At 39.2% G+C, this 144,179-nt stretch overlaps 1 protein-coding gene across 3 annotated transcripts; it reads left to right on the top strand.

The window, feature by feature from the left end:
* The first annotated feature begins 48,812 nt into the window (after positions 1 to 48,812).
* UBE2E3 (ubiquitin conjugating enzyme E2 E3) lies at positions 48,813 to 134,091 on the top strand. Of its 3 annotated transcripts, none has more exons than XM_070422645.1 (6): positions 48,813 to 49,159; positions 50,244 to 50,462; positions 52,254 to 52,304; positions 127,133 to 127,265; positions 131,564 to 131,711; positions 133,454 to 134,091. In XM_070422645.1, the coding sequence occupies exons 2-6, from the start codon at positions 50,269 to 50,271 to the stop codon at positions 133,549 to 133,551; spliced, it is 624 nt and encodes a 207-aa protein (XP_070278746.1). In that variant the 5' UTR covers positions 48,813 to 49,159; positions 50,244 to 50,268; the 3' UTR covers positions 133,552 to 134,091. The 3 variants fall into 3 exon arrangements, with proteins under 3 accessions (XP_070278746.1, XP_070278747.1, XP_070278745.1); XM_070422646.1 differs by lacking the exon at positions 48,813 to 49,159 and adding an exon at positions 49,400 to 49,778; XM_070422644.1 differs by lacking the exon at positions 48,813 to 49,159 and adding an exon at positions 49,400 to 49,830.
* Positions 134,092 to 144,179: the final 10,088 nt, after the last annotated feature.

Here is a 144,179-nt window from a genome sequence, read left to right as displayed (position 1 = left end):
CAGTCCAGTGTCTGAAATCGGACACTGTTTCGAGCCCTGTAAGGGAAAAGTAAACCCAAAGTTTTATTTTATTCTAATATTGAAGTTATTTTAAGGCCAGTTACTGAACCCTCTTAACTTTCTAAATTTTAATTAATGGAGTAATATCCTGAAACCAGAGGGTTAAAAAATAACATAGGTGATTATTCACATGCTATGTTTGAAAAAGAAATCAATATTTTACTCTTTGGGTATCACTGGTTCTCTTAAACAATCCTTTTACTTTCCCACCGCTATTAATAAGATGCAAGAAAAAAGGTGCTCTAAATTGCGGGCATTCATCTGGGATGAACCACTTCTGGAAGGGGCAATTCTACATGGTGTAAGCCAAGCTGAACAGAAGCAGGGGTCCTTTCCCATTGCCCAGCACAGCAGGATGACAAAAATGTTCTATAAAAAGGAATCAATAAAGATTTAAACATTAAAAATTAGGAAGCTTTATAGTAATTGCTACAATGATGAAAGGTTATCAACATTCCACATTAATATATACAGTTTCCTATTAGACTTTACTTAACAGTTAATGATGCTCTGAGCAATGCTGGTATCGCAGTTAATACATAGCTGAGGTACAAGCAGAACCCGGGAACCGGTGTGGGCGCTGAGGCAGAGGGCTCTGTTCCTGTCCCTGCCATTTGATCCTGGAGGAGTTCTTTATCAGACTCCTCCTATGTAAATTTAAATAATAATATTTTGAGGAATGAAAGAAATAATATAAAAAAGCATTTTAAACTGCAACGTGTTAAACATCTTGTCATTGTCACAATTGTTACCATTTTAAAAATGCAACTCGTAATTGGCAGCTGCCTACTTATAAGTCTATGAAACTATATTTTTTAGATGTTACAGTTTATATAAATAGAGCAAGTTTTTCATGATCAAAACTACTATATGCTGAAACAATTGTTAATTGAAGGGTGATGGTTTTCAAATTACAAATTACAGTCATTATTTGTTGACATTGATGAATCCTATGAACTAACTATAACCCATGGAAGTGACCAGCTCCCTTAGCATATTGAGCATGTGGCATGCAAATTTTACTAGTATATACCATTTAAAGCTTTCCTTTTAGAAATCTAACATATATTTTATTTCTCTATCTAGTCTTTCCATTAAAGGACACTTTAGCTGTGGTGTCACTACATTTTAAGCTTTCAATTTGGGAGCAGAAAATTTCTAATAGTGTCCATCTAGCTGTTAGTATTCCATGCCCTGAACAGTGCAGAGAGCCACAAGGGTATCAGAAAGAATCTAAGCTGTCCATAGCATCCAATACTAATTGGAAAGTATAAACATGATATTGAATAGTATAAGAATGAATGACTCATGTTGATACTTTTTTACACTTCACAAATATAAATTTATACAACAATCCTAAATAACAAATTATTTAAATAAGCTGAGATGAATAAGCAATAAGAACAATTGAATAATAATTTTAAAAGTAGCTATGACTTAATGAAAATCACAAATCATTTTTTTGGGACAATTTTACCCATAAGTTATATTATCCATATAATGTTACCTATAAATTTTAACTTTGTAATTAACAAAAATATTTTAATATAAAAGTATGGGGGATGTCCTTCTTTTACATGTTTATATATGTAACTAATTTCCTATTTCTATTTTAAACATACTAATTCTACATCTTTAAGAAAATTACTGTTAAACTTGATATTTAAAGTAATATAAACTTGGTGAATCCTCAATATTTATCATTTTCCCAACTGCAGGGTTTTTTTTCTCAAAAATGGTTTTAAATATGTTTAAATATATTTAATATAAATTGAGAAATCTATTTCAAAGTATACCTGTGGGTTGTCCTTATTTATACAAGTAAAAGGCAATGTGATTTTATTAGCTTATTTGTATACCCCTCTTTATCCCAAACAGGATTACAGTGTCCTAGTATAAATAGCTACACCATCACATAAAAATATTAGAGAAAATGAGATAAGTATTAAAGTGAGTAAAGAAAAAATAAGTTGAAGCTCAAAGTAAGGTTAGAATGCATATGGCTTGGTGTATTTGCCAGAGAAAGGCTACAAATTTAGCTCTGAGAGAAAAATCTGACTGACCAATGACACAAAGTGTCCAGATGTTCAGAGGAGGTGGTCAATTTTGGTGCTGAAAGAGATAAAGTCCCAAATAAAATGGAAAAGGCACACATTTCTTTTAACTGGACATTCAAGACAAAAAGCCAAATGATCTAAAAAGCAGAAATGGATATCCATAAGACATACTAAGATATCTATACCTAGACCACCTTACGATAAACACCACACTTGCTCCCTTGTCTTGGTCTAGTTCTGTTTTCGGAACCTTGAGAGCAGATTGGGTAGTGGAGGGAAGAAAACCTTAGGTCAGTTGACATAATCTTCTTGTCCAGCGGTTCTCAACCTGTGGGTCGCGACCCCTTTGGCGGTCGAATGACCCTTTCACAGGGGTCACCTAAGACCATCCTGCATATCAGATATTTACATTACGATTCATAACAGTAGCAACATTATAGTTATGAAGTAGCAACGAAAACAATTTTATGGTTGGGTCACAACATCAGGAACTGTATTTAAAGGGCCAGAAGGTTGAGAACCACTGTATGTTGTCTAATATTGTGAACAGACTCCAGGAGGTCTCGATGTACTGCACTGGTAACTAGGTATTTCCTTACAGAAACTTACTGCCAAGAAAATCAAGATTTGAGCTCTAGCCAAACAAACTTACAAAGGAGGCCACAGGTAAATCCCAAGATTAATTAATGTCAAAATAATTAAATCAGATGCCCATAGTATCCAAGAAAAATCACTGGATTTGACTCAAATGTACGAAGTGGATGTAGAAAAATTCTCCCTGCTTTTGGCTGAGAACGGAAGTTTAAGCTTGAGAAAAAATGGGGCCAAGAGGAGTAAGGGTAGTGGGACTGAGTGGAGGAGAAAGATGGCTTCCTACCAGCTTTCCATGCACGGGCCAGCTCCCCGTTAGCCTTTACCTTGTGTAGATATCTGTAAGCCTCACCCAGCTACTGTGCCCAGCCTTTGCAGCGCAAGATGGGAAAGAAAGGCACATTTGCTGACTTAGAGAAGGAATTAGCAAACTACACAAAGAGAATATTTTCAGTATCATTTAGGAATAGAGACAAAAATACACCTTAATAGGTAAAAACACGTAGTTTCCAAATTTAGAAATTCCTGAAATAATGACTAAAAACACTATAGAGGGTGTTCCCTAACAGGAAGAGGAACTCAGAGACCACAGAGAGAAAAGAACCCAAGAAAGAGAAAATGAAAATGAGGTGGAGAAGGCTGTGGGGTAGGAAGGAGCAAAGGACCAGAAAGAGGAAACCGGCCAAGAATTTACCTTACTGCACTGTGGGGCCTAACCTAACAGGCTATTTGAGATACTGAGTCTCTGGCAAGGCCCCCCTCTTTGACAGCCTTTACCTGAGCAGAAACAGGGTAGAACTCCACATGGAAAAATTAAATACAGTGGGGGTGAGACAAGTGGCTTCTATAGTCTTGCTATAATAGTATTTTTAAAAATCCTCACCCAAGGATATGTTTTGATTTGAGAGAGAGAGAGAGAGAGAGAGAGAGAGAGAGAGAATGTGAAAGAGAAACATTGATCAGTTGCCTGCTATATGCTCCCCGACGTGGGATCAAACCCACAACGTAGGTATGTGCACTGACCAGGAATCAAACCCAAAACTTTTCAGTGCATGGGAAGACACACCAACCAACTAAGCCACCCGGCCAAGGCAACTATTGATTTTAGTTATTATAGGGAGGAATCATCGTGGACCCTTCTCTAGAACATTTACTTAATGAGATACAGAAAAACCTTCTCTGTAGCATTCTCATTTATAAGGCAATCTCATGAATGGGTCCTGAAGATATTATCATAATGAAGTTCTAGGGTATATAGGAATGCAAAATCCTGGTAAACTGTACTCTTCTCATAGGAGAAGCATGTTTGTAGATAAACTCCAAAATCACTGAATGCTTTCTGTATATGGGAATATGCAAGGATGGGGAGCTACTAAGGAGAATTTGTCTTTTCTTTAGAGATCATAAAACTTGATTGAAATGACAACTAGAGAAAACCACACCAACAGGTACAATATGATGAGATTCTAGGAATGAAAAAATGGAAAAAGATAAGTAATGGCTTACAACTACTTCTGTTTAAAGACTAAAAATATATTCAAGAAATAGACTAATATGGTAAGGGTGAGGTGAATCATTGGCTAGCATTAAATTTGAACTGGGTCTTGAACTGTTGGTCTGTTGGAAAAGTGATGACAGGCAATTAGAGAGGAGCTCAATGAGCAAAGGTACAAAGTGAAGAATATAAAAGAAGATATAAGGGACAAGAATTAAGAGGTAATAGAAAAGATGCCAGGAGGAATAAAAAGATGACCTTGGACAGCAATGAAATAAACAGTTGAAGGAAAGAGCTTTAAAAATCAACTTCTAGGCCTGGCCAGCGTGGCTCAGTGGTTGAGCGTTAACCTAGGAACCAGGAGGTCACGGTTAGATTCCCGGTCAGGGCACATGCTCGGGTTGCTGGCTTGATCCCCCATGTGGGGCATGCAGGAGGCAACCGGTCAATGATTCTCTCTCATCACTGATGTTTCTCTCTCTCTCTCTCTCTCTCTCTCTCTCTCTCTCTTCTTTCCCCCCCCCTTCCTCTCTGACATCAATAAAAACATATATTTTTTTTAAAAACCAACTTCCAGGAGCAAAGGAAGTGCTATGATGAAAGCAGTATTTAATTTTTTTTTTACTTTTAGCAGGTGAAACAACAGGATTTTCGGAGACAGGTGGTTGCTAACTAATGGAGAGGCACCACTTAGGAGATGTTTGGAGACTCCTACACTGCAGACTTCATGCTATGGAACAGCAGCTGTCAAAACAGGTATCTGAATTGTGTGCATGTATGTGTGCTGTTGTTTTTGTTGTCCTCATGGTTGTCATTTGGAGGAAATGTTTTACACTGATTAAGTTACTTCTGGAAAAATAAATCACCTCTTCTGTTATAGGAGATGTGGAATGGAATCTGTTTTCTCATGGCTTTTTATTGAGACTTTTATTTCATATGTATTAAGACAGAATTTTGAGACAAGGGATATTATTAAAATACTAAGAGGCCCAGTGCACAGATTCATGCACTGTGGGGTCCCTAGACCTGGCCTGCACCCTCTCACAATCCAGGACCCCTCGAGGGATGTTGGAGAGCCGATTTCGGCCTGATCCCCACAGGCCAAGTACAAGTCCATGCACTGGGCCTCTAGTATGCATATAAGATCTTTGGTTAATCTCTTCCCACTCTTCCCCCTTCCCCCTTTCCTCTGATATTCATCAGTCTGTTCCATGTGTCCATGCCTGTGGTTTCTGCTCCTGCATTGAGCATCTGCCCCCCTGATGGTCAGTGCATGTCATAGCTACCAGCCGGTCTGCTGGTCGCTTAGGCTTTTATATATATAGATTGTCTTAGATGACTGGAGGAACACTCTAGAGCAGCGGTTCTCGACCTGTGGGTCGCGACCCCTTTGGCGGTGGAACGACCCTTTCACAGGGGTCACCTAAGACCATCCTGCATATCAGATATTTACATTACGATTCATAACAGTAGCAACATTACAGTTATGAAGTAGCAACAAAAATAATTTTATGGTTGGGTCACAACATGAGGAACTGTATTTAAAGGGCCAGAAAGTTGAGAACCACTGCTCTAGAGCTATTGTGATAACTCCAACTGCTGATTGGTTTTATTTAATCATATTTCTAAGATCTAAAACCTGGAAAGAATTTGTCAAGATAATTTACCTTGAAGTTGGATCAGAGAAAGATACTATTGTCCTTAAATTAAATTACAGAAATCTTATAAAAGGATGAGCTTAACACTCCATTCAACATTTTTTTACTGTCATGCTATCAAAGTAATAATAATTGCATGTTTAGCATTCACAGTGTGAAAGGTGCTGAATAACATTCTTTACAAAATAGCAAATGATAGTGTCCTCAGATGCAGAAGTCTGTGGAAATGCTATGTAAATATTTGAGGTAAGAATTTGGTTTGAAGTGTTTAGAAAAAGGAATGAGATATTTAAATGAGACAAATGGCTTAGAGGCTTAATGGAAACAGATGGGTAGCAATTATAGGGAAAGCTAAGCCGGGAGCACCAAGCAAAGAGTTCCCGGCTGGAGAAAAGCAGATGCTCCGAGCCCGGGAATGGGAGGACTGAGAAAGCACGAGTAGAAATTGCTTACTCCAACCCTCGTTTAATCTTTACTTATAAGTAAAAAATAAAATAAAATAGAAGTTTAAGATAGGAAAATAGCTTAAGCAATGCTACCAGATGAAAGTCATCTGTAAGCCATAGCAGTTGTATCATTTTTTTCTCTCTCCTTCCCACTTTCCTCCCCTACTCTAGTCACTTCCCACCAAAAGTCAGGATTTGTTTTATAGCTTTGTCCTTTTCTTCATTTTGTCAGAAAGGACCACAGACTTCCACACAACTCCAATCTTGAGTTCATAGAGTAAAGGAGAGAGGAAAAATAAAAAATAAATTAAAAATACCTATTCTTAAAAGAATGGAGCAGAAGGGTTTTGGCTACTATGTTTTTCTTTTCCCACGTTCAGGAAGCCAGAAATTCTGAATGAAACAGGAAGGAGGAGGGACAAATATAACTTACAGATTTCCCAGGTACACTTGTAAGAGCAACTGGTTGTATTCCCAATTTGGGAGGATTCATTTTTAACTAGGATAAGGGGGCAAGTGGAGAAAGGTGTGGAACTGTGGCATTATTATATTCTTGGTTTATTCTGATTATATTTAATAATTCCACAGTATATTTAAAATATACCATGCTTAAAATTTTTATTGATGTTTCCTCTTTAAAAACATGTTTTTTATCGATTTTAGAGACAGAGGGAGAGGGAGAGAGAGATTGAAACATCAATGATGAGAGAGAATCATCGATTGGGGGCCTCCTTCACCCCCCCTCCTCCACTGGGGATCAAGCCCTAAACCTGGGCCTGTGCCCTGACCAGAAACCAAACAGGCGACCTCCTGATGTAAGAGAGGGTCCTCAACCAACTGATGTTTCCTTTTTTGAGGCTATCATCCAAATAACCTGAGGCATTAGTATTTTGACAGGAAGTGCTGGGCATACTTGCAACTCTTAACCTTTAAGATCTTCAAACATGTATTTTGACCACTAAAACCCTAATTGAAATCATGTTATGTCAAAGAAGATGGATAGTACAAGAAACAGTATACAAGGAGAATGAAAATATTTGGGAGGAAAACAAATCTTTGTAATTACTGGCTGGTGTTTGGGGAAAAGCAGATGCTTGCTCTTAAGGAGAGCAACTCACTTTAATTATGGAGATTCCTTGCTTCTATTGGTGATGGAAAGACACTGAAGTTTTCAAATCAAGTTATAATAAATATGTATGTCTACTGAAGTGGAATAAGAAGTAAATCTTAAATAAATATAATTCGTAACAGAAAAATAAATATTAGAATTTACCTAAACTTGGTAATTAGCACCAAGTATCTTCACAGAAAATTTAGCCACTTTTAAATTTATATCAGAGAGAGTGAGAAGTATTCAAAGAAATACCCATGCCTGGCTGCAGTGGCTCAGTGGATGAGTGTTGGACTATGAAGCAGGAGGTCAAGGTTCAATTCCCTGTCAGGGCACATGCCCGGGTTGCAGGCTCGATCCCTAGTGGGGGGCATATGGGAGGCAGCCGATCAATGATTCTCTCTCATCATTGATGTTTCTATCTCTCTCTCTCTCTCTCCCTCTCCCTTCCTCTCTGAAATTAACAAAAATATATTTCTAAAAAAGAAATAGAACAAAATAAGTGACCAAAATTCTTGAAGAAACATGAGTTCTCTATTTCAAAAAGTTTGAGTTAACGTACTGTGTAGGAGCCATTATATGTCAGAAAAAAAAATCTAGCTGACAGAAAGCCAAACTAAATATTATCTCTGCCCTCAGGGAAATTTCAATCGAGCTGAGGAAATTAAACAAATAATAATAACCCAAAGTGTGGTACTAATCAAATTTAATCCAAATTATGTAGGGTTGTACAGTGTATACTACAAAGTTTAGCATAAACTTCACATTCATTTAAATATATGAATATAAAGATGCTCTGGCTTCAACAGTCCAGACCCCATTAATCACCTGTATTGGTTCCATTGATTTGGCTGACTTGGGGGGTGGACTTGTTTCCCCTCTCATCTCAGCCCAGCATAGAGTGCCTGTTGTTAAATGTCCTAACTGCTCTCTCCTCTGATCAGTGATGATCAATATTATTATGTACATTTTACAAATAAAGAAATTAGGACTCAGAGAAGTTAAGTTCTTTTTAAAAAATATCTATTTATTGATTTCAGAGAAGGGAATGGGAAGAGGGATAGAGAGATGAAACATCAGTGATGAGAGAGAATCATTGATCAGCTGCCTCCTGTACACCCCACACTGGGGATTGAGCCCGCAACCCAGGCATGTGCCCTGACCAGGAATCGAACCGTGACCTCCTGGTTCATAGGTTGATGCTCAACCACTGAACCATACCAGCCAGGCAAAGTTAAGTTTTTACCCAAATGCCACAGCGAGGACTCCTTTTGAGCCTAAGTTCTAATCTTTTCAATAAAACATAGTCATCTTCACATGGTATCACTAATGTTAGAATCGTTGGTCTTTTTTGTTGTTGTTAATCCTCACCCAAGGATATTTTTCCATTGATTTTTAGAGAGAGTGGAAAAAAGGGGGAAAAACAGAGAGAGAGAAACATCGATATGAGAGAGACATATTGATTGATTGCCTCCTGCACATGCCCTGCCGGGGGCCAGGGATTGAGCCTGCAACTGAAGGTACATGCACTTGACTGGAATCAAACCCAGGACCTTTCAATCCTCAGGCCGAAGCTCTATCCACTGAGCCAAACCAGCTAGGGTGAATCATTGGTCTTTTGGTAAATCCTCCAGCCAGCCTCCCAGATCCATAATAGGAACAGTAGAAACTGATCTGTGCCAAATTTATGGAGACTATTGCCTTTTCTACATTCATAATTAAGGTATTTCTAGACAAAATGATAATTGATATCAACTAATAGTCACTGTCTATAGCAGCCGTGGGCAAACTATGGCCCGCGGGCCGGATCCAGCCCGTTTGAAATGAATAAAACTAAAAAAAAAAAGACCGTACCCTTTTATGTAATGATGTTTACTTTGAATTTATATTAGTTCACACAAACACTCCATCCATGCTTTTGTTCCAGCCCTCCGGTCCAGTTTAAGAACCCATTGTGGCCCTCGAGTCAAAAAGTTTGCCCACCCCTGGTCTATAGTATAGTGTGAAGGATTCTGAACACCTGCTTTTGATCAATAGAAAAAGGGCCATGATTAGTCGTTGATGTTACCATGAGCATAGAAAGGGGAAGTAGTTACATACAGCTCATGGGGTTTTTTTTATGCCTACCTGCTATAGAGTAGCACAGTTTATACATTTTATCTACAATATAATTTTGCTGATTTATTGTTACTTTATTTTTCTCTACAATCCATGCTATAATCTACCATGACTCTCTGTTTTGCCCTCCCTTATCACACAACACACTAATTTTCTATTCTTGCTTCTAACTATCTACTTCAAACAGTTCTTTTTATAATCACCAGGGGAAAGACCCTTAACCTGTTTATTATCTTTATGTAGAGACTATAGTTTGTCACTTTGAATAGGTAGGTATAATATGGACATAAAGAATCAAAGTTAACATGTAAGTATAAAAAGTAAATTATAGTCACAAAGAGTCAAATTATGGTTACCATAGTAACCTTCACTATGAATGTTAAGGCTTTCTAAGGTAGAAAACTTAACTATAATAATGCAGAAACAGGGATTTTTTTATGCTTAATAAGCCAGAGATATTATATATCATGATTGCGTGCAATAAATTACTTCTGCGGAGTAAAGAAACTTCTAAGATGGTAAATCAGCAATTTTTAAGGGTTGACTAGCTTCTTTAAAATGCCCTATGGGCAGAAAATAATATACCATCTACCGCAACGTGTCTATTGAAATATGTGTAATAAGAGAAGTAAAAATAAACATTTGGACATATAATAGTCTTGAAAATAAAGACAAATTTCAAATAAAATCATAGAACGCGAGAATTGGTAAAGACCTTAGAGATCAGTCCACAGCATAAATGTGTTGTATAGATTCCCTAATAGATTGCAGTAGCCTTGGCTTAAACCTCCAATAGAGATTTTATTTTCTCACCAAGAGGAAAAAAAATCTGTTGTTGTACAGATTGAGGTGTTATTACAAAGTTGTTTCTGTGAGCCAACAATCTGCCATCATTTTGCTTTCACCCACAGATTCCCGCTCTGCTCTCTAGAATGACACAGTGAAAATAATCCTTATAACAACATCTGACAGACCTTTAGATACTGGAAGACAGCTATTAAGGTTTTTCACTAGTCTGCTTCCTAAGGTTAACCTGTTTCATTCAGTTCTTTCAACTCTTCCTGTAGATCATAATTTCCTGACATTTCCAGTATCTACTGGTCACATTACAGACTGTAGATGTCTTTCTTGAATTAAGGGGGAATGGGTGCTGAATTGAGCAAAATAACTTTTTCATGTATCAGTTACATTCCAGGCATTGGATTGATGTGGTCTGACTGTCTCACTCTGAAGAGATCTACATTTGTCATAATATCCTTATTAACCATGTGGTCAACTAAGTACTGTAGATTGTTTCACATGAGCTGCTGCCCAATTGTTTTTTTCCTACTGTTTTGTACTTATATATTTGCATTTCCAAGTCTAAGTAGCAGCCCATTATTCCTGCTAAATTTCATCTTGCTGTTTTGGTCTGATATTTTTGCCTGGAAATGTACTTTTGGCAGGATTGGGAAACAAAGTTTTGGGTGTCAAAGCTGTTGTTGCCAAGCTTTTTAAATCTAATAATTAGGTCTCCTGGTTCCATTGATGAAAGTGCTGACCAGAATAGAGTCAGGAAAGGATCCTTCTGGTCTTCCATAGTTGCTCTTATTCCAGATTGAAACAGAGATACTGGTACCTTTTACGTCTAGGGTCACTTTGTAAAGCCTTTTAAAACTATGATCTTTTTAAAACCTAACAGTCACCCACAGATTGTTTTACAGATAGGGATATTTGCAAGGCCACACATCTTCCAAATGGTACAGTTAGGAATAGAAACAATCTAATTCTTTCCCTTCAGTACTATTGTAGCTTCCAATGGGATCCATGCTTACCATGAGAAAAATGGGCTCTGTCAATACCCACACAGCTGTCACTGAGATCCAGACAGCCTCAGGAAGACAGGCAGATCCTCAATATCTCTTAACCCAACATGTACTTGATCCATGGTAAGTAAAGCTAACCAATACTTAAAAGTAATATAGCATCACCGTTTAGTTATGATTGTTAAATAAACTGTGAATACACCTGGACTATCTTATTCCCTATGTTACCAGCTTATCTATTAGGAGATTAGAGGTAGTTCTTTCTTCTAAAATCATTATATGCCAGTCTTAACATTTCGTACCTACCACTCTAGTATTTAACTCTGTTAAAATATGATCAGATATTTAGAAATATTTTATCCTAAAAAAGCCATAGAAAATCTTATATTTTTTTCTAAATATTAATCACTTATAGGATCATTGTTCTAACAGTAGATAGGTTTTTATTTTTATGAAATGGGGATATTATCTTTCAAGTTCCAAGAACCTTGGCAGGACTCGATTTTGGGGGAACATTGCTAGTAGGAGATCTTAGATAACTGATGAAAGTTTCTGTCATCCTGAAATGACACTTCATCTGCTTCTGGAGGCTCAAAACTCAGTTGTAGTTATCAGAAATTTCATTTTACCTCCTTACATATCTTGGTCTATGATTGATTCTATAATGTATTCAGTTTCCATTTTTATTCAGAAAACTTACCATTTTGCAGCAAATATGGAAGCAAACAGGTTTTTGCATGTTGTCTGTGATATCTAGAAGCCTGAAATCATTTGCCCTCATCCTAATAATGTATTCAACCCTTCCTTCTTATTATTCTTTCTGCTCTAAACACAACTTAAAAGTCATATCTGCTATTTCTGGTAACTTTTTTAAGTGTTCAGTTTATTCTGGCTTTTAATCTTTCTGATGTTATTTCTAGATGTTTATGCTACTCTTTGAATGAATCCTATTTTGGACTCTCCCCAATTTTTACACATCTCTTTAAACAAAAGATGTTTGTTAGAAACCTTCTGCAGATGACATGATACTGTATATAGAAAACCCTAAAGATTCCACCAAAAATAAATGAATCAGTATGATTGTATAAGCAGCTAAGTGAATTCAGTATAGTAGCAGGATAAAAAATAAATACCCACAAATCAGTTGCATTTTTATACACCAATAATGAACTCTCAGAAAGGGAAACTAAGGAAACAACCAATTTATAATTGCATCAAAAATAAAATACCTAGCAATAAATTTAATGAAGGATGTAAAAGACCTGTACTTGAAAAATTATAAGATATTAAAGAAAGAAAATGAAGAATATACAAATAAGTGAAAACATATACCATGTTCATGGATAGAAAGAATTAACATAATAAAAATGTGCATACTACCCAAAGCAAACTGTAGATTCAATGCAATTCCTATCAAAATACCAATGGCATATTTCACAGAATTAAAACAAATATTCCAAAAATGTATATGGAACCACAAAAGATCCCAATAGCCACAGCAATCTTGAGAATGAAAGAACAAAGTTAGAAGAATCAAGCTACCTCATATCAAACTACACTATAAGGCTATAGTAATAAAAGCAGCATTTATGCTTATAGTACTGGCATAAATATAAGCATGTAGATCAATGGGACAGAATTAAGAGCTCAGAAATAAACCCAACCCTTTATGGTCAATTAATATTTGGGGGGGAAAAGGCAAGAACATACAATGGGGTAAAGATAGTCTATCAATCAATGATGTTGGGAAAATTGGACAAATACATGCAAAAAATGAAACTAGACCATCTTCTTATGCCATACACAGGAAGAAACTCATAATGGAATAAAGACTTAAATGTAAGTCGTGAAACCATAAAAATCCTAGAAGAAAACATAGGCAGTACGATATAAAACATTTCTCTTAACAATATTTTTTCTGATCTATTGCCTTGGGCAATGTAAATAAGAAAAAAATAAACAAATGGGACTACATCAAACTTAAAAGTTTTTACCCAGAAAAGGAAACCATCAACTAAATAAAAAGACAACCTATTGAGTAGGAGAACATATTCACTAATAATGCATCTGATGAGTTTTATAAGTTCTTATAAAAGCCCTTAACATCAAAAACCCCAACTTATAAAGAACTTTTAAAACTCAACACCAAAAAACAATGCAATTAGAAAATGGGCAAAGGACCTGAATAGATATTTCTCCAAAGAGGACATACAGATGGCCAATAGACAAATGAAAAAATGCTCAACATCACTAATCATTAGAGAAATGCAAATTAAAACCACAATGAGATATTACCTCACACCTGTCAGAATGGTTACCAATCAACAAACAAGTGTTGGTGAGGCTGTGGAGAGAAGGGAGCACTTGTGCACTGTTGGTGGGAATGCAGATTGGTGCAGCCACTGTGCAAAACAGTATGGAGTTTCCTCAAAAAAAATTAAAAATGGAACAGCCTCATGCCCCAGCAATTCCACTTCTGGGTGTATATCTGAAGAAACCCAAAATACTAATTCAAAAGAATATGTGCACCCCTTACATTTTGAGACAGCCTGATGGACCTGAAGAGTATTATGCTAAGTGAAATAAGTCAGTTAGAAAGACAAGTACCATCTGATTTCACTTATATGTGGAATCTAGTGAACAAAATAAATTAAACAAAATAGAAACAGACTCATAGATACAAAGAACAGACTGACAGCTGTTAGAGGGAAAAGGTTTTGGGGGCTGGTTGAAAACGATAAAGGGATTAAGAAAAAATCACACACAAACCTGATAGACACAGACAACAGTATGGTGATTACCAAAGGGAAAGAGGGTGAGGGGTAGAAGAGGGTAAAAGGAGGATAAATAACGATGGAAGGAGACTTGACTTGGGGTAGTGAACACACAATACAAGAAACAGAAGACATATTATAGAATTGTACACCTGAAGCCTATATAATTTTATTAACCAATGTCACCCCAATAAATTCAATAAAAAATTTTAAAAGAAATCTCCTTATGCAAGCATACTGATTTTTTAACCAATATCCCCTTTTCTTTTTCTTTGAGGTATCTCATTTTCAATGTCATTTACAAATCTCCAACCCTCAAAACATATTTTTTTGAAAAAGAAAGAAATCTCTTACGTACTACATGCTATATATTATTGTAAAGTCCTTATGTAAGAAGTGTACCTGTCTTTTCACTGAAATTTTGAAATCTGTTTTCCTGCTTTATTACTTTTATGGTCTTTGAGTTACTGACAAGAACAAATTAGCCAGAACTATTGCCAAGGAAGCCTTCATACTACAGACAAATTCAGATAAATGAATGTTTTTCTCTTTGGTTGAAACAGACACAAATCTGGGGAAATACTCTTCCCCATCCACACTGATTTCCTATGGATAAAGCTTTGGCAGCACCAAACAAGAAGGGAAAGGTCTTTGTAAAAAGAAAACAGTCCGTCACTAAAGTTTGATTACTACTTTTTCTGGCACGCCAGTACCTTAGAATTGTCATTCCATGTGGTAGAAAATTTAAGATGTATGTGAAAATTATTCAATTACTAAAATTTGCAGATTTGATATCATCAGGAATCGGTATTTTATATTTATTAAGGCCTAGCAGATTTGCTTTGTCAAAAACCCCAGCCTGCAGAAATAAGCCCTATCCTTGTGGATTAGCAACCTTGGAAGCTGATCAGTTACAAGAATGCTAACCGGAGACTGGGCTGCTAACATAAAGGGCTGCTTTCACCAAAGTCGCTTGGGAACCTTGACAGTTGGAAGACAAAAAGAAACTGCAACCCTGACAAGCAAAAGAATTCATGTTGTTATAGTCACATCTTTTGTGGTCACGGTATAGTGATGCCAGACCTGTAGGTTAGAATATTTCTTTCCATTTATTTCATCATGCAGGCTCTTTCTAAAATAAGGTGTTTTAAAAATATGGAGAAAGAACACCTAGAAAATGTAAAGAGAAGCAACACATTAGTGTCTCATAAAATCTCTTTGTTGTTTCCCTCATTCCAGAATTAATAACATGTCAGAATTACATATTCCTAACTCACTGGAGTGAGAGCAACAACTATCGCATTAACCAAGACTTTTCCTCCAATGGAGCTCATGAAGTACCTTTGCATCTGCTCTCTGATTTGCTCCTTACAACAGCCCTGTAAGGTAGGTGTGACTATTCCGATTGTACAGATAAGAAAACGGAGGTTCTTAGAATGTCAATTACTTGCCTAAGGAAAAAGCTGCATAGTGACAGTACCAGATTATCACAAATCTCCATTTCAAATAGAGTATACTTTTCACTATAACTGTGAGGAAATCTATAGGTTCTTTAAAAATTCTGCAGAAGGCAGCCCATCAATGATTCTCTCTCATCATTGATGTTTCTCTCTCTCTCTGTCTCTCTCTCTGTCTCTCTCTCTCTCCCCCACCCCTCTCTGAAATCAATAAAAATATTTTTAAAGTGTCTCCTTTAAAAAAATATTTTAGAAGATTTCAAAAAAGAGCTAGAGGCACAGGTTAATTACACTGTATGTCTGCAATAGTGATGCTAGATGAGGGCAGAGCTAAATAGCAAGACCTCAATTGGAAAGGAAATTTAAAAAATGTTTGTATGCAGGATTAGATGATAACGATCCAATGATAAGAATGTCGGTGGCCCTGGTTGAGTGTGGAAGCTTGCTGCCTGTGATCTAGGCCCGTCACTGTCAGTGCCAGGTGAGTCTGAACCTAAATCAAGATTGGCCAAAAGGAAGTCAAGCCTGCCCAGAGGCACCTATTCGTCTTATTTGGAAATATGTTAGCAAGTATGTGCCCTGATAGAGGAAAATCTATTTATAGAGGAAAAAAACTTAACTAATGAGGATATTAAATGAGACTTGAAGAAAATTGACTTACTGATTGAGGCAATTATTACAAACTAATTGACTAGTGTGTACTAATATAGCAATTTTACTAATATAAAATGAGGCCGAGTTTCCCTAACCTCCCCATAAATTACTTTTATTCTCTTGTAAACCATTAACAGTTTTTGTTTTTTATTTTGTTTATTGGTTTCAGATTTATATGTTTAAATAAAAATTGATAAATGCTTAATGCATAAAAAGCTATAAGAACCTATGAAGAAATTAAAATTTTACCTTATGTCTTATTCCACTACCAGAAATTTAAAAACATTTTGTGGTTTGGTATGTAATCTTCCAGGGTTTTAAAATTTTCTATTTGGATATACATCTACTTATGTATAATGTTTAAAATAAACAATACCAACTTTTCACTAACTTACCTTTCTTAAATATAATGTATATTAGACCCTCTTCCATATTAGTGCAATAAAGATGCCTCATTATTTTTAATAGCTGTATACATAGTATTCCACTCTACAGATATACTTTAACTGATTCCTCTGATAAATGTTAAATTGTTTCTAATTTTTTTTTATTATTTTAAATGTTACTCAAAAAGCAAAGAAAGAGCAGTGCTCTACACAGCAAATACGCAGATGTATGTCTCTGAATACCATTCTCCACTAAATGGAAACAGGGCTCCTTGGGAAAATGGCTCATTCCAGGGCTAGGCCAACTACAGGGAGCCTCAACCATCTACCAGAAAGTAGGAAAGTGTTCTAAAATGACTGGGATTGTGAAAAGGACACGAAAGTGCTTGAAGTGATCCCATTTGCCAAATCTGGTCCAATTTGAGCACCAAAGTAATAAAAGTTATATTCTAATAATTAAGATAATTTAATATTATTTTAATAAATGTTAATAAAATTAATTTATTGACTAAAATTATAATCCATTAGTCCACACCAATATTTTTTAAAAAAACAATGCATAGAGAAAAAGAGATCGCTCTTCCTTACAGTAGAAAGCAAACAATATAAAAGAAATGATGGAATTAGGAAATCACCATTTGGTAAGTATGGTAGTAGTAATTGATTCAAGTATGAATCAACGTTGGATACTAAGATTAGTGGGTGGAAGTTTGAAGAGTAACTGAATATTTCTTTCATCTCAAAGTAAATACACACAGATCCTATTAATTACAAAGAGAAATATGGTATCTTTACACCAGGAAAACCTGGCAAACACCTGAAGCAAGTGATCAAAGTTAACTCCACCAATGAGAAGACAAAATTGCAGCATGTGCCTCCTGGTAATGATGTGCTAAGGAAAACACATCACTTCTATGGTATTCCTGCGGAAAGTACATGGCATGAACCTAGTCATGAGAAAGCAGACTAACTCAAGGTGAGAAAAATTCTACAAACTACCTGGCCTGTACTCTTTCAAAAGTGTCACTGTTATGACATACAGAGAAAGACACAGAGCCTGCTCCAGTGAAACGAAACTAAAGTGACAAAACAACAAATACAGCCCATGGATTTTCTTGCTTAAATTCCTGGGACATTGGAAGAAATCTGAATAAGTTCTCTAGGTAAGAAAATAGTATTATATCATATTAATATCTTAACTTTGATGCATGTACTGATATTATATAAAAATGTCATGCACTTTTAGGAAATATACAATGAAGTATTTAGGGGTTAAGGAGTACTTTGTAACTTACTCTCAGTGCAGAAAAAAAGTGTGTGTGTGTGTGTGTGTGTGTGTGTGTGTCTGTGTGTGTGGAGAGAGAGAGAGGAAAACAAGAACGCAAATGTAATAATGTTAACATTTGGGAATTCTGAGTAAAAGTTATATTCTTTTATTATTCTCACAATTTTTCTATATGTTAAGAATAGTAACCAATGAAATATTAATAGTGAATGTTGACTCCACCAGTTTGTCTTCAACTTTTTAATAGTTTCATAATTTTATATAGTCAAATCAATCTTTTCCATAAGGATTCCGAATTTCATATCATGTTTGTAAATTCTTATAAAATGTTTTTATATTTTTTTTCTGGAACTTTTATTGTTTTATTATTTAACATTTTAATCCCTCCAAGCCATTTTTCTTTCTAGATAATTATTAAAATCCACTTTGGTGGATGATAAACTGAGTCCATATAAAACATTTTTCAGTTTTTTATTGATCAAAGGGAAATGAATAATAATCTGTAAACCAAGTACTCCACATTCTTTTGGTTTAAAACAATTGTGTCACAGAATAGTCCAACTTCCCTCGCTGGCTAAAGATTCAGGACTGCTTTGGAGCCCACAGACGGGTTGGGTAGATTCTTCCCCCCATTCGTGTCCTACTCTCACACATGACAAGATGTGAAGGAAAAATGCTGTCATCCCTCCCAAATATGCCATCTTGCCCCAGAAATGCTATCTTGGAGTAAACATCCGCCTGAAGAGAACTTTGTTGTTTTCTGCTTAGATGGGGCTGGCAGGCAGTGTCAGTCCCTTTGATCCCTTGAAAGAACATGGGCCTGTGGGCTGCCATCCTCTTGAAGGATCCCGTCTCTGCCTGTCAATCCATATTAGACAAGGATGGTGTTTTGTAACAATTCATCTCCTTCAAGGTGATTTCGTTATTTTCTGCCGAGATTATGCTAGAGGATGTCATTACTTTTGTCCTGTCTGTCTCGTTATTTTTATTGCCAGAGAATGTTGTCGTTTACTTTCCCTGGTAATCCATCTCTCTGGGAAAAGATTCTATTAATACTTTTATGCTGGGTAATAGCTTCATTTTTACACCGAAGAACATAGAAATAAGATTGCTGTCCCTATTCTTTGAAGATGCTGTCAGAAATAAACAATAAACAACCCTAAGAAAAAATGGCTTTAAAAGTAGCAAAATGTTATGAGTAGAATATTTTAAAAGGAAAATAGCAGCTATATAAGCATTCAATTACACACAAATTGACATCTTTGACTCATAACATGTTGGTGGAGAGAAAAGCTTTGGACTTAGCCATTGCTAGCTAAATAAAACTGAATGTAGCTCATTTGCCATATCTGCAAAATAGAAATAATAACAGTACTGTGTCCTAGTATTGTTGTGAAGATTTATCGAGATAAATCCCTGGGAAATATTTTAATGCTACTTGGTACATACTAGGAACTCAAGGAGCATTAGCTATCTTATCATCATCATTATAAATAATCCTTGTATATTGCAGTAATAACTTTCTAAAATGATTAGATTTTAACTTAACATTTAATCCTTAATAGTATTATCTATAATGCACAAATGCCCTTGAACTAGATATTGACAGATATTGATGGAATCAAAAGCTTCTCATTAACTCATGAACTATAGCAGTAACAGAGCGGAATACTTTTAATATCTTTAGTTGAGTAAGACCTCCACAAAAACATTTTTAACTTTTAGATAGCAATATTTTGCCACAATTGCCTCTATGACTGAAAAGGTTTGTAATGCATGCTGCATTTAAATGAAGGTTTCTTTCCCATTCTTTCTGCCATTTTTTGGACCATTCTGAAAAATGTGGCTACATGACATCTCTTTGATTCAGACCTCGGACAGCTCCAACCACACTCCTAAATTTCTCATCCAATCACTCCCTAACTCCTTTCATATTCTCTCTTGCTCAGTGTCCTGCTTCAATACTCCTCACCCCAGCACCCCTCCCAACCATTCCATTTAGAAGGATTTTATGTTTATCCTATCCTGTTAGCCTTCTTTTTTTAAATTGTGTACATTTTGGAACAAAATCCAAGTTGTCAGGAAATAGATGTTATATGATTTATTAAAGGAGTTAAATACTATAGTAAGTTAAGTAGAACACAAGATATTGAGAAACAAGAGAAAACAAGTATAAAAATGAACACTTAATGAATTATGAAACAATATTTACTTTTGTGTCTAACCTCATCGGTAGTTAGAATTATTGGGCCTATTAATATATCAAAGAGTGTCACAAACATAGCATAGCTTTATTTAACACGAAACTCTGATATCCTTGGAAACAATGGACAAACTTCGCCTGCATAAAGATTCAGGTAGATTGATTCATTGGTAATTGAATTTCACTACCCAATGTGTGCTAATTCATGGATTGACGAAAGGAGGCTCTAATGGAAAGCAGCAATTAAAATGTTATATGCTATTGTAAAATTATTGATATATGATTAAGACATCAGGAATGCACAGGTTTTAAGGGTACCTTTCCATCTTAACAAATGCAGGCACCAGTGTAACCCACACCCATCTCAGTATATAGGAAATTTCTCTCATCAGGAAGTTCTGTGTCCCTTTTCCTGGTTAGTCCCTTCCACCTAGAAAGCAGCACTGTTCTGATTTCTATCACAAAAGGTTAACTTTGTCTGGTCTGGAACTTCATATAGGTGCATGCAATATGCATTTTTTGGACGCTGGCATTTTTTGGACGCTGGCATAGTATAATAGTTTCTGAGATGCAGAGTGCACCACTAATTTAATCCTTTTTTGCTCAATAATGTTCTGTTGTATGAATATACTAGTTTGATTGCCCATTCTCCTACTGATGAACACACATCTGAGCAGTTTCCAGCTTTTACTATTATGAACAGAACTCTTTAAGCATTCTTCTACTAGGCTTTCTGTTGCTGCATATCTTCATTTCTCTTAGATAAACATCAGGAAATACAATGCTATGTAAATGCATAAGTTTATAAGAAACTGACACCCTATTTCCCAAAGCAGCTTTCCATTTTTATTCCTACTAGCATTATGAGAATATTCTGAAAGTTCTGTATCCTTGACAGCATTTGGTGTTGCAAAATTTTTTAACCCTACTAAGAGGGGGTATCTCATTGTGGTTTCAATGTGCTTTCCTGTGCTGGATGAGGCTGAGCTATGAGTCCTTTGTCAGATATATATAATGAAAGTATTTTCTCTCAGTCTGTGATTTGACTGTTCTTTTTCTCTTTCATGATTAGTGCTTTCTGTGTCATTGCTAAGAAATTTTCATTTTACCAATGGTTGCAAAGCTATATTATTATGAATTTTTCTAGAAGCTTTATAAATTTAGCCTTTATTTTTAAGTCTATGAGTCCTCTTGAATTAATTTTGGTATATAATATGGAGTAGGTGTGTTCATTTTTTTCCCATATGGATATCCAAATGTTCCTCTACCATTGGTGGCAAAAAACTTTCTTTTGCCACAGAACTATAATACAGTACTGTACCTTGATACTTTCGATACTTTTGTATCAAATATGTTGGCTATATTTATATACATCTATTGGAGACTCAATATTCAGTGCCATTGATCTATTTGTCTATATTTTTACCACTGTGTTGTATAAAGTCTTGAAATCAAGTAATATATTAGTAAGCTCCAACTTTTTAGAAATAGTTTTTAAAATTTTTTAGTTATAGTTGGTATACAATATTATATTAGTTTCAGGTGTATAACCCAGTGATTAGACATTTATATAGCTTAAGAAGTGATCACCCCAATAAATCTAATACTTATCTGACACCATACATTGTGATTACAACATTATTAATGATATTCCCTATGCTGTACTTTACATTCCCATGATATACTGTAACTACCAATTTGTACTTCTTAATCCCTTCATCTTTTTCATCCAGCCCCCCAACCTTCAGCCCATCTGGCAACTGTCAAAATGAGTCTGTTTATGTTCCGCTTGGCTTATTTTGTTGGTTTATTTTGTTTTGTGGGTTCCACATATAAGTGAGATGATATGGCATTTCTCTTTCTCCGTCTGACTTATTTCTCTCGGCACAATACCCTCCAGGACCATCATGTTGTTTCAGATTATGCCCCCCAACTTTTAAGATTATTTTGACAATTCTAGGTTATTTAAATTTTACATATAAGTTTTAGAATCAGCTTGTCAATTTCTCAAAAAGTCTTGCAGTTATCTTTATTAAAATTTGATTGAATATACAGATCAAATTGGGAAGAATTTACATCTTTCAAATATTGTCTTCCCAACCAAGAACATAGAAATCTTTTTATTTATGTAAGTCTGCATTAGTTGCTCTCAGCAGCATTTTGCAGTTTTCAATCTAGAGATTCTACACATTTTTTTGTTATACTTCTAAGTATTTTCTGTTTTTAGATGTTACTGCAAATGTGAATTTTTTATGGGCAGAAATAATTGTTCTGTATACTGTATACTTATTTTGGATTCTCAACATGTTAAGTATACCTACGTTTAATAAGTATTTAGAGACGTTTAAGGATTTCCTGTACACGATCATATTGTCTGAAGATGGTTTTATGTTTCCTTCATATCTTAAGCCTTTTTTTCCCTCACTCCATTGCCTAAAGTGTCTACCTAGTTATATGTTGAACAGTAGTGGGGATAAGTTTTAATGTTTCAACACTGAACAGTAGGCTTTTCATAAATGCATTCTACCAGATGGGTGAAGTTTCCATCTATCTCTAGTTTGTGAATTTTGTGAATTTTTATTATGAATAAGTGCTAAATTTTGCCAAATACTGCATTTCTTGCCATGATCGTGGGTTTCCCCCCCCCCCTACTTTAAACTGTTACAATGTAAACTGAATGATGGTCATTTTTAACATTAAAAGACTCTTACCTTTATGTCTCAACCCTACATGGTCATGGTATACTAGAGTTTTAATATATATTAGTTAATTTTATGTGCTAACATTTTGTTAATGGTTCCTGCATCTGTGATTATGAAAAATATTAGTCCATATTTTTTGTAATATTTTTATCTGATTTTAGTAATAGTATCATGCTGTCCTTATAAAATGAACTGAGAATTGTCTTCTAGTCTATTTTTGAAAGTTTGTGTACATTTAATATTGTTCAAACTCTAACAGTATAGAGTCTATTGGCTTTTTATTTCTGTGTAACAAATTGTCCCTAACACTTGTCAGCTTAAAAGATCTGTCTACATAAGATATCCAAATCTGTAAAGAATGTTTATAAGATTTTATATGAGCCAAACTGATGACAATCCTGGGAGGAATATCTCAAATGCTCCAGCGAATGCAGTTTTGCAGTTTCTTTTATACCTTTGGAATTAAGGAGGTAACATAAGGAAGATTACATGAAAGTGGGAGAAGGCAAGGTGGGGATTGGATTACAAGGTAGTTAATAAGCTTGTGTTCTCTTTATGGTGGTTTCTATTCTGAAGGGTCTAAAAAGAAGCATTTCAAAGGCATGTTAACCTAAATCCACAAAAACAATGGACAAAGCTAACCTTTTGTTAGGGAAGTTACAGGCCTGAGGACAGACTACCTACATGCATGACCTGCAAAGGTAGGAATTTCAACCAGATCACCCTGTAATGTCACCTTTGATTGGGTTTACTACAGCGCCCCTTTCTTGTCCAGAGAACAAACATTTATTATCTCATAGTTCCTGTGGGTTGGGAATCAGGGAACAGCTTATACTCCTTCTATCTCAGGCTCTCCATTGAGATTTCAGTGAAGCTGTCAGTCTAAGCTGATTATCTCAAGACTCAGCTGGAGCCCAGCCTGTGTGTCTTAGTGATTTGGCATTGATCTATGAACCAGGAGGTCATGGTTTGGTTCCCAGTCAGGGCACAGGCCCTGGTTATGGGCTCAATCCCTAGTAGGGGGTGTTCAGAAGGCAGCCAATCAATGATTCTCTGTCATCATTGATGTTTCTATCTCTCTCGCTCTTCCTCTATCTGAAATCAATAAATATATATCTACACTAATAAAAGAGAAACGTGGTAATTAGCGTACGACCGCTACCCTTCCCATTGGCTAATCAGCATATCCTTCTGCAAATTAACTGTCAGCCAAGATGGCGGCCGGCAGCCAGGCAGCTGGAAGCGAACATGAGGCTTGCTTGCTTCAGTGACTGCAGACTCCAACGTTCCCCGCCAGACTTGCCGGCCTCTGAGCTGGCAGTTTGAAACATTCTAACAAATATAGAAGCTAAACAAAACCCCAGAAAGGAGTTATACATTGTTTCGATTATAGCAGCGGAAGCCTTAGAGCTAGAGCCAGAGCTAAAACTGGCCCAGAATAAAAAAAGAAAAAGAGGAGCGGTTGGGAGCTTCAGTCAACAACCGCCAGCCTGAAAGCAGCCCTCAGCCCCTCACCCAGACTAGCCAGGCACCCCAGTGGGGACCCCCACCCTGAAGGGTGTGTGACCAGCTGCAAACAGCCATCATCCCCTCATCCAGGCTGGCCAGGCACCCCCACCCTGATCCAGGACACCCTTCAGGGCAAACCAGCCAGCCCCTACCCGTGCACCAGGCCTCTATCCTATATAGTAAAAGCGTAATATGCCTCCCAGCACCGGGATCAGCGGAGTCGCGAGGCCTCCTGGCACCGGATCAGCGTGACAGGGGGCAAGCGCCCAAACCCCCTGATCACCCTGCGGCTCTGTGTGTGACAGGGGGCAGGGCCACAACCTCCCTATCCGCTCTGCTCTGTTCGTGACAGGGGAAGGCGCCCCAACCCCTTGATCAGCCCTGCTCTGTGCCTGATAGGGGGGAGCTCCCCAATTCCCTGATCGCCCTGTGGCTCTGTGTGTGACAGGGTGCGGCGTCCCAACCCCCTGATCGGCCCTGCTCTGTGCCTGACAGGGGGGAGCTCCCCAACCCCCTGATCGCCCTACGGCTCTGTGTGTGACAGGGTGCGGCACCCCAACCACCCCCCCCCCCACTGGCCCTGCTCTGTGCGTGACAGGGGGTGGCGCCGCAACCTCCCCATCGACCCTGCCTTGAGTGTGACAGGGGGCGGTGCCCCAACCCCCCAATCGGCCCCACCCTGAGTGTGACTGAGGGTGGCATCGCAACCTCCCAATCCGCCCTGCTCTGTGCATGACAGGGGGTGGCGCCCCAACTCCCCAATCAGCCCTGCTCTGAGCCCGACCAGGGGCTGCACCTAGGGATTGGGCCTGCCCTCTGCCACCCGGGAGCAGGCCTAAGCCAGCAGGTCATTATCTCATGAGGGGTCCCAGACTGGGAGAGGGCACAGGCCGGGCTGAGGGACCCCCCCTCCCCCCCCCCCCCAGTGCATACATTATAGTATAATGTTTAAAAATTTAAAAAATATGTCACCTAACAGAGCATCTCTCTGAATTTAGCAATCTCTTCCTAACTCTATCCAACCATGAAATTCCCTTCTGTATATATTTTCCCCCACCCAATGGCTATAATAATGTTAGTTATAATATAAGACAACTAGAGGCCCTGTGCATGAAAATTCTTGCACTGGAGGGGGGTCTCTCAGCCTGGCCTGCCCTCTCTCACAGTCTGGGAGCCCTCAGGGGTAGGAGGCGACCTGGTGATCAGGGGAAGGCGATGCCCCTATCACACCTCTGCTGCTGCCTCTGCTGACAGCACAAGCCTCAGCCAGCCCTGGTTACCTGAGCCTCCGGCGGCCCTGGGCGGCTGGGGGCCTGAGGCGGCTGGGGGACTCTGGAGGCAGGCACACGGAGCCTGCCAGCCCGGTGGGGCTGAGGGGACTGGGTGCCGCCATCTTGTGGCTGTGGGCGCTGCCATCTTTGAGGGTGGGGCAGTCAATTAGCATATTCCCTCCTTATTGGCTGTGGGCGCTGCCATCTTTGTGACAACATGAGGGTTAATTAGCATATTCCCTCTTTATTAGATAGGATGATGAGCCCCTCATATTGCATCTAACTAGAAAAAGTAAGATTGAGAGAGGAAAATAAAGATGAAGAAGTAAACCCTAGCTGGTTTGGCTCGGTGGATAGAGCGTCGGCTTGTGGACTGAAGAGTCCTGGGTTCGATTTCGGTCAAGGGCACATGCCCAGGTTGCGGGCTCGATCCCCAGTGGGGGGCATGCAGGAGGCAGCCCATCGATGATTCTCTCTCATCATTGATGTTTCTAGCTCTCTCTCCCTCTTCCTTCCTCTCTGAAATCAATAAAAATATATATTAAAAATAAAAGTGGCTTTCCCCCCTCCCCCATAAAGAGATGTAAAGTTTAAAAAGAAGAGGAGGAAAGTAAATGCAGACCTTAGGACTGCCTTCTTGTGACATCTGTAAAAAGAAAGGAAGGAAGCCAAGTAAATGTTCTTTGGCTTGAAGTGATTACAGAAAGAGCTGAGATTTTATAAAACCGAGCATTTGGAACGAGAGTAAGAAATACCTGCTTTATGATGAGAAGTGTGTTAAATACAGATGACTCATGGTTTATTCTGGTTCAAATATTCAGGCACTTCTCTGTGCCTTACTTCAGGCAGGAAGGAGGTAAGAGGAGCTGAGGATGCCTGACCAAGATGTAGGCTCCTGCAGCAAGCATAAGATTAAATAACCTTGACCACAGAAATTCAGAAGAGCATTGATCCCTTCAAACTGAACAAAAGACTGTTATTATCCATATTATTTGTCATAAAGGAAAATAAATTAATGGATATCTTTTTAAAACTGAGAAGGAAATTCTGAAAGTTTTCTATAAGAAAAAGAAGTAGCCTGGCTGATGTGGCTCAGTGGTTGAGTGTCAGCCTATGAACCAGAAGATCATGGTTCAATTCCCAGTCAGGGCACATGCCTGGGTTGCAGGCTAGATCCCTAGTGTGGGGCATGCAGGAGGCAGCTGATCAATGATTCTCTCTCTCCCTCTCCCCACTCCCTTACTCACTGAAATCAATAAAAAAAAATTTTGAAAAAAAAGAGAAAAGTAAATGGGCAATAAACATATAGTACATTATCACCTTTTATAGTATACTAGAGGCCTGGTGCACAAATTCATGCACCGGTGGGATCCCTTGGCCTGGCCTAAGCCCTCTCATAATCCGGGACCCCTCAGGGCATGTCAGAGAGCTGGTTTCAGCCCAATCCGCACAGGCCAGGCCGAGGGACCCCACCAGTGCACAAATCTGTGCACTGGGCTTCTAGTATGCATATAAAATCTTTGGTTAATCTCTTCCTGCCCTCCCTCCTCCCCCCTTCCCTCTGAGATTCATCAGTCTGTTCCATGTTTCCAGGCCTGTGCATTGAGCGTCTGCCCTCCGATGGTCATTGCACATCATAGCTACCAGCCGGTCAGCCGGTTGGCCAGTCGGACAGTCGCTTAGGCTTTTAAATATACAGATAAACTATCATTGAAGCTGTTCTTATGAATAAATGATGCTTTATCTGAGATGACATTCCATGTATTTAACAACCTTAAGACATGAAAAAGACCTACCTGGGAGAACGCAGGGCCCAGCTACAACAAGGTTCTGGAGGCTCCTCGCTGCACCTGACATTGATCTGGAATCCATGCTGGATTGTGGAAAGTCTAATGGGCCTCAAGCAGCAACCAAGACCACTGGGTCAAGAGTCTGGACTTGGAAAGCTTGGGGCAGTGGCTATTTATAAATTGTATGGAAGTATTTCACTATTTTAAATAAAGCACTTTCTCTCTCTCCTCCTCTCTCTCCTTCCTTCTTTCCTCTCTCCCCCAACCTCTCTCTCAGCTACTCAGCTAAGCTTAACAGAAAAGAGCAAAGAATGTGCAAGAGAATTGGTTACGGTATGAGTTAGCATTGTGCATAGCCACAAATAATAGAAAACTCTGCCATAGTGGCTTCATCAGAAGAGATTTTTCCTGTTATGAAAAACCAGACTAGATACAAGCAGTGTACGGCTTGGACACAGTGAGGCATAGTGACATCATTAGGGATCCAGGCTCCTTCCATCTTTGTCTTCCATCATCCTCACCATCCTCCCTATGTTTGTTGTCTCATGACTGCAAGTTGTTCCTTGCACCCCCACACACCACCTCTAAGTTTCAGGAAAGAATGAGCTGGAAGAGTGAAGGAGTAGCACCTGTCGTAGGAGGGCTGAACCTCCTAATTCATGCCCAACAGACTGCTGTGTGCCTGTGGCCAGAAGTGAATCACATGGCCTACCCTGGAAGCCAGGCAGCAACAGGAGAGGAGAATTTTTTGTGGTGCTCTTTGTTGCCTTGAACAAAATGAGAATTTGTTAGTAAGGATTAGTTGGGTAAAAGGAAGTGCTCATCTAAAAACTACATCAGAAATTGGACAGAATTAACTCTTCCAGTGAATTCTTAACATTTACTAAAAAGTCTTAAAATAGCAAAGTACAGTTCATTTTGCTATGGGTGGTTAAATAATATATTGGGTCACTCAGTAAATGTTGTTATATTTAAATTTCACATCTGCAAAGATGCACATAATCATAACCTCATGTTTAAGTGGAAACGGGTGTATTACGTATAAGCTATTTCCAAACATGTATAACTAATCCAATTTCTAAGCCAAATTTCTTCATCCATGCAGAAAAAATGACTCCTCACTGATGTTCACATGAAAGCTTTTAGTGAATGCATGATTAATTGTTGCAGTATTTGAACAGAGAGAAGGGGCATAATTTAAAAATTATAAAAGTATCTTAGTTGAGGGTCAAATATAAGGAAATTTTCAACTTAAAAAACATTTTAATTTCAGAGTTCCTTGCTACTTTGAGGTAGTTACATTTTGCTCTCCCTGGTTCTGCTTCTTTTCTAAGATGATCTTCAGTTTCCTTTCTGTCTTTTCCTATTTTTGTTTGACTTTTAATTTTTATTCTCCATTTCAGAACAGAATTTTTACAAGAGCAGTAAAAAGATTGTCTCCAAATTGCCCAACATTACATATCTCTGTTCTAGGAGGTTCTAAGAGAAGGGATCCTCCTCTGTCTCTGCAAAGAGGCTTTGCATAGTTTCTACTGCAGCAAATGCAATGGAATAAATTATGCTCCCAGTTTAAGAACCTCTATGATGAAATAATATGTAAGCTTATTGGAGAGTAACCCTGCACATAACATTTGAACACTGGCTTCTTTAATCTGAATCCCAGTTTTGGAAGAAAAATATTCGCAGACTAGGTTCCTTTGGTAACTGCCAAATCTTCCCCCACTAATGCAGCAGAGAGTAATGGGGAATCAGGTAGAGACCAACGTGTAAGATGCTGATATCTCATATACAGCAAGTATAGTGCTATAATGCTTCAATTTAAAACTGAATGGGGCCCTGGGTGGGTAACTTAGTTGGTTAAAACATCATTCCAGTAAACCAAGGTTGTGTGTTTAATCTCCCCTGCCTCCCTGTCAGAGCACAGACAAGAATTACTCAATGAATGCACAAATAAGTAGAACAACAAATAGATGTTTCTCTCTCCCTTCCTCTCACTCTCAAATCAGTAATTTTTAAAAACCTGAATTATTCTCTGAAAAATAAAAATGAAGGGTAAGAAGTCATATCTAGGATAGCTGTAAGTACTGACACGCAATTCAAACAAACCAAAATGCTTAATACATTGGTTTAAGTCAATTTATTCTAAATCTATGTCACTGGTGGTGACCTCTTTTTTTCCTTCCTTTCTCAAAGCCCAGACAAGTGCCTATTCTATATAATAAATATGTGATATGCAAATTGACCCTCACACCCTCACAAGATGGCTGCCTACTACCAGGCCAGCAGGGGGGTTAGTGAGGGACGACCAAATGACTGAACAGCAGGCTGTGTGGAGCGACCAGGCCGGCAGAGGGGTTAGTGAGGGACGACCAAATGACTGAACAGCTGGCTGCGTGGGGCAACCAGGCCAGCAGGGGGGGCAGTTGGGGGTGACCAGGCCAGCAGGGGGGCAGTAAGAGGTGAGCAGGCCAGCGAGGGGGGGTGCAGTTGGGAGCGATCAGGCCAGTGGGGGACAGGGGAGCAGTTGGGGGCGATTAGGCTGGCAGGGTACAGTGAGGGACGACTAGGCCGGCGAGGGGAAGGGGCAGTTGGGGGCAACCAGGCCAGTCAGGGGGGCAGTTAGAGGTGACCAGGCCATTAGAGGGGAGCAGTTGGGGGCAACCAGGCCGGCAGGGGGGTGCAGTAAGGGGTGACCAGGCCAGTGGGGGGGGGGGGCAGTTAGGAGTGACTAGGCTGGCAGGGAGGGGGCAGTTGGGGACAACCAGGCTGGTAGGGGGGGCACTTAGGGGAAACCAGGCAGGCAGGCAAGTGAGTGATTAAGAGCCAGGGGTCCCAGATTGCAGAGGGTGCAGTCTGGGCTGAGGGGACACCCCCATGCACAAATTTTGTGCACTAGGCCTCTAGTTTGACATAATAGACCCAGTGAGTTGCCTAGAACTAATCAGAGATCAATTTAAACTTTGCCAGAATGTATTGTCAGTTTGAAATGTCATATCTTGCTAGTGAGGATATATGTTGGTTCAACTTTTTGGAAGATCATTGGGTAATAAATCAAGAGTATTAAAAATGCATAGCAATTTTACTTTGTGCTTACATCTGCTTGCCTCCTTTGGATAAAGTAGATTTACATATATAGATGTTTATACATTTTTATATAAGGAAAAATGGAAATAACCTAATTTTAGATTATTAGGACATAACCTAATATGTGATTATGACCTAAGATAGAGCGAAGAAAGTAAACCTTGAAGTAGTATATATAGTATAACCTGAATTTTAAAAAATTATTATTCATACAATAAGGCCCAACATAGAAAAATTACTGAAAGTAAATCCAGCCATTTAATGTTCATATCCAGGTAAAGAGATTTTATACTTCTATACAAACCTTATATACAGACCTGATTATTTCCTTTGAGTAAAGTCCTAAGCTTTGAAATGATACAGTATGAGGTATATTTTTATTTTTAATCATTTATGTCACATTTTGCAATGACCTTCTGAGAGTGTTATACTAATTTATTTAGTTCTGTTGGAAACAAGCCAATTTCTACTTGTGTACCGAACTTAACTTTATATTTTTTCTTTATTGTCATAATTATCTACAGTGGGGCCTTGACTTACAAGTTTAATTCGTTCCATGACCGAGCTCATAACTCAAATTACTCATATGTCAAATCAAAAGTGAACGAGTAAGACATGTGATGCTGGGCTGATGTTGTGGTGATCACTGTGACGTTCGCTGCGCCAACTAGCAGTGGGGTATCTGAAGCTGGCTCGTAACCCGAATTTTAGCTCGCAACTCAAAGCAAAAAATCAGCTGAGAGATGGCTCGTATCTCGAAAAACTCGTTAGTCGGGACACTCGTAAGTCAAGGCCCCACTGTATATTAAACATGAATATTTTAATAGTTTTAAAAATACATATGAAAAAATGGCTGTGAAGCTATAGCATGAGAAATGCAATCAAATAAGATAGAGCTTCCTGTCCCTCAACAAGTATTGCCCATACAACAACCTCAGTTATCTGTCTACCTTCCTTTCTTTAACTAACTGGTAGATGTTTCTACTTATGTGTCCCATCATCCATCTTACATAAAAAGTGCCCAAGACAGAGCATCAAACCTGGCTGCCACTTGTCTCGTTTCTAGCCATGGTACCGTCCTTCTCTCACACTTGAAATCTTTGAACTACCTTTGACTTCTTCTTTCCCTATCACATTCAGTTACCAAATCATAAACTTTTCGGAACCTGTTCTCTGTTCTTTATTATTCACTCCCAAAGCTCAGGTTTTTTATTCCTCATTTATGCAACAAGTACACATTGAGCATCTACTCTGCACAAAGCATTCGTACTTTAGCCATGATATTTGGGCAGATGCTCTTCCTGCCCTCAAGGAATTCATAGTCTGGCAGTGCAGACAGACAGTAAACGACAAATGCTACAATTAATCCTGTAACTACAATTGTAGTTCACAGAAGGACTAAGACTGTAAGCGTAAGTAACTGGAGAGAGATCTAGTTGGAGAGCTCAAGTGAAGATTTCTTGAGAAAGTGCCACTTGCCTTGATCTGCTAAGTGGCGGCATTAACAGAGTGAAGCAGGGAGAGAGCAATCTAGGCATAAAGAACAATGTGTCAGACACTGAGGAGGAAAGGACCTGGGGCACTCGGAATACAGGAGCCCTCCCAACGCCCGCCCCCCCCCAAGCCTGTTTGGTTGAAGGACAAAGAGGGGAGGAGAGTGATTTGCCCTGAGGCTGGCAAGGGAAGGTGCACAGATCATGCAGCCCCTGTAGGCGATGTACTAGATTGTAGCCCTTAAACAGTCTAAAATTAGCTCTCTGCCTCCAGGGTATAGCCCTTTAATTATTATTGCCCTCGACAACTAGGTACATCTTTTCTACCAGTAAAGATCTGCTGGAATACCTCAGGTTCTTGACACAAAGAAAGCACAGGGGGAAATATCATTACTTAGTAGCTCACCACTCCTGCGGACTCAGGTAGACTCATTGGGCTTTGCTATGGGTTGATCGCCCCTAACCACTCTGCCTGCCTGCCTGATCGCCCCTAACTGCCTCTGCGTCGCCCCCGCCACCACGGCTTTGTCCGGAAGGACATCCAGAATGACCTCCAGAAGGTCGCTCGGCTGTCTGGTCTAATTAGCATATTATGCTTTTATTATTATAGTTTGTTCATGTTTCCCTTAAATAATTTTGGAACATGGTGAAGCAAAATAAATTTTAAAAAGATAGTGTGGTGCCTAGTTGAATTATTCTTAAACAAAAACACCCAGAACCCCCAATAAGTAAAACAGACCAAAGTGAGATTGCTCTGAGTAAACCTAGTGTGAAAGAGCCCAAGCTGGATTTCTGTCTCTCTACCATGGTTGCTCCATTTGAAGTACTTGTGAAATCCTGTAGGATGTAGAACTGAATCTGAAACCACTGATTTGGAGTCTCTCTCCTTTCCCAGGCATATAAGAAGGTATTTGTTTTATTTATTAGGACTGGCACAGAGTCAAACCCTCCCTATACCCATGTTCTTCTTGGTGATTAGTTGGGCATTAGGTGGGTCAGCATCACTCAGATATTGTCTCCTGCACCTTAGCAGCAATGGCTGGAACAGGACTAAGGTTGCCTGCTTGTTCCTGTGTCATTTTCCCCGACAGCACAACTGATCCTCCAGTTGTCTGCTAGCGATTCAGTAGAAGGGAAGAAGGGGCCCTCAGAGCTCTCTTAAATTCCATTTTATATGCCTGAGCACCAGCGGATCCCAGGAATGCACTGCTGAAACGTGAAGTGCCTGAGCATCTGTTGAGAAATGCTGGGTACACTGCTCTGCACCAGCAGTCTGTCATTTTTGCGCCAGGAGTTTCAGAGAATGTTGCAAAATTAATGTGGAATATTCACAAGTAGTTTATACTTTTCTAGCTAGGAGAGGGCTTTCTGCAGAGGGTATGACACATAAGGAATAGGCTATCAATCAAAACGGCTCACTTGTGTGCTGCTAACTTGTGTTATGGCCCTCTTTTCTTTGGTAGTCATGGATTTCTAGGGTTTAGACATCCTAGACTATGTATCAACTTTAATAGGTGACTTAATAGATTCTCTCAAAAAAATTTTCCTACTTAAAACAAATATAATGGCAATGCACTATGTGCATAAACTAAGCATATGCAGTAGGTGGAATAATGGCACCCAAATGAATCCTGTTTCTAATCCTTGGAACCTGTGAATGTTGCTAATATGGCAAAAGAGACTTTGGAGGTTTGATCAAATTAAGGCTCTTGCAGTGGGAGGTTTATCCTGGATATCTGGGTGGGAGCTAAAATGTAATCCTAAATATCCTTATAAGAGGTGGGTAGAGGGAAATCTGACACAAATGAAAGAAGGCCAGGTGACCACCTCAGCAGAGAGAGGAGGTTTGGAGATGCAATACTGTTGGCGTTGAAGAAGGAGAAAGGGGCCATGAGCCAAGGAGTGTAGCTCTAGAAGCTGGAAAAGGCAAGGAGACAGATTCTCCCCATGTCCAGAGCCTCTGAAGGGAGCATGGTCCTGCCAACACCTTGGGATCAGCCAGTGAAACTGATCTCAGACTTCTGACCTCCAGAAATGTCAAAGAACAAGTGTCTATGGTTTTAAAATACCATGCTTGTGGTAATTTGTTACTGCAGCTATGGGAAACTAATACAACCTGTTCTGGCTATATGGCAAGAGAAGATGAGGAAGGAATAAAAAAGAAATCACAGCAAAAGTCATCATAAGATGTCTAACTCCAAACCTCTGACAATTCTGAATTAATATCTTAGGATCTAAGGATTTTTGTTGTCGTGTTTATCCCAGTGCTCCTCTTTTTAGAGAATTCTAAAGTCCACACACTAAAATCAAGACAATGATGCTAATACAGAGGCTCCAAATGTTTGGTCATATTATAGTGCTGTAGGGGATATGTTTATTGGTCCTTAGATGAGTGAGGAAGATAAAGACAATTTAATGAGATTTTTCTAATTTAAATTCATTTAAACATTTGCATATATATATATATATATATATATATATATAATCTTCCCTTTGTAAAATGATGTTGTAATATGCTGATGTTATCATTTTAAGCAGAAACTTTAAAATAAAGCGGCAAAATCAAAAGCTGGTAATTGGCCCTAACATTTTCAAAACTTGTACTGGTCTATTAAATTCAACAGTCTAGTGATGATTTACCTAATGTACACAATCAATCATAAAAGTTTTTCTACCTTATCAACTATATTAGTTACTTATTGCTGACATAGCAAATTCCTCAAAACTTAGTGGCTTACCACAACAAAAATGTATTATCTTGCTCCTCTATAGGTTAGAAATCTGACCTCGATCTCTCTCTCATCAAGGTGTTTGAGGGCTGCGTTCCCTGTTGGAGGGCCTAAGGGAAGACACGTCTCCTTGCCGTTTCCATGGCCTTGCTTCTTCAGGCCTCCTGCCTGCCTGGCTTTGTAGCTCTTTCCTCCATCTGCAGGGTCACCAATAGCAGATAGAGTGCTTCTCACCCTACATCATATTACTGCAACCTCTTGCTTCCTTTCAGCTCCTTTTCTGGCCCTTTTCTTTTAAAAAATATTTTAATTGATTTCAGAAAGGCAGGGAGAGGGCGTGAGAGATGGAAACATCAATGATGAGAGAGAATCATCGATCAGCTGCCTCCTGCACACCCCACACTGGGGACTGAGCCTGCAACCCGGGCAAGTGCCCTGACCGGGAATCAGACTGTGACCTCCTGGTTCATAGGTTGACGCTCAACCACTGAGCCACACCGGCCGGGCTCTGACCCTTTTCTTCAGGCTTTCACTTTTAATGATTCTTATCGTCCACCTGGATAATCCAAGATAATCATTCTTCGATCCTCTTATAAACTGCCTTAATTCATCTGCAACTTTCACTTCCCTTTGCCATGTAACCTTACATATTCATAGCTTCCAGGGGTTGGGGGACATAGGCATCTATTTCTTGGTGGGGGCATTATTCTGCCTAACTACCACATTATTTAACTTAGACTAAACAGCAACGGAGATAGAAGAATAAAGGTGGATTAATTTTTATTCTTTCCTTAAGATGAATTAGGAGCATTGAAATGGCTGGATAGATCCACATTGTAGAAGTTTTTGAAGCATCCTGTCAAGTTGCTTTGCAAAAACATCGCAAAATATTACATTAAATTAAAGATTAGGCCAGGACCGGTTTGGCTCAGTGGATAGAGCGTCGGCCTGCAGACTGAAAGGTCCCGGGTTCGATTCCGGTCAAGGGCATGTACCTGGGTTGCGGGCACATTCCCCCGTGGGAGATGTGCAGGAGGCAGCTGGTCGATGTTTCTCTCCCATCGATGTTTCTAACTATCTATCTCTCTCCCTCCCTCTCTGTAAAAAATCAATAAAAATATATTTTTAAAAAAAAATTAAAGATTAGATTCTAAGATGCATTATAATTTTATGTGCTATTAAGGAAGAAAAATCACTGCCAATTAAACTATGACACTATTTTTCATCACTTAGAATTTTTATTTTACAGTTATTATTTGAATAATTTTCTTAAACTTACTTGGCCTTGTGTTTTTATCATGCATCATAGCAATATGAAAAGCTATTGTAGTTCATGTAGTCACAGGCAATGCCAACTACCTCTGAAGTACTGCTTGGCTGAGAGTGATTTAAGATATTATCGATCAGATGGTAACATTTTGATTTCAGAGATATTAAAATGTGCATATTAGAATCAATGAAATGCAATATATGTAGAATGGGAGACCCTCAGAATAAGATGATTTAATATTATTTTTAAAAAATAAATGTTTTATTGATTTCAGAGAGGAAGGGAGAAGAAAAGAGAGATAGAAACATCAATGATGAGAGAGAATCATTGATTGGCTGCCTCCTGCACGCTCCCCACTGGAGACCGAGCCTGCAACCCAGGTATGTGCCCTTGACTAGAATTGAACCCAGGACCCTTCAGCCCAAAGGCCGATTCTCTATCCACTGAGCCAAACCAGTTAGGGCTGATTTAATATTCTTGATTCCCTCTCTTCAGTCATGGCTGAGGTGGTCTGTGATAGGAGATGATTTCAGCTTTGCTGAGGCACATATTGCATGTTACCCATCTGTTCACAAAACGAGTTCCCTCAGTTCGTGAATGAGCATGGCAGGTTACACAATGAACTTACATGGCCTCGCATGCACCTGTGCAGCCACTAACACTGTCCTGTGGCTCTTTGCCTGCATTTAAGAATATACAGCCCTAACCGGTTTGGCTCAGTGGATAGAGCATCGGCCTGCGGACTGAAGGGTCCCAGGTTCGATTCCGGTCAAGGGCATGTACCTTGGTTGTGGGCACATCCCCAATAGGGGGTGTGCAGGAGGGAGCTCATTAATGTTTCTCTCTCATCGGTATTTCTAACTCTCTATTCCTCTCCCTTCCTCTCTGTAAAAAAAATCAATAAAATAAAAAAAAGAATACACAAAGATTTCCTGTAACCCCCTTGAATGTTAAATCTGTCATAAGCAGTTATAAAAAAAAAAAACAGTATATATTACTTAGTGAGGAAAATAGGCTTTCAAAAATAGCTTGAATGACTACCATTAATTCAGGGGTTACTATGTGCCAGGCACTATGCTAAAAGCTCTGTCAACATTTCCACATTTAGTCTCCCGCAACTAACAACTTTGCACAGAAAATATAAATATGCTCCTTTTAAATATGAAAAAAGTGAGTCCTGGGCTAATAAATACATTCTAGGAAACATGGCTAGGAGGGACATAACTAGATTTTGAACCCTGGTTTGTTTGAATCTAAGCACTATATATACCATAATGCCTTCTATATTAATTATATTAATTATATTAATTATACCTAAGCAAATAAATCACTGCTTCCAACTTACTAAAATTACAATAAAGTTAGGGGGAATGTTTCCTCTTCTATAATTCATCTTTCTTACTAGATAATGCTTATGAGATACTTCAGGAAAACATACTTTATAAAAACAAACAAACTTCAGAGAGTAAAACCACAAAATATAGATAGATCATTTTACCCTAAACTGAGAATAGCTAAAATCCACTTCTCAAGGACATCCCTCCTACATCCAAATGCCATTTAAAAATTAATCATTCTACATTATTACTATGCAATCATATATATTATAGTTTTAGAATAAATATTTTTGCTAAGTATCTATTAAAAACCACTTCTCTGAAAAAGTAACTCCACAAATTAAAAAAATAATGATTATATATTGAAGTATAGGGGTAACATATCACTGGTGTCTTTCAAGATTGATAAGTAGGTAAATACTTCTATGATCTGAAAATTTCCCCTCTCATATAATAGATGGAACTGAAGTTATGATTTTTGAAGAAATTAGGGAAAAAATAGCCAAAATATATTTTTCTACATACCATTGGTCTACGGCAATTTGAACAATCACTGACATTTACTCTTTAATTTAGTAAACAAACATTCTTTTCTTATTGTTCCTCCTCATCACTGATACTCAGCATCCTTAACACTAAGTAGCTCTTGACCTTAACTATATTGGACTCATAGGGGGAGATTTAAAAACTACTAATGTCTGGGTCTCACCCCCACAGCTTATGATTTAGTTAATTGGGAGTGTGACCTGTATATTTTAAAACATATTTTTATTGATTTCAGAGAGGAAGAGAGAGAGAGGAACATCAATGATGAAATAAAATCATTGACCAGCCACCTCCTGTGCACCCCACACTGGGGACTGAGCTCACAACATGGGCAGGTCTCCTGACTGGGACTCAAACCCTGACCTCCTTCCTGGTTCATAGGTCAATGCTCAACCTCTGAGCCACGCTGGAACATGTTTATATTATTCCACCTAATTAATAAGTATTAATTAGGTGGAATAATAAATTACTATTATTTTTAAGTTGTCCATCATCAATGTGCAGCTCAATTTGAGAACCACTAATATAAAGGGTTAGATAATGGAAAACACATCTGTGAGTTTGAGAACGAAGGCTAAATATTGGCTTAACAGTGATACTTTTGGAATAGCTACAGATTTCAATGTATATGTTATATCTGTTCTAACACCATAGATAATGGAGACTTAGTTATGTTACTAAATACTTCAGGCATTTCATGAACCAAGAAATATAGCCAGATTATTGTCTCATTCTAACTCTGCTTCTAAAATTATCTTATTTGTTTCTGGAATTCTATAACAAATTTGCATTTGGATCAGAGCACCAGAAAATTCAATAGTACTACTGTCTTAGGGGAAGGCAGTTGGAGTGTGTAGTAATAAGGTTTAAAATTTATAAGTTACCATCTTGGGCAGTAATCCTGGCCAAGTTTCTTAAAGACAATTTGACACACTAATAAAACTTCTGCCAAAATAATCTTTTGCAGAGCCAAAGTAACCTTAGGTACGATAAACTGGTCCCAATGCATGAATTCATGAAACAAACAATTGTAACAGGTTATCTGTACTTCTGATATTGCTGTTTTCTCTAAAAACACACGTAGAAGAAAGCAAGATTCTGTATAGCAAGTGATAGAGATGCAGCTAGGCTCCAAATAATAATAATTTCTATTCATACAAAATGTTATAATTTTTTTAAAGCTTCACAATCAAGTTTTTTATTTGGTTTCTATGGTGCTTTAAAGTCACTTCACTTCTTGGTAATGTTCTATCTTAAATACATGTTTTTACAACTGAAGCAGTGTAGTAATAAGGTAATTTAAAGGAAAATTCATGATTGGCTTGTTTCAGGAGAAGCTATCATGATTCTGTCAAGAAGGATAAGGTAAGCCACTATGATGTTTATATCTGGCATTATTGCTGTTTCTAATTAGCATATTACCTCTGGTTCAGACTCTACATCATTATACATCAATACTCCACTTTACATAGCTCCTTCGTAAAGGAGCTTGTAAATAGACAATTGGCAACCGCAATAGCAAACACTCTTTAAGAGGAAAATATGACCTCTTAAGAGGAAAGTGTCATCTACTGGGACTTGATGTCAGCCAATGAATATTCATTCAAATAAACATCTGTTACTTCCACAAGCCACTGTGGTAAATCAGTTTTAAGGAGCTCTACAGAGATGAATATCACATCACCTTCCCTCACCCCAAATCAATCTCTTTAAAACGGGTCCCTTTTGTTTGGCTTGCCCATCACACATACCATACTAAAACACACTGTAGCGACTGAGCTTAGGCAATACAGAGTCCATGCGGATGCTCCTGATGTCAGTCCCTGATATTGGTTTTATTTATTCCATATTTACACACCTGAGTTATGTGGTTTATCAACTTTTGTGGTTGTAAATGCTGCAATGTTGATCCTTATTTTCAGTCTTTAACAAACAAGTACCTGTTCTTGTAGCAAACAGATTGTGCGTGTGCGCACACACACACACACACGTATATCTATTTGCATTGTTTTACTAATTAGACTAAGTATACCCAGATTAACTCATTAATCCATACATTGTACCAGACTAAGCACAAATTGCCTGATGGTGCTGAGAATTTACTCCAGACAACTCCTCTTATTTTTATATACTCACATAGTTAAATGCATAAATATAACTTATTAGTGTTTTAATGTTCTTTTTAGCAACCCAGAAATTTCAGCATTCTATCAACTGTTCCTTAGCTGACATTAGGCAAAATGGATTCTTGCTGTTATTATAAAGTGAAGAGTGTAATCAATGCTAAAATGTTCTTAAATATAAATTTGGAGATATTTTTAAAAAGTAAAAGAAAATGTTGAATTTTAACATGAAATGCTCTGTGTTTAAGATTTGGCCATCTCTTCTAATAATGAAGTGATGGAGTACCAAGGTTTATTTTCGCAATCTTTTACTTTATAAGGCTTAGTCCACTTTCGGAGATTTTTCTTCTGTTAAGAGTCACGGCCTGCTTGTACCACACTAATAAGGAACAAGTTTGAAATAACTCCAGTGATTTCCTTTTCATGGAAGTGCAGAGAGAGATTATGTATACATTTGATTTAATAAATACAATAAATTAAAATGTAGGTCAACAGGATAACAGGCTAAAAGGGATAGTAGAGAAAAAGGGACAAAGGAAGAGAATGGCATAAAGAAGGAGAGAGATTGGCAGAACTAAAAATGCCCCAAAGGGCCAGAAACCATTTCTGATTTTTACAAGGGCTTTCTTGCATATTTCTTTCTCATTGGACAGTCTCTGTCAATTTCACCATCTGAAAATTGTCCAAAAGCAACTCCCGTGGGATGGCTAAAACCTCAGCACTCCCTCATTCTTCATTGGCTATCAACATCTCCAGGCTGTCCCAGAGGTCCCAATTCTTTTCTTTCTGACTGTGGGGCCAAAAAACACTATCAGTTCCTTCTCCTTCCCATCCCCTTGCTTGGAATGCTGTTTATGTACTTAGAAGTGGCATAGCATAGCAGTCAAGAGCATGGGTTTCCTGGCCAGAGTCCATCATTTACTAGTCATGTGACCTTGGGCTTTCTCTTTCTGTGCCTCCGTTTCTCATCTGTAACATCCTATGTAATAAAAGGCTATTATTCAAATTGACCAAACAGCGCAACGACCGGTTGCTATGATGCGCACTGACCACCAGGGGGCAGACACTCAATGCAGGAGCTGCCCCTGGTGGTGAGTGCGCTCCCACAGGGGGAGCGCCGTTTAGCCAGAAGCCGGACTCATGGCTGGCAACTGTAGTGGCAGTGGCAGTAGCCTTTCCAACCTCTGCGGCAGCGCTAAGGATGTCCGATATCCCTCGAGGGCTCCCAGACTGTGAGAGAGTGCAGGCCGGGCTGAGGGACACCCTCCTCCTGAATGCATGAATTTTGTGTACTGGGCCTCTAGTTAATATATAATAACAGTACCTGTCTCATTGGGGCTATTGAGAGTATTAAATGAATCAGTGTATATAAAAGACAATATGAGTTAAAGAAGTGTTTGCTGTTATTCAACGAATAGTTATTGAGCTCCAACACAGTGCTAGGCACTGGGAATATAGCTTTGATGGCAGGGAGTGAGTGAAAGAAACCAATATCTGAAAGATTGGAAGATTGAACTTTGATCTTTATTTTACACATAAACTCTACTTTGCTACAATGCAAAAAATAACTGTTGCTTTTTTATACCATAGAATTATCCCTAAGATAGAACTTGTTTCTCCATCTACTCAACCCGTGTCTACTTCTTGAGAGTCTGTTCCCTGTGTATTTTGAAGGACAAGCCATCTATATTGAAAAATAAGTTTTTTCATTTGTGGAATTAGGTACTCAATGTTTGTTTGTTGAGTAAGCATATAAATACCTCTTTCATCCTCTGGCTTCTCCTGTAATGTATTTGTAGGCAGTAAAACCATAAGTCTTAGGGGCTGCTTATTCCATGAAGAATAGGTGAATGAAAACCTGCCATTGTTTTTTTAGTCAGGAAAGTCCTGTTCTTAGACCTGAAGCCCTCCTTCTTAAACCATCCTGCTAGATTATAAACGCTTTAGAGCAGGTTTCATATCTCGTTTGGCACATATCTTCTAGCATTGTGCTTTGTCATTTAAAAGGTATTTGTTATATGATTAAATAAAGTCTCAGATATGCAAATAGTTGTATTTCCTAAATTCAATTTCTGGTGTGTGTAGGGGTGCGTGTGTGTGTGAGGGGATGGGGGGATGGAGGTGTGTGTGGCAAAAATGTTCATAGGTAAGTTGTAGACTTAAAAACATTTTTCCCCCTAGGGATAAGGAAAACAGATAAATTTAGAATTGATCTGCCCAGAAAGTAGAACTCTCACCTGATGCAAACAACCTTATTAAAAAGTATACTGATTTAATACATCTGCCAGCCTGAGCCAGTGTGGCTCAGTGGTTGAGCATCAACCCATGAACCAAGAGGTCACCAGTTTGATTCTCGGTCAGGGCACATGCTCAGGTAGGACTTGATCCTCAGTGGGGGGCATGCAGGAGGCAGCCAATTAATGTTTCTATCTCTCTATCCCTCTCCCTTCACTCCCTCTCTAAAAATAATCGGTAAAAATATATTATAAAATCGTCTGCCAATAAATCTGAGATTCATCAAGGTTGCTTGTATTTACCTTTATCTTTTTAAAAAATATACATTTTTATTGATTTCAGAGAGGAGGGGAGAATCATTGATTGGCTACCTCCTGCACACCCCCTACTGGGGATGGAGCCAAAACCCAGGTCCCTTCAGTCCACAGGCCGACTCTCTATGCACTGAGCCAAACCAGCTAGGATGCTAGCATTTAGCTTTATAGAACACATAACTTGATTTCTTCTATGTAGACATTTTATAAAGCAGGTTAGAAAAATTTTGCTGCCCTCCTGTATTTTACAAAATAACATAAGCCAATATTCATTCTCTGACGAGGGTTCTGTAAATAGTTTGGTGAGAAAATGAGGTCATTGTTCTTCTGATATGTATTTCAGAGGTTAGAGTCACATACCAAACACCATTAATTTATTTGTCCTTTAATCCATTATCCTTTAATTAACCTATTGTTCTTTAATTTCTCTAAATACTTTTAGCCTCCTGTATATTTGGCCTGTGCTACTTTTCATGAAAATCAGGTCCATAAATAATTAGGCAGTGTAAAAAATCATGTTTCATGTTTTTGTTATTCTTTTTTAAAATATATTTTTATTCACTTCAGAAAGGAAGGGAGAGGGAGATAGAAGCATAAATGATGCAAGAGAATCATTGATCAGCTGCCTCCTGCACAAGCCCTACTGGGGATAGGGCCCTTAACCCGGGCATGTGCCTTTGACCGGAATCAAACCCGGAACCCTTCAGTCCTCAGGATGCTCTATCCACTGAACTAAACCAGCTAGGGCTGTTTTTATTCTTTAATATTCCCTTCAATTGGCTTTGAATGTGAAAATAACTTGACCTTCCACTTATTCATTCAGAAATCATTTACTAAATATTATATGTCAAGCATTGTATTAGGCACAAAAAAACAGATATGGTCCCTGCTCTTATTCTAGTAGTGGGAGAAAATATTAAAGATATATCACGCAAATATTTATGTACTTACAAACTATGATAAGTACTGTGCAATATATAGTGTATTATGAGTGATTATAACAGGATTGCCAAATTTTTATCACTGTGTCAGAGATCTTTCTCATGCGGATGAAAAAAGAAGATTGTTACACTTATGAGAAAAGAACTTTCTGATGACATCTCTACAGGAGCTGATGACTTGGGAAACTGGACTATATGCCCTGGTGAATATGATAATATAGTGGAATGGGAACAGAATTTCAAAATTCTGTCTCTAGTTCTGTCAAGAGCTATCTTTAAGTCTTTAGGGAAGTCAGTTCGTGTCCCAGACTCAATTTCCTTGGTCAAAAGAAGTCTAGTATTTCAATATCCTTTTCTTGGAACAGAAGTACTGGTATTAAGCGGTCACTACTTTATGAATCCAAGTTGGGTATGCTACTTATATTCACCACACACTGCGTGTATATTCTTATTGAAAATTATTTATCATTTCTTAAACCCACTAGAATCACTCTGTGATGTTTACTTAATTTGAGTTATTTTGGGATATTATAATCCAGAAAAGTTAAAACCAGGCATACATTTGAGATGTTTTATAGATTATGATAAACCTCTAGAATTTGGACCTGAAAAAACTAAAGTATAACTCTCAAAAAACTTAGTTAATATCCCCATTTAAAAAATACTGTTTTACTTCTTTAGTTATAAAGACATTCAACTAAAATGTAACTTCTTCATTATGTCAAATTAAACTACTTTCTTTGTAGCCCCAAATTAAAGCATATTATTTCTTATTGAATTCCTCCCAATTAAATAACCACTTGTGCAATACAGAAAAGGTGGCCAGATTCACAAGAAGACCCTTAAATCAAGGTGATTGTTTGCCTATTACTTCCAAATCTCCTTTATATATTTTCTCATCATATTATGCATATGATTTTTGCTTTCTGAAGCAGAAAGAATACACTTAATCTGATTTCACACATGAAATACTCTAAAGTATCTCAGAAAAATTTAAGTGACATAATATTAAGTAAAAATGCCAGTAGTCAAGATGATGCACAACATCTCTTGTTAGTCTTTTTAATTAAGGAAAACATCAGCTGATTGCATAGGAAAGGATTTCAACCATGAGGTGAAACTGATAGTAAAAATGATAGTTATAATACACACCATTTTATATCCATGTATATTCCATTGAGTGACTGGACCATAATTTATTAAAGCCGTGATGTTACATAATTTGAGTGGTTTCCATTTTTATGTAGTATAAATTACACTGGGATAAACATTGTCAGGCATATGGCATTTTTTAATATTTTGGATTATTTCCTTAGGAAAGATTCCCAAAAGTAGAATTACTAGGTTAAAGGGTATGAACATTTTTATGACTCTTGGAACACATTGCCAAATTGCTTTCCAGAAATAAGTTATAGCAATTTACATTGCCACCATCAATATACACAAGTGCCCTTTTCATAATATTCTCACAGGTATTTGGCATACAGTTTTATTTTTTTCACATAGTTTTAGATTTGCAAATTTCATATAGTTTTAGATTTGCAAATTTTATGTACAAGAATGTAGTACCTCCTTTAAGCAGTATATAGTTTAATCATTTCAAATTTCTAACATGTCCTTTAACTGTCTCTGATGATTTGATATTTTTGTAAGTCTGTACAGAATTATATCTCTCTATATAAAAAGCCAGCGGCCGGAACGCCAGCTCAGGTGGCCGGTTTTCCATACATGACACAAGGAAGGAAAGCACTGATGTCAAGCAGTGCATTGGACTCAGGGGGTCTAGAAACACTGACAGTGACAATGGCAAACATGGCTTCTTAGATTAAGCCTGGACCAAGAAATAACCTCCTCGTAAACCAGAGAACAAAAGGACACAAGCAACAGGGTAGCATCTGAAACAGCCTGAAAGAAGAAAAGGGTAAAATGAAGAGATATTGAGAAAAGTTATTGAGCGAAGGAAACAAACAAAAGCTCTCTGAAATCAACAAATCAAATTAGTGTTTATTCTACATGCATTATGTGTGAGTTATGTTGCTGGCCATGTGGTGGGTGATGGAAGAGTTCTGTAGCCTCACTGTAGCTTATATGATCACTGAATTCAGAAGCTTTTAGGTAACTCAAATGACAGGATCCTGCAGAATTCTTGGTTACACACACATACGTATGTACATAAATATCACTGAGGCCCAGTGAAGGCTCAGTGAAAGCACCTCCCAAATTAGGGAGGTCTAAAGGATTCTGGAACCTTCCTTGTCTGTCCTTATGACAGGTGCCTTTAGGTCACATTTGGGTGGGGAGAGAAAGGAGGTAATTGTGGCAGTATCTATTGCAGTTGGATATAGTATCTTTCCCTTTCCTTTAACTCTCTCCGAGTTGTGAGTTAGAAGCTGGCAGGACTCTTACCAGTAGGAAGAATAGGAGACTGAGAGGGAACAATCTTCTTGTGGTAGCTGGTGCAGTACTGCTTTGTGCTACTGTTTTGAGGAGTCAGATGGGAAATTTTTTATTGCACACTTTATGGAATACTTTGCATCAAGTCAAATTTGTACACCCTCAGAAGTGCTTATAAAACATGATCCTGCTTGGCCAGAGTGGCTCAGTTGGTTGAGTGTCGTCCTCTGCACCGCAAGGTTGTGGGTTTGATTCCTGGTCAGGGCACATGCCTGGGTTGTGGGTTTGATCCCTGGTCAGGGCACATATGGAAATCTGCTGATTGATGTTCCTCTCTTTCTTCCTCTCTCTAAGCATGTCCTCAGGAGATGATTAAAAAAACCAAACATGATCCCTAATTTCAAGGGTAGACATGGCAAAAACAAGAAAGAGAGAAAATTATTACAAAACAGGGTGTCCTGTGAGGAAGAACTTCATGTTAGAAACAATTTATAACTTATAAGTTGCTTCTGGTCAAGAAGGTGATGTCATGTTACCTTAGAGCGAGCTGTGAGCTGGATGACCCTTTGAGTCAGGTGAGTAAAGGTAGTTGGGCAGCTAATATTGTGGGGGGTAGGCCACTACTTTCCCTAACCTTATGGAGCCATTTAGTCTCTTTATGGTGACTGTAACTATATGGTAAGTACTGTTGAACAACTATTATGTCCCAAGTACTTTGCCAAGAGCATTATCTATATTATCACCTATTGATCCCTCTGGCCCAGTTCATTGTTAGTTTTCTTGACCCACACCCCATGACCTTAAGCTGAATTAATAATTCCATTACTAATTATTAATTAATAATAATGCTCCACTAATTCTGTTCACTCCTTTCATAGAGCACTTCTCATTCTATAGCCTACATTTCTGGCTGTCCCACTGCCACTGAGCTGGGAGGGAGCCGCACCCATATCTCACTTCAATTTCCCAGTGTTTGGTAGTTCCTAAGTACTCTGTTGAGTGAATGTTGAGTAGAAGTCTGCGACTTCAAACTCATTGAAGAATCATGGAACTTTTGAGCAAGAGAGGATTTAGAACCTTTGCTACAATCGCTTTACACATGTGAAAAATTAAGTTGGAACAAGTAACTTCCTCGAGGCCACATAAACTTGGTAGGATGAGATTAGAATCCAGTTTCATAGCTTTTCAGCTCAGTACAGTTTCTTCTATAGAAGATGCGATCAAAACTCAGCTAAATCTCCTGGCCCCACCCAAATCCTATCAGCAATTGGCCTTTGGGCCTTCAGGCTCTTTCTGCGATATAAAATTTCCTAAAAGAATCCACTTTTACATATAGCTTTCCTTTCACAGTTTCCCCATTCCAAAGTCCAAACTCAAAATTGGCTGGCTGTTACTGTAGCATCACAGGGTAAAAGTTGGGGGGGAGGGGGGGCATTCTGTCTATATTTTCACTAACAAGTTCTTTCCACAAGCTCCCTTTGATTCAGCCAAATCAAATGCTTGTTAACAAGCACACCATACTCTTTCTTCCCCATTTCTTGAGATATGCTGTTCATTCTGACTGGAGGAGCCTTTCTCCTTATCAACCCGGTGAACTTGAAGAAATTGCTCCCTTTCTGGACTGGGACCTCCTAGCACAGAATGGAGACCTGGCTTTAGTCACACAGTGATTGAGTGAGTGCATTTGGTGTGTCTAGCACCTAGCGGCATAGCCCTCAACAAAGTGCACTGAATGACTGGATCTTTGGAAAATTACAGAAATGTAACTTACTCTTCAGAATTGTAAGCAGCCCTCTACCAAAAATTTTGTTTGGAGGAAAAAGAATATGTTGGCTCACTGTTTTTGTTGTTGTTGTTGTTTTTTTCTTTAACTCTAGCTCATCTGTTATGACTGCCATTCTCACTCCCTCTGTGAACTCCACATTCTCCCAGCACCTCTGCCCCTGGACACTTGTGGGAGAGGAATCCACACATTCCTGTAGGGCTCCATCACTGGAGCAAGTTCTCAGTAACTGGGGAAGTCTGGGCTGCAAACAGGAAGTGTCTGTACTTCTGACTCGTCTGTGCCTGGGGCAAAACCGGCAGAGTCCACCTGTGTGGACATTCTGACCAAGTATCAGTCGGGCTTCTCTTTCCAGAACTGGCATCTCGCATGCCTGTCAGAATAGTCCCGCAGCAATTGTCAGGTTGGGAGCCCCTAACACCTCTCCTTCACTCTAAACAATCTTGAACGGGACATTTTAAAAAATTGTTTTGGAATTTTGAGTTTGCAAAGCATCCGAACGACTGTCCCCTTTTGACAGACTGAGGGCCAAAGAGCAGCAGAGGCAGGTCCCATAATCTAGAATCCTTTTTTCCTCCCTCAATGCCCGAGACCTCATCTGGCCCCTCTAGCTCCCAGGAGGGGCCAGAGGCAGCGTTCCTGCACCTGCCTGCCTCCTCAAGGACACCTTAGCCTCCAGCCTTCCAGGGGGGCTGCAGCCTCCCCACCCTGCGCCCGGGGCCCTGGCCCAGGAATGGGGGGGGGGGGGTGTCCCAGGGTCCACCCTGGGGATGTGGCCAATCCTGGGGATGACTTCGGTCCCCCCGCCCCAAGGCACCCGGGCTGCAGGCTGCGGGGCGGGTGGTCCAATGGGCAGCCTCGCTTTGGAGGCGGGCTCAGGCCGGAAGCCACCCCGCGGCACAGCAGCCCGGCGAGACGGCGCCCGCGCCCCCGCCCTCCCAGGCACCGGCTCCGCGGCCCAGGGCGGCAGGGGCCAACGCGCCGGGTCCCCGCCGCGCTCTTTGTCCCGGCCGCGCGCGCGGGCGGACGCGTGCACCCCCCCGAGGGAAGGGAGGCGCGGAGAGCGCGCGCGGGAGCGGCTCGCGCCCGCCGAGCGCCGGCGGCGCGCGCCCCCCTCCGCCCGGCCGGCCGCGAGCACGCGCGCCGCGCCCGCCCCTCCCCCGCGCGCGCTCGGAACTTGCTGACTGCGCGGCCGGGAGGAGCCGAGCCGGGCGGCGGCGGCGGCGGCGGCCACAGCGCGCGGGGGTCTCCCGCGTCCTCTCCGCCTCGCCGGGAGCTCGCGCCCTCGCCCCGCCGAGCTCCCCCTCCTCCGGCGGAGGCGCGGGGCGGCGCCACCCTCCGGCCGGAGCCCGGCACTGCACAGCCCCCTCCGACTTTCAATGTTCCACACTCCCCGGCCAGAGCCTCCTCGGCTTCTTTTTTTCCCTCCCCCCCCCCTTTCCCCCCCCAGCTGCCTCCATTTCCTCAAGGAAGGGTTTTTTTCTCTCGCCCTCCCCCACACCGTAGCGGCGCGCGAGCGGGCCGGGCGGGCGGCCGAGGTAAGGCGGCGGGGCCGGGGGGCCGCGTGGGGGCGGCCGGGGCGGCGGCGGTGGGGGAGGGGGCGGGGGCGGGCAGCTTTGTTCGCGCCGGGCGCCCGCGCCGCCGGTGTCCGCGAGCCGAGCCGCGGCGGGGCCGGCCGGGCTGCTCGCATCACTTGGCGCCCGGCGCGGCGAGGCGAGCGCTGCCCCGGCCCCCGCGCGGCCCTCCCCACAAAGGGCCGCGGGGCTGCGTGGCCGCCGCCGGCCGCGGCTCGCCCCCGGGGGCGCGGAGATTTGTTGCACTTCTTGGGGCTTTGTTTGTTTGTTTTCCCCCCTGATATTTTTTTTTTCCCCCCCGTGATTTTTGGACAAAATGTCGGTCCGTGATGTGAAAATTGAGCGAGGAACCCGGGTGGCACGGGGAGCCGTGCAGAAGGGGCAGTTGGGCTCCGGCGCTGCCCGGGGCGGCAGCTCGGGCTTGGCCGGGTGAACCTTCGCCGCCGCCGGCCGCGGGGACGGCTCGGGCAGCTCGTGGGTGGGTTTTAGTGGGTTTTTAAATTCGTTCAGCGTGGTGTTGGAAGGCTTACCGTGCACCGAGGAGGAATCGCCGCCTTAGATAAGCATATGGGCGAGGAACGGGGTATGTTTTCCTCTCGGAAAGGGAATTCGGTAGCGTGGACCCGTGTCAGTGGGTAAATATTTGGACGTTATTCGTGACTTTTTAACATTTTTTTTTTCCAGCGAGATCTGTTATTGACAGTGTGTCATGTGTTATGAATGCTCGTGGCCGAAGTTCCCTGGCAGATCTGTCTCCTGCCTTCTGAGAAAGTAGACAATTGATAGATTGTCCGAGGGCTGGGGGAAAAAAAATGCGAGTGGGTTTTCTAACTTGAGTTGGGTGAACCCCTGAACGCTGCTGGCGTGAGGCAGGCACATCGCCGCCCCGTCACCTTGCAGGACGGTGGGGTCGTGTGAACACTTTGGAAGCGTTTTCATTAAAATACGATTTTAGGTGACGGTTAAGGGAAGAAAAGGCTATGGGCTTATTTCTTAGACTTAACATTTCCTCTCCCCCCTCCCCCCCTTTTTTTTTTCTTTTTAAAAGTTTTCCAAGTACTAACTTCATCAAGATGTCCAGTGAGAGGCAGAGGTCCGATGATGAGAGCCCCAGCACCAGCAGTGGAAGTTCAGATGCAGACCAGCGAGACCCAGCCGCTCCAGAGCCTGAAGAGCAAGAAGAAAGAAAGCCTTCTGCCACCCAGCAGAAGAAGAACACCAAACTCTCTAGCAAAACCACTGCTAAGTTATCCACTAGTGCTAAAAGGTACTGTGTCACACAGGGGTTTTAGCACATTGTCAGGTTGTCTTCCGAGTGGCTCGGCACTTTGGCTGGTTTTTTACATCAGTAGCAGCAGTTCAACAATATTTACTTGGATTTTTTATTGGTGCCAGAATGAGTTGTCATTCTTTAGGTGGCATAGAAGCCACCTCCCTCGAGTTATACTTTCAAGCAAACTTATTCTGTGCTCTGGTAACTTCTGTAAGCAGTGTCCTTGGGTAGAGATTGGACTGACATTCTGACAGATGGTTGAAGGAGTTGGCAAGGAAAATTGGGTGAACCCGGATTAGCTGGTCCGTTGAGGATGCTCCTGTCTATGGGTCATAGACTCTTCTTCATGGAAATGGACACTTCTGTAGGTCAGCAGTGCCTCTCCAGGAAACTTAACCATCAGAAACCATCATGTTTGCTAGAAATTTATCAGTTCAAGTCCTCAGCTGTATTTGAAAGCAGATTTAAAAACTGCTTCAAATGTGCTTTCCCTTTTCCAAACCTGACGTTAAGTCATGCATCCCAGGTATTACTTTTTGTAGTTGAATTATGGTTACGCTTCCGAATTCCTTTGAGGGCAAATAAAACTGGTAAGTGCTACTTCCAGTTTTAGATGGCACTTGGTGATTGAAAACTTTCACTGTCATTGTGCCTTTTCCCTGAAAAACTTGTGGCTATGCTTGACACTTTAATACTCAACAGCAGGACAAACATATTTTGTTGGGTATAAGTGAAAGATCATTTGTTTCCTGTTGATTTTTATTATCTGTCATGGTGAAAATAATGTTCTGTCAAGTGGGACTCCCATCAGTGGTGGTAGTGGAATATCCATGAATTGTAATTATACATCAAATGTACCTACAGTATTAGTCAGTGTTGACATTTTGTTGATTTTTACTGATCACAACCAAAGGAAAAAGAAAATATAAAAAATGATCAAATATTGGCATTTTGTAATGATTCAGAAGTACTCTTATTTTTCTATAGATTTTCATCTCTTGTATCAACAATTGTTAATAACGAGAATATTTTATTAAATAACAGCAGTCTTTGGAATAATTTACAGTTTTTGTCAATTTATTGTAATCTTGAGGAACATTTTAAACATCTTAAGCTTTGAGAGCATTTTAAATTTGAATAAAATCAATAATTGCCCTCCCCTTTTCTCAAAGCAATATAGTATATCTTTTTATCTCCTTTCCCCCGAATTTATTAAATTTAAGTGCTGTACTTAAGATCAGGGACAACAGATAAGGTTAAATAATGCCAAAGTCCTTTGGAAGTTTTTCACTGGTAAAGACATTTGTAAATTTTAAACTTCTTTTTTACAGATAAAATACTGTCAGCACTATTAATGTGTAAGAGCAGTAGCTTGTTAATTTTTACCTTGGTAAAAGTGACTGGAAGTCATTGTCAAATATTCTAATGCTTTCCCTCCTCCCTTCTTGTCTCATTTGCATATAAGCTTGAAAAGAGAATTTCTTTGGTAAAAAGTGTTTTAAAACAGATTTTAGATCCTTTACTGAGTGCTATTGGAGGACTATTTCTCAAAACAGGTGTAAATGTCTTATTTATTTACAGTAGCAAGTGAGAAAAAAAGCTGCAAAGTTTCTGTTAAGGGATTTGGGTTATGCCTCTGAGAACAAAGAGGAAGCAGCCATGTTAGCATTACTGAAGGCAAAGCCAGCCTTGCATTTAACTGCATGGTGGTAGAGGGCAGTGTAATTCCCGGTTATTCTGTAGACTATCGCAAATCCTTTTTGTCTGTTCTCATTTCACTAACAGAATTCAGAAGGAGCTAGCTGAAATAACCCTTGATCCTCCTCCTAACTGCAGGTAAGAAACAAATTTTGTTGATTTAATTTCACATTGTGGAAAAATACCAAGAGATTGATGTATCGTCCTTGGATGTGTGTGCTGCTGAAGAGGCTACATTTGCTTCTTTCCAGCTTTGCAAGTGGATTAAACAAACATTTTCTAGGGTGAATTAAGTACATTAGGGAGAAAAAATGTGTTTTAGCATGTTATATATACATGTTGGACTTGTGAATGTACTGATTTTGTGCTTTTTACTGAGATTGATTTGAACGGTGCTGATTTTTTTTTCTGTTGTATTTCTGTAGAGTGTGTTTATTCAGAAGTATATTGCAGAAACTTCTACAGTTTTTCCTGAGCTTTAAAGTTACTGCTTGTGTGCAATCTGAACTGACCTTCCAAATTTAGAAATCACCGAATGTGTTATAAAATATAAATGCAGTAAATAAGAGTATAAGTTGTTTCTGTTTGATTTATTCATTAACTTGCCGTAAGGACAAATTTCATGTGCTAAGCTAATGGTTTTAGTTGTTTTCTAGACAGTATATTGTTTTTACATTTTAATCAAATGTCCTAATTACTTGGAAGAATTCTTAGTAATTTAGGTACTTGAAATAATGTGTATGAGAAGCAGTTAGATGAATTGGAATTTGTGGGAAGAATTTATATCAGTGAAACTCATGTAGAATAATTTAAGATTCTTGGTTGATATAAGGTGCATTAAGATAACTGGTGGATAATTTTTTTCCTTGAAACATTTTTTCAATTCCTCTTACTTAGTGCTTTGTTTTTCAGTAGTGACTTTATGGTTTTTAAAATTCATCAAACTTAGAAAAAACAGTCTCGTAGATAACTTGCATAGAGATATGTGCTCAAAAGTGATAGTGGCTGCTAGAAATAAGGCAGTGTTATGGTTTGATATGAGAATGTTTTCTTGTCTTACCTTTATTTTTGCTACAAGTTGTGTTCACTTGTGATGATGAGACAGACCTATCTCTGAAGTATGTTTGAGATATAATAGGGTACAATCCAATTGCTTCCTTCTATGTGTATTAACCGGATCCTCGGATAAGGTGATCGGATCCTGATTTATCCAGTGAATTAACAGTCTTGCTTATATTTGTAATCAGCTATTTCAGTTCCAAAAGGAAACAAGAATGCAAAATAATTTTAAACAGATAGTGGTATGTCAGATCTGAAAGTATTACTTACGACCTACGCTGTGCAGTAATGTAGCCACTAGCCACTTGTGGCTGTTGACCACTTCAGTTTAGTCCAAAATGAGATATGCCATAAGTGTGAAATACACATCGGATTTTGAAAACTTAGTACAAAGAAAAGTATGTAGAATAATCTTACCAATTTAAAAACATTTTTTGTTACATGTTGAAATGATAATATTTGGTATATATTGGGTTATATAAAATCTGATTTAAAATTAATTTCACTTTTATTTTTTACCATTTTAATGTGGTTATTAGAAATTTTAATATTACATATGTGGTTTGCATTGTATTTCTATTGAACAGCACTGCTTTAATGGATAAATAAATCAAAATATTTTTAGGTGTCTAAATGGTATGTCAAATCTGTAGCCATTTAGGGAGGGGGTCAAGTTAAATTTGCTCTCTGAAGAATCACTTAAATTGCAGTGTATTTTGGTATTTCCTATTATAAAAGATGCAAAGCGCTGTCCATTCAAAACTCTTCAGTGTTTTAAAATGGCACATAAGGTCAAACATTTTTAAAGGTTTCTGTTTCTTTTCTGCAAATGGCCCAAACTAGTGTACTCGCATAAACTAGAGAGCCCAGTAGACATGTGTTGAATGTCTTTAGAGCAGAAGTGCAGCATTGCAGTTGCTGAAGGAATAGCGCTGTACAGTTTAACGTAGGAATGGTTCCACGTGGTCACTGAGGATTAGTTTAGAGGAAGTAGAATCTTTCTAGGAGATAGAAAGTTAACTTGTTTTTATTTTTCTCTTTTATTTTTCTGTTTTCATTGCAGTTCGTAAACACTTCACATTTAATGATCAGACTAGTGAAGTAGCAAACCTTGGGGCTTGCTTGTGAGCGATAACATGGAATACATCATCTTTGCTTTCCCTTGTCATAACTTATGTTTACCATTAACTATTGCAATGACATCTTTCAGTTCTTTAGTTCTTTTAGTATATGGGTGTTGGCAAAAGTAGGTTTACAGTTGTGAGTATGTGAAATACAGTTTATTGTATTATTATTTAAGTATTATTTGTATTGCAGCTGTAAACCTACTTTTGCCCACCCCTGTATGCATTTCTTTGTGACTGACTGATTAAAGCAAAAACAGACAGGAAATACGAGTCTTGGTAGGGGACTGGTAGTTTGGAGACAGTCTTAAATCTGACAGAAATATCCATACTTTTGTGTGTTTCATTATATGTCTTAAGATTCTTTTGGATGGAATATCCAGTCGTTGTCCAGGAATTTGGAATATTCAGTGTTTAGTGGAGACATGGGATTTTTGACAGCTAAGTCCAAATTTGTATTATATTTTTTACTCATGTCAGGTATGTGACACATTGCTAGTGTTCTTGTAATTCACAAGGTCATCAGTGAGAATTTTAGCTTCATAGTGATTATATAGTTTAAATTTCTTCATTTATGTTATTAAAAATGGGATTCTATATTTATAAATTCTAGCACATGTGAATTCATATTGATTGAAATCAATGAAACCTAATTCTTTTGACTTTCATGTGTAGTTAATCAGAGTTCCATTATAGTTTTGAATATGATTTTTACAAGTTTGTCAAAGTATGTGACAGATTTAATTGTTCCTCAGGGAAGAAAAGAAAGTATATCTGTGTACATTTAGGAAAATGTTGAATGAAATACAAGAAAACTCAACAAAATCAAAATTATTCAGACTAAGATTTCTCTTAAATCATTTTCTATGTTGAATTAATAAAAGATTCTTTAGTTATTATCTAGCCATGTCTATATTGTATACACTCAGGGTGATCTTAAAGTAGACTTAATTGTTGAATTATGTGTGTGGCTTTAAACTTGTTTGAATATATTTTGAGAGTATTAGTATTTCTTTTCCTGAGAGTATAAAAGTTTGCTAAACTGTTTATTTCCAGTGATTAGATGGCATTTCAGTTTTTAGGTATTGAAGTGCCTAAGGCCAAAGCATCCTCAACAAAGGCATAATATTTTGTGGCTTCAATTTATACTCTTTACATACTATAATCTAGATTAGGGTATAAATAGTTGATGAGAATGAAGGGAAATTGTATTTTGGGCATTTCCGTATGTTTTTAGAGAAAGTTAATGACTAGAATTGTTGAGTGAGGTGCTATTCAGACATTTAGGTTCCACCTGTTTCCCAAAGTGTATTCTTGTCCCCTCAGTTATCACTTGTACAAGTGGCAAAAAAGGTGCTGAATTTTTAAACTCAAACTCTACTTTTTCCCATATATATGAGACAAATAAACATTCTTAAAATATTCTTTAATGTGTTCAGATGGAATTTATGTTAAAGTAGATATTCAGGGACATTTGTAAATAGTTTTTGGATGTGGAAAAGGTTTATTGGAAGGAGGTGTTACAGTATCAAGTTAGAGTATTAATATGTTCATAGTGCAAAACCTGAAAGCACATTTTGCTAACTTCCTTCTTTTTAAAAATAATTAATAAAAGGAGCAATTAAGTTCTAAACCAGAAGTTAGAAACCCTTGATTTAGTCATAACCCTCTCTGTCTGTGGATGAACTCTACCTCTGTTTGAGGGTTATTACCACGTTTCATCATTTTTTAGCATAGACTAGTACTTTGCTGCTCAAAGAGTGATCTTCAGACGAGCAGCATCTGCATCATAGGTGAGATTGTTGGAATCTCGCCTTCCCCCACTGCAGAAGCACCGAGTCCTAACCTGAATTTCAACAGGATTCCCAGGTGAATTGTATATACATTAAGGTTTGAAAAGCACTGGGCTGTCTGAGTTTATATCCCTGCTCCAGCACTTACTCACTATCTTACCTTAGATAAGTTATCGAATGGCTCTGTCTTTCAGTTTCCTTGTCTGTAAAATGGAGAGTAAAATGACACCCCCTTTTAGGTTTGTTGGGAGGAGCAGACGAGTTAATATGTTTTAGTTTTGTAACAGTTATAAATCGGGTCCATAAAGGGCCACAGCATGATTAAAGTGGGAGAGATGGCTTTGCAGCTTTCCCTCACTCTTGCTTGCATTTTCTCCAGTATATTGGTGTCCTACTTTAGGAATAACTTCATTTCAGTCAGTTCAGCACCAGTTTATTAAGGACATATCAAGCAGTTGTTTGATGTTAGTAAAAGCAGTGGCTTAGAACTTGAATAAAAAAGAAAACATAAGAAAATTGAGCAAAAATAAACAAATAGTATATCCCTTTTAAAGGAATATGCATAAAGTTAATGATACTTTTAGTTCAGTAGAGAATGCTTTGACTGTCCAGGAAATTATAATGAAAAATCTTAAAATAAGGTGATGGCTGTTTTCCCTTTTAAATATTTCATTATAAGAATTTGCAGTTTTACTGAGAATAAGATTATATCAGTATTTGTAAAATTTAGATTCTGAATTGATATAGTTTAGTTATCTAAACATAGTATTCTTTCCTTATCAGTGATCTAAGGAGAGATTTGGGAGGTTTTTCTAATTGGGGGATGAAGGCAGGTCATGATCAAAATAGCATGTGATATTGACATAGCTTTGTTGCTTGTTTATTCAGTACTACTGGATTGTAAACCCACAGATATAGTTTTTCTGTTTTACTTATACATTTAATTGTTGGTACTGTTTATATTAGACAGTGTGAGCTATGTGAATGCACTCTATTTTATAAAACAAAATTCTATCTCATGAATTCATCTAGTCATTTTATTTTCAACTCTTCAGAAAAATATCCTGAACCTGCCTTTTTATAAAAATTAAATTGTAATTGGAAGCTTGATTTGTAAAACAGATAAAAATACAGAACTACTCTTAGGGAAGGTATTTTCCATCCCACCCTACTGTGGTCATCTACCAATGGTGAATTTTTATTATTTTATTATTAATTAATTAACTTTTGGCATCAATGTAGACCTCAAAAATCATGAGGATTTTTCTTGGCACTTGGACATTACTGATAAACTTAAATGTTTAAGTATTATTTGTATTGCAGCTGTAAACCTACTTTTGCCCACCCCTGTATGCATTTCTTTGTGACTGATTAAAGCAAAAACACAGTTGCAAATTCTTAATATGCTATATTAATGCTATATTAATGCTATAATTATTTACTTGTTTGTCTATCTTCTGTAGGAGTTAGTCTTCTTTTGAAAGAAGGACTTTCATATATTTTTATGTCTTGCTTCACACAGTGCTTTTGCATGTGAAGATTTGTTAATAAATAAATTGAAGTCTGTCAAATTAACAGAAATAGAAATTTAAGGCAAAATAATGGCTTTGGAGTGAAGAAAATCTTAAATATCTCATATATTTTTTACTTTTTTCTTAATTGTAATTTTAATATTCAAAAGTATTCAGTTACCTTTTTTAATAAAAGAAAATTGAAAATCACACTAAGTATAATTATGTCCATCATATATGTCAGTGTAGCAGAAGGACTCAGTACTGCTGTGACAAATACTTTTTCCAAAAGAATGATATGATGGGAAACTATTCTTTTCTCTCAGAAGGCCATATTTCCATTAGGGTTCTATTAAGTTTAATGAAGATAATGTTATTAGAAAGTGGGTGGGAACAGTGTGTGCATTTTCAAAAGTTATATGGTTACTTTGCAGCTAGCTACATGCAAGACTCCCAGATTGTTTTGTTCCTTTCTATAGGAAGCCGATTGGTACCTCATTCCCTCCTTGAATGAGTTCTTTAACAACAGATGGATATGTTTACTCATAAGAAAATCAACAAATCATTTTTGCTTGTATAGTGCAAGAATGAGAATGGAGAACTTGATCTGCTATTCTCATCTTCCCTACAAAATTGAGTTTAAAAACATGTAATAAAACCACTTGTAGATCTAGAGAAATAGAAAATGTTTTTTTTACTCTTCCCAAACTGCTTTTGACAGGGAAGTATACTTGACATTTTGTTAAAATCTATAAGAAGAAGCATCTTTAAACTTTTGGTCTTTCTTTTACCTATAGATGAGTGGTTCTACACTGGGGGCCATTTTTGCCTCCTTACTTGCCCCACTCCCAACCCATCCACAGTTGGCAATGCCTAGGTGACTTTTTTGCTTTTCACAACGGTATAGAAAGGGAGGGGATGCTACTGACCTTTAGTGAGTAGAGGTCAGGGATGCTGCTAAATACCCTATAGTGCCTAGGACAACCCCTCACAACAAAGAATGATCTGGACTAAAATGTTGGTAGTGCTGAGGTTGAGAAATCCTGCTGTAGGTATTTATTTGATTCTCTTGAATTTGCATAGTTTGCTTTTTACCATTTCCTAGCTTATTAGTGATGCCTGCTTAATATATTCTCCTACACCTTCCTCAGAGCCGGTGTGCCCACCTCCCACTACTTTTGTGCTGTCGTTTATATTATACTAGAGGCCTGGTGCACGAAAATTCATGCACTTGGGGAGGGGGGTGGTCCCTCAGCCTGGCCTGCGCCCTCTCACAGTCCGGGACCCCTTGGGGGATGTCCTCATGCTGGCTTAGGCCCGCTCCCCACTTATTTATTCATTCATTAATTCGTACATCCTTAGTGCTGCCGCAGAGGTGGGAGAGGCTCCCGCCACCTCCACTGCACTCTCCAGCTATCAGCCCGGCTTCTGGCTGAGCGGCACTCCCCCTGCGTTGAGCGTATAGCTCCTGGTGGTCAGGGTGTGACACAGCTACCAGTCGTTCTGCCATTCGTTAGATTTGCATATTACCCTTTTATTATATAGGATTAGCTAATGTATGTATATGGTATTTTTTATGTGAACTCACAGAAATAGCTATCTTGAATACCTGCTAAATTATGGTCTATTGAGGCCAGAACTGCTTACAACAGTATTTTTATATCTTTTATGTTTTCTACTAGTTAATTATACCCCGACATGATCTAACTTTAGGCGGGCTGTGTTTGTGTTGTACTAGGAATATTGAAGTACCATCAAGGAGAAACGCCATTAGAAAGTCATCAAATTTCTGTTTTACATTTCATTTGGTTTTTATTTTTATCATTAAGACAATACAGAGATTATTTGTTTCTATTATTGTTATAAATTCACTTTATTTCAAACATTAGGGGCCAGATGTGTTTCAGAATGCAGAAATTTTCAGATTTTAGAAAGGGAATATGCTTTGCCTTTTGTATTTTATGCAACACCCTTCACGGGATCTGGGGCAGCACTCCATAATCAAACATATTCATATTTCTACACCAGAAATGTATGAGCATTCATACTAAGTGAGATAAATAGAGAATTTAGATAGTTTCAGGTTAGTTCATGTTTGGTGTTATTGCCAAATTATTTTCCTTCAAACTTATTTTTTAAAAACCTTTGATTTTTTTTATAGAGCTTTTGGGATTCTAGAATTGTGTATGAGCAGTACCACTTCTATTACAATGATAAATTACTACAGCTATTTTACTCATGGAGAAAGGGTGTTTTAAAGTCTTGCTCTATACTTGTCTTTCTTTTACCTGTTCCTAATAGCTGTTTTCAATTTCTCCTTTATTTTTGGATCATTGCTATTTGTTTTTGTACAATTTGTACGCTTAACTAGAAAAAAATTTAGATACTCCATTTTAGAATTTATTTCTCCTTAAGGTGAAACTATAAGTATCAATTTCTTTTTAAGTTATATTCTGTGTATATTGGATTACTTTTCCACTTTACTATCAAATACTGTCTTTTAATCATTCCATTTTTTTCTAGATATACAGAAAGGAAGATGTCCTTTAATACTTAAACACAGGACTTGCCATTTTTATGTATGCATTTTGTCTTGCAGTATCTGAGGCAATTTGGCTGTAAAAGGGTACACTAAATTTTGCTATCTGTATTGCATTTAACAAACAACCTTAGAAGGGTTATAACGTATAAACATAAAGCTTTATTTTTCTTGCTCATATGAAGTCCACTGTAGGTCCAGGAACTCTTCAGGATAGCTCTTGGATGTGTTGACTTGAATCTATACTGCTTGCATCTTACAGCTCTGCTGTTTTGAACATGTGTCCAGGCAAGAGAGCTGGAGGGTCATGTGCCAACTTTTAAGTGCTTTGGTCTGGAAGTAGGACATGAATTAATCACATGGCCTCGACTAACTGCAGGGTGGCTGGAAAATGTGGGGGAGCTTATGGGAACTCAGTGAGAAATCAATTTCTCTGCCACACAGGATATATACTTCCATGAATAGATGACTTTCACTGTCACTGCAAAAGTGGAAAGAGGAAATAATTGAGCACCAACCTGACACTGTTCTGAATTCCATAGTATAATACCTATTAATAAACTACCTTGTTTAAGTTTCAAAACAACCCTACCAGTATGAAATAGGTGTCTTGTATAGAATTCAAAACTGAATCTGAGAGTTGAGAAAATTGCCAGATGTCACATATGTAGTTCATAGAACAGATCAGGGCAAAAATCGAGGCTTGCTTTTGACATGCAAGTAAGTACTGGTGCTTTAGTATAGTGCTGCTTGAGAAATCTGGTAAAAGGATTCAGAGTTGATTACGGGTCTGGAGGTGCATGCTTAGTGTAAATAAATATATCTCACTTGTTTGTTTATAGTCTCTTGAAGGTTCCAAAATACTGTTTCTTTAGAGGTTTTAGAACTTGGCAGGTATGGTAAGTTGGAGAAAAGTAAGCTTCCTTCTTGGTCTTGTGGGTGCTAGGTTCTTTTTCTTCTTCTTTTTAAAAAATTATTTAGAAGCATTATCTTTTCAGGGAGCATTCCCCAACTCTCCAGCTTTCTTGCCCTGTTCGCTTTCCTTGTAAGGAAGAAGGTAAGGGATTGAATATGATCTTAATGGAAAAGGCAAATTTTTGTTCTCTGCCTTCTAGTTCTTTGTGTGTGGCTTTCCTGTTGGCTAAGGAATAACTTCTCTTCTACCTCTACCTTTTTCTTTGGGGTATTGTGAAGCAGTCGATGTTTATGAAATTGCTTTGAAGTTGGAAAAAAATCTTTCTGCAGATGAGAATTTTTAGCTTTATGAAGAAAAGCCCTAATCACATAGGATTTTATGATAATTTTTTTACTGATTTCTTAGCAACATGTACACTTACTATTTTTTAATACTAGTACTAGATCTACTTTTTTACAGAAATTTGGTATTATATGACATTCCTTAATTTTGTCTTGTTTTACATAGGTTCGTAGTTTACATAAGTACTGTTTTTCCTAAGCTTGTAAATTTGTACAGAAATTATTCGTAGATATTAATTAATATGGGAATTTGCTTTTTTTCTTAATTAAGTCTCTTTGGAAGTGGAGCCGAGGAGAATGTTTTTCTGGGTGACCTGCAAGGTTTATATGGTTCATTTTAGATTGATGAAAGTAATGAGTTTTACAGTTCACTTGTGCCTTGCATTTTGTCTAAATGCAATATAAAGCTAAGTTGGAAAGCTTTGAGATTTTTCTCTCTGTTAACATTTCATGGGTTTTATAAGGGTGTTTAGGTAAATAGCTTGTTTTCAGTGCCTGTTTTGGATGGTCAGTAGAAAGTGATTAACCTTATGAATAATAACTATAGGGTCAAATTTCTAGGATCATTTAAATTTTTTAAAATGCCAGTTCCCTCTGTTTGGTCTCTGGTGTATATAATAATTGTTTTAATTTTATGGTTACTTGCAACAAATAAAACTCTGAAAGGAACTGCAGTAGTGCTATGTTCCTTCATTGTCCGAGGTTTAGTTTGCCTGTTTGGGAGGGATTTGGGTCATTTATGCCATTCCAAAGTTTCTTTGCTGCTTCACTGTCCCAGAGCAAATATACTTTGTCATTCTGTTTAACTTCTTGCTTGTCTGGGGAAAAATAAAGACATCTCTAGTCTGAAATTGCTTTTGGGAGTATAACTCCACATGTTTCGGTCTGAATGAAAGGCCTAGGGAAACATGAATTTCGTTACCTTTTTATTTTATTTTCCTTTACTTATAAATCACCGTGATGATCCTCCTGTTACATCCATGCGTCTCACTTTTTGTAAACAGCATTCATCCCCTTTCTGAGGGTGGTTATTTGTAGTTTGTTTTGCCATTTACAATCTTATAGGTCCTTTACAAATGGATCATTTTTTCACATTAAATTTTAGTAGGTCAAGAATCCATTTATTCAGGGTCCCTTTAGAGAATCGATCATAGAGATTGTGACTACATATTGTTTATAGCTTCCTGTTGCTTTCTGTAGTCTTTTCAATTTAAACAAGCAACAACAAAATATAGAGGGCACCATAAGGCCTTAACTTTATGGTTTTATTTTTGTTTCACACTTGTTTCTAAGGGTACTGGTAATATTTGTTGGATTTGAGATGTATATACTTGTAGTAAATTTACTTGCTGTAATAATGAGGGAAAATCTGGCATTTTGAAGGGTTTGGACACAAACTTAGATGCTTGTGATCTATGTGGAATTCAGTGGCAGTTTTAACTAGAGTACCTTTAGATTTTCTTTGTTTTATTTACACCAGTGTCTGTTTAAACATTTAAAATACGTTTCTGTTATATCCTCCCAGATGCCTAATATCTTCAGATCCATTAGAGGACTGTGCCAAGTATTCATTTTGTTTTTAAACCCTAAAATAAATATGCTGCAAATGATCTCTTTTCCCTCCTGCTGAGGTTTCTTAATTTTTGAAAATTAACTTTTTATTATGGAGAACTTGAAACATACAAAAGTAAACAGACTTGTATGATGAATCCCCATGGAGCCTTCACCCAGTTTGAATAGTTACTAACCCTGACCAACCTTGTTTCATTTATAAACCCCTCCATTTCCCCCTCCGTATTATAATGAGGCAAATCTCAGACATCATTTAATGAGCATTTTTAAGAACAGATATTTCAGTGTGCATTTTCAAAAACTAAGGACTCTGTTTTACTTAACCACAATGTCATTAACACATCTAAAATTTTTTATTGTTGTTAATCCTCAACAGAGGATCTTTTTTCCTTTGATTTTTAGAGAGTTGAAAAGGAGGAATGGAGGGGAGAGGGAGAGAAAGAGAGATACATCAATGTGAGAAAGAGACATTGATTGGTTGCCTTCTGCACTCAGCTCAACCGAGGCAGGGATCGAACTTGCAGCCGAGGTACGTGCTTTTGACTTGGGATTAGAACCCTCAACCCTTCGGTGCGCGGGCCCATGCTCTAACCATTCAGAAACACCAGCCAGGGGAACAGATACACAATTTTATCGAAGTTCCTTGGTCGGTCACTGTTACAAGTGTTTCATGAATGTCCTAGAAAATCCCCACCTTCCTCCTCCTCGACTTATTTGAATCAGTTTTCAAATAAAGTAGACACATTGTGATTGATTGATGTCTTTTATATTCTTCTAATCTATACATTCCCCCTTTTATTTCATTTTTGAAATTTATTTAATGAAGAAATGGGGCTGTTTCTCAGAACCTGGATTTGGCTTACTGCATTCCTATAGTGTAGTTTAATATCTTTGTGTTCAGTGTTTCCAGTAAATTTGGGAGTTAGGTCAAGAGGCTTCATCAAGCCCGGCCGGTGTGGCTCAATTTGATTGAACATCATCCTGTGCACCAATAAAGAGGTCACCCATTGGACTCCCAGTCAGGGCACATGCCCAGGTTGCAGGCTTGATCCCCAGTAGGGGGGTGTGCAAGAGGCAACTGATTGATGTTTCTCATCAATGTTTTTATCTCTCTCTCCCTTTCCCTTCCTCTTTCTCTCTAAAACCAATAAAAACATATTAAAAGTAATAATATATAAAAAAAGGCTTGCTCAAATTCAGATGTGACATTATTATTATTTTTTGGACAAAGCTGCTTCAAAGGTGGCAGTATGCTTTTCTGTCAGGAGACACATAAGTTCTGGTGGTCTTTGGGATACTGGCAGTCATTGTAATATATCTCTAAAGAGAAACTTACCTACAAGGATTTGGTTACTCAGTTGGGTAAGTTACATAAATGAAGGCAGAATAAGTGCCTAATTTTTTGCTTGTTTACCAATTTTGTTTTTATTTCTCTTTCACAATAATAAGTTGGTTCCCTAGTATCCTTTTCAGAATCATTGTGAACTTATAGTTACTGTGTTTCAATCCATTGCATTACTTTAGTATAGTGCCATTATAATTTGTGCGCTGATGGGGTCCCTCGGTGTGGCCTGCAGGGTGCAGCTCCTGTGTTGAGCGTCTGTCCCCTGGTGGTCAGTGAGCGTCATAGCTACCGGTCGACTGGCCAACGACCGATTGTTTAGACTCTTATATATATAGACTAGAGGCCTGGTGCATGAAATTCGTGCAAGAGTAGGCCTTTGCAGTCACAGCTGCCTAGATCCCTCCCTCACAGCTGCGGGCAGCTGCCTGGATCCTGCGGCTGCAGCCCCGGCTTCGTCCTGGAAAGACATCTGGTCTAATTAGCATATTATGCTTTTATTATTATAGATACAGACTAGAGGCCTGGTGCATAAAATTCGTGCTCAGGTAGGGTCCCTAGGCTTGGCCGGCAATAGAGGCTGATCGGGGCCTTCCTTCTGGCTGCTGGCGGGGGCCTTCCTTCATTCCGTGCCGCCCCCTGGTGGTCAGAGCATATCATAGTGAGCGATCAAACTCCCGGTTGAACTCCTGAGGGGACACTTTGCATATTGGCCTTTTATATACATAGATACACCTTCTTAAATTTTAAGTAAACTTCAACTTAAATTGCTTTGCCTTAGGAAACTTTGGGTATATAAAAATTGCATGGATATATTTGGTGGTAAAATAATGCAAATAATATATTCAACTTAACATTTGCCCTAGTTATTATTTTGAAAACGGAATACTTACTGAAGCTACTGTTTTAAAAAAATGACATTCTCCTAGCCACCTCTTCATCATTTGTCAGGGGCCAATTAATATCTTAGCATTAAAATAACTGAAATATCTTTATTGGAACTAAAGTTCTGTTTTTAAGTTCCGAAATAAAATAGATCAAGGTGGAATGCAAAGACTTTTATTAGAGTCAACTTAATTTACACAAGAATTGAGTTTTAAAAATTAACATTATTATCTAAATATACAAGGCAAGTAACCTTCTTTGTCTACTTACACTGTTTCTCATCAGGGCTTCCCTTGGCATTTGGACTGGGTTGTGCTTTGCCTTGGAAATAACTGAGTATCCCTGGACTCTGCTGACTAAATTTGAGTAGAGCCCCTCCCAGTATTGTGGCTGCCAGAAATTACCCCTTCCTCTCATTTCCAAATGTCTTGGGGGAGAAAGAGTTATTACTGGTCTAGATTCCAATGTAATGAGAGCAAATCATAATGCTGTAATAAAAATATTTTTATAGAGTGTTGCTTTAAGTAATGTATAATAATTTGTCATAGATTTCTTATGTAAAGTCTATCATGACCAAATATGTATGATTTTACTGCATATGTAAGTATCTTCTATGCAAAAAATGGTATTTTCTTCCTCTAGCAATTAACTCTCTACACCTTCCCCAAACTTTGAAGTCTTATACTAAATATGAACTTTATGCATGAGCTTAACATGTACATATACCCATGTTCTTGCAAATATGTATCTTTGTATATTCCTTTGATCTTTTCATTATTAGTGAATTTAATTTTATTAATTGGAAAACCTGTGTTATTAGAGGAGGTTTCTGCTAAGGCCATTGGATCAAACTGAACTTTTTCTTTTCTTTTGCTTCTAGCCCCTCTCTCCTCCCCTCTCTCCCTCCCTCCCTCCCTCCCTGCCTCTTTCCTATCCTCCCTTTCTCAATCCTCACCTGAGGGTATGTTTGTTGATTTTAGAGGGAGAGAAAGAGGGAGAGAGAGACATACATACACACGCGCGCACACACACACGCGCGCACACGTGCGCGCATAGAGGTATCGATGTAGAGAAACATCGATTGGTTGCCTCCTGTATGACCGGGAATCGAACCAACAACCTTTTTGGTATACAGGACACTTGAGCTAGCAGGCCAGGGCAGCCTCTTTCTAATTACTAACCTCTTCCTGTTTATAAAAGATTTATTATTAAAGCCCATTTAATTGTCATCTTTTCTCTCCTTATCCCCTATCTGGCTTCCCATATATCTTTAATTTATTGATATCTATCTCTATCTATCTATCTATCTATCTATAGATATAGCCTCCTCTACTTTTCTGTCTTGTATGTCTTTCATCTTTTTAATTTGTTTTTTCCTTTTTCTATTTTAATAATGCCATTTGGTAATCTAGTTGGTAATATTTTCTTCATGACTTATTTTAATTTCTTTGCATTTTAGGTGCCCACATTCTTATGTCCCTTTACTTTCAACTTGTTTTTTTTACCACAGCTGAAATCTCCTCTATCTCCTATTTTCTCTTCTTCAGTATTTATTATTTCCTCCTCTGTGTGATATATATCCTTTTTTCACCCTTGTATGTTCTATCCCTTTTTATCTCCCCTGGGCACTCATGCTGTATTTGTCAACTCTGCTACTTGATTCTGGAATTCCCTCAGAGATGTCAGTGGTTGTCCATCAAAATTTTCTGCATCTGGCTCCTAACTTATCTTTATTTTTATCTTCCACTTACCTATAAGAGGCCTATGCTCTAGCAAAAGTGGTTTGTTTCCCACCTCCCAGGCATAGCATGGGTTTTCTAGGCTCAGCATCCTTGTTTATCATCTCTCATTGTCTAGAATGGCTGTCATCCTCCAAATAGTCATGATCCTTTAAGGCAGTGGTTCTCAACCTTCCTAATGCCTCGACCTTTTAATACAGTTCCTCATGTTGTGGTGACCCCCAATTTCATTGTTACAAATTGAACATAATTAAAGCATAGTGATTAATCACAAAAACAATATGTAATTATATTTGTGTTTTCGGATGGTCTTAGGCGACCCCTGTGAAAGGGTCATTCGACCTCCAAAGGGGTCGCGACCCACAGGTTGAGAACCGCTGCTTTAAGGTGTATTTCAAAACTTGCTTCTCTCTTTTGAGAGACTCACACATCATTTCTGCTGCTACTTATTGCCTCTTATCATGTGATCTCTCTTTCCATCTGGACTGGGCACCAGAACTGGATATGGATCTTATGTTTGTTTCTTTATGTTTTTAGACTTAGTATAATGCTCTTGCACTACATTTTAGAATAATTTTAATAAACTTATTAGTTGAAAGTAACCCTAAAATTAGCCAAATTCTCAGAGTGTAGAGCATTATAGGAACCCTGCTTAGACCATATATCCTGGTTTATATCTATTGTCTTGGTGTAATTATTAATAGCATTTCCTTTCACTTTCAGAAATGCCCTAGATTATATGATAAATTACAGGGTTACCTTACCCTGATGCTATGTATTGGGGCAGTATTGGTTGGGCTTGGTGAATCAAGAGATTCTTGTAATCAACAATTATCCAAAGCAGAGATTCTGATTCAGTTAGTCCAACGGAGGTCTGAGTGTGCATTTTAGGAAGCATGTCTCTTAGGATTTAGGTACTAGCAGCATTCCGGTCATAATTTGAGAAGTAGTATTCTGAGGGTTAAGGTCTTAGTTGGGATATGGAGAGTGGGGAAGGGGAAGGGGAGATAATGAAATATCATTTATTCTCTGTGAAGCTAGAGATCAGTTAAGACAGTGGTTCTCAACCTTCTGGCCCTTTAAATACAGTTCCTCATGTTGTGACCCAACCATAAAATTATTTTCGTTGCTACTTCATAACTGTAATGTTGCTACTGTTATGAATTATAATGTAAATATCTGATATGCAGGATGGTCTTAGGTGACCCCTGTGAAAGGGTCGTTTGACCGCCAAAGGGGTCGTGACCCACAGGTTGAGAACCGCTGAGTTAAGACCATGTTTCTTACTTGATTGTAACGGCTCACTATTTCTTAAACACCTCATACTTTGATTGCCTGTCATAATAGAAAAGTATGGGAAAAAGTGTGTGGAAGGAGTCTACTAAACATTAAGGCTTTTGTTCACACATCTGCATAGCTAATGAGTTAATGAGGGCATGAAATTTTGGTGCAAACAGCTGAAAATAGAAGTAAATAAGAACTTATTAATTTACAACTTTAGAAGTTGATGATGTGAGCTGAAAGTACCAGAGAGACCCCTAAATCTCCCTAGTACAGGTATTTAATTATAAAAATAAGAAAAAAAATAACTAACAGCCGTTTCTTCAGATAATCAACAGAGGATGATTGATTCATTTGAAAATATAAATCTACACTAATAAAAGACAAACATGCAAATTGACTGTACCTTTGCTATGCCTTAAGCCACGCCCACCAGCCAATCAGAGCGGCTATGTGCAAATTAACCCAACCAAGATGGCGGCCGGCAGCCACGGAGCTGTAGCAAGCAGGAGGCTTGGTTACCCCAATGATGGAGGAAGCCAAGCTTCCTGCTTGCCGCAGTGGCTCTGAGCTCCACTCAAAGCAACAAAGTTTCAATTATAGAAGGTAAATAAACCCCAGATACCTGCTTTCAGCTGGCTGTGGCCACGGAGCTGGAGAGAGCCGGAGGCTTCCCTCCTGCCCGCCCTGGCTGGATCTGAGCTCCTCTCACGGCTACAAAGTTTCAATTATAGAAGGTAAATAAATCCCAGAATAAAAAAAAAAGAAAAGAAAAAAAGGAGAGGCTGGGAGCTTTCGTCGCTGGGGGGCTTAGCCAGCCTGAAAACGGCCCACAACCCCTCACCCAGACTGGCCAGGCACCCCAGTGGGGACCCCCCCACCCTAAAAGGGGTGTGGCCAGCCTGAAAACAGCCATCAGCCCCTCACCCAGGCTGGCCAAACCTCCATGGGGTGAGGGTCCCCACAGGGGCAGGGGGGCTTGACCAGCCTGAAAACAGCCATCAGCCCCTTACCCAGGCTGGCCAGGCACCCCAGCGGGACCCCCACCCTGATCCAGGACACCCTTCAGGGCAAACCAGCCAGCCTCCACCCATGCACCAGGCCTCTATCCTATATAATAAAAGGGTAATATGCAAATTGACCCTAACAGCAGGACGACTGGGAATGACTGGTCACTATGACACACACTGACCACCAGGGGGCAGATGCTCAATGCAGGAGCTGCCCCCTGGTGGCCAGTGCGCTCCCACAGGGGGAGCTCTGCTCAGCCACAAGCCAGGCTGATGGCTGCCAGTACAGCGGTGGTGGTGGGAGCCTCTCCTGTCTCCTCAGCAGCGCTAAGGATATCTGACTGTAGCTTAGGCCTGTTCCCCGCTGGCAAGTGGACATCCCCCGAGGGCTGCTGAGCTGCCAGAGGGATGTCTGACTGCCAGCTTGGGCCCGATCCCCCAGGAAGTGGGCCTAAGCCAGCAGGTGGACATCCTCCGAGGGGTCCCAGACTGCAAGAGGGCATAGGCTGGGCTGAGGGACCCCCCGAGTGCACAAATTTTTGTGCACCGGGCCGCTAGTTAGATTTATAAAATAACTTTAAAAATTTATAATTTTGTTAAATATGTTTATTTATGGATTTACCAGTAAGATGTTTTAAACTTCTAAGTGGTAGGTATTTCCCATGTTATTTTTTATTCTCGAGCCGTGGTCCGCAAACCGCGTGTTGCGAGCCACATGCGGCTTTTTGGCCCCTTGAGTGTGGTTCTTCCACAAAATACCATGTGGGGGTGCGCATATACAGTGCAATTGAAACTTTGTGGCACATGCGCAGAAGTCGGTATTTTGTGGAAGAGCCACACTCAAGGGGCCAAAGAGCTGCATGTGGCTCGCGAGCCGCAGTTTGCCAACTACTGTTCTAGAACATAGGTAAAAATGGAAAACTACCTTAAACATATTTTGAGGCAAATATCTAAATCTCCAAGCATGATAACCATTACTACCAAAATGACAATTATCTAATCTCATAGATGAAGTGGAGTATTAAAATTGTAAAAACAAAGTAGAATTCATTTAGTAAAAGAGAGTACTACCCCTTAACAAAGGAAGTTTGTTACAGGACTGCGAAGGATAGCATGGCAGCTCCCAATCCTCTGACTGCAATAATAGGCTAAAGAAGAAAAGGTATTTCAAGAAATACACAATCTACACTAATAAAAGAGAAAGATGTAAATTGACCATACCTTCACGATGCCCACCAGCCAATCAGGAGTGAGTATGCAAATTAACCAAAAAAGATGGCAGGTGACGAGTGGGCGACGACGCAGGTGTTCCGCACTGCCCCAGCCCCTCTGGGCCTCTGGGCAGCATGGGAAGGCAGAAAGGCAGCTCTGGGTTGGAGCGAAGGCGGAAAGGAAGCTCTGGCCAGGGTGAAGGTGGTGCCGGCAGCCAGGGGAAGGAAGGCCCCTTGTTGCATAAATCTTGTGCATCGGGCCTCTAGTATGAAATAAAAGTATTTGCACTTTCTCTCTCCATATATATGTATGTATTTCTATAATAATAAAAGCGTAATATGCTAATTAGACCAGACGACCTTCTGGATGAAGCTGTGGCTGCAAGGGAAGCCCGGGTGCCGGAGGGAATTTGGCAGCGGGGAGAAGGAAAGCCTACTCTTTACACGAATTTCGTGCATCGGGCCTCTAGTATATATTTTGTTGTTGTTAATCTTCACCCGAGGATATTTTTTTCCATTGATTTTTTTAGAGAGAGTGGAAGGGCGGCAATTGGTTGTCTCCTGCATGTGCCCTGACCGGGGCCTGTGATGGAATCTGCAATCCAGGTATGTCCCCTTGACCGGAAATCAAACCTAAGACCTTTGATGTGCAAGCTGATGCTCTAACCGCTGAACACACCAGCCAGGGCTAGTGTTTGATATATTTTATTCATTCATTAGTTATGGGCTTTTGGGTTGTTTTTACCCATTGGCTACCATGAATAGTGCCACTAAGAACTATTCATGCATAGTTCAGGCATGTGTTTGCATACCTGCTTTTATTTCTAGGAATTGCTGTGTCATATGGTAATTCTCTGTGTAAGTTTTTGAGAACCCCCAAACTGTTTTTCACAAAGGCTATACTATTTTACTTTCCCACCAACAATGTATGAGGGTTCCAATTTCTCCACATGCTTGCCATGCTTATTTTTTGCTCTTTTTTAAAAAAATTATCATAGCCATCCTAGTGGGTGTAAAGTGGCATCTCATTGTGGTTTGGATTTGCATTTCCCTAATCACTTGTGATGTTGAGCATCATTTGATATATTTAGATTGACTCCCAATTTAAACATTGAAGTAGAAGAGAATTCTTTCTTAGAGTAATAGAATAGACTTTCCTTTAACAAAAAGCCAATATTGTGTTTATTAAAAATACTTGTGAACGGGGTTGGGGGGAGTCAGTTGTTACATTGTAGTTCTGTAACAACTGTGATTATAATATACAGTTTGAAGGAAAAAAAGGTATAAATATTTTAAAGGCAAAGACAGAGTAATCCTTTCTCCCACCAAAAAAAGTTGTTCTTTCTGTGTATTCAGGAAGGCCAGCTGACTCAGATAAAGGGCTTTGGAGTTAGACAAATACAAGTTCAAGTCCTAGCTCCACAAAGAACTGAGATTTTGAGCAAGTTATTTAATGCCTCTCAGAGTAATTCTTTCATCTGCTTTTAGTGGATTAGATATTAAATACATGGTATGAGTTGCACATAATGGTAAATAGCAGTTGTTATGTGGAAGATAAATAGGCATGCTTATGAAAGAGCATTTTAAAAAGCAACATATTAAAACCAATTCTAATGCAAAGATTTAAAAAATAGTTCTAGTCCATAAATATCAATGATGAATGGGACAGAATAAAAAATAGTATGCAGTATAGTAATTGATTCAGCAACCATCTTTTGCCTTTTTCATTATCAGTATTTAGCCCAGTTTCTAGCACATTGAAGATAGAAACATATTTTTAAAGTTTTGTTGAATAGAAGTTCAGATTGAGACTAAGTATATTGAACAAACACCTTTAAAAAATAATCTGTTAAAGTCACTTTCCAAAATTAGAGTTAAGGTGATTTACTAAGTGAAATTGGAATAAATGAATCATGATTTAAAAACCTGTTAATCACAATTTTTACAACACAAGCTCCAGATGAATGACAATCTTAAATATATTGTAAAAAGTCAAACTTTTGGAGAACTTTGCAAAATGGACATACGTGCTGCTGTTGGTTGGTCCAGAACATACACATTGTGCCACTTCAGGAGTGTCATTCTGTATTCTGTGCTGAGTTGAACACAGAATACTGTGTGAATGGCACCCCCTGGAGGTGTGCAGTCTAATGGCCATGATTAGACCCTGAAGATTAACTTTAATTTTGAATCCATAAACAAAATTATAAAGGAGATTATTGAAATTCCAACATGCTGGAATTTGAACAATAGGTGCTGTGAAAGGAACAAAACTTTTAAACACAGAAAAAATGTTTGTAGTGGCATTACAGAGAGTATGTACTATTCATAAAGTATTACCTCATATTAATGATATATCAAGATTCATAATTGTGGGTGAAGGATATGAATTCACACAGCCTCTTAGAGGCAGAAATTAGAAATGACATTAGAGGGGTTGCACTCCTTGCACTGTTTTAAAAAACCTATTGAAAATTTGCATCAGCTCCTCAGAAAAAATACTTAGGCATAATATTTCAGGAGGTTAGGGGACCAGAAAGTTCATTCCAAGCTCTAGAGCAGTGATGGTGAACCTATGACACACACAAACTCATTTTTTTGGTTGATTTTTCTTTGTTAAATGGCATTTAAATATATAAAATAAATATCAAAAATATAAGTCTTTGTTTTACTATGGTTGCAAATACCAAAAAATTTCTATATGTGACACGGCACCAGAGTTAAGTTAGGGTTTTTCAAAATGCTGACACGCCGAGCTCAAAAGGTTCGCCATCACTGCTCTAGAGTTTTATAAGTGATTTATTACCTTTAATGTAAATCACCGTGAAGAAACAAGGTGCAAGATGTCACTTATTCAGGAAAGATAGGTGGAGAGAAATAACTATAGCCTCCAGAAAGTTGAGAGCTTGTATGTCGGAAGTAGAATTTAAAGAGCTTCTTAAATTGCTGGGAAAAATAAAATTGTTTTGCCTAGAGTCCTGGAAGTCCCCCTCCTTGCTATGAATGTGTAGGAGAGCAAGAAGTGGAAATATAACAAACGAGATGACTTGGAGACATGATGGGTTAATGGAGCACCAGATAAGTAAGTTTGCTCAAGCATAATGGAAGGAATAGGCAGAAAAGAAAAAATTTAGAGATTAGGCCTGAAGTGGCATCAGACCTCTTAAAACTGATGGTCAGGACCCTGACATGTAAGGGCAATAGGACATCTCTGTAGGATATTGAAGCAGGAGTTTGGATTTAGAAGTAGCAGGTTAGCCTGTAACTTGAGTTGTGGTGGTTAGAGACTTGGGTAACCAATTAACAAATGGATGTTTCTGGAGAAAAATGGTCTGGATGCAATTCAGCTTTCTAATCTGATATTATATTATTTTCAAATATGGGTAAGGAGTTTTTACAATTTATTTTTTTAATCCTCTGGTAAGATGATACTGTCTTCACTATTAAATATTTGGTCATAAAAATGTGATGTTTGTCCATGTCTTAGTGTTTTCATAGTGTAAATTTAGAAGGAAATTGTTCTTTTCTAGCTGTTGCACATGGGGATTCAGGGGCTTAAATATTACAAACAACAGGCAGTACAGTATCCTAGAAGCCCAATGGCATTAGCTGGAAGTACGTGGGGCCTTCTACACCTAGCTGGCTAAAGAAGTTCTAGGAATTAGGTTGACTTTAAGGTTGGCCTACTAGTCACCTCTTGGAATGGATTTTTTTAATGGTTGCTGTTTTAATGAAAATGTGTGTCAGTTGTTGGCTGCGTGACAAAAACACTAGTAATGTCTTCTTGTCTATTTTTAGTTATAATCTATATTATATATTAATGTTTATTTAGTAGCCACATTGAGAGTTAAAAATAAATATGTGCAATTAATTTTAATGTATTTTTAGTAATTCATCTAAATTTATTATTTTAACTTGTAAACAATATAAAATTATTAATGAGCTATTTTACCTTTCTTTTGTATAATACCTTTGAAACCTGGTGTATGTTTTACAATTAGCAACATATTTCAACATATTAAGCACTAATGACTTTGTAAGTGCTTCATAGCCACAGGTACTGTTTTGGACAAGCCTGGACTTAGAATATTTGCCCTGTGTCCTCTTACCTGTCGTGGATCAACTTGTATTTTATTCCCTCTTGCCTTTTTTCATTGTGCATAGATTTCAAGAATGGGGGCATACTCCTGTTTGTAAAACGAAGATTAATGATAACCCTTTTAGTGGTGATTCTCTGTGAAAGGTCTGAAAGAGAGCTCTAATACCCAGTACAGAAATGCAGGCTATTTTCCAAAGGAGTTTTGTTTTGAAACACATCTCTCTCTGCCCATGATTTTTCATTATTGGTATCTTATGGTAGCACATGCATACTTTTTGTTTGGGAGGACGTCTCTCTTTGTTTTTGGAAAGTTGAACATCACTTTTGTGACGGGAAGTGTATTCGGCTTAAGTGGGATTCCTAGATGGAGTTTATTTAGTAAGGAGCTTATATTGGACTTAAATATATTTTCATTGGTTTTCTAAGCTGAAATATTTTTTGTTAGGAGTGTAGTTTTTATATTAATACCTTTTAAGCAAATGTGAACTAATATATTTGTAATTGCTTTACCTTTTTATAGATAATCTTGCCATTAGCAATAGTTATGTTTCTAATGAGCAAAAATGGTGTTTTCTCTCTGGACTTTTATAGAAATACTTTGTAAATAACTGTAATTAAAATTATGTCTTTTTAAGAACTTAATTCCAGGAGGAATAATGTTGTCTCAAGATGTAAAGTAACTTACTCTATGATTGGACTTCTTTTGATGTAAACTTTCAATAAGATACGGCTAGTTCCCTGATTTTTTTAATGGTGATTTTTATTTACTACTGTAATTCCATAAGTCAGTTTTCTGTTTTTGAACACTAAATTTTGATTATTAAAATGCTTCATTCAACAAAATTTATTTGTTCTCACATAGTATATGTTAGAATTAGACTATGTTTTCCAAGACTTCTAGTCTTGTGCGTCTTGATTGCCATTTACCTTTTTTGTGCGTTAAGACAAGTGTCACTTAATTGCAGGTATGCATGCCCATTTGAAATAACAGCTATTACTTATCAGCTATGCTAGGTTCTTTGTAGGTAATTTACATGTGTTACTTATTTCTCAGTTCTCTCAAGCAGGTATTATTTTTTTAGAAATTAGAAGAATAAATCTTTGAGAGGTTATGTAATTAGTTTAAAGACATACTAACCAATGATGGAAACAAGATTCAAACTCAAGTTTGTCTGATCCCAAAAGTCTTGCTGTTCATCACACTGCCTTATAGATGTTCTGGTGGCAGGAGGTGTCTGCTTGTGTGAGAGTGTGTATATGGAGTGGGGGTGAAGATATAAGGATTGTCAGTTTAGCACAGTAATCTGTGACAAGGAATATATTTTAATTTATTTGTGTTGTATGCATATAGTTAGGGCTTATTTCTTTTTAAAGAGGCCAAGGCATTATAGTATGCTATACTGTGAAAAATGTAACATCTATTATATTGTAAGTGACAACCAAGGTCACCATTGCTTCTTGGACTTTTGCCAAATGTAGTTTTGAAGACTAGTATTTTTCAAATCTCGGTAGCCTATATTTTAGAAGGAAAATGTTTTGAAAGAATTTTAAATAAAACCCAAGAGTTTATATTTGCATATACTTGCATACCGGCTGAACCTGTCAGCCAAACTCAGCACTGTATTTGTGTGTGAGTTATTTTTTAAAATTGACTTTGAATGCCTGAATCAGGACTCATTTTGTTGAGTAGTAGAAAACTCAAACCAAACTGGCTTAAGAAAAACATGAATTTGTTGGCATCCTATCTAATAATAGAGAAACATGGTAATTAGCCATACCTCCGCTACCCTTCCCATTGGCTAATCAGCGAGATATGCAAATTAACTGCCAGCCAAGATGGCGGCTAATTTGCATACTGCGGGCAGGGCGGGACAGTGCCAACCGCCAGCTCGCCTCCATCCGGGGCTGGTGGCAGAGGTTCCCGCCCTCATCCGGCCCTCTCTCGGGGGACCCGGAGCTGGCAGGTGGGACTGCAGTGTTTGGCTGGCGGGTGGGACCCTGGCAATCAGGCACCCGCCTCGCCCTCATCCGGCCTCCCACAGGGGACCTGGGACTGGCGGGTGGGACCCTGGCAATCGGGCACCCACCTCGCCCTCATCCGGCCTCCCCCAGGGGGCCTGGGACTGGCGGGTGGGACCCTGGCAATCGGGCACCCGCCCTGCCCTCATCCAGCCTCCCGTGAGGGACCTGGGGTTGGCGGGTGGGACCGCAGCGATCGGGTACCCGCCCCGGTATCCCCTGTGTGACGGGACCCGGGGCGGCAGCAGGATCGGCCAGCCGCGCATCCCATGTGCCACCCAACCCAGGGCGGGTAGGTCGCGGGCATGCCGGACAGCCTCCGTCAGTACCTCAAGCCCCAGCAGCGGCAGTGGCAGTAGCAGTGGCGGCAGTGCCCGCGACCTGCCTGCCCAGGTGTGAGCGGCCCCAAGCGGGCAGTGCTTTCCATCAGCTGCCGGCCGGGCGCACACGCATGCAGGTGAAGTCACCGGTGCCTGCTTTCCAACAGGCCTGAGAGGCTCAGGCCTGTGGCAAAGCAGGCGCGGTGAGCTGGTGATCCCAAAGGCCTGATAGCCCTGCAGTGGAGGCGGTGTTGGAACTGGGGAGTGGTGAGCAGGCAGAACATGGCCCTGATTGGGCCAGTCGCTATGACGCCCACTGTAGCCAGCACACCGCCTGATCAGGACAGAGCCCCCAGGAGCCAAGGGGGCCATCTGAGGCCAGGATGGAGATGGGAGGCTGAGCCAGGTAGGGGGACCAGGGCTGCAGGCAGGACCAGAAAGGAACTGGGGACCAGGAAGTGCCAAGACCAGTAGCCAGGACCAGAGTGGTCACCCAAAGGTCCCCTCTCACGTGTGCTGCCACCAGTCACCCCTCCAGCCCCTGAGCAGGGATCCTAGAATGTGCCAAGCATCTCGCCGGCCTGGGCCAGGTGAGCCTGTATATAGGGTCCATGTGCAATAGGGAGGGATGTCTTCTATTTTTTGCTGCCCCCTCCCCATCGCTGTCCCGGGCAGGGGGAGAAGGTATTTTTCAGACATAGCACAGGCACCACAAGTAAAAGTTGTGAAGTTGCCAAAAAAAACCAACAAAAAAAGAGCAGGCGGGCTGGCCAAATACCCCCTCTCTTCCCACCACCCACCCCCGCCAGCCCCGCCCTTGATCAACCTGCCCCACCACAATAGGCCCACAGCCCTCCCCGTGGCTGTTTGCCCCTGATTGCACCCCCCCACCCCAAGGGGGGCAGGGCTGGGCGGCCAACGTCCTGCAGCCCCTCCCCAGGCTGGCCCCATCCCTGATCCCCCCACCCCAATAGGGGGCAGGGCTGGCCAGCCAATCTCCTGCAGCCTCTCCCCTTGCCCAGCCCCACCCCAGATTGCCCCCCCCACCGCAATCAGGGGCAGGGATGGCTGGCCAACCACCCATGCCTCCTCCCCCAGGCCACTGGCCCCGATCGCCACTCCCCAACCCATTTGGGGGGGGGGGTGGCTGCCCAGCCCACCAACCACAACCCCTCCCCATGGCCAGCCCCACCCCCAATTGGCCCCCCAACCCCAATCAGGCTGGCGAGTGGGGGCAGTTGGGAGCAATCAGGCCGGTGGCAGAAGGTAGTTGGGCGCAAACAGGCTGGCAGGGGAGGCAGTTGGGGGCGATCAGGCTGGCAGTTGGGGGTGATCAGGCTGGCAAACAGAGTGGTTAGGGGCAATCAGGCAGGCAGGCAGGCAGGTGAGTGGTTAAGAGCCAGCGGTCCTGAATTGCGAGAGGGATGTCCGACTGCTGGTGCAGGATCGGGCCTAAACCGGCAGTCTGACATCCTCCAAGGAATCCCAGATTGGAGAGGGTGCAGGCCAGGCTGAGGGACCACACACACACACACACACACACAGACACACACACACCCTCCCCCCAGTGCACGAATTTCATGCACCGGGCCTCTAGTCCTTATAAAAGCCTAATATGCTAAGTGTCCTGCCATCCAGTCAGTCGTTCAACCAATCAAAGTGTAATATGCAAATGATATGTTAAGGCCACTCAACCGCTCGCTATGACATGCACTGACCACCAGGGTGCAGATAGTCGACCAGTCGCTATGATGTGCACTGACCACCAGGGGGCAGATGCTCCGACTGGTAGGTTAACTTGCTGCTGGGGTCTGGCCGATCAGGACTGAGCGAGATGGGCTGGACATGCCCTGGAGCCCTCCCGCAGTCCTTCCCCGGCTGGCCAACTTCCCTCAGCCCACTCGCAATCTGGGACCCCCTCGGGAGATGTCGGAGAGCTGGTTTAGGCTCAATCCTGCAGGCCAGGCTGAGGGACCCCACTGGTGCATGAATTTGTGCACCAGGCCGCTAGTAACTAAATAATGGTACAACTGAATAAGTTGTTTCACATAACCAAAACCTTCAGGGTAGAGTTGGCCTCAGCCATACCATCAACACCTGTCTTCTCCATTTGCTAACTCTGCTTCCTCTTGGTTGGCTCCATTATTGGACAGGCTTTCTCATTGTGGTCCTAAGATAACTGCTAGTACCTCCCAGCTACATCCTTCAGGCTCAAATATAGTATGAAATAGTGTGAAAGTCCTGGCCCCAGTATTTTCATCAGAATTCTAATTGCATCCCATTAGCTCTAATTGGGTTCATCCTTGAATCAGTGACAATGGGAGAGGGGAGGTGAGTGAAGTGTTATGTACCTATGGTTCATGCTTAGGTGATTGCTCGATCCCTGTGACTTGGGTAGCATTAACTCACTGGAAGCATGTAGGTATGAGAAGGGCTGCAAATGTGAAATGGGTTGCCACAAGTCAAGTGAGAATGGAACTCAGTAACAAAGTCAGTAAGCATCTTTCGGTTGGCAGGCACTCTCTATAGTCCTCATTGTTCCCACTATGCTGGCTTACTTAACTAATTTACATTACCTGCTTGGCACTTGAGAGCATTTGGGTTTGATTCCCCTGGTTTATAGCATCCTGTTACAGAACTATTGAATTTGTTGTGGTTATATAAATGTATATTTTTATCTGCTCCATTTAACAGATCTATTTTTTTAAAATATATATTTTATTGATTTTTTACAGAGAGAAAGGGAGAGGGATAGAGAGTTAGAAATATCAATGAGAGAGAAACATCGATCAACTGCCTCCTGTACACTCCCCACTGGGGATGTGCCCGAAACCAAGGCACATGCCCCAACCAGAATCGAACCTGCGACCCTTGAGTCCGCAGACCGATGCTCTATCCACTGAGCCAAACCGGTTAGGGCCAGATCTATTTTTATAGCCTTAATCTTTTGGAAATTTGTGTCTTAAATATTTTTATGAATATGAAATTACATTGAGTTGTGGGATGGCAAAGATGTTTACAGAGAGTTAGGTTAATTAGTTTTTTTGCATGACTTTACCAAAGCAAGTTTTGTTGTTGTATTGCCCTTCGCAGATGTGTTTTCATCAACATCAAGGCAAGACCCTCCAGCAGCAAAAAGATTTGAACTTGCTGAGGCTCAGATGATAGTTAGAGTTTTTTTAGCAATAAAGTATTTTTTAATTAAGGTATGTACATTTTTTAGACAGAATGCTATTGCATACTTAAAAGACTACAGTATAGTATACACTTAACTTTTACTAGTATATGCATCGGGAAGCCAAAATATTCGTGGGACTTGCTTTATTGGGATATTCACTTTGTTTGTGGTGGTCTAGAATGGAACCCACAATATCTCTAAACCAGTGGTTCTCAACCTTCCTAATGCCGCAACCCTTTAATACAGTTCCTCATGTTGTGGTGACCGCCAATTTCATTGTTACAAATTGAACATAATTAAAGCATAGTGATTAATCACAAAAACAATATGTAATTATATATGTGTTTTCCAGTGGTCTTAGGTGACCCCTGTAAAAGGGTCGTTTGACCCCCAAAGGGGTCACGACCCACAGGTTGAGAACCGCTGCTCTAAGGTATTTCTGTACTTTTTGGTTAAACCTCAGCTAGATGTCTTGAATTGCTTCTGTTAGTTTTTTTAAAGAGTCTGTAGCCAGGGTTTTGGCTTGTATGTATGGTTCAACTAAACCAAGATATTGATCTAACTACCAGTGGTTGGGCTGAGGGTTGTTAGGTGGTTGCCATAACTGGAAGGGAGAGGGTCCAATCCGATTCCTTCTGTAGGGACAGAATCAGGAGGCATTCCTAAAGAACCCTACTCTGGGAGCAAGCCAGAACGGGATGGGTGGAGTGGTACAGTTTTGTGGTACTATTTGGGATTTGTATCAACAGTGTGGCTGGAATACAGCACAATGTATACAGAAAAAATTCCTCCAACAAGATTCTCTTGCATTGGATTTGGATTCAGAGGCTTAAGGTTTGCTGTCTAAGACTCACTTCGCTTGTTCTAAAGGCTCACCTCCCTGTCTAGTGCCTCTTGTACACTGTCCATGTTGATTGTGATTTCAGATTTTGTCAGCTTCCATTTGTTGCCTTTTCAGATTCCATGAAGGCTAAAATTTTGGGGTATAGAGTTAGTTGCCAGATAAAATACAGGAAACCTAATTAAATTGAACTTGTTTACATGTTCCAAATATACATAGGATATATGCTAAATTTCCCTGTTTATCTGAAATTCAAATTTAACTGGATGTCATATGTTCTTTAATTAAATTTTTATTTTAGATAATTACAATTTATATGCAGTTGTAAGAAATAATTCAGAGAGATCATCATGTATTTTTATTTGCTAAATCTGACAACCCTTCTGAGATATTTTCATGATAAGTAAATCCAACCTTAAAACATTTGTGTTTTGCAAATAATATTAGTTAGAAACCTTTTGGGAGCCCTCTGATACTTCAGGTAAGACTGATTTTTGAAAGAATAAATCTTTGAGCTGAGGTACTGCTAGTACGTCAACACTTTGAAAAGTTTAAAATAAAATTACTTTAAAAACAATGCAAAATTTAGAATATTTAGTAGTTAATCTCCTTTCTGCAGGAAACTGCCCTGGAAATGTTATGAAACAATGAACTAATTTAGCTTGAGGCATCTCTGAGCAGGTAATATTTTGAGCCATGTAGTCTCAGATCTTTTTTATTCCCCAGTCCTCCAAAGTCATCCCAACTCCCTTGACCCAGATTTGGCAAGAGGGTTATATAATCCTATTATTTTCTAGCAGTTTGTGGTGATTTCATAACTGTGGAATAATAATTTGCATAAATCAGAGCCTATATGTCCACCTCCCCTTGGAACAGCTTGCTTGCTAATTCTGTTCCCTCATCTGGACTGTAGTTGGTATGGCATGGGGAGAAACATGGCCAGCATGTTTCCCACACAGCTGCTTAGTCAATCCCAGTTGTTACTCTCCATTGGTAAAACAAACCTTACAACACTTTTATAAACAGAATAGACTAAACTGGGGTAAGGAGAGGAAATTGAATAAAACTGAACCAAGTAAAAATTGATTATTTCTTTTTTCCTTATGCTGGGGACATAGCTCTAGAACATTGTTGTTCTCTAATGAGGAGATGGAAATTGTAGCTGAAATTAATTAGGCCATTGGACCTTCCATGAGATTTGCTCTGGTCTCCAGCTTTACCTCCTCTGGAGGAGCACAGTATTCACACGTTCTGTCTGCCACTGCTCACTGAGAGGCAAGACCCTGGTGCGTGGAGGCCAGTGGAGCAGCAGATGGTGCTACTGCAGGACTCAGTCTAATCCAGTGTTGTCCAACAGGACTTCCTACAGTGGTAGGAAGGTCTGATATCTGCTATACGTAGACACTCAGCTCTTCAAATGCGCCTAGTATGAATGAGGAACTGAATTTTTACTTTAATTTTACTATTTAATATTTTAATAGCCACATGTGGCTAGTGGCTGCCATATTGAATGGAGCCTTGAACCTTTACCCAAGCTTCTATAGGAATGGAAAAGTCAGTTTGCTTGTTCACCAAGCATACACTGAAAATAAAACCAAATAAATGCAGTATTTTAGATTCAGAATAGTCTTTAGTCTGCTTTTTTATAGTAGGACTTGACAAGTGTCATCAAGATTTAATCAGTTTAAACTTTGGCCTTAGTGATAAATTATTCCATATGATATCATGGGTTCTCTACAATATAAACAAATATGATTGCTATCAGTTAGGCAGCTATGTTGTGTAAGGGTTTTGTTTTTCTTTTTTAATCCTTACCTGAGGATATGTTTTTTAAATTGTTTTTAGAAAGAGAGGGTAAGGGAGAGAGAGAAAGAGAAAGAAAAATTGATGAAAGAGAAAAACATCAATATGAGAGAGAACATCGATCAGTTGCCTCCCGTCTGTGCCCTGACCATGATTGAACCCGAAATCTAGGTATGTGCCCTGACCAGGAATCGAACTCGCAACCTTTTGGTGTACTGGATGATGCTCCAACCAACTGTGCCACCCTGCCAGGGCAGGGTTTTGTTTTACTACACAGGGTTTGGCTGGATACTGCAAATAATTCTGCTTATATTTATTGAACAATAACTTTTGCTAGTCATTATTTCAAGTCTCAGAACAGCTTTATGAATGTTATTCTCACTTTGAGATGAGAAAACTGAGGCACAGAGAGATAAAGTAATTAATTGCCTCGGATTATACAGTTGGTAAAAGGTGGAACCACAATTAGAACTCGGGCAGACTGGGTCCCAACTTTATGCTCTGAACTACTATACTGCACTGGTCTTGTATTTTGTTAAAGTGGCCATCACATTTTGTTTGCATGTATAGAAGCTGACTATTTGTGGAAAACGCACTTAGTTCCAAGGATATTTACTGCAGCCCTGATGGTATAAGGAGAAGTTTCTCAGTTCCAAGACATTCAGGGCAGTGCTGAGGGCAGGCAGTTCAAGGTTCTAGCAGAGCAAGAGATTGGGCCTGGCTGTCACAGTGTCTGGTTGTGAGGATAGTGGAGGGTCTTTGGTTTGGGAAAAGGGTATAATTAAAGTGGGCCAGTGTTCTGGGCATGCTTAAGGCAGGCCAGCTTCTTACAAGCAGATATTAAATAGTTACTGAGAAATCGTGGTTTTATTTCTTGAGAGCTAAGTTTGAAAAATGAGTTGATAAATTTTGCCCATGCTTCTGCCTTATAGTCTTTGAAAAAGTCATTGAGTCTCACCTCACACTTGAACAAGGGGGAGTTAGAAGCACTGCTAGCCCCATGCCCCCCACACACAGTTAGTTGAAAATCCATGTATAACTTCTGACTCTTCCTAAATTTAATATACTACTGTTAATCAGAAGCCTTACTGATAACATTCGATCAACACATTTTGCATGTTATATGTATTATATACTGTATTTTTACAATAAAGTAACCTGGAGAAAATAAAATGTTAAGAAAGTTATAAGGAAAATACATTTATAGTACTGTATACTGTATTTATTGATACCTTAAGTTTATATTGTCTGTCAGTATATATATCAGTATTCTCTTACATGATACAAAACACTGTAAATGTTATATTACCAACACTAGACATAAAAAATGAAAAAATAATGTGAAAAATAAATTCATATTTATTTACAGGTGTAACAATTCATGCATCAGTAACAAACAAACAGCAATATGATTGTTTATGGTAGCCTAGTGTAGTCTATACAATTGCTTCATGGTAGCCTAGCCTACATACTACTTAATGAGTCATCATAAAATGTTGATGGCATGTAGTATCACAGTCATATTAATAATACATTATTGGAAACATTGTTCCATTTAAAATGATGCACAGTTTCTCCATTTGAGAGAGTGGGGGGACATAGGTGCAGAGAGGCACATATGGTAAGATAATGTGATTCTTTGAAAGCAGAGTTATAAAACAGTAAGAAAACTATCATTGTTGATTTTATATTAAATATCACTCACCATATACCTGTGTAAGGATAGGCCATCCACTTCCATACAAGTCTTGCACTTGAATACTTAGTAATGATGGTGCTGGTGACACACAAACATCTCGTACATTTCTTGCCAGATAGTTATTAGATTTCCATGTGAAGACACACAAACAACAACAGATAAGTTCATTAACTGTACGGCATGATGTTTACTTACTGCTCATTAAGTGGACGTGGATCATCATAAAGGCCTTCATCATAAACGTCTTCATGTTGCGTAGCTGAGGAGGCGGAGGAGGGCTTGCTCTTCCTGTCCCAGAGGTGCAGAGGCGCAGCAGGTAGAAGGGGAGGCAGGAGAGGCAGGCACATGCAGTGTAACTTCATGGAAATACATAATTTCTGTCTGACATCTTTGCTTTTTCATTTATCTAAAAATGTTTCTGTACTGTACAGATCCTCCCTACACCATTAGCTTTAGTTTCAGTGCCTCTACCATGGAAAATTCTATGTCGTAAAATAACTCACAAGCAGTCTTTAATAATTGAAACCTTTCTGCCAGATTAGTTAATGTCAATTTGCTTCCTGGCATTGCTTCTTCTACATCTTCTTCCTCATCACTTGGCACTGATTTGGAAGCACTCATCTCCATCAAGTCACCTTCTTTTAATTCCTCTGGCGTGGTGTCTATCAGCTCTTGAATTTCTCCAAGATTCATCCCTTGAAACTCTTTACCCCCAACCTTTTTTCAATATCCACAGTTTCATGATTTTCCTCGATTGGCTCTGTCATAAATCCTGTGAAATAATTCACCACATCTGGACACAGTTTTCTCCAGCAGGAAATAATTGTTTGGGGTTTGATAGCTTTCACAGCTTTTTCTGTAACACAGTGGCACCTTCATTAGTGTAATCCTTCCAGATTTTCATGATGTTCTCTATATCCAGGTTCTCTTCCATAGTGTTGACAATCCTTTCCAGAGGGTACTATGTGTAATGAGCTTTAAAGGCCCTAGTGACTCCCTGGTATAGAGGCTGAATTAGAGATGTTGTGTCTGGGGGCAGGTAGACCACTTCCACACCCTCGGTGTTGAACTCATGAAATTCTGGGTGGTCAGGGGCATTGTCCAATATCAAAAGAACTTTAAAAAGCAGTCCCTTACAGCAAGGTACTTCCTGACTTCAGGGACAAAGCATCAATGGAACCAATCCAGAAAAAGGGTTCTCATTGTCCAGGCCTTCTTGTTGTCATACAACCAAAATACTGGCAGCTGGTGTTCCTCTTCCTTTCAAGGTTCTGGAATTGCAGCTTTATGGATAAGGGCAGTCCTGATCATACTGCATTTGCAAAAAACAGTAGAGTTAGTCTCTTCCTCTTGCCTTGACTCATGGTGCTTGCTTCTCTTTCTTACTAATAAATACCTCCCCCCCGCCTCCCAGAATAGGGCATCTTTGTCTGCATTAAAAACCTGTTCAGGCAGATACCCTTTCTCCTCATTTTCTTAATAGTGTCTGAGAACTCATCTGCTGCCTCTTGGTTGGCAGAAGCTGCTTCTGCTGTTACCTTGATTTTTTTTTTAAAGCTAAACCTCTTTCTAAAATTATCAAATCACCATTCCTGGCGTAAATCCTCCAGCTTTAGGTCCTTCACCTTCCTTTTGCTTTAATTGGTAATACAATAACTTTGATTTTTCTCGAATCATATTAGAGTCTACAGTTATGCCTTTCTTACAGCTATCCTGTACTCATATAAAAGCTGCATTTCAGTACAAGATAAAAAGCTATTGTGCAAAAAGCGATGTAGCTGCAGCAATGGCTTCAGGAATTTCCTTTCCTTCCCTCCCCCTCCATCCCCCCACCCCAGTGGTTCTTAGGCTGGATTCATTTATTTCGAAATGGCGGGCAACCACAGCAGCAGACCTCAATCTACCTACATATCAAGCAGTCCAACTTTTTCTTGTAATGTCGTGACTTTCCTCTGCTTCTTGGGAGTACTTCCAGCATCACTAGTGGCAATTTGTATGGATCCCAGGGTGTTATTCAAGGTTTATGGTATTGCATTTAAACATGATGAAAACTGTGCAAGAGCCACAAGAGATCCCTTTTTACTGAGATGTGTAATTCACTGGGGATATGAATTGCTCACTGGGAGATGATTAGCATCACACGGCATTTTAAGCAGATACTCAAACACTTGAGCTCACCACAATAGCAACAGGAGGTGGAAGCAAAATTATTACAGTAGTATAGTATACAGTACAGTTAATTTTATGCAGTTATGATTTAATACTGCACCTTTACGTTTGTTTACATTTCTCTCCTCTACAAATGGCACCATGCATGATCTGTAAGTATGTGTGTAAATTTTGATAAAATTTAACCTTTTGTAATAGATTTGTATATATTTTATGGTAGTAAATGATAAAATGGGCTAGTATCTAGTATATTTTATACATTCATAATATACCTTTCTCTTAACTTTTTCAATATTCCTAGGCTGCAAAGTTAATATATGAGTTTTTTTTCATATTGTTTTGAATCTTTAAGAAAGAATGACCTATCTAGTCCTTTATGTTCCTCAGTAATTGTTAATTTAATGCTAGTGTGATGTTTTTCCTAGGCATATAATATTTTTGGAGATGAGAGATTGGGCACATTATGAAACAAGTAGCTAAAAAGTAAATGACCTTTTTCACCACCTATAAAGCCCTTTATGAATTATTAAATTGTCATGTTGCTTTTGCTTATTGTAGTGTGTTCACTTGCTTCAGTCAGTGAAAAATTATAATTTTTTTTTCTTGTGTTTATTTTTGTTAATCCTCAACCGAGGATATATTTTTTTATTGATTTTCTTTTTGAGAGAGTGGCAGGGAGAGGTGGAGAAGAGAGAGAGAGACATATATCCATTTAAACCCTCCCACACTCTCCTGACTGGGGCAGGGAATTGAACCTGCAACACCAGTATGTGCCTTTGATTGGGAATAAAACCCTTGGTTGTATGGATTTATGCTCCAACCATTGAGCCACACTGGCCAAGGCTATTTTTCTTTTAGTAAAGAAATTTTCTTCTGACTCCTGTATATGCTGAGACTAATTCCACTAGAAAATGTAAGAAGCGTTTTAAGGCTTTATTGATGTTAGGAATTGTAGTGTCTGGCTGGTGGTGCTCAGTGGTTGAGCACTGACCCATGAACCAGGAGATCAAGGTCAATTCCTGGTCAGGGCACATGCCCAGGTTGCTGTCTTGATCCCCAGTAGCAGGCATGCAAGAGGCAGCCAATCGATGATTCTCTCTTATCACTGATGTTTCCCCCCCCCGCCCTTTGTCTCTCTGAAAACCAATAAAGACATAAAAAAAAGAATTGTAAGGTGCTATTAATAAAGCATATTGGTGCTTAGCTATTATATAAATGCTTTTTTATCATAAAAGTATAATCTATTATTTTTCTTGATAAATGAACTTTTCCAGATTTTTCCCCTTCATTAATTGTTCTCTAATGTATTTGTAGCTTGATTTTGTAAACACTATTTCTATTTCTATTTCTTTTTCAGCCAGAAACATGGTTATAATAAAAATTCAGTAATATCCATTTTTTTTTTTTACCCTTTCTGGATCATCGTAGTATTTAACAAACTAGAAATAGTAAGTTTAAAGTCTACCAAAGTATTCTGGTGTATATATAGTACTGGTATAATAATTAGAAAATATATATTTTGGTGAGCTGTGTTCCTTTATATTTTAACTAACGGCCCGGTGCATGAATTTGTGTACCAATGGGATCCCTCAGCCTGGCCTGCAGGATCGGGCCAAAACTGGCTCTTCGACATCTCTCGAGGGATCCCGGATTGCGAGAGGGCGCAGACCAGTCTGAGGGACCCCACTGGTGCATGATCAGGGCCAAGGAGGGACACGGGAGGTTGGCCAGCTAGGGAGGGACTGTGGGAGGGCTCCAGGGCGTGTCTGGTCTGTCTTGCTCAGTCTTGATCAGCCGGACCCCAGCAGCAAGCCTACTGCCCCCTGGTGATCAGTGCACGTTATAATGAGTGGTTGAGTGGCCTTAGCGTATCATTAGCATATTACACTTTGATTAGTTGAACGGACAACTGGACACTTAGCATATTAGGCTTTTATTATATAGAACTAGAGGCCCGGTGCACAAAAATTTGTGCACGTGGGGGGGGGGGGGTCCCTCAGCCCAGCCTATGCCCTCTTGCAGTCTGGGACCCCTCGGAGGATGTACACCTGCTAGCTTCCTGGGGGGATCGGGCCCAAGCTGTCAGTCAGACATCCCTCTGGCAGCCCTCGGGGGATGTCCACTTGCCAGCGGGGAGCAGGCCTAAGGTGCAGTCGGACATCCTTAGCGCTGCTGAGGAGGCGGGAGAGGCTCCCACCACCACTGCTGTACTGGCAGCCATCAGCCTGGCTTGTGGCTGAGCAGAGCTCCCCCTGTGGGAGCGCACTGACCACCAGGGGACAGCTCCTGCATTGAGCGTCGGCCCCCTGGTGGTCAGTGTGTGTCATAGTGACCAGTCATTCCCAGTCATTTTGCTGTTAGGGCCAATTTGCATATTACCCTTTTATTATATAGAATAGAGGCCTGGTGCACGGGTGGAGGCTGGCTGGTTTGCCCTGAAGGGTGTCCTGGATCAGGGTGGGGGTCCCGCTGGGTTGCCTGGCCAGCCTGGGTGAGGGGCTGAGGGCCGTTTTCAGGCTGCCCACACCCCCTTCAGGGCGGGGGTCCCCACTGTGGTGCCTGGCCAGCCTGGGTGAGGGGCTGAGGGCCGTTTTCAGGCTGCCCACACCCCCTTCAGGGCGGGGGTCCCCACTGTGGTGCCTGGCCAGCCTGGGTGAGGGGCTGATGGCTGTTTTCAGACTGACCAAGCCCCCTGGCGACTGAAGCTCCCAGCCTTTCCTTTTTTTGTTTTTTTTTTTCATTTGCTCCAGCTCCGTGGCCATGGCGACTGGAAGCAGGTATCTGGGGTTTATTTACCTTCTATAATTGAAACTTTGTTGCCTTGAGAGGAGGCAGCAGCCGCCGGGAAGCTTGGCTTCTTTCATCGCAGGGGCAAGCAAGCCTCCTGCTCACTCCAGCTCCGTGACCACGGCCTGCTGAAAGCAGGTCTCTGGGGTTTATTTACCTTCTATAATTGAAACTTTGTTGCTTTTGAGTGGACCTCAGAGCCAGCGGCAGGCTGGCTTCCTCCATCATTGGGGTAACCAAGCCTCCTGCTTGCTACAGCTCCGTGGCTGCCGGCCGCCATCTTGGTTGTGTTAATTTGCATATAGGCGCTCTGATTGGCTGGTGGGCGTGGCTTAAGGCATAGCGAAAGTACAGTCAATTTGCATGTTTGTCTATTATTAGGTAAGATTGTGCTTCTCTATGTAGATCTCATTTTCATTCAGTGAAATCAGTAGAAGGGTCAATTTCAGGTGTGTTAGAGCTGGCTATTAACATGTCACTGTCCTACTATTTCTTGGTTGTACTATCTTTCCTGTATAATAAAAGGCTAATATGCAAATCAACTGAAAGGCAGAACGACCAGTCGGTATGATGCGCACTGACCACCAGGGGGCAGATGCTCAATGCAGGAGCTGCCCCCTGGTGGTCACTCCACAGGGGGAGCGCCACTCAGCCAGAAGCCCTAAGCCAGGCTTACAGCTGGCGAGCGTAGCAGCAGGAGCCTCTCCAACCTCCATGGCAGTGCTAAGGATGTCCTACTGCTGGAATGGGCCTAAGCCGTCAGTCGGACATCCCCTGAGAGCTCCCAGACTGCCAGAGGGTGCAGGCTGGGCTGACTGACCCCCTGAGCGCATGAATTTTGTGCACCGGGTCTCTAGTCCTTTATAATATTGAAGCATTATTTTGGAGATGGTTGCTTTTATTTGATTTCTTTTCAAAAGAAGAGTAGTGTTTGATATTTTTCAACCTTAGAAGAAATCAAAGGGATATTTGTGTTTCTAGGTTTGCCTATCTACCCTAATGTTTGTGTGCTATAAAAGAGATTATCTACAGAAACAATGTAGGTTTTTAATACTATAAGATTGAAAATTCTCCTATGTAGGAGTAATAATTCTGGCAGGATTGACACTGTTTTAGTTAGTAATTGTTTTATGGCTGCCAAAAAAGGTTGAGTAGTTATATGTGAACTTTGTTTCATAGTTAGAATTTTTCTCAGTATCATATTATACTTTCTCTTTTTTCTCTGTTTGGATAAACAGTGTTTTTAGTGGGATTTTAGAGTAACTAAAACAGCCTTTGACTGATAAAACCAATTTAGGGGAAAATCCTTTTTGATAAAAAGAAGTATGATGTTTTAGAATATTGAAGATGTATACCTCCTGCTAGTAGTTTTTGTTATATGCTCTTCATTTTTTTTTTTTTTTTGCATTTTACTCTTACGTGGATGTGCTTATAAGCCAGTGGTTCTCAACCTTCCTAATGTTGCGACCCTTTAATACAGTTCCTCATGTTGTGGTGACCCCCAACCATAAAATTATTTTCGTTGCTACTTCATAACTGTAATTTTGCTACCGTTACGAATCGTAATGTAAATATCTGATATGCAGGATGTATTTTCATTGTTACAAATTGAACATAATTAAAGCATAGTGATTAATCACAAAAACAATATGTAATTATATATATGTTTTCCGATAGTCTTAGGCGACCCCTGTGAAAGGGTCGTTCAACCCCCAAAGGGGTCGCGACCCACAGGTTGAGAACCATATAAGCAGTATTCAAATTTGTCTCAGACTTTTATTTGTGCTTTGATTACTTTTGAAAAATGAACATACTGATATCTTTCTTAGTGAATGCCCTGAGTTAAAAACTTCCTACTGAAGACTTAATCAGCTTCAACCACACAGCATACAACAGGCAGGTCCCTTGTGGACTTATCTATTATCAGCCCCTCACTTTGATAGTAAAATCAAGGATGGGTTGACCATGGGGTCTTGACTCATTTTTTACTAAACCAAAACAAAAGTCTGTCTTTGGACTCCAGTTCAGTGTTCTTTTTAATGCTCCGCAAACAAAATTTTCTTCTTGAAAGATAACCCAGTTGCTGCAAAGGAACCGTGGTATAGAAGTGAAAATTTCTAACTATATTATTGCCAGGTAATGTTCTCCCATTCTTCAACTTTCACACAGCATTGTGTGAGCTATAACAGTTTAATCACTGAGACCCTCTGGCAACTAGTGTTATAAAAATTTGATCATACCATTATTTATTGTTTTCATTTTAGGTTTTTTGGTTTTTTTTAATAACGCAAAGTTTATTTAGAAAGTCATAGAGGTTGAAAAGGTGAGCCAGCAGGTCTGTGTGGGCTCAGGAAATAAGTTACAGGTATAAAAAAGGGCCTGTGTGGTTCACTTGCTTGAGGGTTGTTCTGTGCACCAAAAGGTTGCTGGTTTGATTCCTGGTCAGGGCACATGCCCAGGTTGCTGGCTGAATCCCCAGTAGGGGGGCATGCAGGAGGCAGCTGATTGATATTTCTCTTTCACACCCATGTTTCTCTCCCTTCCCTTTCTCTCTTTCCAAAATAAAATAAAAACATTTATGTATTTACTTATTTTAAAAAGGCCCTTGGAGCTTAGGAGAGAGAATGACAAAGGTAATGCCTGGGGGATAGATGGGCTACAGGGGGGAGAGACAAACTCAGACATGCTCCAGAGGGGGAGCACTCCCATTTTAACTTTTGAAATGAGTGAGCCATATGTTCTCTTTTTAACTGCTTTTAGTAAAAACAAATGGTAAAGATGGACTATAATGGTCTTCTACATTACAGACAATTATTTTATTTACTAGAGGCTTGGTGCATGAAAATCGTGCATGGGTAGGGTTCCTATGCCTGGCTGCCGATCAGGGCCTTCTGGCTGCCAGCCAGGGCCTTCCTTCTTTCTGCGCCGCCCCCCTGGTGGTCAGGGCACGTCATAGCGAGCAATCAAACTCCCGGTCGAACTCCTGAGGGGATAATTTGCATATTAGGCTTTTATATATATTTACTAGAGGCCCAGTGCATGAATTCGTTCATGGGTGGGGTCAAGCTGGCTCGGCCTCAATCAGGGTGGGCCTCTCGGGAGGAGGAGATGGCGGGAGGTTGACCAGCCAGCCCGCCCAGATCTGGCTGATTAGGGCCGGGTTGGTTGGGGGAAGGGGCCTTGGGCGATTGGCTGGTGGGCCCCGCCCCCAATTGTGGTGGGTGGTGCCGATTGGGGACCAGCAGCCTGGGGGAGGGGCCATGGGTGGTTGGCCAGCTGGCCCTGACCCTGATCGGAGTGGGAGGGGCCGATCTGGGATGGGGCCGGGTGGGGCGGGGGCTGTGGGCCGATCAGTGTTTGGGGCCCATCAGGGGCGGGGCCAGCCGGGGGAGGTGGCTGCTGGAGGTTGGCCGGCTGGCCACGCCTGCTTTTGAGGTGGGGGGTGACCAGGGGTGGGGTCAGCTGGGGGAGGGACTGCAGGAGGTTGGCCGGCCAGCTCCGCCCCCTATTGGGGTGGGGGGTGTGATCAGGGGCGGGCCGGCCGGGGGAGGGGTGGTGGGCTGATAGGGGTGCGGGGCTGGCGGGGGGGGCGGGGGGGTGGGGAGGGGGCACAGGAGAGGGCATTTGGCCAGCCAGCCCTGCTCTTGATCAGGATGGGAGAGCCTGATCAGGGGCAGGCCAGCAGGGGGGAGGGGCGGCGAGGTTGGCCTGGCCAGCCCCACCCCCTGATCGGGCAGGTTCGCTGGCCACAGTGGGCATCATAGCAACCGGTTGTTATAGTTGTTATGGCCCTTACGGTTGCTGGCTTTTTATATATATAGATGGATTTGCTTTAAATTTCTCTGACTGAGGTTTATTAGGCAAAGTGAACTCCATAGAATGCATCATTTTTTCCTGTCACTTTAGTGTTTTCTGATCTAAACTATCATTTTATGAGGAAGGGTTGTGCTTTTTCTCCACTGCAAGTTAAAGGACTCAGTTACTAGATGGGAGGGGGGCATTAATTACTATTTTCTTTTGAGAGAAATCAATGTGATTGACCACTAACTACTAATTTGTTTTGCCCCTTGCCAACAATGACATTTTGGTATAGTATTATCTATTCCTTTCTAGTGTAGCAATACTACACTGGTTAGATTAGTCTTAACAGAACCATTACATATAATATTGTAAATAGTAAATTTTCAAACATAATTCAGGCAAGTATTTTATTTTTTCTTATTCAGTTGATGGAGGGTCAAAGTGTTTGCCAGCGAAATTGTCCTTTGAATCAGAATTATCTTAGGATTTATATTATTTCCTAGGTAGTTTGCTGTATATTTTAGGTACTTAACTAGCTCTCAAAAACAAACAAACATGGTCAAAGGATGCGTGTGAGTGTCTGCATACAGACAGGTGCACATGTATATGCGCTCTCATGGATTCATATTTGTGTTTATGATTGATTTTCAGTCATTTATCTGAATGATAAGCACACAGAGGCTTAACATTTAATGGCACAAAGTAATCTCTTTGTTATGCCTGAAGCTACTTTGGAAGATCTGACTAGTAAAATAAGTGCAATATACTTTTTTGTATACTAATGGTTTGATACACACACACATATTTGTGATTAATATTTACTTTCTGAATTAAGATAGTAAGCCATTTGATGCCATCAAACTTTAGACTAAAGTTTTATCGTCATAGCACATATGTAGTCATGAATTTAGGGATATTGACAAATATTAACATTTCTCATACTGCATATTTCTGAAGTCCCTTCTACGTGTTAGATATTTTTTGGTGTCGATAATGTAACAGTGAATAAATTAGGCTTATTTTCTGCTCATATACTCCTTTCTTTTCAGTCAGGAGAACATATACATTAATTTTTAAAAATTGCAAATATGTTAAGTTTAAAAAAGGAAAGATAATAAGTGTTACGATGGTGTACCATAGAGGTTGTGTTAATTATCTATTGGTATGTAATAAACTACCTCACAAGTTAGTGGCTAAAGTAGCAAACATCATTATTTCATATTTTCTATGAATCAAAAATTTGAGAGAGCATTAGCTGAGTGCTTCTGGTTCAAGATGGTCCATGAAGTTGTAGTGAAGGTATCAGCAGCTACAGTTATCTGCAGACTTGATTAGATTGGAGAATCCATTTTCAAAATGGCTCACTCACATAGCTCTTGGCAGGAGATCTCAGTTCCTCACTGGCTGTTGGCAGGAGGCCTTAGTTCCTTACAGTATATGGCTTCTCAATAGGCTATTAAATGTCCTCATAACATGGCAGCTAACTGCCTCCAGAATAAGCAGTGAGAAAGAGAAGGGAGAGGGGAACAGGGCTTCTCCATCTGGCCTGAGGTTAGAGCATCAGTGGGCACACTGTAGGCTTGCAGGTTCAATTCCTGGTCAAGGGCATGTATCTTGGGTGCAGGTTTGACCCCCCCCCCCCCCCCCCGCCCCCGCCATTGGGGCTCATGCCGGAGGCAAGAGATCGGTGTGTCTCTCACATCTGTTTCTCTTTCTCCCCACTCCCCTCCCTTCCACTCTCTCTAAAAATCAATGAGAAAAATATCCTCAGGTGAGCATTAAGAAACAAAAAACAACAACAAACATGATAGCTGGGCTTCAAGGGCAAACATTCTGAGAGAGAGAGAAGGAGGAGGAGGAGGAAGAGGAGGAGGGGGAGGGGAGGGAGGGAGGGAAGGAACTAGGTGGAAGCTGCATTGCCTTTTCTGACATAGCCATAGAAGTCATACAGCATCACTTCTGCTACATTCTGCTCATGAAGGTAGTCTCAGAGTCCCACCCAAATTCAAGAAAGGAGAAGGAGACCTTGCCTCTTAATGGGGAATGGCAAGGTTCTGGAAAAGCATTTGGGCCACAATTATTGATATGGTCATTTTTGGAAAATATAATCAGTTGCAGAAGGGAGAACAAGAGGGGATGCTAGCAGATCAGTCAGCATGCTTCTAGTAGTCCAGGAAGGAGATGATGTGGCTGGGGGATGGAAAGAAATGGAAGCATGTAAGAGATATGCCAGAAGATGGATAGAATGTAGTGATTGAACAGATGTGGATGTGAAGGAGATGGGATGTTAGGAATGGCCCCCTGTCTATGACAGGAGCAATCAAGTGGATGTGGTGCCATATTCTGGGATAGGAAATCCTGGATAAAGACCAAAGTGGGGATGGAGGTTTTGTTTTTATTTTTGTTTTCACTGGTTGTGGTTGTGGTGGCGTGAGTTAGGGGAAAGAGTCTGACTTCATTTCTGAATGAATTGAGTTAAAGTTATATGAGGGATATCTAGTGTAAACGGATGTTGCTAGTTTAGCTCAGAGAAGTAGTCTGGGCTAGAAACAAGTATTTGAGAATTTTAGCTGCAAAGTTGACAGTAGGTATGGTTAAAGTTTGTGTAGATGAATGTAGACTCAGAATATACTCTTTTAACAACTGTTGCCCTATCAGTGTGTCACTACTACTGTTATTTACTTGATTGCTAGTATATTCACATTTTACCTAAATTTGAGAGAGAAGTACTTGATAAATTAAAAAAACACACACCCTGAGACTGGTATGAAAGACTGAAAATAAAAACAAACAAACAAAAAAACCAAAAGAACAAGGAACCCTATCTTTCTCCCAGGAAAAAAGAAAAAGAATGTATGAAAGGTAGGAAGAACCAAGAGCCCAGAGAGAAAGAAATCTCTGGGTTATAGGCTGGAGCCTGGAATTGCTGGGACAGTTCAGAGAAGTGGGTTTGGGACTGGCAGTTTGGATCCCATCTGAGAACTATATCCCAGACAAGAACATGGGGATAGAGTAAGGAGTTCCTAGATCTGACTTAAAAGAGAGCTGGGCGTGGGATGCACAGCTGGGCCAGGAATGGAACCTGGATTACCATTACTGGCGGGTCTGGAACTGAGGGTGGAACTCTTCCCTCAGGGAGGGGAGAAGGGTAGAGCCTAAAGGAGGGACTGAGGGTTTGGGAAATCTGAAAGAAGCAGAGGACTGGAAGCTCAGATTAAAGCAGGACAGTGGTCAGGACCCTCCAGGGATTGAAGTAGGGTGCAGGTAAAGGCTGCGGCCCAAGGGAGGCCTCTGGCACAAGTAAGAGCAGGGGCAGTGAGAGGGCCTCAGAAATGAAAGCTTGGAGGTGGGTACATCTGAGGTTGCGACTCCAGAGACTGAGATGGGGGCATAGGAGGGGAACTAAGTATAAATCCTTCCTGTTTTATGCCAGTTTTTCTCCTCAGACTGGACCATGAGTGCAACAGTTCTGTTCACTTTTCTCCAAGGAAAGACAGTTTTAAAAAATTAATCTTTGTTGTTGAAAGTATTACAGATGTCCCCTTCCCCTCCTCCCCCCATTGACCCTTTCTAGCCCATCCTTACCCCCACCCCAGGCCTTCACACTATTGTCTGTGTCCATGGGTTATGCATATGTGCATATAAATTCTTTGATTAATCTCTTCCCACCCACCTCCACCTTCCCTCTGAGATTCCACAGTCTGTTCCATGTTTCTGTCTCTGGATCTATTTTATTTATCAGTTTATTTTGTTCTTTAGATCATGTGATACTTCGCTTAGCATAACACTCTCCAGGTCCCTCCATGTTGTCTCAAAGTTTCTGTTTACACTCTTGTACAGGTGGTAGTATGCACACCACCCTTTTCAGTAAATGTGGCTGCTTCTAGATTTGAGTCATCTGTCCCTTCTAGATATGGGTTCTCCCTTGTTCTATTTTTGTATTGAAGTACTTACTCTCTTTTGTCATATGTTGCTATTTAAAAACAATGTTAAATAAAAGGTTTTAAATCTTTTTATGTAAATAATGCTTAGAGTGCTCCTTTAGCTTGCTTTGTCTTTCAGTTGCCAAGTAAAAAGGGGGCTTTGATAGCCAGGACATAGAGCAGTTGACCTGAGGGTTGAGGCCTGCCTCTAGAGCAGCGGTTCTCACCCTGTGGGTCGCGACCCCTTTGGGGGTCGAACGACCCTTTCACAGGGATCGCCTAAGACCATCGGAAAACACATATATAATTACATATTGTTTTTGTGATTAATCACTATGCTTTAATTATGTTCAGTTTGTAACAATGAAAATACATCCTGCATATCAGATATTTACATTATGATTCATAACAGCAAAATTACAGTTACGAAGTAGCAACGAAAAAAATTTTATGGTTGGAGGTCGCCACAACATGAGGAACTGTATTAAAGGGTTGCGGCATTAGGAAGGTTGAGAACCACTGCTCTAGAGGTTTTTCTGGGTAACAGACTCCCATCCTTCATGTTGTCAACCATCATCTTTCAAATCCATCTGAGCTTGGTTTACTTTTTCCTTCATTTTCTTTTTACAGCATCTTTACTTCATGCTTTTCTCTTTCTTCCTAGAAGATCAACCTAGTTGATTTCATTGTTTTAATTTTTACCAAGCTCCACATAATGAGACTGCCATGGTGACTGTGCTTTGTCTTCATTCGTGCCTGTTAGACTTTAAGTACTTTATTGGCCATCTCTTCTAAAATGAGTATTATTGAAAAAGATTATGTTAGCACTTAATGCCAGTAAAATCTAAAGAACAATATTTATGTTTAAAGATTCAACTCCTCTTGGAGGAATGTATTGTAGTAATGTACATACATGCGTAAACACACACACAAGCACCTGTATTTATACATGTCGTTAATATTTTCATCTACATGAATATATACTGAGTGGCCAGATTATTGTGACCACCTGATGTTTGTAGGCAAATTAGCTATAATTTCGTGCTGAAGTTGCTAGAGGGCCAGACCATTCATTATAAATAGGGAAGCAGGTTGTTTACCACGAAGTAGAAGTGATTTTTTTTTTCTGAAGATATGGGTAAACCACGCGTTTTAACAGCCTTTGAACATGGGAGATACACACACACACACACACACACACACACACACACACAGAGTGTCCAGATTATTATGACCACCTGACGTTTGTAGGCAAATTAGCCATACACTGCATCGTATAGGATATGGAAGCCAAAAGTCTGTTTGAACACCTTTGCTGTCTTCAGTTACCAAGATAAAACGTCTCCAATTCGCACAGGAATACAAGGATTGGACAGTTGAGCACTGGAAAAAAGTCATGTGGTCCGATGAATCACGTTTCCAGTTGCATCATGCAGATGGCAGAGTGAGAATTTGGCAGAAACAGCATGAAAGCATGCACCCCACATGCATGAGTACAACCCTTCAAGCTGTTGGGGGCAGTGTTATGGTTTGGGGCATGTTTTCCTGGCATGATTTGGGCCCTTTAATTCGTGTGGAACAACGTCTGAATAGCACAACATACCTAAGTATCGTTGCTGATCAAGTTAATCCTATCATGTTGATGGCGTATCCCAATGGAGATGGCTTCTTCCAACAAAATAAAAAGCCATGCCACGGTGCTCGTATTGTGCAGGAGTGGTTTCAAGAACATGAGGGAGACTTACCTTGCTTAGGTGGCCCCCACAATCACCAGATCTCAATCCAATTGAGCATTTGTGGGACGAAGTTAGAAGAGCCATCAGGCAGCTGGTTCCACAAACCATCAAATCTCACAGAACTGGACAGTGCTATTCATCAGGCATGGTGTCAGATTCCTCGCATCACCTTTCAACATCTTGTGGAGTCAATGCCAAGAAGAATCGCCGCAGTATTGAAGGCAAAAGGTGGCCCAATGAAGCACTGATGGGGTGGTCATAATAATCTGGCCACTCAGTGTGTGTGTATATATGTATGTATGTATGTGTGTATGTTTGTGTGTGTATATATATATATATATATATATATCCATCCCACGTTCAAAGGCTGTTAAATTGCGTTGTTTACCCATATCTTCAGAAAAAAATCACTTCTACTGTCATGGTAAACAACCTGCTTCCCTATTTATAATGGTCTGGCCCTCTAGCAACTTCTGCGCGAAATTATAGCTAATTTGCCTACAAATGTCAGGTGGTCATAATAATCTGGCCACTCAGTGTATATATTTGACTATAGGAAGATATCTGTGTACTACATATTTATAGGTGTGGTGTGTATATGTGTGTGTGTGTGTGTGTGTATATATATATACACACACATATATATATGTATATATATATAATTAGTTTCTTTAGGTTGCATAACAAACTACCACAAACTGTGGCTTGAATATAAATTTATCGTCTCACAGTCCTGGGGGCTACAAGTTCTCAAAAGCAAGGTGTGGGCAAGGCCATGCTTCTTCTGAAACCTGTAGGGGAGAATCTTTCCTTGCCTCTTCTAGTTTCTGATATTTGCAGGCAGTCTTTGGCATTCCTTGGCTTATAGATGCATCATTCCAGTCTCTGCCTCTATTGTCACATGGCCTTCATCTTCTCCCTGAGTGTCCCTGTGACTCTTCTCTTCTTATAAAGATAGGAGCCATGTTGGATTAAGTATGACCCATCATAATGAATTACCTCAGCAACTCTGTTTCTAAATGTCACATTTTGAGGTATTATAGATTAGGGCTTCAACATATACCTTGGGTTGGGCAAAATTCAACCTATAACAGTTGATAAGAATATTTTGATCATAAATAATAACATACTAAAATCAGATTATTGTCTTCTTAATCCCTATCTTACAATTCTTTCAGCGCTGCCTCTACCACCTTTCCATATGCTGAGCAAATGTTACTAAACTACTAAACTCTTCTTTGTTTCTGGTACCTAAGATCAAATATAGATTCAGAGGAAATGTTCAAACTAGTTTTCATATAAAGCTAGGAGAAAGAAGGTGAACAATTAAAAGTGGGTTTCATGTGTAATGCGTAAGAAAAAAGAATTTGGTGGTCATAAGAAGTAGAATACTTTAAATTAATCCTAATATGTCTAGGAATTCCTTGATGTGAGTGTAAAAAAAATCTAGATTTTATTTATTTTATTGTTTTACAAAATATGGTTGGAACTGACTGGGTAGATTAAAGTTTTCACTAAATTTTTAGATTTAGCCTTGGTCGGTGTGCTCAGTGGTTAGATTCTCGGTCAAGGGCACGAACCTGGGTTACAGGTTCTATTCCCAGACCCTGTCAGGGCACATAACCAATCTAACCAATCGATGTGTCTTGCTCACATCAATGTTTCTCTATCTCTTTCTCTCCCTCTTCCTCTATCCCTTCAACTCTTTCTAAAAAGAAAAAAAATCAATGGGAAAAAATATCCTTGGATGAGGATTAGCAAAAATTTTTTTTTTCTTTTTTATATTTAGACAATGAAGATGGAAAAGAAAGGGAATTTTATCCATTTCATAATATTTTATTTGGAAATGTTTTTGTATTTTAATGTATACGCATTTGAAACTAATGAAAGGGTTATTGCATACTTTTTCAATAATTATTTTAGGAAAAGTGGTTTAACTGATACAGAAATATGGAATAGATAATTACTACAGCAATATACCTGTTTTTATGGACTTGCATATATATATAACATAGTTGCAACTAAAAAATGAGTTAAAATTTTGGTGTTTTTATCCGTGCAAACAAGAAATTAATCCCAATGGAGTGTTGTTTTCCCTCTTGAAATTATGTATTCATTTGAATTGTATTTTTCTGTACAACTGAAACTAATGCAAAATAATATTGAATGTAAACTGTTACTTAAAAGTATTTTAAAAAATATTTTTTCTGTCATCCAAATTTTAAAAATCAATTATTTTAATAATTGTAAATTCCTTCCCCCTTGCAGTTACAATTTTTCTTTTAGATGAGCTGAATTAATACCTGTGGTTAGGAAAGCAAGTTAATCTAATAGTATTTAAACCAGTGGATTGCTTAATATTCTTATAGACTAATGATCTATTTCTATTAGTTTATATTTCATCTTTTTCAAAGACCATAGGTTGGGAAATGCTTTTGGGTTTTGTTGTCATAACTTAAATGATTTCTTAGTGCAATTGCAGGTTTGGAGTAACAGTCTTGAGAATCCATGACCTTATTCTTTCTTATATATGAAACCACTAAAATTCTTTTTTTGATCAGTTGTTTTGTTAAGAGTAAAAGCTACCCTGCCTCACTCACAGCTTGTGTGAATATATAAAATAGTAATCTGTGTATTATTTTGGAAATTGTAAAATGCAGTTCAGCTGTAATCAGAGGTTATTAACAATAATATTTGAACTTAAGTGAAAATGCATATTGATGTCCTCTGGTTAATGTTTGTTATGGTCAGTATACTATAATAAGTCTAGGATTCTTAGATCACCTTGTTGTTGTTTTTTAAAATCCTTACCCAAGGATATGTTTATTGATTTTTTTTTTTTTAGGAGAGGAGGGAGAAAGAAACAAAGAAACATCGATTGGTGGCCTCCCATATGCTCCCTGACCATGGAGAGAACCCATAACCTAGGTATGTGCCCTGACTTGAAATCGAACCCGCAACCTTTTGGTGTACGGGTCGATGCTCCAACCTACTGAGCCACCAGGCCAGGGCTGGACCACCTTTTTTTAAAAAATATATTTTTATTGATTTCAGAGAGAAAAGGGGGGGTGGGTGAGAGAGAGACAGAGAGAGCAAGAGACAAGGAGACATCAATGATGAGAGAAAATCATTGATCAGCTGCCTCTTGCATGCTCCCCACTGGGATTAAGCCTGCCACCTCGGATGCCCTTGACCGAAATCAAACCCATGACCCTTCAGTCCACAGGCCGATGCTCTATCCACTGAGCCAGACCGACTAGGGCTGGACCACCTTTTTTTGTGTGAATGTTTAACTTATCCGATAGGATATTTATCCTTTTCAATGAGACTGTCTTGAAAATAAGATTAATTTTGCTAACTACCCCTTTAAGGAAGATTTATCAAGATGATTGGAAAAAGAAATTCAGTCAGTTCTCATTATTTGCAGTGCTTATGTTCTATAATGCTGCCATAGATACTGAATTAGTGATTGCTGACACATTGCTCCTAAGGGAAATACAAAATACAGACTTAGTTTCTGTGAGCCTTTGGTTATATTTCCTCAACAGATCAGTACATAAACCTTGTTTATATTTCTGTTTAAAAGACTCCTTTAATATACATTGTTAATTCATTAACATTGAACCTGTGGCCAACGAACGGCACTATAGCTCATGCGTCAACAAAGCTTACCTAACACATTTTCTCATAAGGCAGGCATATCAGAGCCTTTTTGCTCTTAGGGACACTAGAAGCATTTCAGCACTATGCCTGGGGGCCATTTCAAACAGTAAACAAACAAAAAATACACAGATGCAAAAAACGTGGTACTAAATAGACCTTGAAACGCTTACTTGTTTACAGTGTGAGAGCTGAAACTAGAAGGCATGGTTGTCTTGTTCTACCTCAGCTGGGACTCAATTTTTTGCCACTTTGCATATTCCTGGAATGACTACAAAAGGGTTGTTGTTAGTATTGATTTGAAGTTTACAAATATATTTTGGGGAATAGGTGAATTCACAAATACAAAATCCATGAATAAATAAGAATCACCTATATACTGAACAGGGAAAGAATGAGTTGTGTTAATTATTAAGTTGTCAAATTTGGATTAGATACAGATACTTTTATCTTAATGCTAACAGTAAATTGTATGTCCTCTTTCTTTGTCTTCTAATTTCTCAAACAATATAGCCACAAAATCTCCATTTTCAATGATATTTGTAACAAATAAATTAATTTAAGGCCTTGCTCTTTTATTTGGTGATAAGGAATCTGCTACTTAAAGGAATCATGAATTGCTGTGTAGCATCAGAAAGACGACAGAGGACTTTGGCCAGTGTACGTAGTCAGTGTGTGGTACCTCTTTCATTATGTGACTCAGCCATAGTTATGTTCTTTAAGTAACTCTACTCTGACATACTCTGGCTATTTCTGGGCATAAAAATCAGGGACAGCCGATCTATCTTGGTATCATTTACTAGATGAGATTTTAGTTCTATTAAGTTCTTTGTGTCTCAATGTCTTTTACACAGTGAGGGTAGTAGTAGTATCTACTTTATGATTTTAGTGTGAGAATTAAGTGAACGGATATGTAGAACAAACTTAAAATAGTGCCAACCACTTAAGTTAATGCTCAGTAAATTTGAGCTGTCGTTATTACTATTGTTGTTATCATCCTTGATTTCAGTAGACCCTTTTTATTCTTCCCTACCCTTTACTGTCAGCATTGATAGAGCAATTGAAAAACTTGTGTTTTATATTTCTTGTGTTTGTAAGCTTTGTGTACTCATGGTTATCATAGATCTGATTAGTCATGCCCTATCCCATCCCTCCTTCTAACATTGTATGCAGTCATGACTGGGGAGGAAATAAACATATATGTTCAGTCCTCCATTATGAGCCAAAAGTAGATGTGGGGACTTTAGCAATGAGTTGTCAAAGGATTATTTTAAAAAATATTCATTAATTTATTTGTCTTCCAAAATTAGTTTTTCATTTTTTAAAAATATTTTTTATTGATTTTTAGAGAAAGAGGAAGGGGGAGAGATAGAGATAGAAACATCGATAAAAGAGGAAACATCATCAATTGGCTGCCTCCTGCATGCCCCCCCCCCGCCACTGGGCTTGAGCCCGAAACCTGGGCATGTCCCCTGATCATGAATTGAACCAGTGACTGACCTCTTGGTTCCTGGGTCAATGCTCAACCACTGAGCCATACCAGCCGGGCAAGATTATTAGTCTTTTGACTGATTTGTTTTCAGAAAATGGTTGTCAGTGTATATAAGATTTACTCTTATAGTGAATTATGGATTATGTTAAGACTTAAGAAAAAATGAGTCCTTTAGGATGAGCCAAAAGTTGATGTAGGGACTTGAATAATGAGTTGTCAAAGACTTATTTTTTAAAATATTCACTAATATCTTCATTTGTCTTCCAACATTATTAGCCTTTTGACTGATTTGTTTTCAGAAAATGGTTGTCAGTGTACTGGTATATAGGATTGACTCTTAAAGTGAATTATGGATTATGTTAAGACTTGATTAAGAAAAAATGAGACTCCATCCGTCCATTCTACCATCCTGTCATTTACTTACCATATACAAAATATAATTCAGAGAAGTTTTCAAAAAGGAAGGAACTTTTAATAAAGTATTTTGGAAACTGAATTTTAATCATCATGCAATGAGTAAGCAATAACCAGGTTATGTAAAATTTTACAATAAAATAGAATTGTAGAACTATAAATTATACTTTGAACTTTTTCCCAATTTCTTTTCAAACATTACATTTTATAACTAGAGGCCCGATCATGAAACTCGTGCAAGGGCTTTGGCCTTCACAGCCCCGGCTTCATCCGGAAGGTCATCCTGAAGGTCATCAGGATGGTTGTTCTGCTGTTTGGTCTAATTAGCATATTAGCTCTTTATTATATAGGACTAGTAGCCTGATGCACGAAATTCCTGCACATTAAAAGGGAATTAATTGCCCTAACCAGGTTGGCTCAATGGATAAAGCATCAGCCTGCGGACTCAAGAGTCCAGGTTCGATTCCGGTCAAGGGCATGTACCTTGGTTGCAGGCACATCCCCAGTGGGGAGTGTGCAGGAGGCAGCTGATCGATGTTTCTCTCTCATCAATGTTTCTAACTCTCTATCCCTCTCCCTTCCTCTCTGTAAAAAATCAATAAAATATATTTTGAAAAAAGGGAATTAATTAGCAGAGATATTTTAATATTGTTATTTGCCCTTTCTCTATAATAGAAGTGTGAGAGATGAAAGGAAATTAGTAAAATGTATATGAAAATAATATATAAATTTATTAATAAACAGTAACAAAAGGATATAACAGAGGCATGATATAAAAATGACAAAAACATGATATGAAAACAACAAAAACATGATTTGAAAACAACAAAAACATGATAATAAAAACAACAGTGATGCAAACAATGACTGATAAAGTGATTAAACTTATTCTAATATCTCCCTGTACACCACATTAAGAGTGAAAACACTTTCAGAGTGCTTGACTAATTTCCCTTGTGATGAAGTATTTATAACTTTAACTGTAACATCACATGCTCTTCAAATTCGAGAGAAAGCAACATATAACTGACCATGTGCAAAAACGGGTTCAGGTAGGAATATGCCTACTCTGTCTAGAGTTTGTCCTTGTGATTTATTAATAGTCATCACAAATGCTGGGATCACAGGAAACCGTCGTCAAATCAATTTAAATGGGAGGCCAGTGTCAGATGGGGACAAATTAATTCTTGGAATCAGAACAACCTCTCCCTCTGCAGATCCTGTTAATACTTCAGCTTTGATAATGTTAGGTCGTAATCTTTTGATAATAAATCTGGTACCATTACAAAGACCCCATTTACTATTGAGATTTCTCAATAGCATGATGATTGCACCCACTTTCAATTTTAATTTATGACATGGCATTCCCAAAGGAGTAATACTATTAAGAAATTCGATGGGAAAATTTTCCTTTTCAGCATCATCAGTGGAATCAATGGAATCATCACTCAAATATGTGTGAAAATCTCCATCGAGTATATCCAAAATTTCTTCATTTAATTTTTGAACATGCTCATTTTTTGGACAAAGAATTGCACGTTTAGATATATTTTTAATATTATCTATAGATATAGTATTTCCAAAGGTAGCTTCAATAATAGATCCATTACAAATCATTTCACAGGGGATTTCAATAATATCCATTCCTAAATGAAAACTGCTATCAAGTTTGCCATCTCCAAGTTTTACTAACCATCCACTATAAGCAGAATCCTCTGATCTCATATTTGTTGTAAGAGACAACTTTCTGAAACATCCCCAAACATTGCAGTACTTCAAACTCGTTTGTACTATGGCCGATCACATAGCATGCGGTACAATACTGAGTGTCGAAAATCCCCTCCAAGAAGGAGAACTTTCCCACCAAATACAACATTCAAATTTCTCTTAGTAATCTGTCTATGGCGTTTATAGCATGACTGGATGCCATGGTGCATTCATCAATAATAAGAAGTTGGGCCTTTTTAATAGTTTTAGCAACTTCACTCTTTATATTGAGTCTAGAAATTGAAGTTTCATTGAATGGAATTGATAATTTATATTGGGAATGAAAGGTGCTTCCACCGAGAAGTAAATTTGCAGCAATTCCTGTAGACGCTGTGGGTAAAACAGTACCACCACCACGACCGCTAATATAATGTATTAAAACTTTATACAGATATGCAGGTGAATAGGATTCCTAGCTGGCAGGCCCCTGACAGCAAGCTGGCCACCTGTGGATTCCGTGAGGAATGGGGCTCCCTCCTCCCTCCTGTCAGGGTCTGGGGTGCAGGTGAATGGGGTTCCTGGCTGGCAGGCCACTGACAGCAAGCTATCCAACAGCAGATTCTGTGAGGAATGGGACTGCCTCTTCCCTACTGGTTTGAAGGCCAGACTCAGTACTTCCACGCTCTGCTCCCAGGGCAGGTTACTGCCTGAAACCTCACCCTGAGGGCAGGTTCCTGCCTGAAACCTCGCCCTCCGGGGAAACAGCTGGGAGCTGGCGCAGCCCTTTCCAAAAAGACCCCTGCAGGACTGACTGACTTCCTTCCACTTGGTCATGTTTCTGGACGTGATGTTACACCCAGGGTTTTTATATAAGTAGATGGTATTTTAAAGACACAATTGTGATGTGCTGCTATATAAATGAGACTGTTATAGTAATCTTTTTTTTCTCTCAACATTTTATTATGAAAATGTTTAAACCTATAGCAAAGCTAAAAATTTTATAGTGACTCCCTGTATGCCCACCAACTAGATTCTATTATTGAGTAATTTCTTTTTATAAAGGCAATTTGATATAGCAGTTTTATAAAGAAAAAGCTGTATATGATAAAAAAGAAATGGGATCCCCATAGTCTTTAATAAAAATGAAATAAGGGAGTCTACTTTTTTTGTTTACTTAGGTGATTTGCTTGAATAGTAAGTAATTAAAATGTAATTTCAAAAGTAGGTTTTTCTTATGTGTCATCATACTGTTTTTTCATTATGGTCTTCATTAATAAACATAAAATAGCAAAATCTCTCGATCCATTGATAGGACAGCCAATTGAGAAGTTGTTAAAGATTTTTGTAGAATCCAGCATAACCATTTCTTGTGGCTTTAGTCAGTCACATGTTGGTGGGTTCTGGAACTAAAGTTGGAGTTGTTACCTGTTTTTTTCCCTGATAGTTGATGTGAAAATATTTTCAGCCTTATTTATAACTTTGATATTTTCCTTTTTAGTGTTTATTATGAAAACAGGTATAGCTGTCTGGAATGGGTATTTAAGGGTATTCTTTTAGAATAGTAACCAACGTTAATCATAGTTGTTAAGCACCATATGTCATTTTTCTGGGTTTAAGTAACTACAGTACTGTATTATTGAACTTGTCTCAGAAATTATGGAAATACGGGTCATTATATTAAGTTAATTCTGGATTTGGATCATATTATTGGCTATTAATAATCTACAGTCACATCTACATATATTAGCAGTAAAGAATCATTTTAGTGACAATCTGTTACACTTAATAAAAGAGAAAAGTTTGAGTTCACACCTTGACGGCTGTAAGAACAAGTGTAATGTCAATGTGTAGTTCTTTTTTGCTTTTAAAACTGATAGTTCATCTTTATATAGAAACAGTTTTTAAAAGTGCAGGAAATGAATTTATAGATAAATTTCTATAAATTTATCTAAAATGTGTAAAATTATTTTTAATGTTCAAAAATATGTTAAAATTTGAATAATACCAAGAAGCAATTTTATTTCATTTAGAGGGTCAACAGAGTAGTTAATAAAATGACACCAAAACTAAAGAGACTTTTGCTATGGTATCAAGTGTGTTGGAATAATTAATATTTGAAAAGTTTTAATTAAAATAGTATGGAAAACTAAAAAACCAAACTCAAACCCTTAGAAAAATTCAGTCAAAAAGTTTGAAAAAAAATTATTTGTTGTCAATACTTGAGACACAGAAAAACAGGTTTTTGAGTAGAGCGGGTGTAGATTGTATATTCTGTATATTGTTTTGGCATTTTCTTGTAATCTGATTTTTTTTTTTTCAATTTAAGAAGACACTGAATAAACCCTAGGTAATAACTTTAGTTAAATTCCTTGAAAAGATAAGTGCAGTTTCTCATTTTGATATCTTATGGTTTCTTATATCTTGTTGGTGTGAAGTTAGGGAAGAGGTCACCTCTTTGTATATTTTCTGCCAATCAGACAGTTATTAGATCTTTGACATATTTTTTGATAATTCTGAGGAGATGCTCTCCAAAGTTTTAGAGAAAAGAAAGGGGGTGGCTGCATATAATGGGGATTAAGTGGGATTAATTAGTGTTCTTCAAGTTGCAATATTGCCATTAATGTAAATGTTTTACTCAAATTACCTTGGCTTGACTGCCTATATTCATCTTTTGTGTCTATCAATGTAGTTATGTCAATGGCAATATTAAATATATTTGTACATATGTTGTCACTAAACTTCTATTAGTTTGATATTGATTGAAATTCTTGTCCAACTTTAGTCTATTGACCATATGACATTTTGTGTAATTTCTGTGATTATTGTAAATATAATGCTGATGACCAGTTAGTTACCCAGGCAACTCTTTTAAGATTTTGATTTGGATTTTACTAGTAAGCCAGAAATATCTCTCCCCATGAAGCTACTTGTTTGTTAGTAAAAAGATTTGTGAACAAGAATTGTGTACAATATTCAAACTTTTAATTTTATCTATTCTTCCTAAATCATACTACATTTAGGAATGATCTAATATATTTATTCAGAATTTTAATGTTAATCTGCAACTTTAAAAATGAAAGGTCATATATTTTATAGCAATGTGAATTTCGAATTCATAACAAGTACATCCTATCTAATAAAAGAGTAATATGCAAATTAGTCTTCACTCCATCACAAAGATGGCAGCGCTCAGTCCCCTCGTATCACTGCCGCCTGCCATGTTCCGTGCCGCCCCCTGGTGGTCAGTGCACGTCATAGCGAGCAGTAGAACTTCCGACCGCCCAAGGGAACAATCTGTGTGTGTGTGTGTGTGTGTGTGTGTGTGTGTGTGTATATATGTGCACGAAATTAGTGCACTGGTGGGGGGGGGGGTCCCCTCAGCCCAGCCTGCCCCCTCTCACATACTGGGAGCTCTCAGGGGATGTCGTACGGATGGCTTAGGCCCACTCCCTGCTTCCCTTGGGGAGTGGGCCTAAGCCGCAGTCTGGCCTCCCTTTGAGGGAGGCAACCAGGCTGATCAGGGGAAGGCACCAGCCCCATCATCCCGGTGCTGCAGCCACTGCCAGTCACCGCAGCCACCAAGGTGTTTTCATCAACATGGACTCCAGTCCCTTCACCATGAAAAAAAGACAACTTTCTTTAGGCATTTTCAAGATGTGTCTTTCATAGGATATGACATTTCTTTTTTTATTTTATTTTTTATCTTCACCTGAGGATATGTTTCCATTGATTTTTAGAGAATGTGGAAGAGAAAGGGAAAGACAGAGAGAAACACCAAAGTGAGAGGAACACTTTGATTGGTTGCCTCCTGCATGAGCCCTGACCTGGGCCCCGGCCAGGGAGGAGCCTGCACCCTAGGTACATGCCCTTGGTCAGAATTGAACCCAGACCCTGTGGTCGGCAGGCCAAGGCATTATCCACTGAACCAAACCAGCTAGGGCAGGATATGACATTTCTTAGCCCTCCAGCAGTGGAACTTCGTTTTTTTCTCCAGGAGTGTGGTAGAAAAACCCTAGATCACCTTTTTGGATTCTTATTACTCAAGTTACTAAGAATATTACCAGTGGCATACAGGGAGCTTAGCCAATGAGCGGTCAGAAAAGGTGTTTCCACCCTAACCGGTTTTGCTCAGTGGATAGAGTGTCGGCCTGCGGACCAAAGGGTCCCAGGTTCGATTCTGGTCAAGGGCATGTACCTTGGTTGCGGGCATATCCCTAGTAGGGAGTGTGCAGGAGGCAGCTGATTGATGTTTCTCTCTCATCAATGTTTCTAACTCTCTATCCCTCTCCCTCTCTGTAAAAAAATCAGTAAAATATCTTTTAAAAAAAAATTGCTCTTCCCCTCTCTCGTCAATCCATGTCTGTGGTCTTTAAGATAAAGACTGCTGAAAAGGAGTTGAATAAAATTTTAATGAAACATAAGAGTGGATAAAGGCATTATTTGCAGGGTAGTTTATTATTTTATTGGGTGATTTTAAATATTTGTAGCTAAACTAGCAAATGATTGTGTGTGTGTGTGTGTGTGTGTGTGTGTGTGTGTTACGTGCTGTTGAGTGGGCTCCAACTCCTGGTGACCCTATGAATGAGTGATGTCCACAATATCTTGGTTTAACCAGCCTTCCTCAGCTCCTATAGACTCATGCCTACGGCTTCTTTTTAGAGTCATTCCATCTCATATTTGGTCTTTCTCTCTATCTTTTCGAGCATTATTGTCTTTTCCAAAGAACCCTGCCTTTTCATGACGTGCCTGAGGTAGGACAGCCTCAGTTTTGTCATTCTTGCCTCCAGTGATGTTTCAAGCTTAATTTGCTCTAGAGCCTGTGAAGTGACCCCATGTCCCGCGTGGTTCAGGGTTCGGGCTCTGGAAGAGGGGCCGCATGCAAATGAAAGAGATAAGACAAGAAATAATAATTTGGAAATTGGGGGGCCAGGCGGGAGCCTATCCCAAGAGGAAGGACTCCACCTCTGCTCAGGCCTGCCATCCTTTTATTCAGTTTGGGATACACTTATAGCCCTTAGGCAGGCAATTTCCAGTAACAGACAGGCTATCTTTTCAGTAAGGATTTACATGACTATTTGGTGGGGAAGTTGCTTCAGCTACCATTGTCTGGACTAAACAGTGGGTGCATAGCCCTGACCTTTGCCAGGGTTCAGGGGTCACCAGCATTCCGGGCTCCTTGTCCACACCTCTCTGCTAGTGAAGACAATGAGTGGCTTCCTGCAAGGGCCCACTGGCCTGTCTTTGTGGTGGTCCAGGGTATCTGTAGAGCTCTCCTCCAAAACCATATTTCATTTTTTTCCTATCAACCTTCACTGTCTTAACTTTCACATGAGTACATAGCAATTGAGTATATGAAGGTGTGAATGATCTTGGTCTCCAATGACACATCTATTGCCTTTCAGAGTCTCAGTCTTTTTTTTTCTTTGCTCAAGTCTCCATTTGAATTCATACTGAACCAAGATAAGTAAAAACTTTAACAATTTTCTTATAGTCATTATCTGTTTTGAAGTTGTATATTCCTTTTGCAGTCATGCTTTTTATCTTCTTGATGTTCAAATGTAGTCCTGCTTTGACACTTTTTTCTTTTGCGTTCATTAGAATTCAGATCATTGCTACTTGCTGCCAGTAAGATGGTGTCATCTGCATATCTTAAGTTATCGATATTTCTTTCACCCAATTTTCACTCCCCTTTCCTCTGAGTCTAGCCCAGTTTTTTTGTATTTGTTCTGTGTACAGATTAACCAAATAGGGAGATAAAGTGCACCATGTCTGACACCTTTGCCTGTAGGAAATCATCCTGTCCTGACTGGCTTCTTGGCCATAACATGGGTTATGCCTTAGGACAAGTCATGTGCAGAGGCACACCCATTTTTTTCAGAACAACCCAGAACTTATTTATCATGACCCATACACTAAAAGGCTTTACTATAGTCATAAAATATAGACTAACCCTCATCTGATTCTTTGGCATTCCTAAAAATATATTGGCTTGGGGCCCTAGCTGGTGTGGCTCAGTGGATATTGCGTCTACCCGAAGACTAAAGGGCCTGCGTTTGATTATGGTCAAGGGCACATACCTTGAACCTGGAACCTCCGTTGCAAACTCCATCCCCAGCCCCGGTCAGATGCATGTGGGAGGCAACCAATCTCTCTCTCTCTCTCTCTCTCTCTCTCTCTCTCTCTCTCTCTCTCTCTCTCATCGATGTTTCTCTCTTTGTCTCTCCCCCTCCCTTCCACTCTCTCTAAAAAATATCAGTGGAAAAATATCCTTGGGTGAGGATTAACAACAACAACAATATTGCCTTGGGAAAAACGATGTTTCTCTTTACTGGGGAAACGGAGGATTGGCTTATATTCAGGCATGCAGAGAGCTTTCTGTTATACCCAGTTAAGCAGAACTATCTCTAGTTCTGCACACATTGCACTGCACACAGGTTCATATTTGTAAATTCAGTTAGGTGTCATCTTATTTATCCTGACTTTTATCCTTACCACAGTCTATAGTGCCTGGCTTCTGATGTAAATAAAATGAAATAGTGGATAGATAAGAAAAATTTTTTTATACAGAATCAATCTTTTGTCATGATGTCTTTTATCATGTTTAACATTTATTCAGCAAACATGTATTAAGTGTTATGTGGAAAGCATTATACTAGCTGTTTTGGGACATGTAAAAATGCTGTAACATCTAAATAAGATTAGAATAAAATGTAATCTATGCAGTGCAGGGTGTAATATAAAGGAGGCGGATGGGTAATCACTAGAGCTTTCAGTTGGATCATAGGTTAAAAATACCAGAAAAACAGTTTAGTCTTGATGACAAAGGAAATATCTTTTTAGCAGCTATAATATTCAAAATAATCATAGTTTAAAAGTCATTTAACAAAACAGGTTCTGGGAGTTTTATAAAATTATTCTCCTTACTGTCATATTGTTAGATTGATCAGAGTCAGACTGTGCACTAAATGAAAAACATTTTATCGTGGAATAGCGGAAGACTTGAATTTTCATTAGTAGCCTCTTAGAGGTTCCTTCTGAGGCTTCAGCACATTTCCTTTTCTCTAAAGAAGTACAGTGAAGAATTATGCCTCAAAGAGTCACTGGCCTTTTTTTTTCTTCTTAAAGTAGATTTTAGTCCTCATATAGAGTATCAAATAGCACTTGGGACGGAGCCCTTTACCTCTCCTTAGAGGGGCATTGAACAGTAAATAGACGCTTACTGTGAAATATTATTTTATATAGAAGATCATTATAACTCAATACTAATTGTTAAAATGGGTCTCAGGGTTTTCTGTGAATGCTGTGAAACAATGATTCTTAATACTGTAAATTGTGACAAGGTTTTGTCAAATGGAATTATATTTGTGGCTTATGCTTTCACTTGGTGACTGGAATGACACCCACCCCTTGGACATGAGACATTGTGGTCTGAAAGAGCATGGGAGTAGAGGGCATGAGACCTCATCTGCACCATCACACAATGGCAGGTGATCTGGGCAGATCTGAGTACCATTGACTTAGTACCATAGTGGTGCCTATCCTTTGGGCCAGTGGTTCTCAACCTTCCGGCCCTTTAAATACAGTTCCTCATGTTGTGACCCAAACATAAAATAATTTTTGTTGCTACTTCATAACTGTAATGTTGCTACTGTTATGAATCGTATTGTAAATATCTGATATGCAGGATGGTCTTAGGCAACCCCTGTGAAAGGGTCATTCGACCGCCAAAGGGGTCACAAACCACAGGTTGAGAACCGCTGCTTTAGGCCATGGAGGATAGTCATAAATGAGAGAATATTTGTGGAGCCTTCTGCTACATTTGCCAAAACTAAGAAATTAATATTGGTAAGTTACTATTAACTAAGCCCTAGGCTTTATTCAGATTTATCATTTTTTCACTAATATCCTTTTTTTCCCCCAAGCATATTTTAAGTTTTCCAGATATTTGAAAAGTAATGTTTGCCTGTCTTAAGAAACCCAGTGTATTCTGAACATCACTCATTCTTTTCTTCTTAACTCAAGACGATTATTGTGAAAGACATTAACATTCTGTGCCTTGAGGGGTTGTTTACCTATTTTATGTTTTCTGTCTTGACATCAGGCTGCTGTACTCTGCTTCTAGTTGACACTCATCAGTGTGACCTCACCAGAAAGCCAAACAGCAAGGGAGTACTAGATATGTTACTTTTAGCTTCCGGGACAGCCTTCTGTTTATTAATGAATTCAGATAAAGAACATTCAAAGAGGCAGGAGTGATCATGGAGGTAGGAAAAATGGCAGGAGCAAAGATCTGAGGAATTTCCCAAGGATTCTGAAGAATTTCCTTGACTTTCCAACAGTTTGCTACTTCACTCTTGTGTTATAAGAAAGATTGCTTTAAAAAACTTGCTGAATGACTGGATAGGGGGCCTGGTGAGGAAAGAGACTTAAAACTTAAGTTTTATGCCTACAACACTGGAACAGTAAATGACAGTACCATTTTAAAAAATAACATTTATTTTCTGATTATAAAAGTATAATTACTGAAGAGTATTTGGTAAGACACAAAAGCAAAAAACACATAATAAAAATCAACTATGATTTTGTTGTAGATATAACCAATCACCTTTAAATATGATACATAAACATATTTTTACACACTTTGAATAATACATACAGTTTTATGATCTGTTTGCCTTACTCTGTCATCAGCATTTTCCCCATGTCATTAAATAATCTTCAAAACCTTGATTTTCAGTGGCTACCTGATAGTTCATTGAAAATCAGAGGTGATTTAACTTTGCATTTTGTTGGATTTTGAGTCTCATTATTGTTACTTTGCTTTGAGCCTCCTTATAAAAAAAATCTTTATCTACATTTCTATATATTATCTTAGGACAGCTTTTTGAAGTGAGTTTACTTAATCAAAATGGCTTTTAATACATGTGGTTAAGGAACCTTTAAAAAGTCATACTCTTTTCCCACTGGTAGAGTGTGGGCATGACTTTTCCCTCTTATACTTTTGCAGTCAGGTACTAGAATTTGGGGTCCTTAGAAAGGCTAGGCTTATTTTGAAGATTATTTTGACTTTTTGAGTTTGAGGTGACAATTGGGCAGACAAATGTGTTCAGTAAGTAGTACTTGATGAAGCAGAGTGAAATGGAGAGATGCACTTTTACAACTAAAGATTTAGAAACTGTAGTTTATATGAAACAGGGTATCTCTAAGCCATACATATCTATATCTATACCTAATTGTATGTGTGTGTAATAATATCTGTGGCGTTATATAGGGAGACTAAACTTCAGGGCAAACACAGACAATAAGGGGTGAAAGTGGAGAGAAAAATCTTTTGAGGTGATAGAGATTAAAGGGATGTTGTGTTTTCTGTAAGACCTTATCCTAAGGAGTAGTTAGTTTTAGCTTATTGTGTAGCACCCTCTTTTGTAATTTTAAGTTTTTGACCTGATTTCAGTATTCCAATAATGCCGATAAAACTCTTTAATGTCACGTAGTTTAATGCATTCTTGATTTTTTTTTTTTTTAATTTTAGGGAGAGGGAGATAGAAACATCAGTGATGAGAGAGATCATCGATTAGCTGCCTCCTGCATGTCCCCCACTGGGGATTGAGCCTGAAGCCAGCATGTGCCCACATGCCCTGACTGGGAATCGAACTGTGACCTCCTCGTTCATGAGTGAACACTCAACTACTGAGCCACACCCACCAGGCACATTCTTGTTGCTTTATATTCTTTAATTTTTTTTAAATCCTCACCTGAGGACATGATGGGGTGGGGGTGGGGGGGGACAGAGAGAGAGAGAGAGAGAGAGAGAGAGAGAGAGAGAGAAACATAGATAGGTTGCCTTCTGTACATGCCCCAATTGGGGATCTAATCCATAACTCAGATATGTGCCCTAACCAGGAATCGAACCGGCAACCTTTTTTTGGTTTATGGGCCAATGATCCAACCAACTGAGCCACCTGGCCAGGGCCTTACTTAAGTTTAACTAGTATTTTAAAATAAGATTTTACTTGTCTTTAGTAGCTCTCCCTTGGGTCTATGCTTTTAAGTCTACTTCTGCTTTGTAAGCAGGAAGAGAGAGGGAAATGGCAAGAAAACATAGAGCAGGAAGATCAAGGTTCTTAAGCTGTCATATTGCATTTTACTTTTCAAAGACAAATGTATAGGCAAAATTACTTGTGCATTTATATGAGTCAGAATATTATTGAGACATTTTCTTGTTTGACCAATTTAAAAAGTGTTATGTTATGCTGGTTATCATTTCAGCTTTTTGAGGTGGTGATAGGGAAGTTGTCCAAAGAGGCTGGTTGCCCCTGGCTAAGCTCATAGAGCAAGCTTTACTGCTGTAAATCGCTATAATCCAAAGGTGCTAATGAGTGTAAGCAAAAAGGTATCATAGCCTATATAACATCTGTCTCCAGCAGTTCTCAACCTGTGGGTCGCGAACAATGAAAATACATCCTGCATATCAGATATTTACATTACGATTCATAACAGTAGCAAAATTACAGTTATGAAGTAGCAACAAAAAAAATTTTATGGTTGGGGGTCACCACAACATGAGGAACTGTATTAAAGGGTCGCAGCATTAGGAAGGTTGAGAACCACTGGTACCATCAGTAACAATACAGGTCCCAGGGGATTATATCATATCTGAGGATTGGAAACTTTTGTTTTCATTCTGTCATTTTCCATTCTTGCTGAATATCAGATCTCTCCCTACCTGTAGTCATTTTGAATTATGACTGCATATTATATCACCTGGTGAGCTTTTAAACCTTTCTAAGCTCAGACCACAACCCAAACTGATTAAATCAGAGTCTGTTGGTTGGAGGATGAGCTGGCTAGGACCTAGAATTCAGTAATTTTTAAAGCTCCACAGGTGATCTGCTTGGCAGCCAGGGTCCTTACCCCATGCTTTTAGATGTAGTAGTTCCACCAGTGAACTTAGTCAATGAGTTCTGCAACTTTAAATGAAACAAGGTGTATTTGACTCTTAAACAACATAGGTTTAAACTTCATGGGTCCACTTATACTGCACTTTCTCCAATAAATATGTATAGGACTGTAAATGTATTTTCTCTTCCTTATAATTTTCTTAACATTTTCTTTCCTCTAGCTTACTTTATAATATAAGTACAATATATAATACATTTAACATACAAAATAATATGTTAATTGTTTGTTTATGTAATCAGTAAGGCTTTTGGTCAACAGTAGCCTATTTGTACTTACATTTTGAGAGAGTCAAAAGTTACACTTGAATTTTCGACCCCAGAGCTGTTCAAGGCTCAGCAGTATAACAACCAATCTTACCGTAGGCTAGTGGTCGGCAAACTCATTAGTCAACAGAGCCAAATATCAACAGTACAGCGATTGAAATTTCTTTTGAGAGCCAAATTTTTTAAACTTAAACTATATAGGTAAGTACATTGTTATTAACTTCATTAGGGTACTTCTAAGCTGGCCTTTGCTAAACACGTCCTCAATCTGATTGAGGTACATTCGCTGAGGTCGACCCCTTCCAACTCTCCCATCCACACTTGTCTTGTATACTTGTTTCGTCTATCTCCTTTCATTCATCCTCTCTATATGTCCAAACCATCTCAACATACCTTTCTCAATCCTCGACACTACATCTTCTTTCACTCCACAACGTTCCCTAAAATTAACTTAATAAACTTTACTTAAAATTTTAATTCAACTTCGCACTGTACGTGTGCGACCGCACGTGGTATTTTGTGGAAGAGCCACACTCAAGGGGCCAAAGAGCCGCATGTGGCTCGCGAGCCACGGTTTGCCGACCACTGCCATAGGCTAATTGAAATAAATAAGAGTTAAGGTTCTATGGCATTTATTTCATCAACTTATAAGGAAACAGCATTGAACAAACATACAGTAGTATTTGAGGACCCACTGTAATTCTTAATGGGTTTGCTTATTAAAATCACCTGGGAGATTTTGTTCAGTGTTCTTCTCTCCTTATTACATGAGTGAACCAGTGTTAAATGATGGGAATACAGCCCATATCTTAGATGTATTAGGAGAAAAAACCGCTAAGTATCAATTTGTTAATCACTATTTTTCCTGTCTCTTTTTGGGAGATATCCTGCTTACATAAGTGACTTTGCATTTATCCAGTATTATTTCATGTTAATAATTTTGTGTTTTTTGTTTGATATTCATATAATCTCTCTGAGAGCAGAGATGTTGTCTATTCTGCTTACATTCTATTTTTAGTGCCTAATCATACCCAGCACTTAGTGGGTATTCACTAGATGTTACAAGAATGAAACATTAACACTGAGTTTTGGGAGTACCTAACTGTTTTATTCTTTTTTAAAATATATATTTTTATTGATTTCACAGAAGAAGGGAGAGGGAGAGAGAGATAGAAACATCAGTGATGAGAGAGAATCATTGATTGGCTGCCTCCTGCACACCCTTTACTGGGGATTGAGCCCACACCCTGGGGATGTGCCCTTGACCGAAATAGAACCTGGGACTTTTCAGTCTGCAGGCCGACGCTCTATCCATTGAGCCAAACCAGTTAGAGCAGTACCTAACTGTTTTATATCTATATGTATTTCTTATATTGTGAAGCTTTATAATTACATTCTCCACCAAGGAAAAATATCTTCCATAAAACAGGAAGTAGGTTTCTTGAATTTTGAAAGTCTTTTGTAGATAAGGGATTCTGTGTGATCATTAAGTATTGAGCAAAGATGCAACACACAACTTCTTGTGGAAGCTACATTTTCATGCTTGGCCCTCATGCCAGACTTCAAAACAAAACAAAATATATAGAAAAAAAACATGAACAAACAGGAACTTTTAGAGTTTGTGCTTAGTTTAAGCTTTATGATAAATTAGACTAGAGCTTGACACATTTATCAGCTCATTAGTTGTTTTTTTTACCCAATCTTACATCTTAAAGTAGAAGTGGGAAATAAAAATGAGGGTATCCTGTCAAACATGGTTGACTTGTGATTCAGATGATGAGAAAAATAAGACATATTTTTGGAGGGGGAGAGGGGGAGACCAGCAGCCTGACTCTGTACCTAGTTAATTAGTATCCCTAATGCACATTCCTATTAGCCTATAGTCTAGTTACTTCCCCTTCCTTAATTATCTGGTCTTGCAAGACCTGTTTACCTAAATACTCACATTTTACAGAGTCCATAAACCATGAACAAAACACAGCGCTGGTGCCAGGCCTTTAGGTGTGGTCTCATGGCCCCCATCCCAACACATGGGGCTTTTTGCAAAGGTCCGGAAGTCTGATCCATATATGGGGGACAAAGAAACCAAAGGGTATAAAGATAAAGCTTCCTCCATGTTGGTTTGCTCAGGATTTGGAAACAGGCTCCCCTGAGTCACGATACTAGTACACCTGGAAATAAATGGGTTTTTCCTGTATCTCTGAGTACTCCTGTGTGTGTATTTTCCGGTTGCTTGGTAAATTCTGTAACACAGATATACAGTATATTTGGGAAAATGGCTTAAGTTTGCAATGGGGAAGGGAAGTTACCTAAGAAAGCATAAGTAGTTCTAGCCAAGATAATCTAAAAGCTCTTATTAAATCTTTGTTATTTCAGAACTCTGTAGAATTCTCCAGTTTTAGAATTGAGGATAACAAAGCATATCATACAAATTCACACTGCCTATTTAAAATCCTTTATGGTTTAGATTTTCTCCTGTGATCTTAGTGCTTCAGCCGTATAAAGCTCACTGGTTTTTTCTCTCTCCCCTTATGAGTTTTAAATGAAAAAAACCACACCCACATACACCTTTTTTTTTTGCGCATAGTAAACAATTGCGAAGAGAAAAGAGTACACAGTAAAAGCAGTTTTCTTTTACTCTAGAGCACCAGATCCTTCTTAGAGGAAATCACTATTAGCATTTTCTTGTGTATCTTTCCAGTCAGTTCACATTGCCAGCACACACATGCAGATAGATTTTGTAGTTTATAATAGGAACACTCCTGTCCCCTGCTCTGTATCTCCACCCCCCCCCCACACACACACTTAATATATATATTGGAGATCTTTCCAAATTACTTTTTATTTTTCTCAAATCCTTACCAAATGAAGTCTTCCTTATTTTTTTAACATCCTTTTCAAGCCCAGCTTCTTCTCATATCTCTTCATGTAATTAATCTCTCCCCTGTATTGCTGTCACTTTTTTTGCCCCTCTGTTGTACACCTGTTACAGGTCTGTCGGATGTCATCATGACTTGCATGTGGTTTTCTCTTCCCAGGTGTCATTTCCTTGTCTCTGCACTTCTTTTGTAATCTGGCCCTTCCCACCTTCAGGACTTTAATTACATTTGTGTACCAAGGTCTCACAAATTTATACCTACAGCCCAGGCCCCAACTCTGAGTTGACATATCTATTTCTTGGATATCTCAAAGACATCTTATTTCAGTATATCCAAAACCAGCTTCTTTTTCATTGTCCCTGTCTTAGTAAATGGCATTTGTATCTATTGATCTCAGCTAAGAAAACTATGAGTTGTTCTTGAAATCCCCATCTCCCTTACCTCCTCCCATATTCCAAAAGCATAAATTTGGTTGATTTTTACCTCATAAATATGTCTCAAATCCATCATCTTTGTCTCTGATATCAGTTAGTGCAGCCTGCCATCACCTGCATCTGGATTACTACAGTAGTTCCCCCACAGCCCCTCTGGTCCTCTTCCCTCTGAGGAAGCTTTCCAAAACATAAATATTACTGTGACCTCTCCCCTGCTTCAAATATTTTGATGGCTTCCTAATACATTTAGAATAAAGACATGTATTTTTAAGATAGCCTGACAAGGTCCTGCATGGACATGTGTTAATACTTTTCAGTTCAGCTCTTACTGCACTTCCCCTTCTCTTGGCTTCTACCACCGTGGCCTTATTTCTAGGTCCTGCCACTCCCTTTGCTCCTTTTTGCCTCGGGGCCTTTACTTGAGCTCTTCAGCCTTCCCTAGCTCTTCCCTTTACCTTCTCCTAGTTAACACCCCCTGATGTTTCAGATATTACCTCAAGCATTGCTTCCTCTGTGAACCTTCCCTGATACGCCTAACTAGGTCACATTCCCCTGGCACTCAGCAAGGTATACCTCTCCTTTGTAGCACATTTCCATGTTTCTTGTACATTTATTTGATATATATAAATATATATATACACACACACGTATATCATCCCACGTTCAAAGGCTATTAAATCACGTTGTTTACCCATATTTTCAGAAAAAAATCACTACTGTCGTGGTAAACAACCTGCTTCCCTATTTATAATGGTCTGGCCCTCTAGCAACTTCAGCGCAAAATTATAGCTAATTTGCCTACAAACATCAGGTGGTCATAATAATCTGGCCACTGTGTGTCTGTGTCTGTGTGTGTGTGTGTGTGTGTGTGTGTGTGTGTGTGTGTAGATATCCTGCTAGGTGGAATCTCCTAGGAATCTCCCTGAGGGCAGAGGCCACTTTAGTTTCCAGCATAGTTGCCCAGCACAAAAGTAGACACTCAGATCTTTAATGAATGAATGAATTCATTTCTATTTTCTCAGTTCATTCTACTGTGGAAGTATACGAAGTACTATACTTGGCATATTGTAAAAGCTCAAATACATATTTTCAGATTCAAAGTGAATTTATATGCTCAAAATGACACAGTATGGATTAGTAAGCATTACCATTTCCCACCAGACTTCACAGGTCTTAAATTTACCAGAAAGAGATCAGTCTGGGGAAGGGGAATAGGAAGATACGATAATTATGAACTGCTATATCTGTCTTTTAGTAGAATTATTTTTCTGTATTGTTTCCTAGGCCATCTATACTCCCCCATTGTCTTATATCTCTCCCTAATAAATTGTGAACTCCTAATTACTTTCAACCTAGAGAAGTAATGACTTTTTCCTAAGCACTCAGAAATACTACCTGTTCACTTATAAAACAGTTGTTTAAAGTTTGCAAAGAAATACAGAGATATACTCAGATTGTATTCTGTCTAGGTAGACAACCACTGTCTGCCTGTGTGTTAGCCATGAGACTTTAAAGGAAGCTACTTAACTGCTGTAAGGCTTGGCTGTCTCATCTGTGAAACTGAGGTAGTTATGTTATCTATCTCATAGCATTACTGTGAGGATTAAATGAGATAGATATATGGCATTTAACATAATGACTTCTGGCAACATACAAGTGCTTAATCAATGCAAGTGGTTGTTGTTCCTGCAGCTGTTATTGTTGGGACACATTTTCTCAATACAAAGGTTGCTTAGGTTTTCAGTCGTTCACACATGTCCATTTACCTGTGGTGCTTAGTGTAATTAAATTTGTTCTGTATGCCAGGAATATTCCAAAGCCCAACCACCATTGACAACCCGTTGAAGCAAACAATTAATTGATAACTAAGATTACCTTTTCTCCGTCCTGAGTTCCAAGAAAGGTAAAACTCACTAAGCTTCAGCTAAGAGAGCGCAGTGGGGACCAGGAGGAGAAAGGGTGATGGGTGTTTGAATTAGCAATTTGGCTTGAAGGACGGGTATTCTTGATGTCTCCATTAGTAAGAAACAAGTCATGAATCTGCAAATACACAGTAGCTCATTTAAAGTTATGGGGGAAATGTTTAAATGGACTTTTGTGAGCCAGCATTGAAACCATTACTGTGTTTAAAGTGTGTTCCAAGTTCCAAAGTACCTTATTTTAAAACAAATTTTTGCACACATCCCTTTATAAGTTGGAATCTGTTTTTATTAACCAATGTTTAAGAAACATTTATTACTTTTTGCTTTAATAGAGAAACATTTACTTCTTCTAACTTTATTTGTATTTTTTCTAATTAGTACACTTTATCTTTTAGAGTAGTTTTAGGTTCACAGCAAAATTGAGCAGAAAGTATAAAGAGTTCCCATGAACCTGCTGACCCTGCATGCACCACCTCCCCACTACCAATGTCCCACAGCAGTGATACATTTGTTACAATCGATGCACCTACATTTGACACAATATTGGCACTCAGGGTCTCTGGTCTACATTGGGGTGACTCTTGCTGTTGTACATTCTATGGGTTTTGACAAATGTATAATGACCTTCATTAATTACTGTAGTGCCATACAGATTAGTTACACTGTCCTAAAGATCCTCTGTGTTCCCTCCTCCCCACTAAACCCTAGCAACCACTGATTTTTTTATTTTTCTGACTCCATAGTTTTGCCTTTTTCACCATGTGATGTAGTTGGAATCAGACAAAATGAATAGCCTTTTTAGATTGGCTTTTTTTTTTTTTTTCATGGCTTGATAGCTCATTTGTTTGGAGTAGTGTTCTATCATCTATATGTACCACAAAATTGATACCCTATTTTGTATGTCTTTAGTTACAATGAAAATTCACTCAGGGAATATACTGATTTTCAAATGATGACAGAACAACCAGCTATTACTGTAATTAGTCCCACTTGCTGTGATACTTAAAACTTACAAAGTAGTAGTATTTTTAAAAGTATATTTTTCCTAAATAGGCCAAAATCATAAGATTTTATTTGTCATATATATCTTCTTTAAAGATAGGTTTTTGAAGCATCCTGTAAATATATTTTGATTATACCATCAAGTTTTCTATACTCTTTCTGTATGAACTATTTTTCAGAGCACATATTTGATTATTGATAGTATTACTTTCCTGGTCTTCACAGTTCATAAGTTTATGTTTTACAGAATTAATAAGATATACTAGTTAAATCATTTTTAATTATACTGAACGGTATATTATAATTAATGTGGTTGGGTTATCAGTGCTGGTTTGCACTTATTTTAAATAAAACATGCAGATCATTTCTAAACTGATGGCCACTTTAAAAGAAAAAAAGCTTTATATAATACATTAGCTTAGAAAATCAAGGTAATTTATGATGTGAAGGTTAGAGAAAAATGGAAGCTGTAAAATTGAAAAGAGTTTTGAAAACTATTGGGTGGGCCTTACTGACAAATAATTGTGAATTTAGATTTTGTTTGAATTACTTCTCATATTTGTATTTTATAAATGAAACTGAGCACAGTACAGTGTATCTGGACTTTAGTAGCGCCTAGCACTCAAACCTTGGTTTCTAAAACCTTCCCACTAAAAGGAACCAGGAGGGCTCCTTGAAGAAATGGTTGATTCCAAGGCTGGGAGCCTAGAACATGTTGGTATGCCAGAAAGTAAGGAAATGCTCAGTGAAACCAATGGTGGCCTATCACCAGGAGATGGCCATTTGAAGAGGCTCCCACTGGCCAAATCTGGGATAATTTGAGTATCAAAATAATTAAAAGCTATAATGAACTACTAGAGATCATTAGGAAAAAAATAGGAATTCACGTAGCCTCACCAGTAATATACCAGGTGTACCGGTTAATATGCGGATTTTTTTCAATAGATGGAGTTACACATATGTTGATATATATGCGATTTGATATGTATGCTATTTTGTTGTATTGACAGCAAGCTTCAAAACTTCATATGTCAAATTTGTTGAAGGTGTTAACATCATAGATATTTTTATGCTTAAAAATGTCAAATTTCGTGCTGAAAACAGATATGCGGGAAGTTTTAATTCATTACTTTATTTTGAAGAAAAGTGCTGCTAAAAGTTATTGTATACTTCGGGAAGCTTATAGTGAACATGCTCCATCTCAAGATTCTTGTGAACACTGGTTTAAACGCTTTAAAAGTGATGATTTCAATGTGAAAGACAAAGATCGTCCAGGTCAACCGAAAAAGTTTGAAGACCAACAATTACAAGCATTATTGAATGAAGATGCATGTCAAACTCAAAAACAACTTGCAGAAAGATTAAACGTTGCTTAGCAAACAATTTTCGATCGTTTACAAGCAATGGGAAAGATTTTAAAGGAAGGAAAGTGGGGCCACATCAACTGAACGAAAGACAAATGGAAAATCGAAAAGTCATCAATAAAATATTGCTTCAACGGCACAAAAGAAAGTCTTTTTTGCATCAAATTGTGACTGGTGATGAAAACTGCATTTATTTTGAGAATCCCAAATGCACAAAATCATTGGTTGATCCAGGTCAACCACCAACATCGACTGCAAGGCCAAATCGCTTCGGAAAGAAGACAATGCTCTGCGTTTGGTGGGATCAGGAAGGTGTGGCGTATTATGAGCTTCTAAAACCAGGTGAAACCATTAATACTGATCACTACGGAGAACAAATAATCAATTTGAACCACACTTTGATCGTAAAACTACCAGAATGGGCCAGAAGATACGGCAAAGTAATTTTGCTTCATGATGATGCACCATCACACACTTCAAAACCAGTTAAAGACACGTTAAAAGATCTTGCCTGGGAAGTATTAACCCACCTGCTGTATTCACCAGACCTTGCTCCTTCAGATTACCACTTGTTCTGATCGATGGCACATGCACTTTCTGAGCAGCACTTCAAAACGTGCAAAGAAGTGGAAAATTGGGTCTCTGAATGGTTTGCCTCAAAACAAGAAAAGTTCTATTGGGAGGGTATCCACAAATTACCTGAAAGAAGGGGAAAATGTGTAGCTAGCGATGGATATTACTTTGAATAAAGCATTTTTGATGTTTCTCTTGAAATTATCTTGTTTTCTTTGATTACAAAATCCGCCATTATTAACCAGTACACCTGGTATATATTCATACAAATGGGAGAATAAAGGGCTCAAGAGCCAGCTGATAAATATGGAGGAAATGCTGGATTTGGAAAGTCACGATTTTATCACCATCATAGTAATTCAGTTTAGCCAAGACTCACAAGTGGATCTTTAAAAAAAATAAAAAATAAATTATTGATTTTTAGAGACAGTGGGAGGAAGAGGGAGAGAAACATCGATGCAAGAGAGAAACATCAATAGATTGTCTCCTGCTACTCCCCCCCACCCCCCCGCACCCCATCCTGAACTGGGGATGGAGCCCTCAATCCCAAGCATGTGCCCTGACCAGGAATCTAACTGGCTTCCCTCCGCTGGACAACGCCCAACCACTGAGCCACACATGGGCCAGGGCTCACAAGTGGATCTTAAATCTAGGGGACAAATGTTGATGAACAGCAGGATATTTGCATGGTTCTAAAGTGTCTGTCCAAAGGTTGCCTCTTGGTTATAGGGAAAAGGTATTAAGTAAACAGTAGGAAAATTGGACAGCACTTGATCTGGTAATGAAAATTAGCATCACCAATTGGGGACAGGGGAATACCGTATGCCTCTGGATGTGATATCCTGAGAAGAACACATTACTTGTGTACTATCCTGTCCAGGAGTGCACCACCTGCATCTAATCCTAAGGAAACATCAGACAAGTTCAAAACAATGCACATTTTATTAAAAAAAAGAACTGTAGTTTTCAAAAATGTTAATGTTATGCAAGTCAAAGAAAGGCTCTATATTAAAGAAGACTAAAGGTGCAGGATATATGTAGATGATCCCAAGACTGGATCCCATATCTGGAGAAAAATTAGAAGTTTGTTTTTTGTTTAAAAGGCATTGTTGGGTCAGTTGACAACATTACTTTGCAGATTATAGGTTGAAGTATTGTATTGATAATATATTTACTGAATTATAGCTGCATTGTGATTGTATTGGAGATTATTTTAGAAAATGCATGCTGAAGTATTTATGGGGAAATGGCTCATAAAAAAGCACTTTGTGTATATGTGGGTGTATGTATAGATATGCATGTACATATACATAGAGAAGAAGGGTGTGATGAAGCACATGGGGCAGAATGCTAACAGAAAGAGATCTGGGTAAAGTAATATGATGTTCTTTGTTGCAATTTTTCCTTAGATTTGAAGTATTTCCAAATAAGTTTATACACATGCTTGCACTCATTGGAATTTATCTCTTATTACTCTAAGTTGCTAATTTACCTTTAATATTTAATTGGTATAAGCTTTTTTTTTTTAATTGGTAAAAGTTTTTAACATTCATTGCTTACAAATATACACATTGATTTTTAATTTCTTTTAAATAGTGCTGGGCCTAAAGGAGATAATATTTATGAATGGAGATCGACTATACTTGGTCCACCAGGTTCTGTATATGAAGGTGGTGTGTTTTTTCTGGATATCACATTTTCATCCGATTATCCATTTAAGCCACCAAAGGTAAGAACCTAGAGGTACATTCTTTAATATTTATCCTTCTTCTCTAAAGTCAGTTTATTCCAGAGTCTAAATGTGTATTAATCATTTTAACTTCATTTTTTTAATGGAGTAATAATGGAAACTTTCATGTACTAAGATATAACTGTGAAAGTAATTGATTTCTGCCTTTTACAAATAACTGTAATCAGCAGAGAGAGGGTTTGTTAACTATAGTCTTGTTGTACTTAAGCCTTGATTGTTGTAGGTATCACTGGGAGGAATTGACCTCCAGGCCAATTGGCTGTGAGAATCACCTGTGTCTACAGTGGGAGAACTGTGCTGGAGACACCATTATGGGGCAAGACTTGCTTCAGTGGGGCTTTGGTGCTCACTGAGTCTGTCCCCTGAATGTGTCCCTTATGGATCTGAGGAGTTGTAATCTGGATGGTTCCACTCTGACCACTGGGTACACTGGCTCTTGAATCTCTAGGGAGGTGCTAATTTAGCCTCTGCCTGAGGCTACCCAGCAGGAGCTATGGAGAGATCTGCAGATTCCTCTTCTTTGTTTGGGGTTTGGAGGTGCCCAGATGAGGCCCAGCTGTGAAGCAATGCAAGCTGCTGTGGGGCCTTGGGCCTTCTTTTGGAAGTTCTGGGTCTCTCTGACCCAGCTGCAGTTTGTTAGGTAATTTTAGATTGCAAAGGGCCAGGCCATTCATATGCAAAAGCCTCTGTGCTCAGCGTGGGTGGGGCGGGGTCTCAGGGAATCAACAGGGCGGACCAAACAGCTATGGCTGATCCTCAGTCCTGCCCTAAGAGGTCCTGGGTCTCAGTGTCCCGGTAATCACTGCAAGCACCTCTGAGAGAAAGCCGCCCTCGAGTTCCGACCGAAGCCAGACAGTCCAGTTTCTCCCCCTTTGTCCCCAGAGGCTCGCCCGGAACTGGAGTTCAGAGCAGTCGGGAGCTTGATACTCCCTCCTGATAGAAAAAGACAACCATGTCCTCAGTTTCCAGCCCTTTCCGCGTGTGCCTCCATACCTCTGCACTTTACTTCCGCACCTCCTCTGAGTCTCAGTGTGCTTTTCTCTTTCCTTCTAGTTGTAGAATTTCCACTCAGCCGGCCTTCCTGCGGTTCTGGATGATGTCCGTTTTGTCTTTTAGTTGTATTTTTGAAGTGGTTGTGCGAGGCAGCAATTTCCAGTGTTTACCTAAGCCGCCATCTTGGTTTTCTCGGGTTTGTTAACTATAAATAAAAGTATACCATGTGCACATCAGAAAAGCAGATGGATTTTTGATATGAGGGAAAATATCCTATGAACCTTCCTTAGAAACATACTGGGATTCAAAAGTAAACCTGTTTAACAGCTTCTAGAAATTAGGGTTAACTAACTTGAATTTTGTGCTAAATACCTTATCTTTATAGATGAGCAAAATCTAGAAAACCTTGACAAAGAAGAGGGAAACTAATACTATTTAGTAAACGTATGTTGTGCCCTCTGTTGGTAGCATGTAGTAATGGGAATGAGTGTGTCTGGGTGACTTAATGCCTCCTTGTTGTCTCTGAATATGAATTAGATGATAACAGAGAAGGGTTGAATTGTGCCTTGTAACGATTGGCAATTATTTGTCAAGTTTTAAACATAACCGTTACTTAAATAGATTTCTCCTCTGACTTCTCATTATAAAATAAAATAAAATGGTCAGGCCAGCCGGTAAAAAGTCTGAGCATAATTATTTCATTTCAGAGATTTCTGACATGCTAGGGAAACCTGTGCTATCAAGCCCTTAACTGTGATAAAACATTTTCCTTTTCAACATAGTTCACTTTGTTCCCAAAGCTGTGTAAAATATATGTAGCAGTTTAATGCCTGGAAAAGAAAAGAAAGAGATAAAACCCAGAAAGTATATTACCTAATAAGGTAAGAATATTTCCTCCTAGTGCTATTTACCTTAAATTGCAGATACCAAGGTTTCCTATCCCCTAGAGCAGGGGTCCTCAAACTACGGCCCGCGGGCCACATGCAAATACAAATACTGTATTTGTTCCCGTTTTGTTTTTTTACTTCAAAATAAGATATGTGCAGTGTGCATAGGAATTTGTTCATAGTTTTTTTTTAAACTATAGTCTGGCCCTCCAACGGTCTGAGGGACGGTGAACTGGCCCCCTGTTTAAAAAGTTTGAGGACCCCTGCCCTAGAGGTATTGGCTCTCAAATGTGGCTATCAGTTTTTTGAGTACTTTTTTCTTTAGTCCCATCAGAATTTAAGATCTTTAAATGATTGCTTTAATGCTCTCAGTTATATAGAGTATGTCTTGCTAGATCAATCAAGTAAAGGCATAAGACCATCATGTTAATAATAACACAAATTTTATTCATATTCAAATGACATGTTAAAGGGCAGCATGTCACCAACTGTTCAGTTGCATTCAGTGATTTTCCGTATTATAGAAAACAAATAAAACTTTAGCAAAACAGCTCATGACTGTATAGTGATACTTATTTTTACATGCCTCATTTTGCATATTGGAAAAGTGGTTTTAACATGATAGAAAACTAGCAGAAAAAATATGCAAGATTTATATTTTTCAAAATAATCTTTGTACGTGAGTGGAAATCTGTTGAAGAAAAAGACTTCTTAGTATCTTTAATGGAAAATAGAAATTGACTGAAATAAAGGTTTCAAACTGCAGTTTCCTATATGTGATTTATCATAATTGTTTTGGTTAATATGTGTGTTTTTTAATTAAGTTAGCATGTGAATATTTTTGCTGGTCTCATTTTAATTTTCTAACCCTTTAATGTTGATTAATTCCTTTTGCCTAAGGTATCATATACAGTATTATGAAGCATTCCGATCTCTAGGTGGACAAGTGAAAAAGAAATAAGACTTCTGTTATCTTAGTGTTAGGTGCAATTATTTCTCTACAATACTGATTCTTTTTGAAGTTCAGAGAAGGTGTTGAGCTTCTTGAAGAATAATAATTTAATTCTTTTGTTCACTCTGTTAAAGCTAAACAAATTCAAAATATTAATTGTATTGTGTTTGTAAACCATACATAGAATCAGCTGTCAATAATCTGAACATGTGTTATTCCTGTATTATATAGTAGAACTGTCTAATATAAATATAATGCAAACTACACACTTAATTTTAAATTTTCTAGTAGCTACATTAAAAGAATAGAAACTGAGTTAATTTTAATAATATATTTTATGTAACCCAGTATATCCAAAATATTGTCAAGCATGTAACCAATATAAGAGGGAATTTTACAATCTTTTTGGTATTGAGTCTTTGAAATGTGGTGTGTAATTTACATTCTTATCCCTTTTCAATTCAACTAGCCACATTTTAAGAGCTCTGTGTAACTAAATTAGAGCAATTCTAGAGGTGCATGGTCCCCTTCCTTCACCCTTGCAAGACCATTAGTTTCTTCCCTGTTACCTTTAATTTTTTTGTCTTTATTTTTGTATCCTTATCAGAAATACACGTTTGAGGACTGTAATATTTTCTTCCCACACTCCATTTGGGATATCACAGTACACTGCTAGTTCTAAGGGATCAAAAACTGTCCTTTTTTTCTTCTTCTCTAACTACTCAGTGTTTGGGATTGTTTTGACACTTGACAGTATTTGTTCCTATGATTTATCCTCTTTTTTCACACATCTGGAGATACACCTTCTTCATTCAGTAGCTTAAGACCTTGCTTGTTTTATTTAACGTAATTATCTAAAAAGACAGTGAGCCAGTTGTGGAAATAAAAGGGTAGGAAATAGGTTGGTGATGTAACCAATCTTCCTCTAAATTCTTCAGTATTTTCTGACACATGGCAAGAAATTAGCTGAGTTGATACTGATATTTTCTACTAACAAACTAATATAACTTTTCACTTTATGCTTAAAAAATTCTTTACCAGTTCCTCTTACCTTTGGCATCAACACATTTTTGTTTTCCCTTCTGTCTTTAAACAGGTATTATGTGCACTCATGCTTGTGTGTTTGGTGTGCACACACATACATACAAACATAGAATTGCTGTATCATTACTTTTGATTAAACTAATCAAATCAGCTACTCACTTTGGTTGGAAATCAATATAGTTCTTGCTATACTGGGTAAAAACCAGAACATTTTTTTAACCAAATTGAATAAAACCATTTGATTTTGTTAGCACTTAAACCCAGTATTCTATTAGCTCTTCAGTTAAATTATTTGTTATTCAGTATCATATGATACGTTACTCTTCATTTTTGCTGGTGAGAGTCTTAGTTGGTAATAAAGCATTTCATTTTCTTCCTGTTTTTAATGTGACTACCTTTAGGTTACTTTCCGCACCAGGATCTATCACTGCAACATCAACAGTCAGGGAGTCATCTGCCTGGACATCCTTAAAGACAACTGGAGTCCCGCTTTGACTATTTCAAAGGTTTTGCTGTCGATTTGTTCTCTTTTGACAGACTGCAACCCTGGTAAGCACATCTTTATTTCCACATACAATGAGGTTGTGGACACCAGTGTATTTTCCTGGTAGCTTAAATGTAGATTTGGAAAGTTAGTACTATTGGTGGAAAGATCAGTGTAAAACATTTTGCAAGGAAATTATCAATGCCATTTCAATTAGAATAGACCAAAAGTTTCACAATAGCTTCCTGTGGTTTGTTAATGGACTACTAGCCTATACTTATTTTCTCCTTCTCATTGATGGACTCTGTTTTCTGAGGTGTGTACCTGTACAGACCACTTTGACAGCAGTAAAGTGGTGTCTCTAACTCCAGTGCCTCCTTTTCTTCTTCTATGCCTCCATGTGCATTAAAGCAACCACTTAGTAATGAAGAACTTCTTGTTTTCTATTCCTTTTTAGATTTTAGTTCGTTGTATTAGATGTAGTAAGAGTGAAGAATATTAAAAAACTATAGCTGATGAGATTGTTGGATTAGATTGTGATTATATAAACTTAGAAGTTAAAGTCATTAGTACATAATTTACAACACTTAAAAGAAATGCATAACTGCCACATGTGATCTTTAACTGAGGTACTGAATTGAAAAAAATGTTTAAGCCAAGGATTTTGTATGTTATCTTACTGAGGGGTCAGTTTTTAAAAGAAGTTGACTTACTTTTTCTAAACATTTGACTAATCACCAAAGTCTATTACTATTATCTTTTGCCCAACAGTTATACATATACGATAGATAGATAGATAGATAGATAGATAGATAGACAGATAGATAATTATAACATCATTTATTATAGCAAAAGATTGGAAACCACCTGAATGTCCATTAATAGAGGATCTACCTATTAAAAAGAATGAGACAGCTCTTTATGACCTGATAGGGAAAGCTTTCTAAGATACATTAAGTAAAAAAGTAAGACATTGGGGAAAAAAAAACATATGCATAACAATATATTCTACATGCTTGTACACATGTATATCTCTGGGTAGAAATGCTATAAACAGGTAACAATCACTTGCTAGGGGAAAAAACTGAGTAATGGAGGTTTATATCTCAGATTCAATTTCCAGTTCAGAATTCTATGTAAAACAGAATGGTAAGTTTTCAATTGGAGATAAGGATATTTGAGTCATATTATTATGTAGAATGAAGGAAACATTTTATTCTGAATAGTATTGCATTATTAATCCTCACCCGGGGATATTTTTTCCATTGATTTTTAGAGAGAGCAGAGAGAGAGAGAGGGAGGGAGGGAGGGAGGGAGGGGGGAAGATAGAGAGAGAGAAAGAGAGAGAGAGAGAGAGAGAGAGAGAGAGAGAGAGGAGAAAGAAACACACACATCGATGTGAGAGAGACACATTGATTGATTGATTGATTGCCTCCCACATGCACCGTGACCAGGGCTGAGGATGAACCTGCAACCCAGGTATGTGCCTTTGACTGGGAATCCAACCTGGGACCCTTCCATGTGCAGGCTGACACTAACCACCGAACACACCGGCCAGAGCAGCACACTTTGATTATTTAATAAAATGCCAAGAGTAAAAAACAGTTTTTGTATATTGAAAGTATACCCCTTTTATAAAAATCATACTTATTAACACTCATTTTTTAGTTACAGGGCCTTTAGCTAAATTGAATATTAATATTAAGATGCTGCTAAAAATCAGCATTTCAGTTTAATAGAATGTTAAAACTGTACCTTTTAGATATTAGATATCTAATATTTTTTATTCTTCTTCTCCCTTTTCCAGCGGATCCTCTGGTTGGAAGCATAGCCACTCAGTATTTGACCAACAGAGCAGAACATGACAGGATAGCCAGACAGTGGACCAAGAGATACGCAACATAATTCACGTAATTTGTATGCAGTGTGAAGGCGCAGAAGGCATCTTCTCACTGTGCTGCAAATCTTTATAGCCTTTACAATACGGACTTCTGTGTATATGTTATACTGATTCTACTCTCTGCTTTTATCCTTTGGAGACTGGGAGACTCCCAAAAAGGTAAATGCTATCAAGGGTAGAACTTTGTAGCTGTAGATTAGTTATGTTTAAAATGCCTACTTGCAAGTCTTGCTTCTTTGGGATATCAAAATGTATTTTGTGATGTACTAAGGATACTGGTCCTGAAGTCTACCAAATATTATAGTGCATTTTAGCCTAATTCATTATCTGTATGAAGTTATAAAAGTAGCTGTAGATGACTAGGAATTATGTCATTTGTATTAAACCCAGATCTATTTCTGAGTATGTGGTTAATGCTGTTGTGAAAAATGTTTTACCTTTTACCTTTGTCAGTTTGTAATGAGAGGATTTCCTTTTACCCTTTGTAGCTCAGAGAGCACCTGATGTATCATCTCAAACACAATAAACATGCTCCTGAAGGCATAGCTTCCTGTCGTACTATTTTAAGTCAGTCTTGTTAGAAGGTGTGTCTGAGATGATTGTTGATGAAATAAAATTGCAGATATGAAGATGACTACTAAAGACCAGTACAAATAAAGAAATTATTAAATAGAAAACATGTGGAATCTTATTAAATGTGTATAGTTTTTTTTTTTTCCCTTTAAGTCCTACTGAGAGAATATAATGAACTTAAATATGGAAAACTGGATTTTATTTTTTGTTTTTTATTTTTCACCACAGAGATTTTTTCCCATTGATTTTTAGAGAGACTGGGAGGAAGTAGTGGGGGGGCGGGGGAGAGAGAAACATGCAAGGTAGGAGAGACACATGGATTGATTGCCTCCTGTAGGTGCCCCCAACGGGCTGGGGATAGAACCTGCAACTGAGGTATGTGCCCTTGACTGGGAATTGAACCTGAGATGCTTTAACCATTGAGCAGAACCGGCCAGGGTGGAAAATTGGATTTTAAAGACTTTGGTCTCAAAAATATATAAAACTTTGTTTTGATATGATATTTGAGATAAAAATAAAATGAAATTCTGGCTCACTCAGGAATCTGATATTGTCTTATGGAACATTTCTTTTCCAAATTGGTGATAACTGTTCACCATTGGAAAATATTGTCAAATGACACAATCTGGTCGCTGTTGTATGTCTTGGTGCACTTTTTAAATTTTGCTTCTGACCTTGCTCTTGAATGTTTATGGTGTATTATGTTCATTACCATTCTTACTGTGGCACTTGGCCAGCAGTTGTAGCCAGGGGCAGAGTTGAACACAAACCTTTTTCTGCCTGAAAGTAGATGAAAACTATGGATTGGTGTGCAGATGTGGCTTTATTTCTCAATTGCAAACATACCAAATTTTAATGGTTTCCCAGGTTATATAAATTCTTTCTTTCTAGTTACAACTGTTAAATATTAGATTTCTTAAAGAAGTTAGAATTACTTTGCAGTATTTAGATATGGTAAACAGTATAAATGTGCTACTTTTTCCCTATGACGGATAATTTCTGAGGTAATTCTCTGGTCATAGAACCAAAGGTGTGGAATATGAGGCAAATGTCTTCTCCAGTCCTAAATATGGAAATAGAATACCATCTCAAAATTTATAGAGTGGAATTATTAGCATAAAATATATACCAACACATTTATAGTTTCCTATCCCCTCACTAAGAATAGTGGTCTCCTATTAACTTGAGTGTCAATAGAAGTATTAAATTAGGGTAAAAATAAAATTATTTGTATGTCTACTTTTCACTTAAACTCTTCCCTTAAAAAATCTCCCCATATTACAAAGGAATGCCAAACAAAAAGGTAGTATTTTGAAGAATTCAGGCGTAGGCCTATGAAAACCTCTAAGCTTTGACTGTACTAAGTGGTGACCAATAATCTAATGGAGTCCAAGTCAATGTGATGAAAGTGGGGTCCTTTCCTGTAAACTGCAGGACTTTCTGTGTAGGTCAGCTCTTGGGAGTAGTTTTCCCCACTCCCAATATTGTGCATTCTACACCCTGAAGTATTACATTTCTCTCTTAGTGCTAGAAAAGCCTTCGTCGTGCTGAATGTTAGGATGTCTGGGGATGCCGTCATTGGACTTCCTTCATTTGCTATCACCTTACTGACTATCACCACCCCATTTTGCTTACTTGTGGGCTGTGTCCTCTACTCACCTGGGACAGAGTAGGGGAATTGGTTCCTTAGAAGTATTTGTGGCTCTTGCACAAACTACCTTGGGAGCCTTGAAATAAGATACTTAAACTTCTTTGAGTTTCAGTTTATTCATATGAAACAAAAGAGTTGGATTTGAATATTTCCATAGTCTCTGTTAACCCTCAAAGTCCTCAGGTAATTCTGACCTTATAAAATTTGTTATGCTTGTTCTGCTCTCTCTTTCAGGGAACAGGCTACAGCTTTAAATGGACTGAAATAAAAACCAATCATTTGGTTTACTATGAGGTTCCCTTAAAATTATGAAATTTTTAAAAATCTCTACTTTTGAAAAACTATAAATCCACTTCCCTGTTACGTAGGTATTCATCCGTGAACACTATAAATAAGGGCTTTTTTCCCCTTGAAACTTTGCTCTAGATATAAATTGTAATATTTCAAAATCTAGACTTTTTCTTTTCCATTAAGAGCAAATTTTACAAGTTAAAATCCAAATGTGACTTTGTAAGTATTCAAGGATGGTCATGGCACCATGCATCTCATTGAGCCTAGAGTGTTCTAATTATGATCATACTAGAGGCCCGGTGCATGGATTTGTGCACATTGAAAGGAAATTAATTAGAAGAAATATTTTAGAGGCTGGGGAAGGGACCACAGGAGATGGACCAGCAGGGGAGGGACCACAGGAGGGCTCCAGGGCGTGTTCGGCCCAGTCCCGATTGGAGCCAATCAGAGCTGGGGAGGGACTACCGGAGGGCTCCCGGGTGTGTCTGGCCCGTCTCGTCCAATCCCTATTGGGGCTGTCTCGCCCAGTCCTGATCAGCCAGACCCCAGCAGCAAGCTAACCTACCGGTCGGAGCATCTGCCCCCTGGTGGTCAGTGTGCATCATAGCGACCGCTCAAATGAACAGTCTGATACTTTGCATATTAGGCTTTTATTATATAGGATGCCCTCAGGTACAGCTATGCCAAGTACCACTTAGTTAGGGAAGGGCCCTAGCTCATTTAATGTTCCCTAAAGAGCTTTAGGAGAGGAGACACTGGTGATCCTCAGTTGACAGAGAAACTGATTCACAAATGGGCTAAATAACTTATTGTCCCAGATTATACAGCCAATATGATGTGCAGATATAGCCCCTATTCTTTACAACTAGGCTAAGAGTTTTTGTTATAATATCATAGTTAATATTGAATATGTATATCTGCAAAAGCAGATATACATAGATATTGATAACCTATGAAAATTTTTCAGTAAGATAAGGTAACAGTTTTCTATTTTAGTAAATTCTTGTTTTAATAGTCTATTTTTAAAGTCTCAAATGGGACCTTGCAAAATAAGACTTGATAGTTTCCAATGAATATGAGGTATGTTTATTTAGCTTCTGCCTTAGACATACATCGGTCATAGAAATACTTTTAGAATCACTGATTTCCTTATTTTTAATTTGAAAAAAGAAAAATGTTATTTTAAATCTGTTTAACCATACATCATATGACATCAGGAAATCTGCCTTTTTCACAATAATAAGATGTATTAGTTATCTAAACATTGCTTTCTTATTTTGTTTGGCTAGAAAATCTTGAGTAATCACAGGGTTAAAATTGTGAATTGACCAATGTATATGCTACTCTTCCTAATAATAATGTTGAGGTGTTGTGTACTTGAACTGAGTCCACTAACTTGCCCAAGTGTGTTCTTATGTATATAAATAAAAGCCTAAGTGACCATCCGACCAATAGCTATGATGCTTAGTGTCCACCAGGGGGCAGACACTCCGACCAGTAGCTGTGACACACAATGACCACCAGGGGGCAGATGCTCAATGCAGGAGCTGCCAAGCTGCGGTGACTTGGCAGCTGCGGTTCTTGGGTATCACACCCAGAACCAAAGAGGAGGGAACCTAATTCTGGGGTGCGTCACCTGAGAACCTCCCTCTTGCAATCTGGGACCCCTAGGGGGATGTTGGAGAGCCAATTTCAGCCCGATTCCCGCAGGCCAGGCCGAGGGACCCCACCGGTGCACAAATTCGTGCACCAGGCCTCTAATAACATAAGAATGACTGTATTGTAAAATTTAAGTCAATTTCAGTCACATAGACTCCAGATGTTAACCTGCATTATAATCATGTTAATATAGTACATGAACACAGTTTCAGTTGACCTTTAATTGTGGTCTTTGGAAAGAATTATGGCATATTATGAAACTATTTTTATAAAACCATTGAAAATTATCTTAAAAGACTGGGCTAATTCTACAATAATTACATTATCCACATATATTTTCATTAGCGTTCCTTATTTTAGATAAGTAGAATATATAAATAAATCCATTTGTTTCATGTCTAAAGTTTTTTCAAGTGATACCCAAATAAAAATAATTCATAATTAAATTTTAGTAGATAGGCACTACTTGAAACATCATTTTTTGTAAACAGTTTGTCAACTCTTAGGGGGTAGAGTTCTTCAATGATTTAAATGTGTACTAGAATGTTTGATAGAATGTTTCTACAGTGGACTGATAGTTCTTTGAAAATGGTTATAAAGTGAATTTCTGGAACTGGTTTATAAACTGCATTGTCAACAGTGTTAGGTGGTGTTAAAACCTTGTCAGATAGAATCGGTCTTGTTAATTAGCAACAAGGAGTGATCCTCTACAGCGGGTGCATAGGGTCACACCTGGGCTCATTTTCCTCCTTTTCTCCCTGACTGTGGAACTCATAAGCATTTCTCTGAAGGGAGCATCCTGGATTTCTAGCAGTATCTCTCTGGTTTTACTTTGCCCACCTCCTGTGTTCTCAATATCTTGGGGTTTCAGTAATTCATGTAACTAGAAGCCAAAGGTGATATTTAAATGATAATATTATTTTAGTAAGACCAAACATAAGAAGCTAAGTTTGAAAATAAACAAAATAAAAAGGTAACATTAGCCAGAATCAGGCACAGGGGCATGGGAACAGTGTCATTAATTTAATTACACAAGAACCAGTGATTTGACTGTGTAGGCAGCAGAGCCCTGGGTGTGTTTAAATCTTCCCTATCTGTAGGTTACCTTGCTGAAATTCAATGAGGCTCAAGTCCCCTTTATTGCAGGTCTACCCACCACAGAACATTAAAAGCATTTTTTTCCAAATCCTTCCATCCCTACAGTTTATCTCAAGTCCTACTCCTTTGATGAAACCATTCCATTTTGCTATCATGTGACTTTTGTCTCTCAGTTTGTTTCTCTGAGACACTGTCTGCACAAACAGAAATAATAAGAAATTCAAGCATGTGCATGTTAAACAACAAGCAAACTATAAGCCAGATTTCCTCCTTTGTAGAAATTCTTTTTTCTTTCTTTTTTCCTTCTGAGGGTGTGTGTGGAGGGTGATTATGCTATTTGACCCCTTAACTGACCTCCATTATAAGTTTATTGTACAAATTTTAAGTCTTTGCTAATTGAAGGCCCTTTCAGGCACTATGATGTACACAGAGAATAATACATTGTCACGTCCTTAATTTATTATTTCTTGTGCAGATAGGTTTTTCCCTCTTCTTAGCACAGAAGACCACATCTTTGCTAATGTGTATCCATTTTCTGTTGAATGAGAAATTTAACAGATGTCCCCATTGATTTAACTATGAAAACATTAGTTTAATGATTTCCTAAGTTTTACCCAACCTACATGATATTAAACACTAGAAGCCCAGTGCACGAAATTCGTGCACGAGGGGGGGGGGTTCCCTTAGCCCAGCCTGCAACGACCCCAGTGTCCCTCGCTCTGGCCTCCAGCCTGAGGCCTCTCCCCTCCCCTCCCTCTGCGCGGCCGGGGCGCAGACGCTGGGCTCGCATTGTCAGGGTGACGCTGCCAGTGTCCTGCCCCAGCCACTATGGGTGCTGCCATCTTTGTCATGGAGTGACAGTTAATTTACATGTTGCTCTTTTATTAGGATACTTAATACTATTTGGTGCTTTTTAAATAATTACTCTCTGTCCTTCAAACTACTCTTAGTAGTTTGTCATTATATTTAGTTTGACACCTTAAACATATTGCTGGACAGTGAGTTTTTGGAGATAAACTCTGTACTCCTTATCACTATCTCAGCCCAACATCTAATAAGATATATGTTTGCTGAATGAATGAGTTATATCATGGACATGAGCCTTCTGCATAAGGTTATTCAGAGACCATGTGCAGCATGTCAGTCATGTCTTCTTTAATTCCCCATCATCCTGATTCAGTGCTGCGTGCTGGATATATTCCTGTTAACTTTAAATAGAAGTAGCAATGGTTTAGTTCCATCTTTAATGTTTACTTGTTTAAAATGGAGAATGATTTAATTTGGTAATTTTAGAAGTCCTTAAATATATGAAAATGCCTTTTATCTTACAAAATTAACATAATTTCCCATTGTTGTTACTATCTTCCTAATTGATTTCTCCAAATTCCCTTTTCTGTTAAAAAAAGAAAAGGATACAAAGGAATAGATGTATCTGCTTACCATATTCTTTTAGGGAAATCTAACAGGAACAATGAAAAGTGATGGCCCTTAAAAAATTTGAGAAGTATTTTAGGGTAAAGGAACGTGTATACTATACAGTAAGGGGCAGCCCTTGAGTGCTGAAAGTTGGTTATTGAGATAATGTCCAAGTCTCTTCATTTTTCTTCCCCACTTCTAGCTTTTATGGGAAAGGGAAATAGGATAGGATAAAAAATCAAGCGGGCCACGTTTTCTTTATTGCCACATGTTTTCTTGAACCAATAGGTAGAATTGAAAGGTGACTGCGTAAAGGCTCCAGAAGTGTAATTTCAGCAACTTCTCACTCATTGTCACAAGGGCATTTCCTAAGTCAGCTGGGGTGTGTTGATGTGAGAGGGGAAATGATGTAGGACAGAGAGGCACTGTCCTAGGGAACATCATCTGCTGCACCATTTGCTGAGGGTGTTTCCAAAGTTCTCTGCACTTTCTGACTAGGCTAGGAACTCTGGGAAACACAGTATCCAGATTGTTGAATTCTATGTACGCTCAGACATCTCATCCCATCCATAGGTGCAGAAGAACAGGCAGAGGACAAGGGGATAGGTCCAGGATGGTGGGCAGAGGCCGTCATAGGAAGCTCTCTTGTTGCTTCTACTAGAAAAGGAAGTGGTTATTGGCTGGAAGTGAGGGTGTGGGCACCAGAGCTCACTTGTCTGGTTGACGCCACACAGTGGAGTGGTCATTTGTTGTTGAGAGAATAAATGAATAAGTGAATTATCTATCTAGATGGGCCTTTAATTTCAGTTGCATGTTAACGAGGAACAAGTAGCTAAAATTCCCATGGCATCTGGAATGTCCCTTTTTCATCAGGTGTGGTTAGCAGTCATTAGTTGGTTTGAATCTTAAGCACCTTAATGTTTCCCAAATTGCTCATCATAGTCTAGTCAGGAAAAGAGAGGCCTCAGGTGAGTACAGAGGACTTCGGGAACGCCGCAGTAGATGGCATGGCAGGTGACTTCTCTCTGTTGGATAGGGGAGAATGGCTTCTCAGAATCCATTCTTGACCATTTTAGATGATTCTAGAAAATTGAGCATTCTTTACCCCAGGCCTGCTTTGTGGATATGGTGGTCAGAGGACAGTGACTCCAACTCCTGTTACCCACTGACTTCTCCCCCTAGTCATATGGTAAGACCCTCCCGATTCCAGGCCTTCTGTTCTCTGGGGCTGCACCTTTCTCAAGAAGTAGGGAATTTGAAGAGCAGGTTTTAATCACAGAGAACCCATGGGGCAGTGAGCTCATGACCAGGGCTCATGCCTTCTGTTGTGTCTCCATTTCCGCTGCTACTGCCTTGACTTCCTGCTTCCCAAGTTTCATACATAAGAAATGGGGTATATCTTAGCTTACCTTCTCTGAAAATCGAGTCAGAGACAGATGCAGAATCATAGCTGTCTCAACCACTTAATTTTGCTTAGTCAAGAATTAACACTTAGAAGTTAACTTTTTCCCTCCTGATTGAGTCTTACTGAACAATCCCTTTGCTGTGATTATTGCGTATTTATTATCTGAACATAAAAAATAGGGTAGGGCTCTTCTTACAGAAGTTAATCATAACAATATTTTTTAGAATGTCTCACATGTACACAGCCTGGTTGTTGCTGACTTTTTCCCTTATTCCTGAAGCACATCACATTTTTAAAAAAATATATTTTATTGTTTTTTTTTATAGAGAGGAAGGGAGAGGGACAGAGAGTTAGAAACATTGATCAGCTGCCTCCTGCACACCCCCCACTGGGGATGTGCCCGAAACCAAGGTACATGCCCTTGACCGGAATTGAACCTGGGACCCTTCAGTCCGCAGGCCGATGCTCTATCCACTGAGCCAAACCGGTTAGGCAAGCACATCACATTTTGATCCTGTTCTTTCCAGGCCTAGTCTTATTCAGCCCCCTGCTAATCCCTGGTCCGCAGGAGCCTTTGCAGTTAACCTCTTGGTACAGAAGACTCCCATCTAGTGTTCACATCCCTCTCACATTAGGCCTCTCGGGGTGAGCTCCTTACCAGGACGCTCCTTGCTCAGAAGACTGCATGGTTGCCTCTTGTTCACAGAGTGAAGTCCAGCTTTTCAGGACATCAGTGTTCCCAGGATGCAGTTTATCCCCTTTATGCATTTGTTTTGTAGTGAAATGCCAGTCTTCCCTACCAATGGCCACAGTCCCACCTTTCACTCAAATTGTTTTCTCAGAGAAATGGCAGTAGTGACTCCCTGAGAACACTTCCCCAGTCCTTGGACTCTTCTTCAAGGCTCTCTGCTCGTAGGACTGCAACTCTTTGATGCTCTGACATTTTTATCATTTCTTTTTTTTACCACTAGCAGTTCAAAGTATTGATGCATGTAACCCTGTGGCTGGCCCTGTTAAGTGTCAAACATCAGAAAATGGGTTGCGTAAAATACTTTGCTGGGCACACCAGTGTTTTACATCTGAATTGATGTGCTTGGTGCTTCAAGACAGGTGGTGCATTGCTTCTGTGCCCGAGAGCCTTTGGTAGTGCTGAAATCGAGCCTTCTGTGCGGTCCGGAATAAGTCAGTGATGAGTGGGCAACTGTGTGTGGTTCTGTCTTTTTGGCTGGATTTGAATATTTGGAAGTGGTGTAGCTTACATATTAAGTGTTGTAGCCTTCATAAAATGATATGACAGGCAAGTACATAATCAGTTGGTAAACAGTGTAATCATTTTGGCATATGGTACCACTTGTTTTTATTTTCTTTATAGTAGTATGTTTCTAGTAAGATTAACAAGTACTTGGCCATATTTAAACATGGGCATGAAACTTTGCAATTGTTAGTTAGGTTAAGGTGAGTTAAGATCGAATGGGAGGCTTTTCACGTTTCTGAAGTGAGTTTAAAGAGGCAGAGGTTTTAAGTCTTATGTCAGTCATCTCCTCTGTTTCTTCTTACTCCTCTGGTTAACACCTCTTCTCAGGCACCTTCCTAAGACAGCATTTCCTTATTTAAGGCCTGGCTGGAAGATTGCAGTGGAGAACATCTTTAAAGCCCTGTGTTTAGTCACATAAATTTAGAAATTATTTTGTATTCCTTTTGCCTTGCAGCTCTTTAGAGCCTTCTTAGTGGATACCAAGAAATGCATATTTTTTTCTCTTCATGTATTTTCCAAGTAGGATTTACATAACTGTGATGATCATTTGGGGAACACTGGGTGTTAAATATAGAACGCCAATCCCACAAATAGAACACTCCTGGGGGACCTCTGAAGAGAAACAGCAAAAGCACCCCCTATTCTGTACTGGTTGTGGGTTCTATTGATGGAGGATGATTGTTGATTTGGGGGAGGATACTATACTGTGGAGAAAACACCCAGCCTATTTAAGCATTAGGAAAAAGTTTACACCTTTGAGCTTGGGTTAAAAATATTGTGTTTCCTGTTCTCATAATGCTGGATGGATGAAGAGATTAATAAAAAGTTTCCTTGGATTCTGTAAGTCAGACTTGTTTCTCTTTTCTCTACATTTCCAAGAGCCATGATCACAGAGGCTGATGGCTTCTGGTGTCGGGGTTATTAGTATTGATTATAATGTTACCGGACGTTCTGTTTCTGACATGTATGATATTGTGCACAGGTACTTGGGCCACAGCTAGATTCATTTCATGTAACATACCCACGGACTGATCTCTTAATAGTTGCCCCTTCTTATTTATTTATTTATTTATTTGTTTGTTTGTTTGTTTGTTTATTTTTATTGCATAGAATATTACAAAGAGTATTACATTTGTCTCCTTTTGTTTTTCCCCTTGACCTTCCCCCAGCCTCCCCTACCCCCCAGTGTCTTGTGTCCATTGGTTATGCTTATATGCATGCATACAAGTCCTTTGGTTGATCTCTTACCCACCCCCCAACCCTCCCCAACCTTCCTGCTGTAGTT

The sequence above is a fragment of the Myotis yumanensis genome, unplaced genomic scaffold (genome assembly GCF_028538775.1).
Source record: "Myotis yumanensis isolate MYYU_CA2020_CCGP unplaced genomic scaffold, mMyoYum1.0.hap1 SCAF_8, whole genome shotgun sequence".
In the NCBI taxonomy this organism is placed as follows: Eukaryota; Metazoa; Chordata; class Mammalia; order Chiroptera; family Vespertilionidae; genus Myotis; species Myotis yumanensis.
This window is presented reverse-complemented; position numbering and strand designations above follow the sequence as displayed.

Coding starts and splice junctions, on each gene's coding strand:
- UBE2E3 (XM_070422644.1), top strand. CDS start 49,763: ATGGGCGAGGAACGGGGTATGTTTTCCTCTCGGAAAGGGAATTCGGTA. Junction 49,831..50,243: donor GCGTGGACCCGTGTCAGTGG/GTAAATATTTGG, acceptor TCTTTTTAAAAG/TTTTCCAAGTACTAACTTCA. Junction 50,463..52,253: donor TTATCCACTAGTGCTAAAAG/GTACTGTGTCAC, acceptor TTTCACTAACAG/AATTCAGAAGGAGCTAGCTG.